At 41.5% G+C, this 144,179-nt stretch overlaps 1 protein-coding gene across 1 annotated transcript; it reads right to left on the bottom strand.

Moving 5' to 3' along the window:
• Positions 1-31,302: 31,302 nt before the first annotated feature.
• LOC147424730 (putative glutamate carboxypeptidase LAMP1) lies at positions 31,303-72,131 on the bottom strand. The gene is made up of 12 exons (XM_086500767.1): positions 71,170-72,131; positions 70,991-71,058; positions 61,776-61,857; positions 61,580-61,672; positions 38,392-38,544; positions 38,180-38,251; positions 37,985-38,072; positions 37,621-37,704; positions 36,470-36,558; positions 36,251-36,379; positions 36,037-36,168; positions 31,303-31,672 (listed from the first exon to the last, which is right to left on the bottom strand). Exons 1-12 carry the CDS (start codon positions 72,091-72,093, stop codon positions 31,487-31,489), a joined length of 2,100 nt encoding a protein of 699 aa, XP_086356893.1. The 5' UTR covers positions 72,094-72,131; the 3' UTR covers positions 31,303-31,486.
• Between the last annotated feature and the right edge of the window lie 72,048 nt (positions 72,132-144,179).

The following is a 144,179-nucleotide window of genomic DNA, read 5'->3' as shown; positions in this document are numbered from 1 at the left end:
ACATCACTTTTGCTGGAGTTCTTGTATCAGTTAGGTAGAGAGGCTGATCAGAAACTTCCTTTGGTCAGGGCATGACTTCTTGAGTTCTTGTATCAGTTAGGTAGAGAGGCTGATCAGGAACTTCCTTTGGTCAGGGCATGACACTATGATAGCCCGGGCCAAAGTGGCTTGGCAGGTCATCACTCTTCCTTGTTCACAGGGAGGGCTGGGGATCATAGACCCAGCACAATAGAGCAGAGCCCTTCTGGGTAAGTTCATTTTCCGAGGACTTCTTCTAGGTGAGGAGCCGTGGAAGGAGTTCTTGCTGCAGTGGCTTTGTGCTAGGGTGCCTCAAGCAGGAGGCCCCTGGTCACCTTCGACCAGATGGATCTTTGCAAAGATGCGTAGAGTTGGTTTGAGCAGGAGACTGGAGGACCGCTTCGCTATGGATTTGCTTCGATCTTGGGAGCATTTGCGGCGAGGCCTGGAACAGTGGAAGCCTACTTTCATGGAGGAGCACTTGCGACAACCCCTTGTTTGGAGGGACCCTTTCTCTTTTGCAGACTACCCAGGTGTCCCTTTCTTTCAGTGCACTGTTCGACTAGGACTTCACATACTGGCATCACAGAGAGAGGCTCACCCTGCTCTGTAGCACCTCATTGGCAGGAGGGTCTCACAGTTGAGTTCTTGGCAGCTTTTTGGGAGAGGTTGTGGGACTGCAGAGAGCCGAGGTGAGTCACTTTGTTTTAGTGGCTGGTCGCACACAGAGCTACATTAGTTGGGAGTTGGCTTGTGTATAGTGGTCTCTCAGCCGCATGTACAGCTTGTGATCATCTTGTGGAGAGTCAGTGTCACTGTCTTTGGGACTGTCTCTTGGCACAGTAGGTGTGGCTTAGCGTTCTTCGGTTGATGCCAGCTCTCTCCACGGCTCGGAAGTACACTTGGGGGGCAGCTGCTTGGTCCACTCTCACGGACCCGGCACTTCAGTTTGAGCTATCTTCCACCAGCAGGGTGATAGTGATGCAGGGGGGCGAGACCTACACTCTAGTCTGCCACAGAGCTTACTCCACAGGAGTGTTGCAGTGAGAGAGAGGAGTGATGGAAGCTCATCAGTGGCCTAACACTCTGGTTCATCTGGCGGGCCCGTTGCTTCCGCATCTTTGAGGCTCGCCTTGTACCACCAGCAGAGACTGTTCGCGATCTTTGGTTAGAGCCTCTCAGAGGACAACTTGAGAGACCTCAGGGCAGCTCTGACCGCATGCAGGATAACAGAGAGGCCTTCCTTTGACTTTGGTGTCCTGGCCCTTTTTTCACCATGGTCTAGGGTGTACTCAGATGGCACTATCGTTCACTTGTGTGGCTTTTCCCTCCTCCCATCTCTTGATTTAGCCCCATTGTACATATGCTATCTTTTTTCATTGGGAGAGTCTCCCCATCATGGTTTTTGTAGCCCTCTCTCAAAGAGGTGGTGGTTGTAGACCTATGGACAATTTCATTAACTAATAGAATGATATTTTTCTCGAAAAAAAAAAAGTTCACTCATGCTTAAGCTCTCATGTTTCCATAAGCAAGCTTTCTTAGAAGAACGAATAATTGTTTTTTCTTGTTAGCTAACAGCGTTACTAACCACTAACCACGATATTATTTCAAATTTTGTTATTTCAAGTTCTTTAGAGTACCATACTAATATGGCTTAGAGAGAGTAGAAAGCACACTCTTTATACCACAGGTGCATGGAGATCATACTTATCTAAATAGTATGCGTGATGAATGGTGAATAAAATTGCACATCTTAAATCTCATGCTTAAGCTCTCATGTTTCCATAAGCAAACTTTCTTAGAAGAACAAATTATTAAATTTTTATGTTAACTAACAATGTTACTAATCATTAACTATGATGTTATTTCAAGTTCTTTAAAGTACCATGCTAATATGGTCTAGAGACAGTAGGAAGCACTCTCTTTATCTATAGGTGCTTGGAGATCATACTTATCTAGATAGTATGCATGATGAATGGTGAATAATATGTATACTTATCCCTAAACCCCCACAACAATTTCTTATCGCTTTTAAGTTACTATTTTTCTCTTACCTACATTACATAATAAAGATAAATGCCATAAACCAAAGACAACTAAGTACTGGAATTTTTGGAACTAACCTTAATTTTTCAAAGTAGGCATTATAATTTTCCAAAAGAAATGCTCTCACAAAAGGCTCACAAATTTTTCTTTATTATGCATTCAAGTTAAATGAAGAAATAGACCTTTTTTTTCCTCTCTATAAAGTATACATGTGTAAGATTTTTAGTAATATAATTTCTCTCAAGAGAAAGTTGAGTTTTGAAGGGCAATTTTATCATAATTAAAGAAGTTTTCTTTGAAAGAAGATTTTCATTCCAAGCAAGGTTATCTCCCCTCTTGTCAATTGGAAAATCCAACTCTTTAAGCCTCTCCTAGCCACGTGATTAATTCTCTCCATAGAAGCAAAGATAAGCTTAAATTCCATCTTAAAGAAGAATTTTCTAATCATTCATAGTCCATTGCATGAGCATTTCTCACTACATGAGCATGTCCACTCTTAGGAATTTTGCAAATTACTCTTACACTATCATTCATCAAAGGATTCTACTCTTGCATAAACCATCATCTAATCTTGCATCAATCAAAAGAAGCTTTAAGATTGTTTGACTTGAGATTACAAGATAATGCATTCTAAATGTTTGTGTTTACTACTCATGGCTCACACCCAACCAAGGGTTGTTGTAGAGAACATATGCATTGTTCATTTCAAGTTAGTCTACTTTCAAGTTTTTTTTGCAGCTATGAAGGGAGAGGGGGGGAGGGGGGCAAGGGGATACGGAAGTGAAAACCATGTTTCTTAAACATAAAACCCCATCGCTTCCATGGAAAATGATGCAGAGAAAACAAATGGGATTCGTGAAAGACGGGGTTAACTTCAAACTTATGTCGAGACAAAACCTTAACTCCAAAGAGGCTAAGAGATTATAACTCGATGCTTGAGTAGACATCAAAAGGAAATAGAAACTAAGAGATTGTAACTCAATGAACCTAATTTAAATTTCAACTAGGATTAAAACTTTATCAAGAAGATTTGACGTGGATAGCTCTAACATAACATAGAAGTTTTAAGTATAAAATTTGTCTTACATGTTTAAAAAAAGGCCAGTGCAAGTATTCACCTATGGGATGCAATGGGGGATGGTCCTTTCTGGCTAGGATGATAACCATTGGTCTGTATTTTGATCTCAAGTTCATTCAATGCCCTAGAAATTAGGATCGGATCAGCCGGGTGGGAGGACCCATGGATACGTCTAGAAATCGGCTTAGTCCAAGTAGGCATGATGTCGACAGGAATGGAGGAAGAAAAATGGATCCAAAAAGGAATTGGATAAGGGAGGAAGATGTGATTTAATTATGGAACTCTTCTAATTGTTTGGTAAAAATGAACCTTGCAAAGGCTAGGAACCTAAATTGGCTATCCCGCAATTGTCCTCATCAATCGGACCTTTGCTCTACTTCTCAGAATATTTATCTAAAAGTAAGTTAAGGTAGATTAATTTTGTAAAGTCACTGCCTCTACACGTGGCGGAGGAGACAGGATACTCGAGTCTTAGGACAAGGATAGGGATATGCTTGGAGAAGTATATATGATTTCTTGAAAGATAAGTAGATAACTTTAATAATACTAAAGGAAAAATGAATTAAAATATTCTAAAAAGGAAAAAAAGGTGGGGACCACCTGATAAATGCACACTTGCAAGGGTTTGCAATAGTTTGCATGCTTCTTTCAAATGCCTAAAATGTATTCGTGGATCGACATGTTTGGAATAGTTGTTTGCTAGTATCATAGTACTACCTTGGAAAGTTGCTATGAAACGGTTCGGTGGGAGGGTGGATTCTGGGGAATTGATTTGTTGGCCAAAAAGTTAAGTCCAATTTTATGTTAGCCCAATTTTATGTTTTCCATTAAGTTAAGTCAATTACGAGGAAAGGGATTTCAATCTACGAAGCAGAATCAAACTTAGGAACGAGGAATTTGTGTAGTTAGTAAATACACTCATCTTGGGGGAATGCACTGACGATTGTGCTTGGTCATAACCGAGGGAAAAGCATCAGCGACCTTGAACCAAGGGTGAAGTAGAAAACTCTCTCTAGTTGACCTTGGAATGTAGAGTTCAAATTTAGTCTGATGGCTTTGACTAGAAAATTTGAACCGATAAGGAAAGATATATTGGAGTTAAGGGATCTTCGTAGGAAAATAGTGAATGTTATCACCCCCTTGAGTTGGCATCAAAGAGCACGGGCAGTCGTGTCTTGCTGTCGGTCTCAATCGGGAGGGATGTCAAGAATTGTGGTTTATCCATTTAAAGATGGTGCAACCGGCAGTCCTTGACATGGCCCTCACAAGTGGTGTGTGTGTGTGTGTGTGTATAAAGCAATTTCAAGGATGAAGTGGTTGAGCAAAAATCAAGTTATTGCAATCAAGGGAGTGTAACGTTTGTATAAAATTGAAGGGAACAAGATACAAGTATAATGCAAAATGGACAAATCTCCTTTAAGAGTAGTTAAGGTTAATCAATCGGTCAAGAGACTTAAGAAAAGTGTATTTAAGTATGTCATCAACTTAAATAAGCCCAAGAAGAAATCACTTGGCTTAGAATCTAAAAGATATCAAGATATATTCCCAAAAAGAAATGACCAAAAAAAAAAGAATTTAGCTTTTAAAAAATATTAAAGAAGCATCCCTTGATCATTAATTATTTCCCAAATATAAATTTTGGACAAGATAAAGAGAACCAATCCTTTGAAATGTCTACTTTTTAAAGAATTTGAAATATATCCTTACATATTTGTAAGATTTATGAACCTATCACTAAGAGAAAGTGGTTTTTTGCCACATGTAAACCCCCAAGAGATAGAGTTGCTTGAGACTCGCTCGTGTAGCTAACCTTCAAATTTTGTGCTTTCTGATACACGAACACCACCAACCCCTCAAGTTGTCCTTGTACCAAATCAGATGCCACTTGCCACTAGGAATCGTAGAGGGTTTTGGGCGTGACAAGGATCTAAAGAGCCTGCTCAAATCCTGTGCAACCATGTTCATTTTTAGACACGGGTGATGATGTGCCTACTCAACTAGAAAAATGGATATTTCAGATGGATGACTTCTTTGCTCTTGCTAGCTACAATTCAGTTGCTTAGGGGATAATGGACAGAGCTAAGCTAGAAGGACCAACAAAAACATGGTGGAAGCTCAACTGCCAATCTCGCCAAGTAGCAGAGGTGACCTAACGTTGGGATGAGTTAAAGCATCATCTCAAGGAGAAATATCTTCCCCTAGACTACTCCACCCCTAAGATAAATGATTTCTTTCTTACAAGCCGGGGAATAGTTTTGTTGAAGCTTACTATGAAAAGTTCGTCTGACTTTGACGATATGCTCCTCTTATGACTGAGGAACAAAAGCTAAGTTGCTTCATCATTGGGCTTGGAGAAGATTTAGCTCCCAAAATAGCATCCCTTTGATCTGCTTCACTGGCAAATGCTCTAATCCGGGCCAAGTCAAAACACAAGAGTAGTTTTAAAGGAGGTATTATAACAAGTAGGAAGCATGAACTTCCTTCATATCCCAATCAACCCTCTAGAGCATCAAAAGTGTCAATTATACTGAAGCCAATTGCCCAATCCCAGTCTCCACTGCATTTTGTTCATCCAAATGCTGCTCTTTCAACCATTGAGAGACAAATTTAGTGTTATAAATGCCTAGAATCTGGCTATAAAAAGGACAAATGTCCACAAGGAAAGGACGAGTCTTTTGGCTACCTGTATTAACTTTTAGAATTGCCCCAATCAAGGGGAATAGTTCAAATACCTTGGAGCAAGAGAATGAAACCAACCCAAGAAAGAACTTTCCCTACCACTCATTTTTGTGCTCAAGGGCCAACCATCAACCCACCTAGATCAGCAAGAGAACTTCATTTCAGTAAAGGATGAGATAGATAAACAAGCCAATGTTTATGCTGCCTTGGATGCTAGTGATCAGAATCAACAATTTCCCATTCTCAAGACTAAGGAAAAGTATGAGGATGGAGCTAGAGCAAATTTTAGACACAAAGGAGCTGAAGCTAGTACACAAAATGGTTCAAGAGGTTTTGGTCTAGTGGAAGGGCTATCCCACTGAAGATGCTTCCTAGGAGGACTAGGAAGTACTAGGACCATCTTATTTCAGTGGAAGGGCTATCCCACTGAAGATGCTTCCTAGGGGGACTAGGACCGTCTTATTTATCAGTTTCCTCATCTTTTGTAATGTGTTCTCTCTTGTTTGTGATCCTATTAATCTTCCCTAGCCAATGAAATCTATGAATACAAGCTCCATCTGGTTACCTTTTGTGTTAGTCAAGTAATGCAGAATTTTGTACTACAATTGTTTGTGGTAAATAATAACAAGATTAGTGTTATCCTTTAAATCTTGTAACTTAACACGTTGTATGGAATTGTAAAATAAATATATAAATAAATTTTGTTACGTTTAAAATTCTCTTAGGGAATTAAAATATTAGATGTAGCGGATCAACAATGAATTTAATTATATCCATCAAGAGAAATCGGAGAAAGAAGGATTCAAGACAAGAACCAAGATCTTAATATGTGATGAACTTTGTTAAAAGATATAATAAAGAAAGATTTTTTTAACAAATCAATAAGCCCACTGTCACATGATCACAAAAGAAATTATCACAAGCCGGGAACATATTAGGTAACTCATTTATTGGAATAATTCGGTGTGTTATCCTAACCCCCACCTCATTAGCATGAGGTGATATGCCAAAAGGACCTCTAAGAAGCAAGAAAAAATGGGGATAAAAGAATATCTTGTAGTAAGGAAGAAATTGTGCAAGCAAAAATACTTGCTCATAGAACCCATGATGCATTGATCACATCACATTTGTGGCACCAAAGCATATGCCAAACAACCAAAAATATGCATGTGCTCAATAGAAGGCTTTCTATCATCCCATGCTTCATATGGAGTCATAGACTGCGAATCTTTCATAAGGCACCTGTTCAGTACATAAGTGGCACACATGATGGCCTCAAGCCAAAACAAATGCGGCAAAGCTTGACTTTGACCATACATTGTGCCATTTTTGTAAATGACCTGTTTTTCCTCTCAGAAACACCATTTTGTTGAGGCATGTAAGGCACTGTACATTGGTGTTTTATCTCACAACTAGCCAAAAATGCATTAAATTCATAAGACATATATCCCCCCCCTCGATCGGAACGGAGGGTGCCCATAGTACATTTTGATACATTTTCAGCCGTAGTCAGAACTGTTTGAAGAACATAAAAACTTTGAACTTTTCTTAAAGCGAATATACCCATGTATGCCTAGAATAATCATCAATGAAAGTCACAAAATAAAGGTAATTGCCCAAGGATGGAGTTTGCATGGGCCCACAAACATCACTATGCATAAGCTGCAAGTTGTGGCCCTAACTGAACCATCCTTTGGAAACTTCAAACGCTGCATCTTACCCAAAATACAACCTTCGCGAATATGTTTGACAGGTGCTTCAAGAGTCAACAAAGAAGCAACCATATCAGATTTTTGCAAATGTAACAAATTGGCAAAATTTAAATGTCCAAAACATGCATGCCAAAGTTTTGCATCTAAAATATCCTTAGAATCCAAAACTGCATTTGCAAAATTCTACCCACACTTTTCATACAAAGTGAGCTTATATAGCCCATGACATAAAATGCCACATGCAACAATTTTATCACCAGAAACTGAGATCATGTACTGTACATCTATCATCCACAAATTTGACTACACGATTAAGTCTAGCAAGTGCAGATATAGACAAAAGATTCTTCTTGATCCTAGGTACATATTATGCATCAACAAGTGTGAAAGAACTACCATTTGCAATAGTAAGCACAATCTTTCCAACTCCCTTGACCACATAAGAGACATTGTGGGCACAAGTGACTGAATTCCCAACCATGAGGGACATCCTCAAGAGAGGTAAACAAGTCACAATGAGAGGTAATGTGCTTTGTAGCACCATTATCAAAGTACCACACATGAGCATCTTCAACAAATGACAAACATGCATCATGGACATTAGGATCATCAGTGCACTCTGCACTAAAAGCCCATTCTGTATCAACATCAGCATAGCAGTCTCCTTTCACAGAAGACTCAACAATAGCTACATTTATAGTGGAACCAGCCTCTTTTTTCTTAGCCTCTTTGGCCTTCAACTTAAGACACTGCTTGATCAAATGATCATTAGCTTTACAATAGTGGCCACACATCTTCTTTTTTCCCTTATCGTGAGAATTCCCAGATAAATTGTTACCAGTAGAAGCATTAGAAACATGTGATTTACCACTCACAAAAGAACCATGAGAAGTGGCTACATTGTTGTTACCACCTTATCTTTGAGCAGCAATAAAGACATGTTCAACTGCATGTCTTTATTGTTGCTCAAAGATAAGGTGCAACAATGTGCATAATGCCAGTTCTACCAACTTGATGCATTTGGCTTTTTCCGGCCCATCATATGAGGTTCCTGATTCTTTGGGATCTCATTTGGGTTTCTGTACCACAATTTTCCTATCCTGAACGGTATAGTTCTTATAGTGGGAAGGTGCATCAAATTTGTCATCGTTCAATTCCTCGTCAGTTTCATATCTGTTGTCCAAACTTCCTTCAAGGCTCGTTTCAGTTCATTGTATTTGATTTTGCACTCCATTTTGGACAACTTCATCGATTTCTCGGAATTGCTCTCTTTTTTTGGTTTTTGTTTGTTCGTTTTTTCTTATTTTGTTTTGGCTGAGTCAAGTTTCATGTATCTCTTTGAACTCCCGTCTTTGAGGTAGTCCGTTGCTTCGACTAACCTTAAGTACTGCATTTTTTCAGTCAACAGAGGTACTGAATCTTCATTGTGCTTATTTTGGTTATTTCTGCGTTTATCTCAATATCTGTGTTGTCTTTGAGGATTTTGTTTTGGGAAATCATACTAGATCACCCATCGATCCTTCCATTTGATGCTCTAACTTGAGCTACTAGACAGCTCGTCATCTGTGTTATCCTCTAGCAGCTTATCAGTCGAGTCTTAGAAATCTTTTTTGTCTATTAGGTCAAGGTCTCTCACTGAGATTTCATCCACTTGCGTCGGCATTCAGCAACCCCGTCCTTGTCAGGGACTTTCCACTTTGAATTCGGAGTTAGGCTGACACCCATCATCTGGAATGGAATGATATCTTATCCTTCCTCATTGCAGAATTTGGTGAGCGTCACCTCATTAACACAAACATCAAGAGTGGCTAGTATCTGTATCCATCCAAAAGGTTCGAACATCTCTTCTGGAAAAGGCTTTGGTATATATGCCTCGTCTTGTGTTGTCCTATCAAGAATGCAATTTTCCTTTTTTAGACTTCCACATTCTAAAGCTTCTCTTGCCCATTGGTGAGCTTTGTGTTGTAGCCAAGCCGGTATTCCTCCTTCCTAGTCAATTGTGGGGTTCAAGTCTTCTCCTGGGGTTTGTTCTACATCTCTATAGTTGTGATCTGTAACACTAATTTTCATAGTGACATCCTTGTTCCTCAGATAGATATAGTCGTAGCCCCAATCTTGCACCATTTTGAGTTGACGCATGAACGGTCTGCCCAATATGATATCGAAGTTGCTGCTCTCATTGAAATTCATAATTGCAAAAGTGTGTTCATATGCAATTCCACAAGAGGTTACCACAATCTGCTCAAAGATGCCTATGGGTCTTTCCAGATACCCATCTGCTAATTGAAGTTTCATTCTAGTCTTTCTGAGAGCAGGTTTTCCCCATTTTTTCCACATTGCTTTGGTAGCTATGGCTATTCCAGCCCCACTGTCCAATATTTCTATTGACTTGACCTCTTTGTACTCCACTGGCAAGGTATTATTTCCTTCTTCACCTTCACAATAATCCCCTACCTTGTTTATTGGTACTGGCTCATGTTTAGTTTGTTTCGAGGGTTGTGTCTTCGGTGTGTTTGGAGAAGCATTAGGTGGTGGAATTACCAGCCCTACTTTTTCAAATTTTTCCCGACCTCATCCCAAAGATGCGGTCTGATATGCAGTAACTCAGGCAGAGTCAATGTATAGCGGATAGCGGATGACATCAGTTCGTGAAGAGTTTTAGTATCCATCATCTTAGGATTGGCTTTCCATTGAGATGGTACTTTATTCACCTCCAATCAAGTTTCATGGGTCCCAATAAATGAAGGTAAAGTCTTCAATGAATGAGGTTTACTGTCCTCCGATATTGCTGTTCCAGCATCCCCATACAGTGCTCTAATGTCATTTGGGTAGATCTCCTGCTCCAAGTGAATCTCTGGGATGGGAGCTGACTGAAGTGTAGCACTTCCATCTTTTCTATTTGTGATCTGTTCCCATAGCTCCTGAGGTCATTGTTCTTCCACTTCCGGAATTGGCAGTGGTGCTTGAGAATACATTCTATCTATTGTATTGGTTGGCACCCTCGTATCCAACGGTGTTTTGTATGTAGAATCTGGTTGGTATTTCTTTTCAATTCCCCGCCCCTTTAACTCTTGAATCTTTTCTTGGATGAATACCTCAGTTTTTGGAGCAGTAGGAACTGATGGTTCCATAAGTGCTTGAGCGGCTTGGATGAGTTCCTTGCACATCTTTAGCCTCTCTTTCTCATAGCCCGGATGAGGGTACGTTAACCATCTATCCTCCTGGGTTTGATTAGGCTTTAGCCTGCTGGACTCATAAGCTTTTAAAATTGTGTCCAAAGGTTCGAACACCTTGTCTACTAAGACAGATCCTCCCCATGGTATATGTGATGGTTTTTTTATCTTGTTGTTTCCCTTAAGATCTCTTTCCCTTTGCAATTGTTCCTCTATTTTCAGTAATTTGGTTTCCAATGCCATTTTTTCCTTTTCTCTTTTGGCTTTCATCTTGTCTTGTTTTGCCTTCTAGGATTTCCTAGGGGTTCGGACAGACAAATTTTCTATCTCGGTTTGGCTGGCAGGTACGTTCTGTGCTTCTTCATGTGCTTGAGCTCAAGTGATCGCATTTATCGTAATGTTTGTTTTTGTTTCTGATCCACTTGAGCTTGGCACAATCCCCATTTTGTTCATGGTTGCCTTCCCTTTGTTGTCAGGGTTTTTTGGACAGTGTGGAATGAGATGGTAAGTTCTACATCCATCACAAAATCCAAAAAATTTTACTCGTGCTCCTTTGCTTGGACAATTTCTCGCCCAATAATCATCGCCACATTCATAGCATGGTCCTCCAGGTGGTGGAGAAGCTTGTGGAGCCCCCATTAGTTGTCCTGCTCCAGGAGGATACCCCCTAGGTTTGTAGCCCTGATTTGCCATGAACATAAGCATATTCTCATCGACCAAGTAATGGTTTTTGGTTGGCTATGCGATGTATGAGGGCTCGGGTATCTCTTCAGGAATTATCCATGGATGGTGCCTCTCTGGAGCATATGCATTCCTATCAAATCCCCTCTCATAAGTATTGTCCGAATCTTCCCGATATGAGACTACTTGGACCATACTTTGCTCAGAAGTAAAAGTTCAGTTTTTCCCTGTTTTCCCAAATTTCCAAGGTTTTGCTTTGCTCACCCCAATCTTTTGATTTTAGTGATCTTCTAGCACTCTACTTCTGACTAAACTCAAGATTCTGATGCCTGAGAGCCTGTTCTAAGCAAAGGAAGCATTTTTAGGACATTTTGCCAAAAAGGTACATGGATCGCAATCCATGTTGGACAGGCAAAATGGAATTTTTTTGCACAATCTATTTCCAGCAAGTGTCTTTATCCACTTTTTGAAGGTTTTGCTGGGTTTGGTTCAGTTTTGAAGCTCTGACCACATCACTTCTTCAACTTTTCGGAGTTATGGTCTTCAACACCAAAATAAGGTTTTTGACAACTTTTTTCCTCGATCCTTTTGGCCCCAAATGATGGTGTAATTTGTTTCCTAACCTACTCCTATAAACTGAAATGAATATGCAAACATAAATGAACTTAATAGTACAAAAATAATAGCTAAGTGTGTGGTGGAACAATCCTTTCCAAGCATGGGAAAATCAAAGAATGAAATACTATCTTGTACTTCACTCACAGCTTTCTTTGCTCTTAAGGAGTAGCACTGGCTAGTCTCGGACTCTAGTCTCTACCAAGCACTAAACCTACATCTAGCTACTTCATTGTATATGTGTAAGCGGAATGGGTGTCAAAAGCTTTGAAGGGAGATTTTTTTGTACACTAAGTCACTCACCACCTAAGGATTGGTTTCCCCGGCAACGGCGCCAATGTTAGCGGGTCGCCGCGACGGACGTCTGCAACATGGCTCTTTTGTACTAACATAATGTCAGTATGCAAGGAAGCGACTCGGGATAGGGCACGGAGACTTAATGAGAGTGTCAATCTCACCCAAGTGAACTAAGAGGGCTACTCAATCTACTACAAAAGCAAATTGACCACTTCCTAGTCAGACAATCACTATGCGTCCAATCTCACCGCTCTAGGTCATCACACCTTTTCGGCATCCAAATGAATTCGGAATGCAACGAAACTTAAGGAGAGGTATCACAACACCTAAGGGAACAATCCTACCAAGTTCTGTCACCATCTGGGAAGGTACATAAATCACGATCCATCACAAAAAATGTGCACAAAACTGAAACAGAAGTACTCGAAAAGGTCCTCCTTAAGCATAGAAACACTTATCCATGGTCAAAACATCAAAAAACAACCATTATAACTTCCAAATCAATGCATTTAGCTCCCAAGCAAAGCGTCTTGAACCACAGTAGAATTGAAAATGATTACTCTTACATTGTAGAGAAAGAGACAAGGAACGCAATGTGCTATTCGGAAATGAATTCTGATTACCAGTCCACGAGAAAAGAGGATTACAAATTGTAGCAGCAAGAGGCTCCCACAGTGTACGTTTTTAAATCTTCAAGCTAATGATATCTCTTTAGTCCAAACTAAGGGTCTTGACTTAAAAATTAAGGGAGCTTTCCATGGCCATCCGGCCTCTTATAAGGGTGTATATTTAGAGAGGTAGAGAGGGTATTGTCTAATTACATCACAATTACAACTCATCATAGGCTGAATTACATGGCTTTCTTCAAAAAATCAAGTGAGTGTTTATAGGGTTTGGTGTGCATATGCCTGTATCCACCAAACAATAAGGAGACTATCCATCTGAGAGGAGGTGGATGAGTCCACGGATCCAGTATTCTCTTGTATTCCCGCCATGAGAGTGGCCGTTTTGAATAATTTGTCGATAGAAAACTTTGAGATTGTGTATTCCTAACCAAATTTGATAGGTATCACCACCTTTTACTCCTTTTTATGGATGGTGGTATCGACAGCCATACTATGGACAAGTGCTATTTTAATGAATGCTTAAGCCTTTGTGTGCAATTTGTTGTAGATAATAATTAAGTATAGATGAATGGGCTCATAACGAAGAAGAGAGTTCTTTAGTATAGATGGTTGGGCTCACAACAAAGAGGAGAGTTCTTCAGAGTTGAAAGTGCATGGTATGGAGTAGATTATGATAGCGAGTGGTGGTATGTGTAGCAATTTGCAAATTACTCCCTCGCATGTAGCTCTTTAAGTATCTTGAGGAGTGTGTATACGTGTGTGTGTGTGTGTGTGTGTGTGTGTGTGTGTGTGTGTGTGTGTGTGTGTGTGTGTGTGTTAAGGGGAGAAAAAATATTCAAGTGAGTGTGTATCAAGAAAAATACCAAAATCGACTTTACTAGGCAACAAGCACGTCAGTTTAGCCAGCTAGAAGATTCCCCTAAACCACTGTGTGTGTGTGTGTGTGTGTGTGTGTGTGTGTGTGTGTGTGTGTGTGTGTGTGTGTGTGTGTGGTGTGTGTGTGTGGTGTGTGTGTGTTCCAATAACAATATAACATATACACCAAAGAATCCTTCCAAATTACAAAAGACACTAGAAACTATGTCAATGAAAAGGTGGTAGAATTCCCATTCATAGTACAAAACAGTCTTTATACATAAGTGTTGAAATCAAGAGCCAGAAGATATGATAGTTCACCATCTTCAAGCCAAGGAACTTTGAAAACCATAGTTGAGAAGGTAACCCTCACCTACACCCATGGAAACAACACAAATTTTAGTTAGAATTGGCACCGTATTCAGGTGATGCATGGGTATCCCACATGTTATAGATGTCACCCAACCTAATTGCTTTCAAAGATAAATAATAAGAAAGGTAAAGCTAATCATATATTCAGAGATAACTTCATTTACAAGGGGAGAAAAACCATATGGAGCCCCTTGTGCTTTACAAGCTCTTGAGATAAGGCCGGAGACGAGTTTTATGAGGCAATTTAGCCTCGAAGTAGGCCACATATACTTGTTTCTTGCCTTTACAGATTTTGGCATTAATTGCCACTATTTTTTATGGGTCAGTGAGACAGTACTCATTCGTGCAATACGCCTTTGAGATGTTTTACATACCAAGCTATTACCAATCCAATTCTTAATGAACCATAACAAACATATATAGTTTCCAACCCTTAATGCGTTTATTTGCATCATCATAACAAGACCTATCAAAACCAGAATCGGCCATCCAAACCGCAAGCAGACTCATGCCATAAGCATATCACGATACATTTAGACATGTTTATAAGTTCCCAATTAGCAAGTAGTAATACTTTCAAACTTAACCCATCAAGCCAAAGAACTCCACCGGAGAAGAAGAAGCAAGAGGGTAGCCTTCCAAGACTTGTTGCTTTTCTTTCCCTTTAGCCATAGTTTTACACACTCCAAGTAGAATCACTTAAGCAACTCTTTCTCACCACAACAGCTACTAACATAGTATACACGAGCCTACTAAGTGAAGGAGACCCTCACCTTTATAAAGGATTGGCAGATCACGCTAAGAGCTCGTAAAAACCAAATACAGCTTTGCCGCTCACCCTCAGCCAGTCATTAGTTGAAAGATATTTGCCATAAATGGGGCCATGTGCACTGCCAACAGACATCCTCTCATAATAGTGGAAAATCCTTGACTTCGCAAATCCAACTCATTGCGCAGCTGTGAAATTTTTTGTGTCATTTTTAACACTATAGATCCATACGATATTGCCACTAATAGTGAGGCCAACCTAATGTAAAACCAAATAAAGACTTTCATGTGTGGTTATGAAAAAAAGAAGAACCATGGCTGGCCAAAGAAAATACCACCATGCAATTGTGAGCTAAGCCAGCCTATAAAATAGGAAAATTTCTCACATCCAAACTTGTGTGTGTGTGTGTGTGTGTGTGTGTGTGTGTGTGTGTGTGTGTGTGTGTGTGTGTGTGTGTGTGTGTGTGTGTGTGTGTGGTAGAAAGAGACGCAAATCTGTTTCGCTTTTGTTTTGGGTTCAGATACTCCAACTTTGCAAGTTGCAAAAATGCCAAAACGGCATGAGAGCAAAAATTTAGGGAGTATTATAAAAAGAAAAACCTTCCACGGACAAGGTACATTTCCATAGGGAATTTTTAGTCTTTATTAAACCTATCGTTCTCACCGAGGATAGGTAGGCATAACAAGATCTTAAGATGTATTTATCCAACTAGGGTTTCCACCATTGGTTGAGAATAGACTTGCATCTCCGAGCCTAGAGAAGAGTGATTGTTGTGAAATTTTTATTGGTTGGATTACCATTCCAAGAATTGCTAGTAAAGACTGGTTTTAATTGTGAATTCGTAGGTAAGTTCCCGTTATTTAACTCCTCTACTAAAATTCCATAACCATGTGTATGGACAACATTTGGAAGAAACCAAGAAGTCTTAACCATTTAAGTCTTGTATAACAGTTTTGGCTACATATTGTATTTTTAACAGGTAAAAATAACACTTAACATACTAATTCAAGGTTATTTTTGCATTTTCAAAAATGGAGAGAAGTTACAAATGGGACCTGGTAGAAAAAAAATCTTTTATGCCGCGAGTCCATAGTAAAATTTAGTGATAGGGGTTATCATTTAGGTTTTGTCATTGAACAGAGTGTGTGTGTTTGTGTGTGTGTGTGTGTGTGTGTGTGTGTGTGTGTGTGTGTGTGTGTGTGTGTGTGTGTGTGTGTGTGTGTGTGTGTGTGTGTGTGTGTGTGTGTGTGTGTGCACGCATGTGCATGCGTGCGTGCTTTAGGGTCAAGAAATTTGCAGGCACATTTAACATAGGGCTGAAAAACATTCCAAATGGATTCTGTGTAGAAGTCAGGGTTGCTTTTGGCAAACTCCATGTTTCCGTTTGTACGGATGTAGAGGCCTGTATTGGAAGGGTATTTGGAGTGATCGATGAGGTTGAGGTTGAAGGGGGCTTTTATGAGCTCCCCTTTATCAAGGAATTGTCCAGCTTTTAGAATTTTGAGTCTGCAGTCTTCAATAGTACAGGCAAGGAGGTTAGCACGGTAAACCCAAGTTTCACTTCGAATAAGTGCTAAAAAGACTTTGTTAGGTAAGACCCAGAGCTGATGGTCTACCCCAAAAGATTCAATTTCAATCTGCGTAACAGGTAGGAAAGGAAAGACTTTGGAGATTTTTGGTACCATTTCTAAGAGGTTAGAGTCATTGAGGGAGCCAGAGATTTCTCTAAAATTCTTTGACGGCTTCGAGAGTAGCACTATCCCTACAAAAGATGCCACATGTTTGAGGGATAGACGGGGTAGCCGGGGTACTTATAAAGGTAGGATTAAGGCCGCATAGTTTTTTCAAAAATTTGGACAAATCAGCCCCAGAAGATGAGAATGAGGCAAGCTCTTGTTGATATTGTACAAACTAGCTAGGTGTAAATTGCTATGTTGCTTTCTCAAATTAAGTACTCTCTCTATGCTCATTAGGAACTTGTTCTTAATGAAATGCTCATTATGTTATCAATTTTTCTGCTACAAACAAGTTACTAGTGCATTAAATGTTACATTGGTATCAAAGCTATTTGTTACTCTTTTCTCTATGTATGTGGATGAGGTTGCTAACTACAAACAAGTTACTAGTGCATTAAATGTTACATTGGTATCAAAGCTATTTGTTACTCTTTTCTCTATGTATGTGGATGAGGTTGCTAACTACAAACAAGTTACTAGTGCATTAAATGTTACATTGGTATCAAAGCTATTTGTTACTCTTTTCTCTATGTATGTGGATGAGGTTGCTAACTACATTGAGAGGTTTGGTGATAGAGGAGCATAGTTGGCAGGGACATGGATCCCACTATTGTTATATGTTGATGATATTGTGTTGATTTTTGGCTCCCTAGAGGGGACTCTGCATCATCTAGATGCTTTGTAAATATTTGCCCATGATAGTGGACTATTTGTTAACCTGGGGAAAACCAAGGCTATGGTGTTTAACACCACAACACAGTTGGTCATGAGGTGAGCACCCACTTTTACATATGACAAGGAGATGTTGTGTTGCGTATTGGAAAATCGAATTAACACCATCTTTGGAATCCTTGTCCAAGATAGCCAAAATTTTGACCCATTAAAAGATAACATGTGTAAGATAGACATCTTTTTGTTTGAGGTAAGAGCCGAGTCATAAATTAGTTGAGAAGCATCCACGCTGCTAATACATCTGAGGACAAGGGATGTTGCCACAGAGAGAGGTTCAGAGCATAATTCCAAACCTTGCGAGAAAGCAAGGGTTTGCAATATAGCAAAAAGTTAATGAGGCTATGACTACTTATTGTAGTAAGTGATAAAATATTTGGCCTTTCTTGCCAGAAAAGGTCGGGTTCTAACTGCTAAGGCATTTTTTGGAGTATGTTCTTTTAGGTAAAACTTAATCTGCTCTAGAATCCTTGTATAATTCTCAAGGTTGATATTTACTTTCATGCGGGCTGTCATTCTAAAGTGTTTTTGATCCTGAAAGGAAATATGTAAATATAGAATTAGTCTTGTGGATTGGGCTTGCAATCCTTAAACCGGCAAAGTTAGAGACTATGATAGCCGTGAGCAAGAGACCAGAAACATAGCCTATGAACGGCCGCCTAACACCAGTCAACCGGTCAAGGGTTTACAGACTATGGGTCCAACTTAGAACTAAGTTCCAAAATTATTCTCTAAAGCCAGTGTCCCGGTTTCCCTTAAAATGGAAAAAGCTTTATGTTTTACCATTAATATAAGACATAATTGAACTTTTTGCATTCAAAAGACAGCTGGCTCCAGAGAAAAGGAATGATAAGTACAAAAATAACTCAGTCTTAGAATCATCTTTGTACAATGTTTATATGAATGAAGCTTCATTCCAGCATACAGCTATCAGAAGTACTTCCCTTGCCATAGGTGCATGTGTAATCATGTAAGGACAACTGCTTAAAGCCAAAAAAAAACCTCCAAAGATAAGATAGAGTCCTTACATGCATACATTCAAACAAGACAACAGATACGTTAGCCTTGAATGTGTTTTACATGTATCAAATGGACTATACCAATTGTTATCCATGTCCATCTTAAAAAGGTTTTTCAGAAACTTTCAAGCATAGTCCAAAGTATTTATAAAGATTTTTATCACCCAAAGTGTAAGGTTTATTTATATTTTAGAAGGCCATACCACCTTTGAAACCAAGTGAACCAACTCCATTGATGAAGCTCCATACTTACTTTGCCATAAAGCAAGAGCAGCTTAAATAAAATTTCCTTTAAGAATATCAAGCAAGTTTTTTATGACATATAAAGTTTCACCCCAAATAGGGTTTATGGCATTCTCCTTCCTTGAATTTTGTATGTTACTTCATTCTCTAATGAGTAAGACAATTAGCAAAGATCTTTAGATATAAACACGGTATCTAGCTTAGACCAAGTGCATGAAAAAAGTAAGTGTGTGTGTTTTTTTATGTGCTTTTTTTAAGCATGTTTATAGGAATGTTGAAACCATATAGCATTACCAAAAAAAACAGTAAACCACCAAGTCTTAGTGGCAGTATGGATCCGATGGGGATTCCACCCAGAACAATCCACCGAACATCTTTTATCCAGAAAGTCAGTACGCAATCGGGAGACAACCCTGGTTTCTTACAGTAATACAAGTGCTAAGTGGAAGAAAACAACTAGTATCTTTATCAAGTCCAAAAAGACCAGTAAACCAGTAAACCACCAAGTCTTAGCGGCAATATGCATCCGATGGGGATTCCACCCAGAACAATCCACCGAACATCTTTTATTCAGAAAGTCAGTACGCAATCGGGAGACAACCCTGGTTTCTTACAGTAATACATGTGCTAAGTGGAAGAAAACAACTAGTATCTTTATCAAGTCCAAAAAGACCAGTAAACAATAAGGTACAACTAGTATGCCACAAGCCAATTGGCTAACCCCCAACCAATGTACAATGCAGAGCCACCGTAAGCAGTAGCAGGATTATTACCTCATGTTTGCTTAGCCCATTCGGCCTTTACCATATGAACCTAGCCAACCCACATAATGGGTTTTACCCGGTTAAGCAATAAGGAACATCAATCCTCAAAAGTGTCGTAATTTGTTTAAGCAAGCCTAACCACACGGTGATTTATTATACCAAGCTAAGCGGCCAGTTATGCTACCCAATATTTTTCAAGTTTTTGCCTATGTACCATTATCAACTAGTAAATAAAAAACAGTGAATACCGGGTAAGGAAACCCCATTATCTCAAAAATTTGAACATTATGTACTTGCAGATAGTTATGAATAATGAAAAGCGGCAAAAAAACCAATGACAATACCATAGTCATGCCCCAAAACAACCTTTCCAATTATATGATGCCAGTCATAGCCGACCATTGTAGTGGACCTTACCAGACTGAAGAACGAGGAACAACACCCCTTAGTAATGCTAGTTACTGTCAAACCGAGCCAACCATACAGTGGTCCAACCATTTATATCATGCATTGTTAAGTATAGCCATCTCGACCGTTTAAGTAAATCACTGCTAAGTACAGGATTTTTTATGCGACAGTGCTTACCATTTAAATCAAAAAAAATGACAGAAACGAGATCATTGATGCTAATCTTAGTGACCAACCTGAGTTGGTTGTGTTGTAAGCTCCATGTTTGGTGCAACATAGGTAAAAAAACACGCAGTCCTCACACTTAACACAAGTAAAACACACGCAGAGCTAACTGAGGGGCAGAATGCAGCCTCACCTCTTTAAATAGAAGAAGGAAGGCCGCCATCACTCATGGCTAGTTGCTTGCAAAGTGTATTGAGTAGATGGAGCTCCACCTGGGGATTTGCGGATGAGTAGCCACCTGCAATGTAGTCCGGCACAGTAGGGTTACCATAACGCAGCATAATGAGGGCAGTAAGTAGTAAATTTAGCCATTCCGTGTAACCATCATACCCTTTTAAGGGTCCTATCCCATATCTAGCAAAAAGGTGTCGGTTTTTTTATAACCCTAGAGTGTCGACAATCTATGGCATGATACACACTATTTTAAGCTTAGTGAAAAGTGTGTGTGTGTGTGTGTGTGTGTGTGTGTGTGTGTGTGTGTGTGTGTGTGTGTGTGTAGCTATTCTAGCTGTTCTACTATAAATAATAAGACATAATTGAACTTTTTACATTCAAACGACAGCTGGCTTTAGAACAAAGGAGATGATAAGTACAAAACAATTCAGTATTAGAATTAATTTTGTACAATCCTTATAGGAATGAAGCATCATTCCAATATACAGTTTAATCAAAAGAATTTCCCAAGCAATAGTGTTGGACAGGTTGCTAGCCAAAAAAACTTTCCAAGATAAGATAGAGTCCTTACCTGCATCCATCCAAACAAGACAACAAATATGTTAGCCTTGCATGTGTTTTACAGGTATCAATGGACTATATCAGTTGTTATCCATGTCCACCTTACAAACTTTTTTCTAACTCACGAGCTTAGTCCATAGTATTCTTGTAAAAAGTGTTTCTTTTCCTCTTCTTTTTTTTTAACCCAAAGTTTTTAGTAAAATAGTGTCATTTTGATTAGAAGCCCATTACCCCTTCTAATCCAAGTGTCAGAATCCCCCTCTTTTTTTACTTTATATATTTTCATCAATTTTATGAAAGCTTTACAAAATGAAGTTTTATAAAACGTCCCATTTATAGTTTCTATAAAGCATCACGCTAGTTTTTGTTTGTTTTTTAAATTACATATCCATCATGGTAGATGTACTCCAAATCATCCCAGATTTTGTCAATGTCTTATCATAAACTTCTCTTCAAGCAGTTCAAGTGACAAAGAGCCCTGATCGGACCATTAAGTTTTTTTTTTTAAATATAACATGCTTTAAAGTGCTAGTACAACATCAATATTCAAAGCTATAAAGAGGAGCAACAACCGCCCAATAAGCATGTAGAAGCTATAGTATATAACCTATCTTTAATAAAGAAAAGACCAAGTATTGCAACAGCGTTCAATCGGGCATAGCACCCTTAAGAACCAGTGCACAGTAGGAAAGGAAACCATCACTACCCATGTAGGTGCCTATAGCCAATCAAGTTCAGTGCACAGTGCATAACAAAAACCAGTGCGTAGTAGGAAAGGAAACCATCACAACCCATGTAAATCCCTATAGCCAATCAATTTTAGTGCTCAATAGGGTCAAAAAACCCACCCATGTAAGTACCAGTGGCCGTCCAATGTATAAGGCCCATCAAGGTTTCTTATTGATATTGCTACAAACCTTATGACAAAAAGTTAGTATCAAGCAAATCACGAGGCGATATGTTGCTCAGTAAGCCATGCAAGTAAGATCAGTTATACTGTCCACTGAACACTGTAATGCTAAGTAAAAATTAGCAGCCAAATCTCTTAAAGGATCTAATGTTTGTTGTAGAGCAACCACCCCAACAAAATAGTTTATACAGATATTATATACTGCAACAGTTGGTACCATGTGTCGAAACCAACTTAGAACAGTAATCCCGTAGTATATCAGCAACCCAAAGCACCCAATAGAAGGGTAAGCAAGTCATGCCAAAAATATCAACCTCATATACCCTCATCGATTAACCAATACCATATCCAGGATTCTTTTATGCAAAATAGAGAATTACATCAAGCATCAGCATATAAAAAACAAGCTACAACGTTATTTACACAGAGAAATAACCCCCTTCTTTTAGTACAAAAATGTGTATGCAAAAAAATATGCAAGGGTGGAGAAGCCAATCTGAGAGACTTGTGTTGCAAGCTCCATATTTCAAAGTAACACAGCTACTCAGTTTGTACTTAATGTAAGCAGAACAACAACCAAAGCTAAGTGAGGGACAGAGATGCGCCCTCACCTCTTTAAATAGAGGAAGAAGGATGGCCGTCAGGTTGATGTGATGAGCAGAGCGCCATGAATGGAGAGACTCCCCATAGCTAGCGCGAGGCCGCTTAAAGGCAGAATGAGAGAGCTATACAAGGCGCCTTCACGGAAAGTAATATTAGAGGCAGTAAACCGCCTCGTTTTGTAAAAAAAACCACCTTGTCCCCTAGAAGGGTTAATACCCATGGTGGATTCCTAGTGTGGTGAAGCTAAAAGGTGTCCAATTAAGCTAATGATCCTTAGGTAATACACAGTATGTGTGTGTGTGTGTGTGTGTGTGTGTGTGTGTGTGTGTGTGTGTGTGTGTGTGTGTGTGTACCTGCCCTGTCCCAGGCACCAAACACAATGGGTTGATAGTAGGCCCATTTTGAATGGGCCTACTACCTTATTAAAGAAATGGGCTTTTCCTATGTAAAATGTAACCCAGGCCAATCATGTTGAGTAAGAGATAGTAAGATTTTATTGACAATTTGGTTTCTACTGAACCTGTTATCGCAATATTTACTAATTAGTTATTTAATGTCCTCCCAGGCAAGGAGATAGCTGGAGGAAGAGTAAATGATTAAATAGAGTAGGCTGATACAAGTGCTAAGTGCAGTTTTGTGCGGTCTATTATTCTTCTTCTTAATGAATTCCAAAGGTAGCAGTTTAAGAAGATCCCTTTTCCATACAAATCTTAGGTCGTATCCACCAACATAAGGGGTGTGAAGGGAGATAGAAAGGTTAAGGAACTGAACTGAGGTGAAAAAAGCCCCATCGGGAGTTAAGAACTTGTGTAAGGATGTAGGTTCAATAATATTTAAGCAATGAGGATATATATGGCAGATTTCCTCAGGGAAAGCCTTATTGTTGATGCTAACTATCTCATCCATGTACTTGTCAGTATGTCTGAAAAGAGACAGATTATTATTTATACATTCCATGGTTTTAAGAAACCATTTGTATTCAAAGAGGCTAGGTAGGTATTACACATAAGTAGGCTTTGGTTGAAACAATGACCTCCGGAAAGGATAGTGCAATTATCAAGCAACCAGGAAATGTACCGACAAAGCTTCTCTTCATTGAAGTGTAGGGGGTGTATAGAGTGCGTTTTCTTTATCCACTTTGGTTTTTTGGAAAGTGATAGGTAAAAAAGATTCTTCTTACTTGCATTGGAGAAAGCAATTCCGATTACCTTGGATAGAACATTTATAAGGCCAAGATCTCCATCCAGGGGAATGTTTTCATAACATTGTGTGATATCTGCAGAAAAAATATGGAAGATATGTTTAAGGAGGTTAAGAGAGACTTCAGTGGAGTTGTTTGTAATCCAGAAGGGGTTGTACTATATTTGAAGAAAGTCGTGACAGATTTTTGTTTAGAGGCACAAATAAGTTCAAACTCACTCAGCATTAGGTCAAGGCATACAGTGATATCTTTGGTGATATTAGTAAAGATACTACTAGAAGCGTCAGATATCCATCTCAATTTGTGTTTATGTATCTTATAGGTGGGAAAAAGTATTGGCAGTTTTGTGTCCTGTACAATATAGCCTAAATCCTCCAAGTATCTTGAGATGTTATTGGTGACAGTCTGAATGGAAGAGTTAATTCTTAAAAATTCATGCCCAGAAACCCGATCATGAGTAGCAATCCAAGCAAGTTTTTTGCATATAAGAGTGGGACAATTAGGGTTTTTGTCCAGCCCGACTATGAACCAATTATTAGATATCTTTTGAAAATCAAGAGCAAGTTCCGGTGTTAACCAGGAGTTATCAGATAGCCATTTTCTAGGGATTTGTGATATTTTTTGAAAGAAGCATTCCTCCATAACTTGAGTTATGAGTTATGTCCAGTAGGACTGTCTTCTCTAGTTGGAGAGAACTGACAAGGTCAGTTAAACAGCTAAGTAAAGCTGATAGAGCCAAATAAGGGTTTTTAGGAAAGTTAGGTATGTGATTGAGCCCATTGGCCAAGATTTCCTGAAGTTTGATATTGTCAATGATATCAAGATCACAAGTACAAACATGAAAACCGTATGTATCAAAGTCTTTGCAATATGTGGTAAATTGATTGCATGTACATTCATGAACAGATTCAAGCCAAAGAAAATCATTACCATAAACCAATTTTTTTATGGGTTGTTGATACGACCAACCAATGAGAACATTATCGAGCAGTTTATGATTGCCAAAAATAAGGTCAAAGCACTCATAAAAAAGAGTTTTAGGTTGTATCCAATCAAGAAGTACATTATGGAAAAGACAGTGTACGTAGATAAAGCCTTGGTTTGGAGCTACTTTGTTGAGAATCCTTCACACTCTAAACAGTCCTCAAACATCAACCACAAGCATCAGCCTGAGTGTCAACTAGATTTTAACCTGAATAAAGAGCCAAATTGTGAAACCACAACACAAATCCAAAATATAGATTGGCGAACCAACAAGATTGTAAAACTATAGTAGCCCAATTTGAGTATTTAATTAAAAATACCCTGCTTAATCAAGTCATAGCCATCCCATCAAGGTAAAGTTTAGAGAATCAGAAAACCCAAGAAAGACGCAATTGCTGATAGTCGATATCAATGCAACATTAGAGTCTAAAAAAGAGTTTATGAGCATTATGACCAACAAGTGATCATGTCTAATAAACAACCAGCAACATGTAAACCAATTATATATAATCAATAACCATAACAAAATCATCTGACCTAATTAGGCCAATCGAATCAACCAAAATAGATTCTAGTCCTTTTTTTAGTAGAGAGGAAGACCTCAACAAAATTTCTTATTCTCTGGAGTAAAACACTATCAGAATTATGTATTCTCAAGCATCCAAGATGTCAACTACAAACCATATAGTAAATCCAAAGTGCTAAATTTCCTGAACCAAATATCAAAGCTAGAAGAAATCCCAAGACCAAGTCAATAAGTTGGTCAACTACAGGTCTTAAAGTAAAATTTGAGGTAGGCAGTCCACCTCTTACAACTACTATAGCATAAAGGGAACTTAGGTATAGCATCAAATTTTAGTAAAAGATTCCCAAACTACTCAAAAGTTCTTGATCGTAGAACGGATTAACAATGTGGAGAAACCAATGAGCAATAAGTATCCATGATCCAACTTAAACCAGGATTAAGTGATTAAACAAAAATCTGCAAGGAAGAACCTCCCCCAAAATCCATGATAGTATCATTGAGTGAAGCCCTCCATTATCATCATACAACAAAAATTCAACCATCCTTTATTTCTTTGGCAGACAAAAGGGGGGGCAAAACCAAGTTTAAGTGAGGGTTAGGTAACCCTCACCTAAATAGTAGCAAGAGTTTATGCAAGCTCGCCTCCACTTCCAAAGCAAAAGTTAGAGGTGATTGAGGTATCATAGGTGTGGAACTGCCAATCTAAGGCCCTATAATACAAAGGTAGGTATAGTCCTACAAAAATTAAGCTAGAAAGCACAAGAAAATAAATGGAGACCTGCTGAGTGTAAGCAAGAGTGCATGGACACATTGAAAGCTTCATGCAAAGCCTACAGTAGGCAGTAGCATAGTAAAACAATATGGAAAAAGGAAAGATAAACACTGCCATGTCTTCAAAAAGAGAAGGAAAAATCTCTATGGCACCATCAATAAGCCAAGCCATAGCCGGTGGAGCATTATCGTTCTTAAGAGGAGCGAAGCACCTCTGTGCACTAGGAGGTTGAGCCCATTAGCTAATCAAAGGGAAAAGAAGGCAATTGGGTACATTAAGGAAGATGCAAAATCCCACTCAAAGAGGAAAAGAGAACAGAGCCACATGGTGTAACCTCAGGCAAAGAGAATGTGCTACAATGAGCAATAGATTCAAAGAACCAAGTCACGATACCTGTAGGTCAAAGATTAAAAATGTTTGGGCCAAATTAAAGTGGTCACATACCTAAGTATTAAATGTGAAAACCCACCAAGAGAAGGGTCACTCCCACAGGTGGCAGTCAACCAAGAAATGGGCCCCAAAGGGTGAAGTGCAAGGAAAAGACTCATAGTAATCAACCACAAGACGATATCACAATCAACTCCAATAAGTCACCTATTTAACCCCTTTATAATTTTCATATGTAGTAAGGTAGGTACTATGTTCATCCAATTTTAGCTCTTTAGTCTCTTGCTTTTGTCCTTTCTAACAAGAAAAGTCCGCATCATAGTGGGAGGCATTTTGTGTTTTGGGTGATCTTTCAAATATTCTGCAATGTTCTCCATAATTTGGCATGTTTTTCAAGGTCGTAGATAACTCACATTCAAACGGTTTGTTTAAAAGTATATTTTTCCAAAAACCAAAGGACATCTATCAAGGGTGAGTAACCATGGGAGAAACTACTTCCTAACACTAGCCAAGCTAAAGGACTACTAAGGTTGTGAGAGCAGAACCCCTCCTATAGTCACAAACTGACCACCTAACACCTATCAACCGATCAAGGACTTATCGACAATGGGTCAATTTGATCCTATAAACATAAACTAAACTAAATCTAGTATCTCATACCTCCCCAAAAAAAAATGGAAGGGCCTTGTGTATAGGATGTGTTTGTTGATGTATTGTTACTAATACTTATACGAAAAGAAATTTTCGTTCAAGAGACAACTGGGTTTAGAGAAATGGAGGATGGATTACACAAAAATAACTCAGTATTAGATTCATTTTTGTACAATATGGTCAAGATCAAGAATCATTCAAATAGTCTTGTAGACAATCAATCCAAATTAAGATATAAGTCTTTAAAACCAGACAATAGCTAAGCTTAACCACTTTAATCAAAGATAGCATTCTCACTTGCATCTGTATAAATAAGACAACGGATTTGTTAGCTTTGAATACGTATTACAAGTGTCAAGGACCTCTCAATTGTTTTCCTTGTCCTACTTAAAGATAATTTTACCAAGAATTATCTTAAATGATAGAGTTTGTTTTGTAATCAACTAAATTGAATTTAATTTATAGAAAATGTTATTATGACTCATCAAAAGACCTACACCCCTTTTGATGCAAATGGCAATAATTGAATTCCAAAAAAAACATGCCAAAACATATCTTTCTATTATAGCTAATTGCAATGCTTGAAACGAAAAAAAAAGAAGGCTAATGCTTTCCCAACAAAGCATGTATTTACCCAATAATCATCAGAATGTTAACAACTAGCCTTCTTCAGGCAAAAAGTATTATCCCTGCTAAATACCAACAACTCTTTTCAGGCCAGCTACTAGGATCATGAGTAGCTTTGTGTGTGTGTGTGTGTGTGTGTGTGTGTGTGTGTGGGGGGGGGGGGGGGGGGGGGAGAGAGAGAGAGAGAGAGAGAGAGAGAGAGAGAGAGAGAGAGATGACATGAAATGTTAATTTACACTTTCAAAAGGCCTTAAAGACTATGAGACAGAAAAATTACACCATTTTTCATATGATCCACATGTCCAATATAGGAAATACAAAAGACTAAGCTAACTATAGAAAATATCGCATGTTATCTCACTTAGAACATCAGTCCTACTCTATGTGATGCATGAAAATCCACAAAGCAACAATTTAGGATAAGGACATCTCTATTGGCCTATAGAGGCCCTCACATCAAACTGGAGCCTTTGGCTACATACATTTCTTTCTCCTCACATTCATTTACCATTTAACAATTGCAAGGGTAATCCTGATGCACACATAGAGATCAAAAAGGGTGTATAACATTGGTCATAGTCCAAGGCATAGACATGGACACCGCATTTCTTGGTGAGAAGGTAGGAAACTTATCAAAGCAAACAATAAAATCACATGCAAACCAATTGACAATAGTACTAGGGTTTCTTTTTTAAGAGTTCAAAATAACAAGGCTACAATTTCAACATTCCTCCCTCACAATTCAAATCTCCTAGACAACTTTTATCAAGCTCTCAGAGAGACCATGCTTTGGAACCTATTAGAATATGCTTGAGGTGCACTTGGGAGTAGAACAATACAATAACTTCATAATGTCATATTCACAATGTCACTTATACCAATAATCCATTACACGCAATAAGCTTTAAAAGAACCCGTTTATCACTTGTGAAGTTGTAGATCTCTTTCTTTTGTGCACAAAGTTTTGGGTGTGTGTGTGTGTAGGTGTGTGTGTGTGTGTGTGTGTGTGTGTGTGTGCGTGCACGCACACGTGCGCAATATCTATGATATAAACTTACGTTGAGTCATTGCTTGCATGAATCCACTAGTAGGAATCACAACTCTCTCTCTCTCTCTCTCTCTCTCTCTCTCTCTCTCTCTCTCTCTCTCCCCCCTATACATATGTGTGTATTCTATATTATCATGCTTGTTAGTGTTACAATTCATTATTGCAAACACAATTGCTTAGTTACATTCATGAGGCCCATTCTTACAATATTTATGTGTATAGAACATGGATTATGCTTCATGCTTTTGGAAGCTTGTGTAACGTTACCATGCATCAAATAGGATGTGGTTTTCGCTTCATGCTTTTGGCAACTCATATATTATGATTGGGCATGAAGGAAATTACTCTCCAATTTACCTTTACAAGCCTTAACCAAAACTTTAATGATAGGAGAATGCCCACTTTCAGATTTATCAATCCCTTCCGGATTGTAAGCAATAGTGAGAGCAAATTTTTATACCCAACCTAGGGCAAAACCACTCTAGGACCCCACACTTAATACCCTATCGTCAATTTGGGTGGAGGACAACATTTGGCTACCATTTCCTTGCATAGATTAATGGGCATGGACATTAAGAGAAACATGATGTTTCATAAAGGGATCTTGGCATATAATAAAAATCATAAAGTAACCTTCCAAATATACACACAAAGGTTTTATTCATTCACATGTTTAATGCCACTTTCAAAGCTTCATAGATACTTGCAATTTAAAGCTAAAAAGTTAGTCATTCACAGATAAGGAGATATTCAAGGTATCAAGCCAAAAATGATTAAGGACAAAAGATTTTACTCATGATTGAACGTGTCATATGTTTAACTTCACACTTCAACATGGTATGCCTTGTGATCAGAGCACTAATTGGGTCAAGTCTCTCATGGAAAAGTTGCTTGGGTGCATAATGAAAATAAAGTTGAGTGATTGGACTGAGAAGAATGGAAATGTGCAAGAGAACAAGCAAATCTCCATCGACGCCATGGCTTCATTTACCATCTTGTAACTCTTCATGTTCTCATGAAGAAAAGTTGGTTGAAAGGCAAACGATTGCAATGTTGCTTTGTGGACTTGAAGAAAGCCTTTGATATAATTCCACATGATAATTTGTGGAGATAAACGAAAGAACTCCAAGTGCCAAAAGAGTTCATGCTTGTGGTTTCTTGAATCTATGAGAAGCTGATATGTCAATTTAGCATGGAAAGAGGAGTCTCAGAAAGTCTTGCAAGCACTACTGGAGTTAAACAAGGATGTTCGTAATCACCAACTCTCTTTGGTCTATGCATCGATCAATTGGAACAAATGATACTCAACTTTATGCGAAAAGAAGAATAGAAGAGACTTCTATTTGCAATGCGATAATCATGCTTTTGTTATATACAAATGATGTAGTACTTCTAACACATACTTCAAAAGAAGCACAAAAGCTTATGGTTGTCCTTGAGAACTTTTGTTTACATAGTGAGCTGATTGTGAATGAATCCAAAACAAAGATTATGCTTGTGAAAACCAACCATAAGAAAAAGCCATGCATTATGTACAACAATCAAACACTTAAAAGTTGTTGAGAGCTTTAAGTACCTTGGTATTGAGATTTCCACCAATCACAAATGACATGTACATACAATGTATCGTTTGAAAGCAAAGAAGAGAGTGTACAATACATTTAAGAACGTGTATAATGCAAAAAATGACAAATGTTAGGTTCTTAAGAAGTACTTTTTCGACACATTAGTGACATCTAGTCTTCTTATGGAGTTGAAGTGTAGAACAAGAACAACTCAAAGTCTACTTGGAAAGAGTTTGAGAGTGTCCAAAAGAGTCTTCTTACAAACTTTCTCCAAGTTAAGACACAAACACCATAGTTGTTGCTGCTTCTCTAGACTGAATCTCTTCCAATTAAGGTTAGAGGCATGAAAGGGTTACGAAATGCATGATAAAGATGTGCCAAAGCCCCCACATTGACTTTCTACAATCGCATGGAAAGCAAGGAAAAAAGTTCAAAAGACACTATCTCGAGCACAAGATACAACCAACTACAAGTCATGAAGAAGTGATTGGGAGATAGGATGCATTACACTCGATACATGATGTCTCAATGTATTACGGTTTGGAAGTAATTTGATGGGTGACACTTCGTACATTACACCACTTATATTTCCCCCAAATATAAAACCATGTTCTTTGTCGAAAGAGAAAACCATACTTTCCCTTATATGATTGAGCCTATCCCCTTGTTCGCAATATACACTATCACAGTCATTCAACTTAGCTCCCACTCCCTTCGATGCAAGACATGGTACTAGGCAATGGAGAAGAGTCAAATCAACTTTGCACATTATGCTCACTGCTAGTTCGAGAGTCTAAATACCACTAGTAGAGTGCTCAGCTTTGGCTCACATCCGAACTTGCTTCCCTGACATTTTCAATCATGATTTATAGACCTACACACTTTCCTCTCCCAACCACCATGTGGGCTCTCCATTGCAACTCTTACCACTACAAATTTGGAGCATCGAGATTCACTTATCAACCCCATACATACTACATCACATGTATCTTTCCCGTAGGTCATATTTGTCCTCCGAGGGAGATAATAATCTCTCTCTCTCTCTCTCTCTCTCTCTCTCTCTCTCTCTCTCTCATACACACACACACACAAGCATGCGAGCAAGCCCTTTCTCACCAAGTTCTAAAGTTTGTTTGATTATGAAACAAGGACCGTGAAGACTTTCAAAAGAAAATGAGGAAATAGAAATATTTTAGCATCGTAGGAAACAACCACAAGGGACCTACTAAAAACCTGTTATACAGGAGGTAATCAATCTACCATACTTAATTATTAGAGAGAGAAGAACAAGAGAATTTTAACATCGCAGGAAACTATCCCGAGAGACCTTAAAGACAACGTTGTCTATTCATCTACAACATTGTCTCACACTCTCTCTCTCTCTCTCTCTCTCTCTCTCTCTCTCACACACACACACACACACACACACATATTATGTTAACTCTCCTCGCAAGGTTAAAGCTGCATGTGTGGCTGTTCTAGCTGCCCTCCATATTTCATGCTGGACAAGTGCCCATCTAGAGGAATTCTGAGCATCCTCTTTTGCTGCAAAAAGTGCATCCTGAATAGCAGGATAAGAAGAAGATGCATAGTCGTCGTTCGTTGTCGGTCCAAACACCTACATGCAACATGACCAACAATTTAAAAACCCGACAAGCACTTAAAACAAGGCATTTGCAGGCAGACGATGGCACTACCTTTCAATGTGTGTGTGTGTGTGTGTGTGTGAGAGAGAGAGAGAGAGAGAGAGGACAAGGAGGAGGAGAGGAGAAATTTTAACATCGTAGGAACAATCCCAAGAGACCTCAAAGACCTAATACTGCAGAGGGAACAAGGATAACCAATCTACCACACTTGGGTGATAGAAAAATTATTCCAGTTTCCTCTTGTTACACACATGCGCGCGCGCGTGCATGGGTGTGTGCGTGTGGATGTGGGCGGGCGCGCACATCCACGAGAGAGAGAGAGAGAGAGAGAGAGAGAGAGAGAGAGAGAGAGAGAGAGAGAGAGAGAGAGATGAAAGGATATGATATATTAACGTCTACAAAAGGCCAAAATGACCTATCATACCAAACTGATTACAATGGTGAGTCTATTACCAAGTCTGGGTACAAACAAAGAAAACTACAAACTGGAAACTGAGATAGGAGTGCTACCGACTCCTATGGGTGGCTGGTAAGCTGAGCAATGGTATAATGCCACAAAGGTACAAAGTGGGGATAAGTGTCACCATGATACAATATAGTAGTAACATGAAGCCTATCCTGATCGACACTCTGGGTGTCACGCTAGAATCTTGTGGATCCTCTACCGCAATCTACGTCGGTGCTGCGTGGCTCCCCTCCTCAGTCGTGGTCGTCTCGATCTCTTCAACTCTAAAGCTCGGTCAATGAGAGTACCACTGGTGTGTGTATGGGTGGGAATCGAGCTCTAGGGTGGTGGTGGCCCCTTTGCCTCTGTGGTACTCGGACTGAAGAAATCTGAAATGCGTCTCTGGGATTGTCTCTGTCTATGTCCTCTCAATAGAGAGTCTCTATGTCTCTGTATCTCAAGTAGAAATAATCCGAGACATCTCTGATCCTGATATCTCATGACTCTATCTAACGAGTCAAAACCATCTCTGAATAAACAATGAAAGCGTCCCCGAATCTCATAGTAGACTGTGCAGTGACATATGAAGTAAAACTCTGTCTCTGGCTCTGCATGGCATATCCTCATGTCCGCTGGTATGCCTCTGAATCTACCTATCTCAATCCCAAGCTGGTGTGAAGATGTGCGTATCTGACCTATGGCACATCGTAACCCATGAGATAGATGTGTGTCCATGTAGCTGGGCCGTGTGACAAAGCCGTCCGTTGTGAGTTGGAGAAGATGCTCTCTATAGAAATCCCTCTTTGTTCCCAACTCCCGTGATGGCTCTATCCATGTCCTCCTCGTATCAAGCTGGATAAGATCATGCCGAATGAGTCTAGTAATCTCCATCCGTGTAAGAGCCAAAGATGGTGCATCAAGAGAATATTGGAAAGGGCATACCAACATGATGTATCTCCTTGTAATGCCAGCTGTCTGGATGACTCAAGAGCAGGCCTAGCATATCTATCCCTGGTGGTGTCCCACAAGCTGTGTACAAATGATACTGATCTGGTAAGTGCCTCAATCTCCATAGGTGGGGTAGCCAGCTCCGCTCGTATGATGTCATGTGGGACTGAGGTCTTGGCTCTGATCAGCCTGGAAATCATAGATACCAAGGGCCTCTCCATATTACTCCATCTAGCATTGCCAATAGATGGTCCCCAAACCTGAACCCCGTAGTGCATAACTGAAGCGACCAAAGTGTCGAAGAGCCAGAGCTTTGTTCGAGGTTCCTAGAACTGAACCTGCGAACAAATCCTCTCTAAACCGCCTAGGGCTACATAGGCACGAGTCAATCTAGTGTCTGCTGCCACTTTTAGTGTGAACCTCGGTCCACTAAAGACCACCCCAAGATATGTGTATGCATCAGTGTACTCCATACTATCTTGACCATATGTGAATGTAGGTGCTGATCTCCTGACCCACTGTGGTGTGGTATTAAATACCATGACCTTGGTTTTACCAAGGTTGACAGACAATCCACTATCCCCTGCAAAACTATGCAATGCATCCAAATGTCTCTGCATACCCTCTAGTGAGTCTGATATCAACACAATATTGTCAGCATACAATAAAAGAGGGATCCATATCCCTGCAAGCTGAGCATCTCTATCTCCTCCTCTGTCAATATAATCAGAGACGTCATCAACATACATACCAAATAAAGTAGAGGACAATGGGCATCCCTGTTTCACTCCGATAGTGGAGTGAACTATGTCAGATATCCCCTCTGGTGTGTGTACATGACCCATAACTGAATTGTACAATGCCATAATCCCCCATATCAGTTCTGCGGGTACCCCCAATTCCATAAGTCGGTGCATCAATCTGGCCCTCGGTACTGTGTCAAAAGCTTTGCTGAAGTCCACAAAGCTGCAATATATCCGTCTGCCATGTGCTCGACCCTCCTCAGTGATAGCTCTGAGTGTAAAGACATGATCCAATGTGGAGAAACCCCTCCTAAAACCAACCTGTCGAAGTGCCCGTATGCATGGATAATCTCTGCCCAACTGCTCAGCCTATGCTCAAGGATGGATGCATACAACTGTGCCAATGTGTGTCCTACCATGATAGTACGGTAATTCCCCGGCACTGTGGGGTCTCCTGTCTTGAAGATAGGTACAATAGTAGACAATCTCCAAGACTCAAGAAAGCCCTCGCACATGACACGGTTGAACAACCGTGCAAGCATCTCTGCCAACAAGTCCCCAGCATGTATAATGTGCTCTGCTACCAAACCCTCATGATCCCGTGCCCGTCTGGTCTTCATCCTGTCAATGGCCTCCTTTACCATCTCAGTGGTAAAGAAGGTGCTCGTAGCCGGGCATGGTCTGGTAGATGCTGCATACTTGCCCCCATATCTTCGTAGAAGTAATCACTGGTGGGGGAGACTGCTCATGGAATAGACGCCACACCTCTCCTGAATCTCTACCAAGGAAGAGCTGATATAAATCCTGCTCCATCTGGACCAAGAAAGCTCGCTTCTTCCGTCGTACTAGTCGTCGTGTAGCAATACGAGACTGTCTATAGGTGATCACTCCCAATGCAAGCTCTCGTTGGATCTGAGCACACTCCTCATCATACCAGCTGTTCTGAGGCATGTGCCTAGAACGACGTCTCTGACCAGACTGAGTGTGTGGGTATGCCTCTATCGCTGCCCCATGCGATGTCACCGTCAGCATAGATGTGATCTCCTCCACTGTGTATACTGGCTCTGATGTGCATAAAAGTCTACGTATCTCTTCTGCATAGACTGAGTCAGTCTCTGGTGTAAAAGTATAGCGTGGATGTCTACCACCCCGTGAGGCCTGAGATGTATTGTACTCAAAGGAGACTGATAGTGTCAAAAGTGCATGATCTACTGCTATTCCAACAGGCTTGGGCCCCACTGTAAAATCCTGAATGTGAGAGATAAAGCTCGGATGTGTCAGAACATAGTCTACAGTACTGGCTCCATGTCTGTGTGGAAAACAAGTAAAACCTGTAGATGATGGGAAGGTCGGTAAGCCATTCAGTATGGCTAAACTGTGAGTAGTCGTCATCTCCCTGAGGTATCTCCCATACTCTGTATGCTCTCTGTCGTGTGAGCATCTCTCAAGCCCCATCTCCTCTGGCTCTAGTTCTTTGAGCATCTCCTCTGAGGTGTCATAGAAAACCGTCTGTGAACTGCCTGTACGGGCATTGAAATCCCCCAATAGTATGATGTCTCCATCCCTGGAGAACTCCCAAATATCATCATCAAGTACAGAGTAAGGAGATTGTCCAGAGAGTGAGAGAGAGAGATAAAAATGAAATGAAATGTAATATTAACATCTTCAAAGGCCAAAATGACCTATGAGACCAAAAGGTTACATGTGGTGAATCTGATACCAGGTGTGGGTACAAAAAGTACAAAGAACTGAAAAGAAAATGGTGGGTAGGGGTGGGGTGAAAGCTGATACAAAGGGAAATACAAAGGGTGAGCTCATACGATGGAGCTCTCTGACAGTCGAGGCATCATATACATATACATCAGTATCCGGGACGGCTCCTATGTCCCGCCAGTATGGTACGGATCCTCTATTGCAATCTGCATCGATGTTGAGAGGGCCCCCTCATCCGTGGGCGACAGGACCACCCCAACTCTATCGCCCGAGAGAGAGAGAGAGAGAGAGAGAGAGAGAGAGAGAGAGAGAGAGAGAGAGAGAGAGAGAGAGGACATCTCAGAGAAATAGAAAGAGCACATGCTTGTTATTTCAATGTCCACAGTACACGGGCTCTAAAAAGCTCTGCATAGTCCCTACCTCTCTCTCGAAAGTCAGTGTAAACAAAACATGCCTACCAGCCAAGTGTGGCAACTTGACAACTTACCAGATGCTTGTACAAATCTCCCCTGGCCAAGCCCCTGGCATCTACAAAAGCGCGCTCAGCTAGGACAAGGCGATCATTGATGATTCGCTGCCAGATCACTCCCTCTCTTGAAGATGTAGAATCCCTAAGCGACTGGCACCACCATAAAAGAAATCAAAAAGCTTACTCAGAAAATTGAACCTGATAGTGAGAACATTGTTACAAGGGGCAATACCTTTATCTCATGATGAATGAAACCTGCTGCACTGTGCATGTCAGAAATTGCTGAGAAAAGCGGTTTGACGGTTACTGCTTGAGAACAATTGCAAGTTTCAAGCTGATGATGAATACTCTCCGCGTAGACCTTCAAAAAGAAGTAACCCTTGATTCATTATGTGTTTGCATAATCAGCAGGCTGTAAAGTATTCCACAAAGACCAGTAGTTTGCAAGCACCTGAAGCTCTGTCGCATAGGCCCCATAATCAAAAGGAAGTATCTCCTCTTCGGCCAGTTCCAATGCGATCAAGCCCCAAATCTCTACAACTGAGATGACAATGGCGTTTGGTCAAATGCAAGCACTACAATGAGCTTTTTAACTTTCTTTGCAAGCATACAGTATCACTCTTTTCAAAGAAGACCATGAATGGTACTAAACGTCTTGAGTACTATTCTACATCAGATAACCCTGCTGGTTCTTCATCAAACCTCTACCACAGACGACATTACCCCTTCACACCTCTCCCTTGAATTGGTTCCTGGGAGTGTTATTCCTACTTGAAAACCCCTCCTACTATTATGCAATCTAACTGCCAATCATCCACAAAATTCCCTACCAGTATCAATTGTACCACCACACTTCCTTTTTTTGAGCAAAAAGTGGGGCTATATATATATATATATATATATATATATATATATATATATATATATATATATATATATATATATATATATATATATATATATATATATATATATATATATATATATATATATATGAAAAAAGACTCAATGACTAGAATTGCAATAACTGCAACATTGCGAATGTACAACTAAGGGCTTATAAAACCAAGATGCAATGCACAATGGAAGCATCAACTGTGTCATGTGATGGTGACCTCATAGATTAGGTCAAGCTTAGGATGCTAGCATAGGGTAGGTTCCCATATACCTAACACCATAAACAAGAGATATGGGGAAAACCCTGAAAAGATATACAATGAGATCATGGGGGAAAATCCCAAACAGTTCACAGGATACATCAAGGGGTAAAGATACTATCAGGAAGTGTTAATGAAGCTCTCTGGCTGTGAGAATCCTACACAAAAAATCTGTCAAAAATGTCCGCCTCCGGCGATGTAGCGAAACCACAATATCCTGTGCTAGGTATTTGACTTACGTATCTAGCTCAAAATCCCTTTCTATGTAAAATGGACAGAACAACAAAACCTTTTTGTTTCTACAAGCCAGGTAAACTTCTAAGTGTAGGACAAAACATAATATTACAACGTTTGCGATACCCCGATAAATTATTTTTTTTCAAGGAAAACCAAATAATATTATGCTCATCATAATTTCTCAAGTGACCACATGCAATTGACTGACTTGCCACATGCCGATGAAAGAGCGGATCTCCAAAGTTCAGCATCCAATTATAGTTATCATAAGTTGAATGATAAACAGGATAACCTGTAACCAAGAGGAGAGAACACATTCAAAATACAAAAACAGAGAGGTACTCATTTCACAAAACAGAAATCTCTTTGCATTAGTTGAACTGCGACAGACTTCCAGGACTATAAACCATGCCTCAAGCAAACTCAAACCTTGAGGAAAAAACCGCAGATTGAAATAATCACAATTTATGCAGGTCCTACGATTAGCAACACTTTTTAGGAATGAGTTGTGTCGATAAAACTGGAAAAGGACTTCCATTTGAAAGCTGAAAGAGCATTACAAAAGTACTCACCTCCTCCATAAGTAAAATCTATGGCAGAAACACCAACATGCTGCAAGAATGGAGCATAATCTGAACCTGTCCCTCCTAAACGCTCAATCTGAGCAGAAGGGTACAATTTATTGACTCATAAATCCTGTGAATAAGTAATCACCTACAGTCACCAAACAGACTAACTAAAGGAAAACCAAACGATAAGCAGCATACCAAGAATGTTGCCTCCTTTGCCTTGACCCAAGAGTCAAAAACAGTCCCGCTTAACCCAACAGGATCTTTTATCTGTAACAATTTTCCATCTGTGGTCATCCATGTAGAAAAAGTGCAAGGTACAAGTCTTATTGGTGCCACTAGGTTGTGTTAGAGCAAGCCCTGACAACCCCGACAATGAAACCACTATACTCCTCAAGAAACTGGTGTACCTTTCCTGCTATTCTTTTTAAGAGATTATCAAGTTGTGGTGTTGCTGAAGCAGAAAAGTTCTCGCCAGACACTGCCGTGTCCACGTTTATGTAGGCTACTGCTTTTGATGAGAGTAACTTTTCATTCTCTTCCACCCATTCAGTGGAGCCAATCTGAAGATAGTCAGGGTCTCTCTCTCTCTCTCTCTCTCTCTCTCTCTCTCTCTCTCTCTCTCTCTCTCTCTCTCTCAGGACGCGTGCTGACCCAAGAGAGCAAGATAAGTACGCTGGAAGACCGAGTGACGACTCAAGAGGCAGAGGTTGAGTCGCTTAAGAAAGATCTCGCCGAAGCACGATCAAGAAACACACTGGAAGAGGGCGAACTGCAACCCTCAGTAATCGAAGAAATCAACACAATCAAGGAGCAAGTACGGGCCATCAAAGAGGGAGAAGAGCAACACAAAGAAATGACGACTTCTTGGGTGGATGTTCTTACCAAAACTCAACAGAAGGTGGATGAAGCCGAGAAATGGATCAAGGTGGCCAAGAAAGGAAAAGGCAAGGAGATAACGCCCACGTCCACACCCACTATCATTAATCAAACACTAGAGGAGGAGCAAAGGAGACAGATGCGCGCTTTACATGTGAGAATTTGCGGTCTTAAAGACAAAGGCAATGTGGACGAAGAAGTAAAAGAACTCACAGCCTTGATGGGGGTTCATGAGCCAACACACACAAGGGCATGGAGAGTGGGCAACATAAAGAAAAATGAGGGCAGTAGAGAAACCTCAAAAGAAAGAGCACTCATCCTCCGTTTTCCCTCCATGGAAGCGAAGAAGTCCTTCTTGAAAAAAAGACCAACTCTTAAAGAGACTGGCATCTTTCTCGGGGATGATCTCACCCTCTCGCAGATCGCCCATATGCAGGATGTAATGCCGGAGATTAGAGCGGCAAGGGGAAAAGGCAAGATTGCCTTTTACCGAGATGGAAAAGTGGTAATACTAGAGCGCCGCTCCACATGACGGTGCGAGACTTATGGGACCACACTCAAAGTGGCTGCCTGGAACTGTAATGGATCTATGCGTCTTGATGTAGGTGCTTTTGAGGATAGCTTTACTGGAAGAGACATCATCTTTTACTCTGAGACACACCAGGCCCCTGGGCAATCCATGCCTCACATCAGTGGATACACGTGGGAGACTGCTTACAGACAGGAGACACGCTCAGAGCACAGAGAGCGGGGCTCGGGGGGAGTGGCAGTATTATTTAGAGAGGATCTACAGCCATTGATACATATAGCCCGCAGGGATGAGCAGGCTAGGTACATGTGGGTGAGATTGAAAGCAGAGACAGGCAGATATCTCTACCTAGCAATTTGCTACTTTCCCCCGAGTACGTCAGTTTATGCATCACCAAGAGGACAGTCCCCTTTCTCTATTTTAGATGATGACATATGGGAGTTCTCTAGGGATGGTGACATTATCATACTAGGGGACTTCAATGCTAGGACTGCCCATCACCAGGCAGTGTTTTATGATACTTCAGAGGAGATGCTAAGAGAGCTAGATGTCAGGGAGACGGGCCTGTCCAGACTATCACACGATGTGGAATATACTGAATATGGGCGACATCTGATAGACATGGGCACTGCACATGGATTGGCCATCTTGAACGGCCTACACAGATTTCCTGCTGCGGGAGGTTTTACATGCTTCCCACACAGGCATGGAGCCAGCACAGTGGACTATGTCATGGCACAGCCGAATCACATCTCTAGTATCCAGGATCTCACAGTTGGGCCCAGACCAGTCGGGGTAGCAGTAGATCATGCTCTGGTGTCGATGACCATCTCTTTCTAGTTCAGTGTAGCACACAGGCCACGGGTAGCAGCCCCTACTCGCTACACATTCACACGGGAGACGGATTTTGTATACATGGACGGGATCTATAGACGCCTATGCACTGAGGACCTGGGGCGACCTCTGGAGGAGCTAACTACTATACTGACACGGACATTACATGCAGCAGCAGAAGCATACCCACACACCCAGCCTGAGCAGAGCCGCCGATCAGGAAGCATGCCTCAGAACAGCTGGTACGATGAGGAGTGCCGCCAGACTAGAGCCAAACTTCAGAGGGAGGTGCTTTTGGGGGATGTCACTCACAGACAGTCACAGATTGACTTCTAACGCCTGGTACGGCGGAAGAAGAGAGCTTTTTTGGCTCGACTCGAGCAAGATCTATATCAGCTATTCTTGAGTCAAGACTCGCGTGAGGCGTGGCAGCTCTTTCATGAGCAGTCCCCCCCCCCCCTGCTATTTCCTCCACAGAGACCTGGGGTCAGTACGCATCATCCTTGTACACAGTACCTAGACAGCCGCCCCTCCCCAACCCCCCCGACCCATGCCCACACACATGTGCTTTTTTCACCACTGAGATGGTGAAGAAAGCCATTGACAGGATGAGGACTGGGAGAGCATATGATCATGATGGCTAAGTCGCTGAGCATTTCATGCATGCCAAAGACCTACTAGCAGATCTTCTAGCAGTTATGTTTAACAGTGCCATGTGTGAGGGCCTACCGGACACTTGGAGCCTATCTACGATCGTACCTATCTTCAAGGCAGGAGACCCCATGGAGCCTGGGAATTATCGCACTATTATGATTGGGCACACACTGGCACGGTTGTATGCATCCATTCTTGAGCAGCAGCTGAGTAGATGGGCAGAGAGGGAAGGAATGCGTGCAACTGGGCAGGCAAGGTTCACGAGAGGCTTCTCTACTCTGGACCATATCTTGACACTCAGGGCCATCATCGAGGAAGGCAGATCTCATGGGAGACGGATCTATTGTAGCTTTGTGGACTTCCGCAAAGCTTTTGACACAGTACCCAGAGCTAGATTGATGCGCAGATTACAAGAAATGGGAGTACCCACAGAGCTCATTTGGGGGATCATGGCATTGTACAGATCAGTAGTAGGGCATGTACGCACCCCGGAGGGACTTTCTACACCGGTTCACTCCACTATTGGGGTGAAGCAGGGCTGCCCGCTCTCTCCTACTCTTTTCGGTATGTATGTGGATGAGGTTTCTGACTACATTTGTCACGATTGTGACTATGTTAACAGCAATACATCTACTCCTAGTTGCAAATACGCGAAGTGCCATGCCAAGGAGGACCCCTGTGCTTGGATGGTCACACCCCTTCGCCCAAGAGACGTGCCTCTTCGCCAAAAGCCACACTCCTTCGACGATTGGTCACACCCCTTCGCTCTACGGGTGCGACTCTTCGCCCAATGGTTGTAGCTCTTCGCCGAAAGGATGTGTCTTTACGTCTAAAGTCATGTCTCTTTACCAAGAGACGTGTCTTTTCATTTATGTCTCTTCGTCTCCTATATAAGGAGCCTAGTGTACTCAGTTTTCAACAAGTCATCAATCAATCAAACACAGAGTCTTCTAAGTTTTGTTCTAAGTTCAGTTTCAGTTTCTGAAGTCCTAATCATGAGTTTGAGTACTTAATTAAGGATTAGTACCTAGAATCCTTACAATGGTATCAGAGCAAAAAAAAATTCCCGGGACCCGAAGGTTGTGAGCCTCTCACCCTTGCCACTACCCTCTCCCCCCCTTCCCGGAGTTGCATGGAAGCAGAAGAAAGATGGAATTCAACTTCTTCGTTGATGGTATGAGGTAACATGAATTTATATGTTCCAATTACATAAAATAAAAGACAGAAGAGCTATGTGTGTGTGTGCGGCGTACCCGAAAAGCTCGCACCCCTTCGTCGGATTACACCTCTTCGCGCCTGTGTGTTCGCACACTTTCCTGTGAAAGGACATGGCCTTGGCAGACAAGTACCTCCTCGCATTCACACTCCTTCATGTGAAAGGATGTGCCTCTTGATGCTGGACTGCTGAATCAGTGGGCTGAATTGTGCCTTTTTCCTTGGCTAAGAAGGTGGTACTCGTGCCTTTCCTTCTTGCGCACACCCCTTCTCCAGGCACCCCTTGGCGCACCCTCTTTCATGTTGAAACGCTGAAACGCTGCCATGCTAAAACGCTGGCTGAAACACATGCGCTGGCTGAGATTTTACGCTTGGCTGAAATTCTACGCTGGGTCTTTGTTTTACGCTAGCAGCAGCCCTTCTAAGTTGGAGAACTTAACATATTAAAATACTAAGTGGCCTACCCTAAATTATCAACAATGTGAAACACCCTTTTAAGTGCCCCTCTTAAACAAATTCAACTTACGTAATAATAAAAGTACATGCTAGAGAGCATCACCAGATTGCACCACGCTGCCCCAAATTTACCAAATTTGAACATTGCCCCTCTCTTCCCTCCAGCGTTGCCCCTGGTCTCTCTCCTCACCAAGTACAAACCAGAACCATGGCAGACGATCACACCTAGTCTTTTCCGTATTTCTCGTACATAGACGAGGTTCCTGAAGAACTCTTGCCGGAAAATCCCGCTCATGTACATGACGCGATCATAATTGCGGATTCCCCGACTCAAAAGCTGAAACCCGTTCCAAACGCAGTTTCCGCTCCCGAAGTATCAGTTCTTAAGCTTATTTCGGAGAAACAGTTACTTTCATTGAACGGTCGGCATGGCCGAATCACAAGATGGCGACGATAATATTTTACCCGAGAACCCGATAGCAATTTTCAAAAAGCAGATGACAGCAATTTCATCAAGCCTCGCATCAATTCACACTCGCTTGGATCTGATGCAAATACAAACCTCTTCTCAGAGTCACCCAACAGCTTCTCGGACAATACATGCATCTTCTTCCGACGCTTCAGTGGTCGACCAGGAAGAACCACTCAAACAAAAGCCTTCGGAACTCAAATTTTCTCACCCAGAGCATGGTTTCTCAAAGACAACTAGACACAAAGTACCTTCGTGCGAGCAAGAAAAGACTCAGCATGAATATTCTTGGAAATGCTACAATTCTAAGCAATCAACGTCTTATTGGAATCATCAGCAACAAAAGCAGCAATATGAAGCTTCCAACAGATCATCAGCAATATCAAGATGGGCTTACTTAGTGGCACATATATCCGACCCTAGTCAAGTACTCGGTCATGAACACTGCGACGCTGGACAAGTTCCCCCTCGCGAGCCATGCCCTACATTTAAGTCTTTCTTATCTAATGGTGGTAAAGTTGAAGATTTACTGATCCTTTCCTTGTGCAAGAGGATCCTTCAGAGGTCTAAGAGGCAACAACTCCCTCGACCTCCCCCTTCTCAATTGGAAGCCTTAATACCCGCTGAGAAAGCTGAAGATTCAAAAGATTTCGATTCTTGTGTGACAACGGACAAGCATATAAACCCTTCTTTGGCCGTGATTCAGGCAGGAAAATTCGCCTCGTCACTGCCCTTGCAGAATAAAGTCTTTGTCTCTAAACAGATACCAGATGTTATGGTGCATGATAATTCTTCAAACTTGAAGACTACAGTCCTTACCTTCAGCGGTGCAAAGGATAAAGCAGATACAGACTCTTGCAACACGACTTTAGTCGCTCAAAATGAATCTTTGGACACAACTGTTCCAGTGATAAACCTTTACAGATGGATCTATCTTCGAACACTACTCTGTCCAGTCTACGACATCCCTTCGGGAGGATTTTACTGTTCCAGACAAACCAATGGAGTACCTTACAGATTTCCAACCAGTGGTCATCACTCAAGCCAGTTTATCAATAATTTCACTCGAAGCAAATACGGATTCAATCTTTTCTTGGACAAAGCTTGAAGTTAGAAAAGACTTTGACAAAGACACTTATCAAGTTGCAGATATGATCAGTTTTCAGTTTGGCAAAATAGTCATGGTCAATAATAGTGCCATGACGTGGGACTTAGCAGAAAGAGCTTTGGATGCAGAAGCGCAACAACAATACATTTCCTTCTCCCGGAGTTTCTACAACTACCCTGGGTTTTATTTAAAGAGGGAGGGAATGTCACAATTGTGGCTATGTTAACAGCAATACATCTACTCCTAGTTGCAAATACGCGAAGTGCCATGCCAAGGAGGACCCCTGCGCTTGGATGGTCACACCCCTTCGCCCAAGAGACGTGCCTCTTCACCAAAAGCCACACTCCTTCGATGATTGGTCACACCCCTTCGCTCTACGGGTGCGACTCTTCGCCCAATGGTTGCAGCTCTTCGCGGAAAGGATGTGTCTTTACGTCTAAAGTCATGTCTCTTTACCAAGAGACGTGTCTTTTCATTTATGTCTCTTCGTCTCCTATATAAGGAGCCTATTGTACTCAGTTTTCAACAAGTCATCAATCAATCAAACACAGAGTCTTCTAAGTTTTGTTCTAAGTTCAGTTTCAGTTTCTTAAGTCTTAATCATGAGTTTAAGTACTTAATTAAGGATTAGTACCTAGAATCCTTACAACATTGACAACGATGGGAATAAAGGTGCACAGCTGGAAGGGACATGGATTCCACTTTTGTTATATGCTGATGATAATTGTGTTAATCTCCGAATCCCCAAAGGGAATGCAACGTCAACTGGATACTCTGCATACGTTTGCCCACGAAAGTGGTTTGTCTGTCAACCTTGGTAAAACCAAGGTTATGGTGTTTAATACCACCCCACAGTGAATCACGAGGTCAGCACCTACATTCACATGCGGCCAGGAGACTGTGGAGTACACAGACGCTTACACTTACCTTGGAGTGGTTTTTAGCGGACCTACATTCTCACTCAGAAGAGCAGCAGAGACCAGACTGACTAGAGCCCACGCAGGAGCAGGGTAGATTGGAGAGGATGTGTTCGCAGGTTCGGTTTCAGGAGCCCTGGACGAAGCTCTGGCTCTTTGACACCTTGGTGGCTTCAGCATTGCTCTATGGGGCTGAGATATGAGGACCTTCTTTAGATCACCACGGGAGGCCGGGTCGCACAGACGGATAAGGGAACATGGAGAAACCTCTCGTCTCTATGATCTCGCAGCTCATTAGAGCCAAGGCATCAGTACCACGGGCCATTATCCAAGCAGAGCTAGCGGCCCCCCCACTAGTGGTGGAGGCGCTCACCAGATCAGGCTCCTTCATAAACCGCACATGGGAACTTCCCAGAGACAGATATGCTCGCATAGCACTTGAGTCCTCTCGATAGTTAGCCATACAAGGAGATACAACATGCTGGTATGGGGAGATGACATCATGGTTTCAGGCGCATGGGTTCAGCATAGGCAGGCTGCCACCATTCCAGTACTCATTGGATACACCATCTCTCATTCTTACACGGTCGGAGATCACCAAGCTCATCCGCCAAGACCTGACCCAGCTAGACACCAGGAGGACATGGATACAACCAGCACAAGAATTGTGCACAAAGATGGCTTTCTACAGAGACCACCTTCTCCAGCTTACAGAAGATGGTTTTGTGACGAGACCAAGATACATGGATACCCACTTGTCTCATGGGATACGATGTGCTATTGGCCAATTATGCACATCGTCTCACCAACTGCGGATTGAAACTGGGAGATACAGCAGAGTACCAGCAGAGGCCAGGACATGCCCCTTGTGTGACATGGAACCTGAGACAGAGCTGCATTATACATGCCGCTGCCCCATCTACTACGAGATACGAGGCCGCTTCCATTGCTTGTTCAGAGAGGGTTTTGGACCACTCTCAAGAGTAATGGGATATGAAGATCAGAGATGCCTAGGTTTGTTCTTGCTCAAGCTGCACAGACACAGAGAGAGCCTGATGAATGGCGAGGCTAGCCAGTCTCAAAGACGGATCACAGACTTCTTCAGAGCAGACATGGGACAGCCGCAAGAGCCACTCCCACAGCAAAGCTCCCCCTCGTCTCACACCAGAGGCACACTGATCGACCGAGCGATTGAACTGGGGAAATCCAGGCGCCCACGACTGCGAAGGACTACACAGCACTGACGGAGGCTACGTCAAAAGATTCGGAGCACGTTGGCCAAGCATGCACGACGCCCAGTCAGACTACTAACCATGGAGGAAATTGATGAGATTCGCCAACGACCGATGCTAGATTTTTTGTGATTCAGCTATCCCAACAAGCCGCCCATTTTTGCTTAGTTTTTTGCTTAGCTCACATCGACCAATCTAGGATCCCATAGTATATATCTTTGTTTTGTACTGTTATTAGGTTATTTCATTACTCTGACTTTGTATCAGATCCACCACCTTGTAACTTTCTGGTCTCATAGGTCACTATGGCCTTTTGAAGACATTAATATAACATTTCATTTCTCTCTCTCTCTCTCTCTCTCTCTCTCTCTCTCTCTCTCTCTCTCTCTCTCTCTCTCTCTCTCTCTCTCTCTCTCTCTCTCTCTCTCTCTCTCTCTCTCTCTCTCTCTCTCTCTGTATGTGTGTGTATGTATGTATGTATATATATATATATATATACTCTCTCTCTCTCTCTCTCTCTCTCTCTCTCTCTCTCTCTCTCTCTCTCTCTCTCTCTCTCTCTCTCTCTCTCTCTCTCTCTCTCTCTGTATGTGTGTGTATGTATGTATGTATATATATATATATATATACTCTCTCTCTCTCTCTCTCTCTCTCTCTCTCTCTCTCTCTCTCTCTCTCTCTCTCTCTCTCTCTCTCTCTCTCTCTCTCTCTCTCTCTCTCTCTCTCTCTCTCTCTCTCTCTCTCTCTCTCTCTCTCTCTCTATGTATGTGTGTGTATGTATGTATGTATGTATATATATATATATATATATATATATATATATATATATATATATATATATATATATATAGGGCCACACTAAAGATTGTAGCCTAGAATTGTAATGGGTCATTTCGCCTTAATGTAGGGGCATTTATGAACAGCTTTACAGGGAGAGATGGGGAAGGCACCATGTGCCAATGGAAAAGAACAGACTAAACAAACTTTAAGCGCTTATCAAATAAAACTGAAAACTGAAAGAGATGCACGACATGAGACGGAGTGGCAGAGTTCCATCCCAAGAGAGCACTAGCCCCAAACCCTCACGCACCTTTCGGTATTTCTTTATATTGCTTCCAATCATTACATCACCTGTGGCTCTGCTCTGCACCTACATGCGGTAGAGTGCAAGAGAAGAAGCCCAAAACTTGTATTTAAAGGCCCTTGGGCTCTCTCTAAAAGCAGTACATGAAAGGCACTAACTTTAAAAGCATCTGGCCTCAAAAAGCTCAGCACCAATTCTGCCAAAATCAGCCAGTGCTGCTCACGGAAATCCACACAAGGTGCCACATGGCATTGTAAGCACATCCGGGAGTAGTCAGTACGGCCTGTCAGCGCGAAACCGAGGACTGTCGTACAATCATGCCACGTCATCAGTTTGTTACGCAAACCTCTGGATGTAGGTCCTGCGTTATTTTATTCCTAGTCACTTGGGCCCCATCGAACGGGATCCAATAGTTGGCGGGAACTCTTCTTTAAAGATTAGGCCACTCAGCAAGACTTCATAAGTTGGTAAAACTTCTTTGTGCTGTTGCTTCTTCTGTTCCTTCTTCTCTTAGGGTTTAGGCCCCTCAGCCAAGATCTGTAGGTCAGCTAGGGTTGGATCTGAAAAACCCCAACCCGCCGGGTCTTCAATGGCTTCACACGTCAGCAGTTTGTGACATCCCCCCTTCTTGAAAGAAGAGTAATCGTTCGCGATAATATATCAGCAAAACAACTCAAGTTGGCTCGAAAATTTCCGAGGGACAATCAGTTTTCTCATTCCAAATCGGTGCTCTTGACATTCTAGCGTAGTAGAATTGGCTAGAGCTGACCTGAATATGAGAGAGAGAGAGAGAGAGAGAGAGAGAGAGAGAGAGAGAGAGAGAGAGAGAGAGAGAGAGAGAGAGAGAGAGAGAGAAATGAAATGAAATGAAATGTAATGTTAACGTCTTCAAAAGGCCAAAATGACCTATGAAACCAAAAGCATACCAAAAAGACCTATGAGACCAAAAGGTTACATGTGGTGAATCTAATACTAGGTCTGGGTACAAAAAGTACAAAGAACTGGAAAGAAAATAGTGGGTAGGGGTGGGGTGAAAGTTGATACAAGGGGAATACAAAGGGGGGGATGAGCTGATACAATGGAGCTCTCTGACAGTCGAGGCTTCATATACATAGACATCAGTATCCAAAAGGCTATAGAGATTCAATGTCCTCCAAGGTAGGCACTCTGTCGGGACGGCTCCTATGTCGCGCCAGTATCGTATGCATCCTCTATCGCAATCTGTGTCGATGTCAAGAGGGCCCCCTCATCTGTGGGCGACACGACCGCCCCAACTCTATCGCCCAATCAAGCAATATGCCTCTGGTGTTGTTATGCTGTTGGGGCTGCTCGAACTCCTCTGTCTATGACTAAAAGAAATCTGTAATCTTCCGCTGTTGTTGGATCTCTCTCATTGTGCCCCTCTTCAAGAGGTCCTCTCTGTGTTTGCGAATCTCCAGTAAGTATAATCCAAGGCATCACTGATCCTGGTATCTCATGACTCTAGAAAGTGGCCCAAAACCCTCTCTAAATAGACAGTGAAAGCGGCCTCGTATCTCATAGTATATTGGGCAGTGACATATGTAATGTAGCTCTGTCTCTGGCTCTATCTGGCAAACCTGACAAATCCTGGACTCAGTAGGTACTCCTCTAAATCTGCATGTCTCAATCTCTAATTGATGTGAGGATGTGCGTATCTGATATCTGACCAATAGCACATCGTATCCCGTGGGATAGATGAGTGTCCATGTATCCTGGTCTAATCACCAAACCATCCTCCGTGAGTTGGACAAGATGCTCTCTATAGAAAGTCATCTTCGTACCTAGCTCATGTGTAGGTTGTATCCATGTCCTCTTCGTATCCAGTTAATCAACTCCTGTCTGATGAGCCTGGTAATCTCTGCCCTAGTGAGGGAGATGGAGGGTGCATCCAGAGAGTACTGAAATGAGGGTAGCCGATCCATACTAAAGCCATGTAATTGAAACCAAGATGCCATCTCTGCATACCTGCAATGCCAGCTGTCGCGAAGACTCTAGTGCTTATCGAGCATATCTGTCTCTAGGGAGAGCCCAAGTCCTATGCATAAATGAAATTGCTGGAGTGAGTGCCTCCACTACCAATGGAGGAGCAGCGAGCTCCGCCCTAACAATGTCATGTGGTACTGAGGCCTTGGTCATAATCATCCGAGAAATCATAGACACCAAGGGCTTCTCCATACATCTCCATCCATCAGTACTGCCAGCTCTCTATGGTGATCAACTAAGGGGCCCCATATCTCCACTCCGTACAGCATGGCCGAAGTGACCAAAGTGTCAAAGAGCCAAAGCTTTGTCCGAGGTTCCTGGAACTGAACCTACGAACATATCCTCTCAAGTCTCCCCAATGCTGCATAGTCTCTAGTCAATCGCTGTCTACTGCACGCCTCAAGGAAAATACTGGACCACTGAAAACCGCCCCAAGATAAGTGTATGTATCTGCATACTCCACAGTCTCTCGACCATATGTAAAAGTGGGGGCGAACCTTCTTACCCACTGCGCCATGGTGTTAAACACCATTACCTTGGTCTTACCAAGGTTCACAGACAATCCACTATCCCGTGCCAATCCATGCAATGCATCCAAATGACGCTGCATCCCCTTTGGAGAATCGAAGATCAGCACAATATCATCAGCATATAATAGCAACGGAATCCATGTCCCTGCAAGCTGGGCACCTCTATCACCCTGTGTGTACATAACCTGAAAACTCATCTACATATATCCCAAAGAGAGTCGAAGATAGGGGACAAACCTGCTTCACCCCAATGGTGGAGTGAACCATGTCGAACATGCCCTGAGTAGTGCATACTTGTCCTACCACTGTCCTGTATAAAGCTAAGATCCCCCATATCAGCTCTGTGGGCACCCGCATGTCCTGCAATCTGCGTATGAGTCTGGCTCGTGGCACTGTATCAAAGGCTTTGCGGAAATCCACAAAGCTACAATATATCCTCCTGCCATGGTGTCTACCCTCCTCAATAATGGCTCTAAGTGTCAAAATCTGGTCAAGAGTGGAGAAACCTCTCCTGAACCTTGCCTATCCTACTGCCCGTATGCCCTCTCTCTCTGCCATCCACGCAGCTCATGCTCAAGAGTTGATGCATATAGCCTAGCCAGAGTGTGACCAACCATGATGGTTCGGTAATTCTCGGGAAGCATAGGATCTCCCAACTTGAAGATAGGCACAATAGTGGACATACTCCAAGTCTTAGGGAAACCCTCATACATGGCTCTATTAAACATCATAGCAAGAGGCTCTGCAAGCATATCTCTAGCATGGATAAAGTGCTCTGCTACCAGACCGAGAGAGAGAGTGACCATACCGGTTGCTCACATGGCATCCACAAAACGAGCCGCGTTTTGTGGATTGATGTGCAATATGGATGGGCTGTTTTTTCGACCACCCAATTATGCAAGACGGTTACTTTATGAGTTTTTGAGCGCAGTTTTTTAGCAATATTGCTTTCGAGACGCTTTGTTATTAGCGATGTTGCTTTTGGGCCGTGATGCCTTCAAGTACGAACCTTGTGAGCCCACTCTAAGAGATCAAAGCATTGTTGCATGGTTGCAAAGTGACTCCCCGGCAATTGAGCTATGTGACTTATTAATATGAAAGTACTGAAAGGGGTGCCTGACTCAATGGCCAATACATTTGGGAGTGAGTCCACCACTCCTCTTTCTAAAGTGCAAGTGTTAACAGTTTCTGTGACGGGTTTTAGGGTTAGGGTTTTTGCAGCGAGGTCATTTGGCGTATACGTCCGTTGGCCAGTCACAAATTCACTCTCTCTAGAGAGATGATCCGTGCCAAGCTCTTGGTCAAAGCCAAAATCCATTGTGCCGTGAACAAATGTGGTGTTGCATCTATGATCATTTGTGTGGCACTAGGACATTTGGGTGACCTTTGGGTCTAGGGCTAACTTGATTGTTTTGCAGATTCGGCCAAGGGGCCTAAAACCTAGAAAAGAAGAAGGAATTAAAAGATTAATACTTATGGGACTCACAACTTATGGGACCGAGCCGAGAGGAAGGATTAAAGATACAAACACTCAGAGAATCATGAACCAAAGGACCACCAAAAGATAAGCCAGAAAGTTACAGAGCAACAGCCGAGCGCAAAAAAGGAAAGATGAAAGCGGGACTGGTACCACATTGCGTGGGGACCGACCCGAATCAAATGAACGAAAGCACAAAACTTTGTCACGCATGGGGCAAAGTGAAATCACGAAGCCCTCATTTTTTTTGATGGAGGAGTCAAGGCCAACTTCATTGGCAGCTCGACTTGGAATTACGCTCAATAGGCTAAGGCCACAGGCGGAGGCAGTTCTAGTGGCACCGGGACGGGATGTTGCCATTACACCTGTCATTGGCAACTTAGTTTGCATTGTCAGGGGTATTTAGGGCACGAGGACTTTTATATCATGCCTTTGGAAGGGTGTGATGTCCTCCTAGGAATCCCTTGGTACCACAAGAACAACGCCGTGGTTGACCATCGGGCTAAGAAAGCGACTTTGACGAATGAGAAGGGCAAAGAGATTGTACTTGATGGAAAAAAAAAATGAAAGGTCGAATATGTTTGACCTCAAAAAGGAATGACAAGATTTTCTGCAAGCAGAGGCTACTGTTTCTCTGAGGGTGTACCAGGCAAGTTGCCTCCTTCACATCCTGAAAGATCACATGATTGATTCCTGGTAGTACACCATCAAACTGGCCACCTTACAGAGTTAGCCGAGGCCAAAATAAAGAAACAATGAACCGAAATAGATTTCCACATTACGAGGATCGATGATATACTCGACAGACTTTAGGGTTCTACTTGCCAATTGATATGAAGAGTGATTATCATCAAAACTGAATTGCTCCTGGAGACATCTACAAGACAGCTTTCAGGACAACTTTTGGGATTTTTAGAGAGTTTTTTAGGCACTGCGGAAGCATAAATTGGTTATAAATGCGAAAAAGAGCGTCTCAGCAGTAGGGATAAATATGGACACTGCCAAAATTGAAACTATTCGTTATTGGCCTGATTTGAAGAATGTTCATGAGGTTCGGAGCTTATCTTGCTTGTGCTCATATTATAAGCCAAGGGTCTCAAGGCATGTCTTCAAAGTTCAATCTCCCTCAAGCCTCAAGGGCCGAGGCAAGAGCTTGAAGTTTCAACTTTCCTCAAGCCTTCAAGCCTCAAGGCTCACTCTCGAGTCTCCACCTCTTCATCAAGCCAAGGCACTCTCTCTCCCCCCCTTGGGCCTCAAGGCTCAAGCTTGAGGCTTGCCGCTCCACTTCTCCCTCAAGCTCCACCTCTCCATCTCTCTCAAGTCTCGAGTTATGATTCAATCATTCATCACCTCTCTCCCTCTCCCTTGGGCCTCAAGGCTTTAGGCCTCAAGGTTCAAGCTTGAGAGTCAGCACTCCACCTCTCCCTCACTCTCCACCGCTCCATCATCCCCTCTCTCTCTCTCTCTCTCTCTCTCTCTCTCTCTCTCTCTCTCTCTCTCTCTCTCTCTCTCTCTCTCTCTCTCTCTCTCTCTCTTCTTTCCTCTCTCGAGTTTCATCACTTATGGCACAAGCTTCCGCATCAAGTGAACGTGACCCCTTGGGTGCCAAGAAGAAGAAGGACAAAGCATCATGGTGGGATGAAGTGCATTCCCGAGTGTTGGGAAAGTCCGATGGTGCACGTGCATGGAAGTGCAAAGTATGCGGCTTCGAACGGCAATCCGGCACAACCAAAGTCCGTGCTCACCTCCTTAAGCTAGAGGGACAACAAGTAGCAATATGCAAGGCAGTCAACGAGCAATTGTTGAAAGTATTTGAAGCCAAGGATGCCGCCATCAAAGCCAACAAAGAAGAGAAAGAAGCGGCAAGGCCTAAGCGTCCTGCAATCGTGTCACGTGACACATCCAACCCTATGTGTCCGTGGACAAGCTACAGCATGATCAGGGTTCAGTATGTCTAGTCAGACTAGATTTAGAAGTGATCTGGCACTTTTGTGAGTCTGTTCGCAGACCGCGCATGCCCAGTCACTTAGTGTAGATGCATATCCTCTGGTTGCACATAGCATGATCATAAGCATTCCCACCAAGATCCATCAGAATCCTTCAGGGGAATTTTCCAGTGCATTTAGCCTATTTTACCTATTTTTTGACATTTTTCACTTATTATTTTTAAGTGACTTTTGTTGGAAAGTAGGTAGGGCAAATTGAGTAAGTTTGTATATAAGCAAACCTAGACTAGCACTATTTGGCAGAAGAGGCAACAGGAGCCAAGCTCAACAGGCAACTTCTCAAGCAAGACCTTGGCGGTTCTCCCCTCCAAGCAAAACTCAACACCTAGCGATTTGCATCATCGGCATCATCTGCATCAACCTAGCGTTTTCATCATAAAGACCTTCACCGCAAGAAGTCCCAGCACACCTAGCGTTTTTGGAGATCCTGACCTAGCGTTTTCAGCAGATGAAACCTCAGCCATGCAGCGTTTTTCAGCCATAAAGAACCTGCAGATTCAGCCAAAGATCATCAGTTTCCAACCCTACAGTAGATGCAGTTTTTCAGCCCTAAAGACCAGCAAAATCAGCGTTTTCCTTAGCGTTTTTGGCATAGCGTTTTTGGACAGCAAATAAAAGATTGCAGATTTCAGCCCTTAGGTCGGTCTCGCCGTCATCGTCGTCATCGCCGACATAGCCTAGACTTGCATCAGTCTCATGCATACAGTTTGTACCCGTTTGTGCAATCATAAGTAGACCACTCTCGCCGACGAGAGTGAAGCCTTTGGAGGAGGGTTTTACAACGTCTCTGGTGTCGTATCTCTCTTCTCTCTCTATCTCTCAATCTCATACACTTGCATGCACAGTGTCCATTCACTTTGTTTGTGATCATAGCATTCTCTCTTTAAGAACGGAAGGCTCTCCCTTCCATAAGAACAGAAGGAACCTTGAGCACAGTTCGGAGCACTCATCTTGAGCAAAGCGCAAACATTCATTCCGTTGCACCTTACATTGGTATCAGAGCTTTGGCAGTGTTCTGTATCACTCAAGGAGAGAACCACAAGAATCACAAGAATTTTTTTTGCTTGTTGCTGTCGCACGAACCCAAATTCCCTTGGGCGTGTCGATTCCTAATTGTGTTTTTGAAGAGTGACAGGAATCCCAGGAAAGAAGGGCTTGTCCAGCTTCCCCTTGTGCCTCTTTTCACTCATTGAGAGCGGACCGTGCACTTAGCGGCCGGCCAATCGACGTGAGGTGGGAAAAAGCAACCTTGGTGTGAGCGCAAGGCCGCCAAGGGGTGCGCCCGCAGAAAAGAGTAGAACTCGGGTGAAGAGAAGATCCTTCTCTAACACAGATTGAAAGCGAAAGAAGAACCTCAAGACTCTCAAGACCCTCAAGAACCTCAAGACCCGCAAGAACCTGAAGAACTCAAGAACCCCAAGAACCAAGACCCCCAAGAACCAAGACCCCCAAGAACCCAAGTTCCTCGTGAACTTAAGAACCCAAAACCACAAGAACCCACGACTTCAGACTGGTCATCACTCGAAGCGGAATGGATACTTCGCTTAGAGGTGATGAGCATGAGAGAGACGAAGAAGAATTTTCCCCACCAGGAGGTTTTTCTGACCCTTCCCCATCTACGTCACGGATTGCACTAACTCCTAGGGAGGCTTTGGACCAGATGTTTATGGAAAGGAAGTTAGAACACGAAGCGAGAAGAGCAGAAAGAAAAGCAGAAATGGAGCGCTAACACCAAGAAAGAATGGCAGCCATAGCGCGTGAGCACGAGCAAGCACGCTTAGAAGCCAAAGAAAGACAAGCAAAATGTGATCGCGAGAACAACAACAGACCAGCAGAATATGATCGCGCGAACAAAGAACAGAGCGATCGACACAGCAAAGAGTTCAGGCGACTCTTTTCTCAAGTTCAGGCACAGATGCAAGAGATTTTGGGGAAAGGAGACTCTCTCAGTCTCTTCTTCTCCCAAGCATGACACACATGATTTGAATGATAATGATTTGCATGATAATAAGCATAATGATGATTTGAATGCCAATGATTTGCATGATGATTTGAATGATAATGATGAGCATGATGATTTGGTTGACAATGACAAGCATGATGAATTGCATGATCAAGATGTGATTTCTCACAAGCATGATGATTTGCATGATCAAGATGTGATTTCTCACACGCATGATGATTTGCATGAAGATGATGTGATTGTTCACAAGGAAGATGAGTTAGTTGAGGCTTTTTCTAGCGAAGCTAACATCGTTACAGATTCGATCAATCACGAAGAATCAATCTTGGCTTTCGAGTCGAGGTCCACAGATCCCCCACAAGAAGATTCGATAGATCCCGAAGAACCGATCTTGGCTCTCGAGCCTAGGTCCAAAGAACCCTCACAGGAAGTACTATGTGTTCGCATGATTAGTCAACACGCATTGTTCGAGTGTTTCATTCGTGATCATTTCCTGTATTTTAGTCAGCGTCTTTATGTGATCCCTTTTACTAGGCATGACATATTGTACGTTGAGCACGTTTCATTCATGAATGAGCACGAATGTATGCGGATTTTTCATGAAAAGCTGAAAAGTATGCATTCAAGGAAGTCACATTCCATGTCTCTTCCTTGGTATGACACAGTTGTAGAAAGAGCACATGAAAGTATGAGCACCAAGCATGGGCATTTCCGTTGTGAATTGCCACAGTTGATTGATTTAGATCAGAAACACGAGATTCGATCTCATTGTTTGCATGTGTGTGGTGAACCGTTCGGCATTCCGTCTCTTTGTTCATTTACATTGCATGCACAATCTTTAGAGAAGACAAGATTTTTTCCACTCACTTTACATGGAATAGGTATGTTCATGGTTTTGTGTTGGAAATGATTTCAGGAATTTTCAGCCATGGAGATTCTTGAAGAAAAACGAAGCATGACACTCGACGAAGTTGAAGCATTGAAGGAGCCACAGAAGACTTTGTGTCGCTTTCGGCACAGCCCAAAGAAGCAAGCGTTGCAGAACTTTATGAAGTTCAAGTACCGCACGACCCACACATCAGAGTGGGCCGGCAAAGAGTCCCTTCCAGGATTCCAGATGCTATTGGCGATTTCCTTCGACGCCATACAATTCGGTACCAGTACCTCACTTTGAAAAGAAGGGGATGTCACGTGACACATCCAACCCTATGTGTCCGTGGACAAGCCACAGCATGATCAGGGTTCAGTCAGTCCAGTCAGTCTAGATTTAAAAGTGATTTGGCACTTTTGTGAGTTTGTTCGCAAATCGTGCATACCCAGTCACTTAGTGTAGATGCATATCCTCCGGTTGCAGACAACATGATCATAAGCATTCCCATCAAGATCCATCAGAATCCTTCAGGGAAATTTTCCAATGCATTTAGCCTATTTTACCTATTTTTGACATTTTTCACTTATTATATTTAAGTGACTTTTGTTGGAAAGTAGGCAGGGCAAATTGAGTAAGTTTGTATATAAGCAAACCTAGACTAGAACTATTTGGCAGAAGAGGCAACAGGAGCCAAGCTCAATAGGCAACTTCTCAAGCAAGACCTTGGCGATTCTCCCCTCCAAGCAAGACTCAGCACCTAGCATTTTGCATCATCAGCATCATCGCCCTCATCTGCATCAGCCTAGCGTTTTCATCATGAAGACCTTCACAGCAAGAAGTCCCAGCAACTAGCGTTTTGGAGATCCTGACCTAGCGTTTTCAGCAGATGAAACCTCAGCCATGCAGCGTTTTTCAGCCATAAAGAACCTGCAGATTCAGCCCTAAAAGAGTAGCGGATTCAGCCAAAGATCATCAGTTTCAAGCCCTACAGTAGATGTAGTTTTTCAGCCCTAAAGACCAACAAAATCAGCATTTTCCTTAGCGTTTTTGGACAGCAGAGAAAAGATTGCAGATTTCAGCCCTTAGGTCGGTCTCGCCGTCATCGTCGTCATCGCCGACATAGCCTAGACTTGCATCAGTCTCATGGATACAGTTTGTACCAGTTTGTGCAATCATAAGTAGACCACTCTCGCCGACGAGAGTGGGGCCTTCGGAGGAGGGTTTTACAACGTCTCTGGTGTCGTATCTCTTTTCTCTCTCTATCTCTCAGTCTCATACACTTGCAAGCACAGTTGTCCATTCACTTTGTTTGTGATCATAGCATTCTCTCATTAAGAACGGAAGGCTCTCCCTTCCATAAGAACAAAAGGAACCTTGAGCACAGTTCGGAGCACTCATCTTGAGCAAAGCGCAAACATTCATTCCGTTGCACCTAACAAATCGACCCCAACAACTTGGTTTTCCCCTCTTCTACACCTTCTTCATCAGTTGATGGTGATAGTAATGCGGCAACGACAAAGACAGCGGCGACATAATTTCGATCACCATTTTCAATGCCTAATACTACTCCGGTCTCCACTCCCAAATCTCATCAACGCACCCTACATACCACTAGGGATCCAAAAAGGAAGGAGGAAATGGATGCAAATGTTGCCCGCTTTTTCTATCATGATTACATCCCCTTCATAAAGTCGGTAAGACTTACTATCATTTTCATACAATCAATCATCTCCATTCTTATTCTCATCCAAATAGCAAACACTAATACCTCTTGTGTGCAATGTCTAGGTCGGAGTACATCAAGACCATGTGCACAAGGAGTGGAGGGTATGGGGCATGCTACGTGCCACCTTCTTCCAAGGCCCTCCGTACTACTCTACTCGATAGAGAGAAGGCCGTTGTGGAGATGGCAATCCTCAACATGAAGAGGCAATGGACGAAGTATGGTGTGACCCTCATTGCGGATGGATGGAGCGACACTAGGAGGAGGTCCATCCATGGCATTGTTGCCCTCTTCCAAAGGGGAGATGTATTTTGCCCACCCTCATGATGCCACGGAGACAAGAAAACCAACAGATGTCCTTGCGGGTGAGTGGGCCTCTGCCCTAGAGACCATTGGGTCGGACCTTGTGATAGGTCTAGTCACCGATGGGGAGGCATCAAACAGGGCAGCCATAGCTATTTTGGAAGGCGCTTATCCTCACATCACGGTGTCCTTTTGCATGGCACATTGCCTTAACAACCTCTAAAGGATTTTGGCAAACTACCTTGGATAGAGCCTCTCATTGCATCACGTCCAAGGTGGTTGCTTTCATCAACAACCACAACATATTTCGAGCCGAGTTCTTAAAAGCGGTCAAGGAGCAAAGAGCTTCTAAAGTATTGAGAGATCCACTTCACCTACAATTATCTTATGGTAAGCCGCTTTGTAGAATGTCGAAGTGCAGTGCGGCAGCTCTTCATCAGTACAGAGTTTGTTGAGACTTCCCATGCAAGTACAATCGCAGGGATCGTTTGTAGGAAAGGTAGAGGATCCTGAGTTTTGGGAGTCTCTAAAGACTATTGACAAAATGGTGAAACCAGTGATCCACTTGCTTAGAGTGATGGATGGTATGCAACCTTGCATTGGCAAGGTCTATGAAGCAATGGATCGCATGGTCGAGGCGCTTGAAGATCATGAGAAGGACCCAGATAGGCTCCAAGAAATCAAAGAGCTTTGTAGTAGCAGGTGGAATGCCTATAGTTCACCTCTTCATGGTGCAGCTTTTGTGTTGGACCCAGAGTTCCAGGGTGCAGGGCAGGAGCATGATTCGGAGGTAAACACGCATTGGAACACCATCTTGAAGAAGCTTTACCCTGATCGTGACATGCAACACAAAATCAAGGATCGGCTTGCATTTTATAGGGATATGCGAGGATCATTTGGGACAGCCGATGCCCAAATTGATCGCACCAAGATTTCCTCCGTCTTGTGGTGGCAAGAAAATGGTTCAAATGGTCCTGATCTTCAACGACTTGCCGCCCGCGTTCTCAACCAAGCGGTTAGCTCCTCTTGCTTGGAGCAATTGTGGAGTGTATCCACATTGTATCTAGAAAGAGAAACCGACTTGGAGTGGAGAAAGCAAATGACCTTGTTTTTGTCAATGCAAACTTAAGAATGCTTTGCAAATCAACATCCAAAGTGACACATCCTTTTCTACAGTGGGAAATGGAGGCAAAGGCAAAGGCAAAGGTGCTTAGAGAGGCAAGAGGATCTACGCATGAGGATGAGCCTATGCAGGAGGATTAGGATGATATTCACCACGTCCAAGACTCCACTACAGATTGAGAGGTGGGATACTCTTTTGCCCCTACCTAGAGGTGAACATCAGGCATGAGCCATGACTCATTGCTCATTGGTTTTTGATATTTGTTTCCTTTGTTGCCGCCAACTTTGCCCCCTTTTTGTATTGCACTACCACATGAGTGATTGAGTCTTGACATGTCACCTAGTGACTCTTACAGTTGTTATTTAGCACTCTAGCCTCTACATGTCTTTTTGTAGCGCCTTGGCTGGCCTTGTAAGCCATCTTTATAATCTATGATCTATCATCTTTTTGCTCCAAGCTTTTGTGTGATTCTGGACTCTATTCAACTTTGAGTTGATGTTCTTTCTATGAAGAATCAGAATGCTTTTGTAAAGGATGATCCCAATTCATGTATTGTGTGTAGTGAACAATCGCGTGTAAGCCTTAAGACTGAAGAATCATTGCAAAATCATGCCTAAATAGGATTCTACTTGGACTAATGGGTGTGTATGGCTCTCTACTAGCATATAGATTAAATCCAACATAATTTAAGCATATTTTAGGCTTACCGTTCGGGCCCCCGTTCCGCCCCCACCCCCCCCCCCCCCCCCCCCCTCCCTCTTCTGGAAACACTCCGGAGGCCCCCGTTCTGGGTAACTTTGGTGTCGACTCTCTCTCTCTCTCTCTCTCTCTCTCTCTCTCTCTCTCTCTCTCTCTCTCTCTCTCTCTCTCTCTCTCTCTCTCAATTGAAGTTCGGTAATTTTGAAGTATCTGTTTGTGTGTTGCTATTAATTTTCGGGTTTGAAGTGTCCTAGCCGGTTACACGACGGGGTATCAAAAAAAAAAAAAAAACGAATCGCCATGCGCCAAGGGCCATCACTATCCGTAGAGCCAAACCGAGGCACAACACAAGACTAGACATGGTATAGAAACTCCTTATAAGGCTCCACCTCAAGAAACAAACCTTGGTCTATGAGCTTGAAAAACAATGCACTAGTTTGCATCTACGGATTGATAAGGCCCAAGCCTTACTCCTATCAGGACATAATAGCAGTGTGTCAATAACTCTAGGCCGCGTGTCTTCACAGCCATCCAAACCACCCCAAAGAAAATTGTGCAATAAGCACCGCAACCAGGACATAACTCCAAGGTGCAAGTCAAACAAGAGATAGTAACCAGGCTATCACGAGGACTTCATTTACAATCAAAGCCCTCCCAACCAAAGACAAATACATGAAAGACCTATAGCAAAAAAGCTTCCTCCTAATAGACTACAAGACTAGCTCAAATTGTTGCTCAGGTGATACATCACTGCCAACATGAAAACGCAGATATCTGCAAGTCTGGCTACGTGGCAAGCGCTGCCAATTGAAGTGATCCCACAACTCCCCACTTACAGACCTCCTCAACTCCCACCAGAAAACTAGACTTGTGCTAGTTGATAAGAGCACCACTAGTCAAGCAAAAGATGGCAAGAGCTAAACTTTTCATAGGAGCCTTGATGCATATATAAATCAGACCTAAAAGCTTGATGCACCACCATGCATGATGCGGATAAACAATATCTAACAACAAATGTACATGACGCCAATGAATGAATCTTGTGCAAGGTAGAGCTAACGTTTTTCCCAACAAGCAAGCATTTAGATAACAGAAAATATAATAAATATATATACATCAAAAAGCCACAATCAAGTGTGTGCTATGATCCTTTGCTATCAATACTTAGTTTACATGTAAGGTTTGTTTAAAGGTTCTAATTTGTGTCTCAGTTTTCATTAACAGATTACTTACATTCCCTCATTTGACATGTAAGATTTGTTTGAAGGTTCTAATCTGTGTCTCAGTTTTCGACCAATCATTTCCACACAAAATAGTACGTGCTAGGCTATGCATACTGGTTCCTACTACAAACTTCCAGGAGACATGACAAGAATAACTGAGCTCAATCCAAAAGCCAACTTAGCCCTACTTTGCTCTAACAGAAAGTCAGACCTTGCTACTTGTAAGAAAACTACTGATTCCTTGATTAAAAAAAAAGAACCTCAGATTAATGGTAAATGTACCATGGTTAAACACAGACCAGACCATATTCTTCAGCATCCCAATTACAAAGGTAAATGCTTCTCCTAGGCTTCCAACCCTCTTGTTGTAATTTTCCGAGCCTTCGTGCAACCTACAAGCAAAAAAGTCATTGATTGATGTGCTTGATATAAATTGTGACCAAAGACTTTGGAATTAGGCATCTGGCTTTTTACAACACAAAGAAATATACACACCTCAAGCAGAGCTGCTGTGCCACTATTTGGATCAACAGCTCCATATGTCCAAGCATCTCGGTGGTTTCCAAGAAGGACAAACCTGAAACAGAAGTGTATATTACACATGCGTGGTAAAGCTTCTTTCAAATATGTGACTCTCTCTGAAAATGACATACAAGGTCACCCTTGACTTCAAGCTCTCAAAACAAACATTCATTAAAAACAGGAAATATATGGAAGATATCTTCTTTGGAATGTGTTGCCCACCAAAAAAGAGAGCAGAATGTTTATCTTCAAACACAATGTAGGCACATGGTTTCTTCTTCCAAAAGTGGATCACAGGAGGTTTTGACATGTAAAAATAGTACGGTGCTGAAGTGTAAGCGCACGATGCACGTCACACATGATCTCACTTGTAAATAGACAAAGTGATAGAGATAGAAGAAAAGAAAGAAAGAAAGTTCTATTAACATCCTCTAGAAGCTGAAGTCGACTATAGGACAGAAGACATAGATCCATTCATTATATTCCACTCTAGTACCATGCCACAAGAGCCATATAAAAAGAAAGAAAAAATCTCTACTCAAAATCTCTTATGACTCGTGAGAGTGATACATTGGGCTAATTTTCTCTTTATGTTCACTTCCAAAACCTACCACTTAAAAAAACGTAGTAGTCAAAATCCTTTCAAATCCTTGCATGACTAGTTTATTTTGCCGGGCACTTTTGAGAACTTAGGCAAAAAGCTAAATATCTTTTTAGCTTACCACCAACAGTTTCAGTTGGATTTTCTTGTAGCGATACAAAGCGATTTACTATTAGTAAGGTTCCCTTTGAAATAACCTTTGGAAGCCCTGCCCTTGCCAATACTTCCTTAAAGCATAGGAGTTTTAGCGCAAACAAATTTGTTTGAGATCTTGACAGTGACACTTCTAATGATCAAGTTAAGTGTTGTGCTACCTTTGTTACGGACTTGGTCACCCCAAGTCAGAAATCTGGCCCGACGCACGAGAGAATCGCTTAAAATACACAAAACTTAATCACGGTTCAATAGAGCCGAAATGGCCCGGCGTAGTTCTGTGCCCAGAGGTATTGACCCCAAAATCTCACGCCCTTGTCGGTATTTATTTTATATTAATGCTTGAGCAAAGTTACAACTCCTACGGGCCCTCTCTGCTCAGAAGCTCGTCACCTAACTGAGGGAAGAAGTGGCCTTGGGTTCAAATTTATAGGCCCTTGACCTTGTTACAAACTCAAAAGCAATTTACATGAAGAGCTTGCAAACTCAAAAGCTACTGACCTAAAAAGCAACCAGCATGAATCGCGGAAATCATTACAGCCTGCCACGTGGCACAATGCAAAACGCGGAAATCCGTATTGCTGCCACCTTAGCATGTCAACGCAATTTGCAAAGTTCCGTACAACTGTCCGCAACGTCATCAACTCCTGTCCCGAGCTGCCACGTCATCAGTTTGTGACATACCTCCCTCTTGAAAGAATTGTAATCATCCTTGAGTACGCCTGCAAAATCAAACACTAAGCCATAAACCAGTTCAGTAGACACTGACTCGAAGTAACGACACACTAGACAACACAAATCTAGCACTTGCACAAAGAGGACAGTCATTGCACATTCATGGACCATGATTCCTGGCAACGTATTTAGCAAATTACATCTAGATCCACATCGGACCTCATTGATGTCGGAATAATTAATTCTTATTGCAATCATGTCCATAGATTCAAGACCGAAATGTTGCACTCATTCCGTCTTTCAACCTTGCACTCAAACACAATCACATGAGTGAGTACTCAAAAATAAGGTTCATTTCCGGGAATTCCAGTTCATCAATCACACACTGAGTTTATATTGAACATAGTGTTTCAATCATTCAGTCTAGTCATTTTATCGCTATGTAGCCATCCCATCCCTTGGTAACTCTTGATGCGCTCATCACAGTATCCAGTCGTATCAGTCATCATCATCATTCAAAATTCATGATTCTTCTCTCGAATAGTAATCGGGTTCGTTCTGGAGCTGGCATTGCTCCCAATTGCATTCATATGCAAACAACTTCATCATCTCATTCTCGATTTCACCTGTTATCTATACACAAATAGCAAGATCTTCCAAAACACATTGATTTCATACATAAATCGGTCATCTTCGGGAATTTCTATTTCAAAATTATTCATTCATAAAGTCATAAAGCAAAATAATGTCAGCACATCAGTATCCTTTTTAGTTTCCTTTCCAATATCTGTTCTGGAGCGAGTATCTCCTCGCTCAGTTCTATTTTAGTATGTCACTCGTTCTCATTCTTATGCCTTTTGGGGGCACCACGTCGAGATATGTCCTTGTTCCCCACAGTCAAAACACTTCCCCGATTTGAAATATTCGTCTTTCTGTTCCTTTGTCAGTCGGGGCCGTATATCTTTGTTTCTTCTGCTTTTGTCATCATTTGTCGAAGGTTGATCTGTTGGATACGTCAAGTTACCTGAATGCATAGCAAACCCTTGCTTAGCATGTCCCATCAGTTACTGTATGGACTCAAATTTCTATGATAAGCAATAATCTCGAATCTCTTTAAGAAGTCCACAGCAAAATCGCTCGATTTGCTGCTTAAAACAGATCTTTTTAAAGATGACGCGGGTAAAAAAACATCCCAAAATCTCTCACAATAAGTATCTAGAGTATCTGCCTTCGCCATCCGAAGATGATTCCAGGTGGTAATGACGCAACGTTCGTACTCTTGAGTGAGCCACGAGGAAATAAAAAGTCTTTTGAACTTTAGCCACTTTGTTGGTGCTTCTTTTTGCAAGAGAAGAGTGGACCACCATGTCCGTGCAATTCCTTTCAAAAAGGATGCTGCCCTTCTAATCTTGGAGTGCTCTAAATAGCGCCCTCCAAAAAAATCTATGTCAAACTGTTGAAGAAAAGCGAGGGCCTTGTGCGCATCTTGAAAACCTAAAAAGGTATCAAATTTTTATTGCTTGTCCACCCTCCTTGAATTCTTTATCTTCAAGAAAGTTATATGGATTGGCTAGATAAAAGTGCTTCCTCTTTGAATAAAACATCTGGTCATCAGAGTCTGAACTCTCAGAAGAGGATAAATCCCAACTATCAAAAAAATTCTGAGATCTTTGATGAAATCTATTTTTCTTGGCCGCCTTCTTGTTCTTTCCATGGTTATGGTTCTTTCATCGTTTCTAGCCCTTTTTGTTCTCATCACTGGAACCAGAAGAGAAAGAGCTGTCGGAACTATCAGGAAGAGGATGAGCTCAAGATGAGTGCTCCGAATTGTGCTCAAGGTTCCTTTTACTACGGAAGGGTTGAACTTTGCTCAAGATGAGTGCTTCGAACTGTGCTCAAGGTTCCTTTTACTTACGGAAGGGAGAGCCTTCCATTCCTTTAGTGAGAGAGTGCAATGGACACAAACAAAGTGGTGAACACTGTGAATGAAGGTGCTGAGACTGAGAGATAAAGAGAAGAATACGACACCAGAATGTTGTCAAACCCTCCTCCGAAGGCCCCACTCTCTATGGTGAGAGCAGTCTACTTATGATTGCACAAATCTCTACAATGCTTGGACTTGCCGACGATGTCAACGACAATGAGGACGACGACGAGACGGGCTGGAATCTGCAAATCTTTATCTGTTGAATTCTAATTCTATGTCGGTGACGATGTCGATGGCGACGATGCGACGACGACGCACTGAAAACGCAGATGCTGAAATCTACGTTTTCCGGGCTGATTCAGGAAACTTCGCGGGATCTGACCGTGCGGTGAGGATCTGTTTCCGGAAGGTGAGTTCTGCGAGGTTTGGGACTTGTTATGTTGTGTCTAAAGGCTGAAAACTGAAAACGCTGGTCTTAGGGCTGATTCCGTCGCGAAGATCTGCAAAAACACTGAGGTTGATCTGCAAACCAAAAACGCTAGGGCTGAATTCCGTTGTCTGGTGCAATTTGCTATGGATCAACTGATGCAACTGCTAACGCTAGGGCTGAATTCTCCTTTGTTGTCGCCACGCTGATGCAAATGCAAAAACGCTGGCTAATCTGGGTTCTTGTCCAAAAACGCTAGCTCTTCTGCGGTGATGCAAAAACGCTAGAGAACTTGGGGTCCTGCTGAGAAGTTGCCCGTGAGCAAGCGCTCCTGCTCCCTCTTTTACCAGAAAGTGCTAGCGCTAGGTTTCTATATATACAAATTTAGTAAATTTGCCCTACCTACTTTCCAACAAAAGTCGCTTAAAAATAATAAGTGAAAAATATCAAAAATAGGGAAAATAGGTTTTTTGCTCTATAAAATGATCTTGATGGAATCTGATGGGAATGCTGATGATCATGCTGTGTGCAACCAGAGGATATGCATCTGCTCTAAGTATCTTGACATGCACGGTCTGCGAACAGACTCACAAAAGTGCCATATCACTTCCTATTCTAGACTGACTTGACTGAATTGAACCCTGGTCATGCTGTAGCTTGTCCACGGACACATAGGATTGGATGTGTCACGTGACAACACGCTTCTTGGCTTTTCATGCATTTGCAAAAGAAGACTGCCGACCCAAATAACCAGGGTAATCTGTTCCCTTGCTGCGTCTCTTTGAAGGCTTCGTGGTCTTCAATATTTGGTTGAGTCGTCGTTCGATCACATCATCAAGTTCATCTTTAGTGTACATCTGCGGGACGGGAGGTTTCTTCAATGAGGACTTTAATGGTGAATCGATGGTTGTACGCCATCATGAATGCATCTCATCAAGGTCAAAAATTTCGCGTACTCGGGATCCTTTGAATATTGTGGCACCTGCTTGGCACAGGCATCAACTACTGTTGAAGCTGCATCTCCATTCGTTCATACTCCGTAGGCCGTGGAGGCCCGTACTCTTGTTCCAATTGTCCATTTGAATTTTCCATACTTTCACCCAATCCGGAGTTGTCGGGTGGGTTCATCTGTATCTTGCGAGATTCATCGCTTGAAACCATGTGTGTCCCGATAAAAGGATCGGATTTCCCGGTGGAAGGAAAATCGACTGAGCTTTGATACCACTATTACAAACTTGGGTACCCCAAGTCAAAAATCTGGCGCAACACACGAGAGAATCACTTAAAATACTTCACAAAACTTAATCACCATTCAATAGAGTCAACACGGCCCAGCGTAGTTCCATGCCCAGAGGTATTGGCCCCAATATCTAGCGCCCCTACGGTAATTAATTTTATATTAATGCTTGAGAAAAGTTACAACTCCCGCAGGTCCTCTTTGCTCAGAAGCTCGTCAGCTAACTGAGGGGAGAAGTGGCCTTGGGTTCAAATTTATAGGCCCTTGGCCTTGTTACAAACTCAAAAGCAATTTACATGCAAAGCTTGCAAACTCAAAAGCTACTGCCCAAAAAGCAGCCAGCGTGAATCACGGAGATCCATACAGCCGCCACGTGGCACTACGCAAAACGCGAAAATCCATGTTGTTGCCACGTCAACATGTCAACGCAATTTGCAGACTTCCGTACAGCTGTTTGCTACGTCATTAGCTTATGTCCCGAGCTGCCACGTCATCAGTTTGTGACAACCTTCGCAAAAGGATAAGAGTTTTACCCAAACAAACTTGTTAGAAATCTTAACACTTCTTATAATCAAGTTAAGCGATCATTCGACATTCTTTCAACATTCTCACGAAAGGCATAAGAAAGAAGCAAGCACGCATTGTCAACACCTAAAGTTAGCCAAGGAATGGCTTATCTTTCTCAATTATGAGAAACCACCCAGCAAGCAAGAAAAGTTCTAAAACTTCTCAACAGATATTACAGCCCATTTAAGATTCAACATTCTTTCAACATTCTCAGGACAGGCATAAGAAAGAAGCAAACACGCATTGTCGACACCTGAAGTTAACCAAGGAACAGCTTATCTTTCTCAATTATGAGAAACCACCCAACAAAGCAAGAGAAGTTGTAAACCTTCTCAACAAATATTACAGCCCGTTTAAGATTACTAATAAAATTAATAAAGTGGCTTTTGAATTGGATCTTACATAGCACAGACAAACATCAACACTAAAAATTTTATCAATAAAACCATAGTATTGTATCGTATTTGTTTAAGGAGTCAAGTATTGATGCAAGACATGAATCAGTAGCAAGTCTTTCATCCTAGGAAGCTTCTAAAGCTTTAAGTTACTCAAAATTCAAATGGATCAAAACTTTGCCGGGTCATTTTTCCCATGATGATTGAGAACAACTTTAGGGTTTGTCAAGCGCAATGTATGATCAGGTCCTAAAGTCTGTACGTGGTGGTGCAGCTAAAGTTGGTCGAAGCTATGAAGAGGACAAAGCAGAGCTATGTGTGTGTACAAGTCCATGCCTAAAGCAGGTATGAAGGTCATGGGCAAGCAGGTGATTATAGTTGTGTACGCTTTATGTGGTTTTTTTGACCAAGGTGCCTTGCCATGGTGCCTGTCAAAGGTGGATGGTCGAAGTGTTCCAAGTGCTGAAATGGAAGTGCCAAGGGTGGCCCTCCAAGTGTTCTCTAGGTTGGTCCTAACGGCTCCTCAATTGGAGCTACAAGATTCAAGTTATGGCAATTTGAAGTTAAGAGGTGGTTTATAGATCCCCGCCAGGGTGGACAAGTGGGCAAGGCCATGAAGCGGAGGCGAGTGGGTAGATATGAATGCTTGATTTATGGAGCATGTCAGTCTTTTCAAATTGGCAATCGGAGTCTAAATGGCCAAGTTATGAGCACGTGAAGTTTTGCGGAGCGCCAGTTCTATGCCAATTTGGTCGCCTCTGTAAGTGTGCCATCATAGGTTTTTTTTAACTTGCCAGGGTCTGCAGAGATGGTACAAGGCTAGAAAAATACATTTTTCATAACTGAAGAAAATAAGGGCAAACTTGAAATTCTCCCCGTTTTTAGGTCAAAATTTGAAGCTTTTGCCAATATTTACACTAAAACTTGTGTAAATTTCTCGGTTTTCTTCAAGGCAAGCTCCAAATCCACAGGGATTTTATGATTTCCAACAGATAAAATACACTGGACCCCGGGTTTTTTCTTACACTGGTATGCAACGTATGAAGTCCACAGGAAGTTACAAGCCGGGCAATCAGAGTTGTGAGCACGGAGGTATGCCCAGTTGAAGTTGGCGGTTAGCAAAGGCAATGGGGCATTTGGTAAGTTTTTGCCATTTTGCAGCACACCGTTTGAAGTCGTGATGAAGTCGAAGTGCGGCAAAGTTCTGGAGTTTCGAAGTCGGCAACATGAGCAGGAAACAAGAGGCAGTTCAAAAAGTGACACCAAAAAAAAAAAATTGTGTTGGTTTCCATTGGTTTTTTTTAAAAGCTTTGGAAGGTGGCTCACATGGCACCCACATGCACTATGGGGCGCCACAAGTGGAGACTATATATAATGGACCATGACATACTCATTTGCAACAAGAGAGGAGAGGGAGGAGCTCCCCTCGCGTGGTGCTGCGCAGACGCTGCTTAGGGGGTGCTTTCTCGTGCTCTAGCGGGGCGCTATTGGCTCGTGCGGCAGCACGGTGGTGATGTGTTGGCGCTCTTGGCCGTCGGTGATGGTTCTTGAAGAGCCCGTAAGGGGCGGTGTTCACACGGCGTGCCCACTAGGCCTCCCCCTTTTTAATTGAGGGTAAGAGCTCTTTCCACCCCCAACGGCTTCAGGCGCTACCGCCCATAGTAGGGAGCGTTCCCGCATGTGCAGTTAAACTTTGAAAGTTGGCTAAGTGGAGCTTCCCACGCAGTCATGCAAAGTGTGAGTCAGACACTTGTCCGGTGGAAAAAGAAGTTGCTAAAAAAGAAAAAAAAAACACCCTAGCATTTTCTTGCACATTTTGAGGGACTTTTCCCTGGCAGCGAGTAGAGGAGCTGTGATCATTGTTAGAGCAAGTGTGTGAAGAGTTTTTTGAAGAAATCAAGCTTCTCCTTTTGCTATCTCTTCCCCGCCCCCTTCTCTCCTTCATCTGCTTTGTGGGTGGTGCCGATGTGTGAGCGTGTGCGCCCCCTGGGTCGTTTGTGGTGTGCAGAGTAAGAGTGAGAAGTGGTTTTGTGTGTGCGATGGTGTGTGGGATTGAAGCAATGAGAATGGGGTAAGGATGTCGATTTCAATGAGGGTGTGTGCGGTCGTCGGTGTGCAATCGAGTGTTTGTTTTATTGGAAAGTTCGGTGGTGATTTCGAGTGGATTGTGGGGTACTATGAGTACCCTGGGCTGTAGTGAGGCAACTGTGTGTGTTTCTGGGTGTGTTCCCATTCCCCCTCTCCAACGGCCAAACTCCTCTCAGCATTTATGCAGTCACAAGAAACGGCATTTCTTGGGCCAAGAAACGAACCAGCAGTTTCTAGAGAAACAGATCGGTAAAAACGGAGTTTCTTTCCTTCAATTTTTGGGGACCCCTACAATGGGTGGTAGATGGTGGTGGTGCATGCGAAGGTACTCTACATCTAGTGAGGACAGTCAGGAGAAGGGGGAGCATGAGAAAGGGGATAATTCTCAGGACTCCGATGCTTGAACCTTGAGCATGTTGATATTGTTCCTAGTAGATAGATTATGATGGTGGACCACCTTTTTTGTATTTGCGGTGATTTATGTATTTGTGATATATGATATATCATGACTAGGAGTCCTATAATAATTTGTACATCTAGTTAATTTTTTGATCAAAAGAAACTCAGTCTTGATTAAAACTCCGAAACTCCAATTTTTCTGTTTCTTGTTGTTACTATACATTTATGGCAACTACCATTGAGGTAAAAGCATACGAGGCCACTTGAATCAAAAGTTGTCCTATGAAAGCCACATTAACTCAACAACAAAAGAGCATTTCCTCTTGCACTTTCTCATGCACCCACAGTAACTGGTGATCATTTTACACAAAGAGTGGTATATTCATGCATGCAAACATCCTTCCAACTTTGTAAACCAGCTGTCTAAAAAAACATCGGTTTCGTATTTTGGACTTAGAACATCATTTATCTAATCTTAATATGGCTTTTCCACCAATTGAATGACATATAAGAATAGCTCCACCTCTTACACATTCCCCATCTTCCACCCATCCACACACACACACACCTACTCCCAATCAAGTCTATTCCTACCCCAGTTTCAAACCAGCATGACTCATATGAAAGTGAAAAAGTCAATCACAACAACCAAAGAGCTACAGGATTTTAGCTTGTTCATAAAGCCAAAAACAGGCCGGGAAAAATTTTAAATAAATCACCTGTCTGGTTCTGAAGACCCCTTTATGACTGCTAGCACATTTCTTATCGTAGCCACTGTCTGATTCTCCTGAAAATGTACAAAGTTGCAATGGTTCATTGAATGAAGAAAGCAAGATGACCAATGAAAAAAAGACTCGATTGCTTCAGAAGAAAGAAGACCCTGACTCATGCCACTCACAGAGTAAGAAAAGTGTAGCAAAGCAGGGCCCCTTCCGATTCGATAGGAAGGTAAATCTAGTGCTCCATGCCAGGAATCAGGTGCGACCGGTCCTTCTAAAGATTGAAGAATTGGTAGGGCATCCAAGGCCGAAATAGGGAGGCTTGGGATGGATGGAAGTTCAGTCGAGCCATCAAGCCTCTCTGCATAGGAAGTACTCGGCCACCCAGGTGTGAGTGGATCCCCAAGTTCTCGAAACACAGTGCCCCTCTGCACACCAGATGGTGGCAGCCAAGGAGCCTCAGGGTAAAACCCCTTCTTCCCACCATCTGCATAATCGGCAGGGTCGTTGTAAACCAGAGCAGCTGCTGCCCCAGCTCTAGCTGCAAGAGCCACAATGTCGCCTCTGTAAATTTTTCCATACCTTGCTATGATAATGGCACCAGTCAGGTTGATACCAAGCCCGCGAAGAGTGTCATAGTCCGCAGGACGGCCATAATTGACATAGACCGCCTCTGCAACAACAGCTCCTGAAGGGGAGTACGCATGAAAGGTGGGGATAACATCATGGTCTTCCTGCGTAGGGTCGACTGACTCCTGCAAAAGGGCGGTGTAGAGGGAGGTGCCGTTGGGGAGGGAGATGGAGAGGGAGCGGGAGAGGGGGTAGGAGAGCAGGACCTGGTAATCGGTGAAGTGGGCGTCCAAGCCATACTGCTGAAAGGCGGAGAGGACGTAGGAGGCGGTGGTGTAGAGGTTGTGGGCGGAGCCAGCCACATGGGGATGGCGCGTAAGGTGAAAGAGGTGGTGGGCGATGGTGGCGTTGCTTCCCGGAGCGTCCAAGAAGCGCTCTGCAGCTCCTCTTGTTGGGTTCCTACAACGGTACTGCAGAGCCACCCCAACCAGCACCGCTGCCAACGCTATGGGCATCCAACTCCTTGACACCATCGTTTCTTCTGTTCATTTCCTAAAGAGCCATTTAGTATTCCCACAAAGTGAACGATTTAAAATTTTAAATCGTGCCACTTCCACGAGATGGTGGCCATAATCTTAAGTTGGCTTTACATTTTCGCTAGTTCAAATTGGAAAGGCTACAGTGATGCATACTCTTTTCGCTATCGAAATGTTATTTGGTTCAAACCAGGAAAAAACATGATTGGCTTCTATTCAAAGGGTGGGAAAGAGGCTTCCTCAAAGAGAAAAAAGAAAACTACAACTTTGACAAGAGTTTAGCATAACAAATCTCTCTCTAGAATAAAAGTTCAGCATAACAGGTCTCCACATTTGCCATCTCAAATGTCTTTGCAGGACAAGACAAGGGTCTAGGTAGACATCCTGGTCAATGAGATGCAGAGTGTTGTGCTAACTTCTTGAGCTGAAAAAGAAGCACATGATCCTTGTCTTCTAGTTTATCCTTGAATATGGCTTGTGTCCTTTGAATCTAGCAAGTCCATAAGAAAGTAGCTCTCCAGATGTTCACAAAGGGATGTTCAAGAGAAAGCATTCCCCAAGCAGAATTTCCTTGAAGGAGAAAGGCTGAGGGTGGTTATCTCTACAGCAGGCATGAAGTACATTGAGAAGCTTCATACTATGGGGACAGTCCATGAAGATGTGATTGATGTCTTCTTGTCCCTAACATATTTTGCTCTTCCCATCCCCAATCTTAGCCTTGAGGGCTCTTTGAGTAGACCAAATACTTTTGTGTAGTATCAGTCACATGAGAAAATTGTGCTTCATGGGTATAATGAATCCCCAGAAGCAATTAAATCTATAGACCCATTGTTTAGACCTCCACTAAACATGCCACTCCTTATTGAGCTTGGCTTTGATCTTAGGGTCAAAATCAGTGATCCTGGAGGACTGGTAAGCTTTCTTAGCCCTAGCTTCCATGGTTTCTCCTTTGCCATGTATGTCTTTGGCATCCTTCCTAGCTTCTTCAAACTTTCAATCTATAAAAAAAAATTAGACAAGCAACCATAAGAGAGGTTATAATTATCAAAAATATGGGTTAAAGTCATCAAGGAGCCATTGTGAAATAGATATGCCCAAGTTTTGATTCCAGCTTTATGGCACTTGTGAGCCTTGATACCAATCTTCAAATCTTGTTTGCAATTTTGACCAGCCAGCCTAAAGGATCTGAAGAGATGGAAAACAAAAGAGGTGCAAGAGGGCACCCTTGCTTGATAGATCTCATAAGCCAAATGGCGTGTGTCAACTCAGCACTAATGGCAACTTTACCATAAGCATTACCAAACAGAACATGAACAAACTTGATGAACCTTTTGCCTAAGCCAATGTCACGAAGAGATTGCATAATAAATTCCAGTCCATCCTACCGTATGCCTTGTCAAAATCAACCTTGAATAAATAAAAATCTTGCTCATTTTCCAAAGGATGCTCCATCTCGTCCCACAAAGCAATAATAGCATCAAGAATAAATATGCCTTCAATAAAACCATTTTTCTATTGTAGAATGATATGATTCATGATAGAGCTAAGTGTCCAAGCTAGAGAAAGAGCAAAGATTTTGTAAATTGAAGTCAAACTTGTAATGGGTCTCCAATTGTTGAGGTCCTCCTTATACCTCTTTTATGGATGAGTTTAATAACTCCCATATTCACGTAGGCAAGGAGAGCTCCTTTCCTAGTAGCTTCTTGCCACACTAGAAGAAGGTAAGGGGTGATCAAATCTTTGTATTGAATATAGAACTCATTGGAAATATCATCAATGTCAGGAGGGTTGCCAGCCTTGAGCTTTCCAATAGTTTCCCTAAGTTCCCCTTCAAAGAAAGGTAGGTCAAGGAAACGTGCTATGCTTGGAGCCACAATTTTCCTTCTGACCTAAGCTATCTTAGCGCTTCTTGTATCACCTTGTCTCGTTTAGGGGAACCTGAGAAAATATTGGAAAAGAACTCATGAGATACCTTTAAGTTGTCCTTGTGGGAGTTGACAACAGTACCATGCTTGTCTCTCAAGAAAGGAATGAAATCCTTCACCTTTTTCTTCTTCAAAAGGTCAAAATCTGTCAGGTCTATCAATTTTACCGTCCCAAAATTCCCTAGTGGAAGCAAGGGCACCACTAGCTTAAAGTAAGAGATTCCCTTAGCTCAAGGAGATTTGTGGGAGGAGGGTCAGAATTGGAGAGGGATGCCTCTAGTTGGAGGATCTCCCCACTTATCATCATCCTTCTCTTAGCTCTTGATTCCCTAGCTAGTCTCTCATAATGTGTCGAGAATGTGTCAAGGTTTTCAGTATCTGATTTACAACACTTTTCCAAGCTTTAGCAGGAGATGCATACTGGGCAAAGCAATCTTTTAGAATAGACAGGTTTATGATTTGAGAGAAGGAGGGAAGAGTCTACCTTACATTCCATTTGTATCTACTTTACAGCACTTTCCCAAGCTTTAGCAGGAGATGCATACTGGACAAAGGAATCTTTTAGAATAGACTACATTTTTAATTCAACTAGGGTGGACTGGTCCAAATGTGGCCAGCCAGCCTTGTAGTATTTTTAGATCAGAGTAAATGTGGCAAGACAGGTTTATGATTTGAGAGAATGAGGGAAGATTCTACCTTACATTCCACTTAGATGTGCTCTTGGAGATCTTTGATTGACATATATGTCATGTCCAGTAGCAGTCTCCTTGTTGCTTGTTGCTCTTTACATTCCACTTAGATGTGCTCTTGGAGATCTTTGATTGACATATATGTTATGTCCAGTAGCAGTCTCCTTGTTGCTTGTTGCTCTTTACATTCCACTTAGATGTGCTCTTGGAGATCTTTGATTGACATATATGTCATGTCCAGTAGCAGTCTCCTTGTTGCTTGTTGCTCCATGTAAATCTAGTATCCTCAGAGACATCAACAAGATTATGCACACTTAAGAGATTGTTTCAATGATTGATTATCTAAACACACAGCCTGGCCTTTTAAGAGATACCTATCATTAAGCCTTTCAAACATATTCAAGTCTCCAACCACCACTAACTCATGAGGCAGTTGTGTTATTTTTGTATAGCATTGTTTCTTTCAGAAATGGAGTTAGGAATATACGAACTTACCAAAGTGTAGTTCAAAGGGTCCCCAAAAGATATAGCAATCAAGTACCCTTTATCATACTTTTGCACATGAGTGACTAGGTTGATAAGCTTGCTGCTCAATTAATCCAATGACTACTCCCCCTCTTCATGGGTACGATTGGTACGATGCCAAGTTAATTAGAACTAATTATTCCAAGATTAGTAGCCAAATCATTACCTGCAATCTTGAGTTTCTATAAGCATATGAAACCAAGATTAAGAGATAAGTCCTACATCCAATTTTTATCACCATTGGTCTAGATGGATTAGATCGACCCTCACAATTTAGAGTTAATGCTTGTAAGTTAGGAGCCTTCATTTCTTACTACTTTTAGTGGGTTTTTCAAGAGTAATAAATGCTCTATTGAGGTTAATGGACATGGGATTCATTGCTACCTGTTTAGAAACAGATTCTTCCTATGCATGAGTCATGAGGATGTCAATAGGAGGGGAAGGTGAGTGAGCCAAAGACGTTTTGGTTTCCTGATCCTTACCTTCAAGTTCGTTGGCAAATTCCTAAGTGTCCAAGTTATTGTGTTGCTGGTGATAAGTGCTTTTAATCATTTCTCCCTCACTCTCATATTCAAAGAGACCCATGCCTTGTCAAAAGGGCTATTGGGTTCTGGTAGGTCAACTAGAGCTTCTTGAGCTGAGGCATTAGAGTGAAGGTCTTTGCAGGGGCATCTTCTTGCAGCTGATGGCTCTTTGTGCCTTCATGCTATTGAGAAGAATGAGATTGAGCATTGGTACTTGGACCTGGCTGATCTTTTGATTAAATTTCCAATTGGGCTTTTGGTTCTACTAAGGGTTTTCCTTTTGGGCAGCCTTGTTGATTTTTTGAAGCTTGCTCTACAACAAAACAGGGAAATCCTTAATCAAATGTCCGTGCTAGAAACAATGATAGCATGAATTAAGGAGATTTTTGTATAAAATTATTTGCTCATGTAGGAGGAAGCCAATACTATCTTTGATGGGGGAGTTGAGGGTCCACTTGGTGTTAATCTCTCCTTTGTTTTTTTGTCCCATAATTTTTACCAACTTTTCCTCCCATATTTCTTAGCTAGGGATACAACTCAACAAGGAGATCAGGAAACACAGGAACCTTGGTAGGTTTGTCACCTCTAGGATTAAATCCCTTATACCACTTGAAGAAGAAGGAAATGGGGGTAATTCTAATAAGCCGTTGTCTCTTTTTTATTACATGCAAGGCATTGTCTACATCCTCAAATAGTATGTGCATCTTTGGTGTTCCTACAAGTTGTACATGGTACCACACCATCTAGGAGTTACAATTTTTTATAGTCCCTTTTATATGATCATGTCTTCTCTCTCTCTCTCTCTCTCTCTCTCTCTCTCTCTCTCTCTCTCTCTCTCTCTCTCTCTCTCTCTCTCTCTCTCTCTCACACACACACACACACACACACACACACACACACACACACATAATTATCTCCTCCCCATGCCCTTGCTCTCTCAATATTTTCTTGCTATGTCTATTGGCCGGTCTTTCCCTTCTCCCAACTATTGGGTTATTAACTTTGTAGTTTTACATTTATTTCATGAGCAAGGGGGTCCCTCTCAGTCCTACATATGATGTGCTTTGGTTCATTTACTTTGCTTCTTAGTTTTTATTTTGTGAGCTTCAAATGAAACAAAAAGCGGAAAACATTTCCAAAAAGGGGATGTACAATCGATATTTAGGGGACCTTGATTTTTCCTTATCCAATAGCACTTCCCGTAAATCAACGATCTGTTCTTCCCTAGAGGGAGAAACCCGTGCAGTCAATGCAACTTAGTGCATGGTTCCATTCTTTGGTTCATTTACTTTGCTTCTTAGTTTTTATTTTGTGAGCTTCAAAAGAAATGAAAAGGGGAAAACATTTCCAAAAAGGGGATGTACAATTGGTAAGTAGGGGACCTTGATTTTTCCTTATCCAATAGCACTTCCTATAAATCAACGATTTGTTCTTCCCTAGAGGGAAAAACCTGAGCAGCCAATGCAACTAGTGCATGGTTCCATTCTTTGGTTCATTTACTTTGCTTCTTAGTTTTTATTTTGTGAGCTTCAAATGTATTGTAAAGGGGAAAACATTTCCAAAAAGGGGATGTACAATTGGTAAGTAGGGGACCTTGATTTTCCTTATCCAATAGCACTTCCCGTAAATCAAAGATCTGTTCTTCCCTAGAGAGAAAACCCCAAACAATCAATGTAACTGCCAAGCCCTCTAGCAAGAATATTATTCCCAGTTGGGATAGCCCCTTCCCCCGCAATACCTTCCAAGTGAATATCACCATTGAGCCATTTTGCCTCCCAAATGTTGTTTGCTTACTTCAACCACTTCTCTTTTGACCAATTCACCCTCCACAATTTGATGAGCAGTCAATCCGCTTTATAAATTAGCTTGTTATGAGTTCCCAATATTTTTGGAAGAGCAATTTTTTTGTCTTTGGGCCAATGCCAAGCTTTCCAATCAAGCTTTGTCTTCGCTGCAAGCATTGGGCTACTACACAAAACTTTTCAGAGTCTGTTAATCAATAGCCTTTTATTTAGATTCAAACTATGTTGCACCACCAACAGGTCCACATCCTTGCAACAAGATTTGCCGTCGTCCCAGAAATGTGACAGCTTGGGGATCCCTTTGTTATTCACCTTGAGTTCACCTTTCTAGCAACTTTCCTCCAAAATGTGTTCAAGGAACCTTCTCCTAGCTTGGAGAGCCAAGGGGGCTAGTGCAAGATGGAGCACCTAGAGTATCTCAAGGTCTCCCTCCACTCCAATGACAATGCCACTTTGTTGGACTTTCTTAGTGTATCCCCTTGCAACCCCCTAGTTTCAAAAAAGACCATATTGGCTTCATATCCCAAGCCATGATCACCCAAACTTGCCTTTGGTTTTTGAAGGAGAGTACTAGCTTTGCACTCATGTCTTGTGTGTGTATTGTTGGGCCCAGGATCCTTATACCACATTGGTCCTTGGGTCTTGCAATTGAAAGAGAATGGGGGAAGCTCTTCCTTTTCCTCTCCAAGTGAAATTGTTCCTTAAGGTCTATTGTCAATATTTTGCTTGCAAGTGTATGATATGAGGAGGAAGACAACATCACTATATAGCATTCAAATGCTAAAAGTCACTGGCATATTAACTCTCAACGGTTTTAACGCTCGACTTTCTAGCCGCTTTGTTAATTACAATCACCCTCCTTTAGGGTGATGGAAATGTAAAAGGATTTTAACAAAGTGTTGAGGATTTTTCATTGTAGCCAGTCCTATATCGTGTACATTAGTGTATGCAAACATTGCTTTTTGGGTGGTTCCTCATTAAGAGGATTGAAAGGCTTTTGATTGTTGCTCAAAGTATATAAAAAGCGATCAAAATCTTGGCCCTCGGATGAAAAAGGCCCGGGAAGAACATTAGAAGCATCTTGAAGAGGAGGTTGCTTGTCTAACTTGCAAAAAAACTATTGGGCTGGCCGCGAAGAAGAACACAAAAGGTGGCAAGAAGCTAAAGCCAACCTCGCCGAGCAACATCTCAAGGAGGTGAGGAGGGCAAGATTGATATCTAGGGAGACCTTCCTTCAGCCAGAGGTCGCTAATTAAGCACACTTTTTTAGGTCCTTGAAAGTCAAGAAAAGTCTGAGCTCCATCCACTCGCCCACATATGAGAATGGGAATGCTACGCAAGACTAGGAGCTCTGCTAGCATAGTAGTACAAGTCATAGGTGTATACAATATATCTATCAAACCCTTTGAGTCCATAGCCTTTGTTGATGAGAGCATTTGTGATGGCACTACCTTCACATCTGATTTGGCTTCATACTCTCCCATGTATGAGGGTAAGGTTTTCAATGATTGAGGTTGACTCTCTAAAGAGCGTACTGACCCCTTATCTCCCCAGTATGAGCAAAGGTCTAGATCAGCTTGAGATCCTACTTCAAATTCTTCAATAGGTTGAAGAAAAACATCCCTCCCTTATTGGTTTGGTTGACTCTCTGACTCAAGTCTTTCGCACCGTTTGCTTCTCGTATATGTCTCCAAAGCCCGTCTAGGCCGTCATCCTCTCTGTAAGCTTCTGGTATCATAGGATGGAGATTCTCAAATGCCCCATATGTGGTATTCATCACTACTCTATGATTTTGTATTTTAGATGTGGATTTCCCAATGTTCCCTTTAGTTTCATGCCTCGACGAGACTATCGGTGTCGGAACTGGAACTTCGATCCAACTCTTTGGCTTACTTGCAGGTGGCTCTAGCAAAAGCTTGGGTACTTTGGATCATTTTTTGACACATCTCCAACCTTTGCTTTTCTAACTCGGCATAAGGATATGTCATCCATTTTTACTCTTGGTTTTGCTTAATTTGAAGTCGCAATTCATAGGCTTTCATAAGTGTGTCTAGAGGTTCATTCACTTTTTCAACTAGTACTGATCCTCTAGAACTTGCACTCTTTAGTATCTTTGTCTCATTAGGCTCTCTAGTCTCACAGAGTTCCAACTCAAGGTTAGTTCGACTCTCTAATCTCTCTAATCTATCCTTGGTTTGTTTTAACTCTTCCACTAGGGCTGTCTGTTCATGTTCCTTTCTAGCTTGCATACATGTCTTCCTAGCTTTCCAAGTGTTTTGTTGACTTTTTTGTTTCTATTTTAGGTTCCTCAATTATAGGTTCTTTCCTTGCTTTCTGAGCTTGCACTCTTGTGGCGACCTGTATGGCTATCACCGTTTCATTTTCTGAACCGCTACTTGATGGGATCATACCCATTATGTTTTATGTAGTTTTCACTGTCTTATTTGGGTTTTTCAGATAGCCATTGATCAAATATGTAATGTCGCAATATCTAGAAACTACACATTCACTCTAATGATCTCTTTGTGAGGACAGTCCTCCATAAGGTGGTCACCACCACATTTGTAACACGGTCCTAAGGGTTGGCGAGGCACTCATGGTGCTGCTCTCTAATGATAGGGCAGGTCTTGGTCCTGTTAACCCCCCATTGGCTATGATTAGAAATGTGCATTCATCCAAACTGTATCTACCTTCTCCTATAGCATGAGCTACTGTTGGGGGTCCAAAAATCCCAATCATGCTCCAAGGTTCATGTGCTTTTGGCTCTTCGGGTGGATAGTATGTTGAACTAGCCCTATATTCACTTCGCTCTTTGTAATACATAGGCACATGCACTAAGGCTTGTTCCGCTGATTCCTATATAGTGGGTGTATATCTGACGCCCATTGGTTGTGTTCCTGGCAAGGTGGTTGTTTCCCTAAAACTGGTTGTGGCCGTTCAAGCCCTCCTAGTCCTAGAAAATTTCCTATTGCATACATTGGTGGTACCTGAGGAGGTGCTTCTTGGGCTAGTGGGGCATACTATCGCTCTCTTACATACCTCTTGTTATAGTAACACTCATTCGTAGCATGATTTATCCATTTTTGCTCAATGGAACACCATTTAGGTTGCTTAGCCTGTGGCTTAGCAAATGGGCTTATCCGTTTGAGAACTTCCTCAACAAGTTTCTCTTGATTTATCTTTACTTCGCTCTTTTGTGATGGCTTTATCCACTTTGTTGTTATGCTGAGTCATAAGTCTTTGTGGTCACCTTTCTTATAGACACCACAATTGTCTACTAGGTATAGAGCCTCCTTGGTCAACTCATTGAGAGTTGAGCTCTTCTTCATATGGAAATCCTTTGAAGGTTCCTTGGATAAATATCAACATGAGTAGGGACTAAGTTTGTAATTCCTTCACTAGGAAAAATTTTACATAGCGTTTCAACCGTAAGGCCGTCTTTCTAACGGATTCTCCCTCTTTTTTCTTGAACTTAAGAATTTGTGAGACTATGATTATGAGCAATCCCTCTTTGAAAGAATTCTTTGATAAAGTCATCAAATATCTCCTCCATTGATTCAAAATCTCTATGTTCAATAGAGTCAAACCAAGTGGCAGCATCCTCCTCTAGGGTTAACCCAAATCCCACGAACTGTGTGGAAAAGTCCAGTACTTCCTTAACCTTGATGACACGCACAAAGGCCGCCACGTGGTCCCTTGGATCTCTATTTCTAGAATATCTCTTGTTAACCCATTTTTGGACTTGAGAGGGTCTGATCATTCGGTGATCAACCATCCTAAACATAAGATCCTCTATTCCTCCTCTATAAGCCCTTTCTATCCTAGGATATGGTGCATGGTCCTCCCCTACGGGTGCTCCTAATCCATAGTTCTTAACTGGCCTAGCAAGTGTTCGTTCTTCTGCTCAGCTTCTTTCTTCTCGTTCTTGTTGTGGTGTTTTTGTCCTAATTGGATTTAGTGTTCTCGTCCTACTCTCATCCTGATATTGCCAATGGAGTGGTGGCTTTGGTGGTGCTTCTAGCCCTGACACGGCCTGATATCCACCCCCTTTTGTGTTCATGTCTGGTGCAGTAAACTGTTCGAGCCATGCTTGAAATGATAGTGGTGATGCTTGTGAGTTCTGAGGGTTAGGTAGTGGTTGTTTATTTGACTGGTCTATGGAGTCATAATCATCTGAGAAGGGATTTGTAGATTTGCTTGGGGTTTCTATGGGATTTTGCTTCCCTACCAAAGCTTGTGCCATTAGTTCTGGCGTTCTCACTCTCCGTACATTGTCGGGGTGAATTGGCTAGTATTTTATCCATACTTATCGACAAAAATAATATGGTTTCTTGTTATCGACTCATATGAAAACAAATACAAGACTTTGTCCATGCTTAACTCGTTCACATGGGGCTCCATGCACCTGTAGTAAGAGGCAACTCTTCCTTCCTCGTGCTTATAAATCCGGATGTTTTCATGGATCGTCGCCATTCTTTACACTATCTTGTCATGAATGTAGCAGGCTCCAAAAAGAGCGAGTTTAGGAGGTATCTCTCGAGTCTCCATAACATCTTCTCTTTTGCTACATTGTCTCCATATCGATTGTAATTTTTAGGGGGTATCTCTCGAGTCTCCATAACATCTTCTCTTTTGCTACATTGTCTCCATATCGATTGTAATTTGAAAATGAGATAGTGGTTTCCCTCCTCATCGCGAAGCCTATCACCATCATCAGTTACCATGATTACTGTTAATCCTCTCGCTGGCCATTCTTCAATACATATTGATTGACATCCTCAAACATCATCATACATTAGGGCTCCATGGTCATTGTTCCCTTAAGAAAAAATGTAGTGTATGTTTAAGGGTTTTTGAGAGGTACTACCCCCCATGGTCTCTTGTTGTTGGAAACCTCCAAGTGGTCGGTTAGCCATTCAATGATACTCTTCAGTCAACGCCAAGCTAACCTGATCTTTGGCCACTCCCTGTTCTCTTTGAATACACCTTCTAGATCTCAAATTCATCAAATTCTTTTTACAAACAAATACCAACCCAACCTCTTACCTTAGAAGTCTACTTGTGGTTGTTCCTTTGTCCTTGTTTGCTTCCAAGTAGCTTTTCAAACTGGTACAGTGCTTTGCAATTTCAAATGATTACCAATTTGCAAGTTTCTTGGTTCTCGCTATTTGTACAAAATTTTGACTCTACAATTCTTTGTCAAATTAATATTCCTCACTTATTACTATATATGAAGACAAGATCCTTATATGAGCTCCAAATCTTGATCTGATAAGACAAATGGAATGCTAGGATATCAGCACAGGCTTTTGGAGCAGTAGATTCTCAGTTTGAGCACTAAAATTGGTATGACATGATTCGTGTATGATGTCTATTCTCTCAAAATTGACTCAAACTTGAACCATGCACTCTCCTTGATGTTTTTACTCCAAACCTAGGCTTATTCTGAAGTCCTAACCCCTGTAGGTACGTTAATCTCTCCTATGTAGGCCTTGGTTGCTAGTATCTTATCCAAGAGGTTAACTAGGTCAAAATTGATCCAAATTGGGTAAAACTTGGTCCTTAGGATTGCCTTGACAATTTTCACACTTTGGTAAGCTCTATTGGTAGTTCTGGTCACAAAAAATACCCCTAAGATATCATACGTGTATGATGTCTATCTGGTCAAAATGGAGTGAATCTCATTCCAGAGGATACCCACCAATAAGAAGCTCACTGCCACTTGCAGAATGTAATTTCAATACCTATTATGGTAAATATAATCAAATCGAACATTCACTTTGCTTAACTCCGTCTCTTGGTCTCTATTAACATTAAATTGTTTCAAAGTCAATGAGACTTGGCGTATTTACTCCCTAGATATTCTTAAACACCATGGTTCACACAAAGGTGCCTTTAAGCCCAAAATCTGGCCTCCCACACATCATATGTGTATGATGTCTAAGTTGTTAGAGTGCATTTTTGTTTCTTTACTAGGTGCCCATTGATGTGTATAGCATGCACAAGTGCCCACAACAAAGTCTGGATATTAAAATTGCACCTTATCATCACCACTTTTTCTCAAGAAGTTTCTTGGAAAGAGTCAAACTTCCTCCGTACTTAGTTCATATGCCCAAATGAGATTAAATTTGGCATATGTGCTCTATATACCATGCTGACTATGGGTGTCAAGTTAAATACCCATTTTTGCTGCTAGATCTACTCTTGAGACATCATACACGTATGATGTTTGATGGGGAGATTTGATCCAAAAATCAAGCACAGGTTTCCCTAAGTCTTCAACACTGCCTCCAAAGCACTCTTACAAATTTTCAATGAAAAAATATGCAGTGACTCACAAGTTTCCTTTTTTTTTCACACTCAACTTTTGTCTTTTGGGGACCAAATGTTGGTCAAAATCTTAGTCCTAGGGTGTACTCATGGTAAAACACCCCTTTGGAACACTATGGTGCAGTCTGTTTTGTCAAATTTGGTCTCTTGCTAGGCCCTAAGACATCATTCATGTATGATGTTTGCAGATGAAAAATTGCAAATTTCTCATCCACATCTCTTGCATATTTTATGCCTAGCTTCACTCAACCATGCATAAATGTCTACTGAAGCTTGTTTATTGCAAGTTATCTCTAAAAATTGATTTTAAAGATTACTTATGCAAGCAAGCATACAAGCAAATAACATCAAGGATGGATAGCTCTAGATCACAATCACATGTCCTATCTACAACTACTCTTACTCATCATGTGGGGTTTTGCAATCGTGAGTAGAAACACACTTTACAGCCACACACAGACTAATAAGCACTTTCACACCACCACAACCAATCAAACACCAACAATCACAACTATACCAAGCAAATTAAATTTGTCTACCGTGAAAGACCCAAGTGAGACAGATGATCCCTAGAACCTCTCTAAAACCTCAAGAGTCCTACCTAGAGCAAACTAGAGGAACATTCACCTCGTAGGACTAGTCTAAGGTCACCTACCTAGGGATCTTGTCTCCGACAACGACGCCAATGATGCAGACAAATTCGATGCTCGCAGTTGCTAGCAAAGTGAGAACTACGCCAACAAACAAGATGTCAACCAAGGATGGAACTTGATCGTAGGTGCATGAAAACAAACAGATGGGTGTCAATCATCTACTTGACCTTCTATGGACAATCACTAACAAGGAAAACCAACTCAAAGCACACTATGTATGCATCCAAGCTATCATATCCACAATGGCTACACTCTCCAAAACAAAGACCTAACGTTGTCAAATTGTCACGCAAATCAAGGGGTGACCTCTACACACCTAAAGGACACTATCCTAAAGTCTCTAACCCAACTCACTACCTGTAAACACTTGGTGTAGAAATCATGTATGAAAACATGCCAAAAATTACAGGTCATCGATTCTAGATGTGTTTAGGCCTAATGTATAGTTCTACCCACCATAAATGCAATCTCTAATTGGATGCACGGTTAGAGAGAAAATGCACCTCAAAGCTCGTGGGATTTCTCTTTGCAACGAGACCAGAATTGTGCAAGCTTGGCATGGGCACATAGCTCTAACACATTGGTGAAGACGCCTTTGCAATGTCGCATTTGTAGCACGCATAGAGAGTAGAAGAAGATCACTCACTCTCTCAAACAAAACTCACGGCCCTCTTAGTTGAACTCAAAAGTTGATTAATTCAAAAGTTGTTCTTAGGATTACAAAAATTGGCCTTTATACCTCAGCCTTGGAGGTTCTAACTTATCATAATCATCTCCTACTTTCTCCCATGGGTTTGGCTAATCCGCATATTTAATATATTACAATCTGGAAACTCAATCAAGTCCTAAAAAAATTATAAATTGAGTTTGACGGAGTAAATAATACAAAATTGGGCTTTTCCTATGTTCAATGGTTAACACCTATAAATAAAGCCCATTACTGTGGGCTATGTTTATAAATGTTACTGTAGTGGAGTCTAGTTCTACCCTTGTACTCTTTGGAAATTTGCTATGAGTATTGCTCTTATGGTTGTACTTGATTTGAAGTCTGCTTGCCTGATTTTATTTGACTAAGTCTAACAATCCAACCTAGAATAGCTATCAAAAGTGACCAGCTCATTCCATTTTGGTGACCATGATGGTGATTTGAATAGCCCTTGATAGAGAATTTATCTCCAATTTGGGTTTTGGGAGGGTTTTGGAGTTGAGTGAAATTCAATCATGCCACCGAGACGAGTCGAATGTGGATGAAGGCCGGAAACAAGATTCATGGAGGAGTAGGATCATGTTAGTACCATTCTAGAGGAGACAAAGCAAGGCTTTGACACTAACACTTAACCTAAAAATGAGACGGATGCAAACTTGGGCTAGTGGGATGCTGAGGAGCTAGAGGATTCCTAGCATTACACCCAATCCAAGCATAGGCATTCCAAAAGAGCAGAGAGGCTCTCTTGCTCTAGTGGATCTCATAAAAAGGATAAGGGCAAGAATTGGAAGTACACCAAGGACAATGAAGGCAACAAGAAAAGTTGTAGACTGATGCAAAGATAGTCAGAAAGGAAGTCGAAGCTGGATATTGTTATTGAGGTAGATGACAATGACAAATGGGTCATTGACAAAGATCATTATAGTAAAGGACAAACCATAAATAGGAAGCTAGTTCCAAAAGATAGACCCAGATATCACAAACACTCCATTGACTTGAAAATTGCATTTCCAGTATTCAAAGGGGGTAAAAAAGGATGATCAAGATGTGCATATTCAGGCATTTGAGAAATATCCTGAGCTAACAGATATTCATGAAGATGAGTGGGGGTAACACTTCCCATAGACACTAAAAGAGGCATCAAGAAAATGATATTATCATTACCCAGAATGCCAGCTTAGAACTTATAGTAAACTAACCAAAGCATTTTTCTTAGAATATTTTGATAATATGGGAGATGAGGACATCCTTTGTGAACTGGGCATAATCTAACAAGGGAAAATTCAATTCAGAATTATGTTAAATAAATCAAGGAACTGACACAATAGCTACATGAACCCCCATTAGAGAAAAGAATGAGAAGTCCCTCAGTGGATTCAAAAGAAACTTAGAGAACAAGAGGTTCCAACCCCAACCATAAAGTTTAATGATTTGGTTCAAAGAACGCTAAAACCCAAGTAGCAAGCTCAAAAGAAAAAGGGCCATAATAGTAGACAAGATTCCATCGACAATTGAGGAGTCTGAATCAAGTTCTAGTTCTAGTTCATCTAGCAGTGATTCAAATGATCATGTTAAAAGCATAAAGAAAGGGTCATGGACAAGGAAGCTAGAGGAAATGTCAAAGTAGATAGCTAAAATCCAGCCAAACCAATCCAAGTTTGTGTGATCATCAGAAGTAGAGGAGTGGTGATCAAGGATCTCCCAGATGAATCTGAAAAGGAAGTGAAGTAGGCTATAGAAATGAAGAAATGGGAACATAGACGAAGGGCAAGGCAAAGGTGGGAGCAAAGGACTTTGGTGAAATTGCACTGTGGTGCGGATGCTTAAGAGGGAAAAAGAGAAGATGTGGGTGGAGAAAATCTCTAGAATGGTGAGGAGCTCCTTCTTATTTTGATATATGAAGAACAAGGAAATATGTACATTGGGTGGGCGATCGACCACTAGGCCATGGACAGAGGCGTGACGCCTTTGCCCCAATAAACTCCCTATTAGCGGGTCATCGTGATGGATGTCTATAGCATAGCTCTCTGGCACTAACATAATGTCAATACTCAGGGAAGTGACTTAGATGGGGCACGAAGACTCTTTGAGGGTGTCAACCTCAAGAAGTGTACCTGTCATAATAATCAATATCTAATTCTCTTAAATGATTTTCTCATATTAAACTGATCATTTAATGTGGGGAAGTGCCAGGGGAGAAGAAGCTAGAATATTGGTTAAGCTAGCAGACCGGCCACAGTAGGGATCCAAAGGAGGGAAAATAGGGATCCAAAGGGGGGGCCATCTGCAAAAGAGCCATGTGCAACAATGGGCTAAAAAGACCCTAAGGTTCAGCCCATTAAGACTTCCAAAATGCTAAGGTTCCAAAATTCAAAGGTTGTGTCCAAAGGGTTAAAGCTTAGGGTGAATTGGATGCTTTGTGTGCTCTCCAAAGTCAATGCACATCCCTACATGGGAGGGGGCGAGCCCTTCTTCTAGGGGATGAGAGAGAAAGCCACACACACACACACACAAGCCCCTTTACACAAAGGGAATTAGGGACACATGTCATCTCCCTAGCCCAGATGCCCACAAGATGTGCCCAATTCCTATTGGATGACCCTTGAAGTGGACCAATGAGAATTAAGCTAGATTAAATCTAGTTTAATTAATTTAAAAACATTTAATAAAAGAAACCAATAAGAATTAAGTCTCCTAGAAGACTATTGGGCAGTCTCCCAAAGGGTCCAATGAGCATTCAGGAACCCCATGGCTTGCTTGATTCCTATTGGCCAGGAGGCAAAGGGGTCCAATGAGAGTTTAGTTTAATTATTTAATTACCTCAAGCTCTCACAAAAGGGGAAAGGGGGACACATGTCAGAAGGCTATCACTTATGCTGCTTAATTGTAATTGGCTTGACTTGGGGAGGGCCAATGAGGCTGCAGGAAGAGCAAATAGCAAGGGGGCTCGCCCAAGAGAGAGGGGGGGCTGATTTTTGCTTGGAATTATCACACACACACTCACACAATCTCATGTGTGAAGAAAGAGAAGACTATCTCTTCCCAAGCTTTAATGGAGAACTCATCACCTACTCCAAGCTTGTGAGATAGAAGCCTACCTCAACACTCTCTTGGCATGTGGATGCAAATCCAACCAAGAGCCAAGCTTCAATGCATGCTCATCTCCTCTACCAAGCTAATTACTAAGCTAAGCTATGCTAATATGAGTGATTATGTGAGGAGATGTACATCTTTCTCGTAAGATACTCCTTCTTCCTCTCAATCTACTCTCATACCCTGCTAGCTCTCACCATCTTCGAAGGTGTGTGAGGTCTTGGGTCTGAGAACGAGGATAATTCAAGTTGTGTTTGTTAAGTGTTTTGCTTAGTGCATGAAGCTTCCATCTTCATTGCACTAGCTAGTCTTGAAGGAACACAAAGAATTGTATTGTACAATGTCTCTCTTGATGGGAGAAACAATAATACAAAGCCTTTTGGAGGGGGGACCGGCTCCATGCAAATCCGGTCCTCAACTGTTGTCAATAGCTTAATTTCTCTCTCTTTTGAAAGTATTGTTGATGCTATCTAACTAGGTGTTATGCTTTTTGTTGCTCTCTCCACCCAAGCACTCTTGTAATTCTCATTAGTAATCTATTCTAATGAAATGCCCACTATGTTCATGCTAATTTCTGCTACACATAAGTTATTAGGCCATTAAATGTTACATTGGTATCAGAGCACAAGGCTTCTCTTTTCTTGCTCAAGAAGGGAGGTCCTCAAGCTAGCTACAAATGGTTGGTATTATCAATTGCATGTGAGTAAGTAGAATAGGGATTTTTCAGCCTTGCAGTGCGCCTGCCTTTGTGCAGTTAACGGGGCATCACCATCGAGAGCTATGGTCTTAATAGTGGAGTCCTACGGGGCTTGCCTACGGCTTAACCACTATTGAGCTATTAGAAGCTTGACAGGAGCCAGTGCTATTTTGGTGTTGAAGGACCCTCTCTTCTATTCCTTGCAATTAATGGTATTCGAGCCGTGGGTACAATAGCTTGAGTGCTTTTTCTAAAGGGGTAAAGAGGAGTAGCAACTAGGGCTTGAAGTGCCAAAGTACACCTAAAATGTTTACACCTAAAAGTTGTTAGAATGGCTGTCAATAGTAAAGAGAGTGAAATTAATGTTGATAACTTTGATTTTGCTCATGAGCAAGCTACTAATGATGCTTCAATGCTTGTTAACTATCTTGTTTCTAGGCTTCAACAAGCCATGGGCAATCCGTCTCTCCAAAGTGAAGTGCAACGGCAGCTCCGTGCTCACGGGATTCTCCAAGCTCATCACCATGACGAGAGAACACCTAGGAAGCCTTCTTGTGAGACTACCAAAAGAGGTCTCTCTCCGATTCTGGAAGAAGAAGATAATCCATACGAAGGGCTCAAGAATTTACTTCTTGATGATGCATCTCCTTCCCAAAGGAGAACTCAAGAGCCTCCACCGAAGGAACGAGAAAGAAGCGAGTCTCCCGCCACCTCGGCAGAGATGGCTCCACGAAGACCGCGGGCTAAACGCTCTCCATCACCACCAAAGCGGAGAAGACCATCATATTCCTATCCTCACCACAATTCAAAGAGGGATGATAAAAAGCAAGAGAAGAAAAAGGCGAGAAAGAGGACACCCTCTTCTCCATCTTCTTCATCCTCTTCCTCTTATGAAAGCTATGGTGAAGACGACAAAGATCAAGACAAGAAAAAGGCGAGAAAGAGGTCACCCTCTTCTCCACCTTCTTCAAATTCTTCACCTTCTGAAGAAAGTGATGGTGCAACCTTTGAACCATAAAAAAGAAGAGGCCATAGGAAATCCTATGCCACATGGAAGAGGTCGTCCAAGCTGAAGAAATTCAAAGAGGGAGGGAAGAGCATCTCTTTCCTTACCTATGATGGTACCTTTGGTGCTACGGACAAAGTCTTGGCCTTTATCCAACAATTCGATGCGGCGTTTGGAGATGAGGGCTTCATGGAGTCCTCTAAGCTACGCCATGTAGCTATGCACTTTCAAAAGTCCGCCAGACAATGGTGGTCTAGCCTACGAGCCAACGGTGAAGCTCCACGAATATGGAAGGCTTTAAGAGCTTCCATTATGAAGCAGTTTTTGGCCACCGATGCCAAAGACAAAGTACTCACCGAATGGCGAAGCTTAAAGCTCTCTCCCAATGAATCCATCCACAAATATGTAGACAAGTTTTGGGAGTTACAACTCAAAGCCACTGTCTTCAAAAAGTTGGATTTTGGAGAGCAAAAGCAACAGTTTTGTGCGGGCTTAACCGAAGAAATGGCGGAGTATGTCAACTCCCAAAGGCCACGTACCATATCGGCAGTAATACACCATACTATGGTGGCCTCTAGAATCAATTTCCAAACGGGGGTTAAAAGAAATAATAAGCCCCCGGAAAACAAGGGTTCCAATGAGCCTAAGGGGAAGGACAATGTCCAAAAGTCTCCTAAGGGCAACTCCAACAAAGCTAAAGAGAAGGGAGTTTACAAAGGTAAGAACAAACTCTCTCCTGAAGAGCTTGAGCGTTATCGCAAGGATAACCGGTGTTTCAAGTGCGGCGAACAAGGGCATGCGTACCGCGCTTGGCCCCAAAAGAACAATCGCCAAGATCCTCCTAGAGCTTCCTTGGTTGAAATCCAAGAGGAGGAGACTCACCAAACAACTCACAAAGGATCTCCTCTATGCCATGCTTGGGGAAAGGTAAGAGAACATGATGCTTTTATTCTCTTTGACCCTGGTTCTACTCACAATTTTATATCTATAGAGTTGGCCACCAAGCTAGGCATACAATCCTACGAGATGGGAGATATCCTACCCGCAGACAGTGCCTTCAAGGGGCAAGAAGCTTCAGTCACTCCCTTAATCGGGAAATTGAGGCTTCATGTCCAAGGCTATGTGGACAAAGAGGACTTATTTATCTCTCCTCTAAAGCATGAGGATGTAATCCTAGGGGCACCATGGTTTGACCGCCTTGCTGGCGATGTTAAATTTCCTGAAAGGAGAATCTCCTTTAAGTTTAGGGAAAAAGACATGTATATAGATGCTAAGGAAATGGGTAACACCATCCCCATTGTACATACACCAACTTTCAACAAGTCAATAAAGAGCTCTATTTCCGTGTACATGATTTTTGTTAAAGATTCTAAAAATGAACCTCATGCTTTAGCAAAAGAAAATAAAAGCAACCAAAAGGAATTAGAGCTATCCAATTTTCTCAAGGGGTTTAATGATGTTTTTATTGACGACATCCCTTGTGAGCTACCTCCTAAACGAGGTAATGATGACCATGCAATTGAACTTCTTCCAGGAAGTTCACCGCCTAACAAACCTCCTTATAGAGTTTCTCAAGCTCAACAAGAGGAGATTATGCGGCAAGTGCATGAGTTAGTTGAGAAGGGCATGGTTAGGCCTAGCTCATCTCCATTTTGCTCACCTGTGCTATTAGTGCAAAAGAAAGACGGCACATATCGTATGTGTGTCGACTATAGAGCACTAAATAGGATCACTATCAAGAATAGGTTTCCCGTTCCACGGGTAGAAGACCTATTTGATAAGCTACAAGGATCGACCTAAAAAGTGGCTATCATCAAATAAGGATAGTTGATCAAGACATTGTAAAGACCGCATTTCGTACTACATTTGGTCTTTACGAATACATTGTCATGCCTTTTGGCCTGACCAATGCACCAGCCACATTCAACCGCTTGATGGAGAAGTCGTTCAGGCCTCATCGAACCTTCACTGGAGTGTTCTTTGATGATATTATCATCTACTCTAATTCATTGGAGGAACACAAGCAACATCTCCAGGTAATATTTCAAGTTTTAAGAGAGAATAAACTTTATGTTAATCGAAAGAAAAGTGAATTTTTCTTGCAAGAGATTCAGTATTTAGGTCACATTATCTCTCAAGATGGCATCCAAATGGATCCATCCAAGTTAGAGGTAATAAAAGGATGGCCTAAACCAAGGAATCTTCATGAACTAAGAAGCTTTATAGGTAAGTGTGCATACTATAGACGCTTCATAGAAAAGTTATCACAAATTGCGGGACCATTACATGACCTAACAAAGAAAAGCGTTAGGTATACATGGTCTGCTAAGGAGAACAATGCTTTCGAAAATCTTATCTCTCAACCTGTGCTTACACTACCCGATCTCTCAAAACCATTTGAGGTCCAATGTGATGCTTGTGGAGATTGCCTTGGAGCTGTTTTGCTCCAAGAAGGGCACGCCATAGGCTATGAGAGTCGAAGGCTCGACCCTGTTGAGCAAGCTCTAGGCATATAAGAAAAGGAACTCCTTGCAGTTCTACATGCCTTAGACTCATGGAAGCACTATTTATTGGGGACTCCTTTCATTCTGCGAACGCATCACCAAAGTCTTAAGTACTTCATGACGCAGACCAAGCTCTCCGACAAACAAATGAGGTGGGCAAATTTCCTTTTGCAATTTCATTTTCATATTGCTCACATTGCTGGCAAGCACAATCAAGTAGCCGATGCACTCTCAAGACGGCCGAGAGTGAATGCGGTTTCCATAGCATTTCACAATGATCTATCTTCAATGATAGATGAGTACGCTATTGATCCCAACTTTAGAGATGTGATTTCAGCCCTGGCATTAGGGAAGAAAGAAGAACCATTCACTTTACAATATGGTTATCTTCTCTATGGCAATAGACTATGCGTTACTAACTCACTATGTGAGAAAGTAATGTATGAATCTCATGCTCCACCTTATGCGGGGCATAGAGGCATTCAATCTACCTTAAAGGGAATAGAAACATATTTCTATTGGCCTACCATGAAAGTGAACATACAAGAGTATGTTTCCAAATGTGTGGTATGCCAAAAGACAAAATTTGATAGAGGGAAGCAACTTGGATTGCTTCAACCCTTGCCAATCCCTAATTCACCATGGGAGAGCATATCCATGGATTTTATCTTTGGATTGCCTAAGTCTATCCATGGGAATACGGGAATATGGACGATAATAGACAGGTTCAGTAAACAAGCTCATTTTATACCTGTCAAAAAGACTATCAAATCCCATCAAATGGCAACCCTCTTCATTTCACAAATTTTCAAGTACCATGGCTTGCCAATGTCCATAGTGTCGGATAGAGATCCTAGAATGACGAGTAATTTCTGGAAGGGTCTCTTTGAGAATTTAGGTACAAGGCTAAACTTCTCTTCGGCCTATCATCCACAAACGGATGGCCAAAGTGAAATAGCTAACCTAACAATTCTCGATCTACTAAAAGCCTATGTAACAGAAGTAGATCAAAGATCCCAATGGGAGAAGTACTTACCCTTAATGGAGTATGCTTACAATAACACTGTACATACTTCCACGGGAAAAGCACCTTTCGAGGTAATTGAGGGAAGATCAAAAAGTCCCTTGCTACTTAAGGTACATGGGAAGATCTTCGCTGCAGATGAGTATAGCCAAGACCTACAAGAATCTTTTCAAAAGATTAAGGATGCTATCTCTATCTCACAGCAAAGGCAAAAGGCTGCTGCTGACAAGCACAGAAGAGCCCAAGCCTTTAAAGAAAATGATTGGGTCTTGTTAAAATTTCCAAAGGCTCGATTAAGGCACATGACGGGCAAGAATCCTACGGGCCACCAAAAGTACTATGCTAAACTAGCAAAAAGGTACTATGGTCCCTTTCAGATTCTTAGGCCAATCAATGAGATGGCCTATCAACTCAAGTTGCCCAATCATTGGCTCATACACAATGCTTTCCATGTGAGCCTATTAAAGCTTTACAAAGGAGAGCCACCTCAAGAACCAACTATTGAAGACCCACCGGAGATCGAGGACCAAGAGGAGGTGCTGCAGCCCGAGTCCATTCTCCGACATGAAGACAAGGTACTAAGAGGCGGTAAGACTATCCGACGATATCTTATTAAGTTTAAGAATTATCCTTTTGAAGATGCTAGATGGATGCAAGGCATACAATTAAAGGATAACCTAAACCTTGTCAATGCTTACAATGCTTCCCAAGAGTAAGCAAATGTACAAAATGTTTTTTTTAAAAATGAACAAAGTTTTTGTCTTATAAGACTCTCTTTTTTTTTATTTGTGCACAAAAATGAAGTAGTATGCATGCTTAGATCAAGTTTCTGGAGACGACGTCTCCCAAACACCAAGTAGAGCTTGTCACTCTACTACGGAAAACTGATAGGACTGATGTGCAGACATGCTTGCGGCAGCCTCAGGCTCTCAAGCGCCAAATGGACTAGTCATCCATTATGGAATGATGTCGTAGGGTAACATAGGGATCCTCTACCCGCTAAGAAAAGGACTCATGAATATGCTTTATCTTCTCTACACCATAGTCGAGGACGACTATGATTTCAAGAGAGAGGTAATGTCATAATAATCAATACCTAATTCTCTTAAATGATTTTCTCATATTAAACTGATCATTTAATGTGGGGGAGTGCCAGGGGAGAAAAAGCTAGAATATTGGTTAAGCTAGCAGACCGGCCACAGTAGGGATCCAAAGGAGGGAAAATAGGGATCCAAAGGGGGGGCCATCTGCAAAAGAGCCATGTGCAACAATGGGCTAAAAAGACCCTAAGGTTCAGCCCATTAAGACTTCCAAAATGCTAAGGTTCCAAAATTCAAAGGTTGTGTCCAAAGGGTTAAAGCTTAGGGTGAATTGGATGCTTTGTGTGCTCTCCAAAGTCAATGCACATCCCTACATGGGAGGGGGCGAGCCCTTCTTCTAGGGGATGAGAGAGAAAGCCACACACACACACACACAAGCCCCTTTACACAAAGGGAATTAGGGACACATGTCATCTCCCTAGCCCAGATGCCCACAAGATGTGCCCAATTCCTATTGGATGACCCTTGAAGTGGACCAATGAGAATTAAGCTAGAGTAAATCTAGTTTAATTAATTTAAAAACATTTAATAAAAGAAACCAATAAGAATTAAGTCTCCTAGAAGACTATTGGGCAGTCTCCCAAAGGGTCCAATGAGCATTCAGGAACCCCATGGCTTGCCTGATTCCTATTGGCCAAGAGGCAAAGGGGTCCAATGAGAGTTTAGTTTAATTATTTAATTACCTCAAGCTCTCACAAAAGGGGAAAGGGGGACACATGTCAGAAGGCTATCACTTATGCTGCTTAATTGTAATTGGCTTGACTTGGGGAGGGCCAATGAGGCTGCAGGAAGAGCAAATAGCAAGGGGGCTCGCCCAAGAGAGAGGGGGGGCTGATTTTTGCTTGGAATTATCACACACACACTCACACAATCTCATGTGTGAAGAAAGAGAAGACTATCTCTTCCCAAGCTTTAATGGAGAACTCATCACCTACTCCAAGCTTGTGAGATAGAAGCCTACCTCAACACTCTCTTGGCATGTGGATGCAAATCCAACCAAGAGCCAAGCTTCAATGCATGCTCATCTCCTCTACCAAGCTAATTACTAAGCTAAGCTATGCTAATATGAGTGATTATGTGAGGAGATGTACATCTTTCTCGTAAGATACTCCTTCTTCCTCTCAATCTACTCTCATACCCTGCTAGCTCTCACCATCTTCGAAGGTGTGTGAGGTCTTGGGTCTGAGAACGGGGATAATTCAAGTTGTGTTTGTTAAGTGTTTTGCTTAGTGCATGAAGCTTCCATCTTCATTGCACTAGCTAGTCTTGAAGGAACACAAAGAATTGTATTGATCAATGTCTCTCTTGATGGGAGAAACCATAATACAAAGCCTTTTGGAGGGGGGACCGGCTCCATGCAAATCCGGTCCTCAACTGTTGTCAATAGCTTAATTTCTCTCTCTTTTGAAAGTATTGTTGATGCTATCTAACTAGGTGTTATGCTTTTTGTTGCTCTCTCCACCCAAGCACTCTTGTAATTCTCATTAGTAATCTATTCTACTGAAATGCCCACTATGTTCATGCTAATTTCCGCTACACATAAGTTATTAGGCCATTAAATGTTACAATACCTATGAAATGAGAATATCTCTAACACATGCAAATCTATCACTCTAGGATCTGGAAACCTTCCTATGTCCTTTGTCATTGCACTCACTCATCAACCTATTTTGGCACTTGAACAATGTCCAAATGCTACAAAACTTTGGAAGGAGGTCTAAGACACTTGGGACACTAACCTACCAAGTTGGGTTGCAATCCGAGGAGGTACCAAAATCACGATCCATCATGATCAAGGTCCTGAAAACTGCAATCGAACATACCAAAAAAGTTTCCCTAGGGTCTAGGAACACTCTCCTATGTCATAATGTCAAAAAATAGTCATTAAAATGCACTCAAAACAACAAATTTAGCCTACTAATGTGTAGTCACAAATAATCTCAGAATTAACAATGAATATACTTGAATGAAAGTGCAATGGACAAGGAACACAATGCAAGTTTTAAAATCAAAATGTGATTACCAGAGCTCAAGTTATGATGATTACAATTTGCAAGAGAGTGGCCACTCTCAGTCGTACACTTCAAACTCAAAACTTGATAATGATAAGGGTGATTTTTCCACTTTACAAAATAGACATTTTACCTAGGGCTCTCTTGGCCATTGCCGACTTTATAGTACTCAAACTCCATTATAGACTTTACAACTCAACTTCTCAGAGATTGCCCATCTAATAAGACAATATCAAATAACTACAAGGCTTTTCAAAAATGTAATGAATATACATCAAAATTTTGGGCTCATGGAAGAAGGGGCCGACTCGAAGGGCGTCCATCTGGCTTGACTTCCAACATTTCCCCCTTCCTAGTCTTTGCATGCCCTCGTGCAAACTGTCTTTGTCTTCTTCATTGTGCTGCCAGGTTGTCGTGCTTGGGCAGACTGAGCTAAATGTAGCCTTCTTCAGTAGTCCAGAGTATGCTTCTCAATAGTGCGAGTGAGGAGAGTATATCTTTTTTCTCGTGCTTCAATCTCCACCTTTGTTGCCAGCTCTCTAGAAGGATTGTTGCTCAATGTGCTTTGATAAGCTATATGTCTGGCATGTAGATTCTTTTGTCAAGGGGTTGAAGATGGATGAATCGAGTTCAAAGAAACCAATCACGAATGCCTCCCAAATGTTTGCATGTAGTGAGAGGGCAAAAACATGACTCGGGCATAAAACCCTATGATCATGTTTTTGTTGGGAATCTCTATCTCCAATTTCTAGCACAAGCCACTCGTTCCTTTGAGGAAGACCTACCATGGATGTTCCACTGCTTCTATTTCTCAAAATGCGGTGATGCATGTGATTAACATCTTGCAAATCTTCACCAGCATTTGACATGTTAGATCGGAACATCCTTCATTTGATTGATGACTCCTTTTAGTATGTTGACCATATACTTTTTTGATGTAGGGAGGTTTCTTGCAAATCTTCATTAGCATTTGACATGTCAGATCGGAACATCCTTTATTTGATTGATGACTCCTTTTAGTATGTTGACCATATACTTTTTTGATGGAGGGAAGTTTCTTGCTGGCTTTGTGAGAACTGGGTAGTTCAACAATGCTAGTCTTTTGCTTTGCCAAGAATAGAAATTATCCCAAGATCGCTGCCTATTGATAGGGTAGAAGGTCGGATTGATCTTGAGGTGTTGTGGTGCATTTTTGTAGTAGGTTTCATCTGTTGGATGCTTCTCAAACCACTTCTTCCTCCATAATGGTTGGTTCTCGAGGATTGTTAGGACTTGGTCGGTTGTTACAATGACATCCATGTAATCCCCTTTATGGTTGGGCTCGAGACTAGGCATCATCTTCTTCTTCCAAAGGAGGGACTCTTGTCTCATTAGTGGTAGAGAGATCATTTCATACCCATGATTCTTTACTACTTTGTCAGGGGTCATCATAAGAAGTGCCGCTGATTCAAGTACTTTGAGTTCATATTTCATGTACCCTTTGTGAGACAGTTTTCTACTTTTAAGATCCATTTGTGAATATCCTCCTTGGCATCTATCTTGTCTTCTGTGTTTTCAAAGTCATGTAACCCCAATGCCTCTATAAACGTGCTTGGCAGATCTATAGGGGGAAGGTCCATGCTCATTTTCTCTTTTCCCATCACCAGAGGAACTTCCGCTATTGTTTGCTGAGTGCTTATGGAACTAATTGCCATATCTTTCTGTTGTATTGCAAGGGCATGTACTATGCTTTGGGCTGCCAACTCCTCTTGGTCTTTAGCTAATTGCTCTTTTAGCAACTTGATCTCATTATCTTTTTGAATCTGAATTTCCTTGTGCCCAACGGTCATGATTTGTATGTCATATTTTTCTTGAGCCAAAGCCTCCTTTAGATCTTTGAGCTCTTGTAAAGTTGAGGTAGGAGCTGATGAGGTAGAAGCAGGGGCTGGGGTGTCTTGCATTGCCAAGAGCTATGTGAGTGTTGTTTTGACAACCTCGTAAGACTCCCCTAGCTTGACATTCTTGTGCCACTCTTTCTCAAGATCTCTTCTAGTCGTTGTTGTTCTACTTGTAAACTGGTGTTTGCCTCATTAAAGTCCTGAGATTCTTTGGTAATAATAAGCAGTATTTTCTTGCTCCGTTTGTAGTTCAACTCGGAGCTCTATTTCCATCCTTTGTAGTTCTTCAATCTTGTGTTGTAGCTGTTGATTGGACTAAATTGCCTTTGCTACTTCCGCTTCGGTTTCCTTTAAATCCAACTCTTTGAGGTTGTTGAGATCCCTTTGAAATTGGAATGGTAAGTTGATATACTCCAGATGCAGCTCATCAATATCGAATGACTGCACCATTTTCTTTCCCTCTTCTAACAACACTTGAGAGTGAGGGGACATTTGTTCCTTATAAGATATGTGCGGCCTGCTGGAGGTTCCCGCTTCTTTCTTTTTGCTCCTTTTCTCATCCTTGATCTGTTGCTATTCTTTTGCAACTCCTTCTGGTGGGGACAACTTCTTTTCTTCTTGGTCTTTCATCCTTGTTGTATCTTCAACTGGTGGAGTAATCACGGGCACTTGCTGCTTTTGGTTGTCAGTTTCTTGGTTTACCGCTTGGTTCGTTGATTCTTGAGCCGGAGGAGGGGTGGTTGGTTGATTTAAGCTTGTTGGAATTTAAATATGGATTTCTAAGAGTTCCACACCGCCCTCTTCTGCGGTCTTTTCCTCTTCTTTTTCATCCCTGTGCTCTTGTTGTGATTGTTCATCTTTACTTGGTATTTTGGCAAAGATTTTGTAATCCAAATGACTTGAGACTCTAGGGTTAGGTTGTCCTTGATATTCGGGACCATGTGATATGGTTTTTTACTTGGACATCTCACAGGGGTCATGGATCACGATCCATGTTGGACAGCCTTTTGGGGTGAAACTTTGGGAGCTTGTTCCTATAGTCTATCCTAACACACTAGTGAAGTTATTTTCAAATTTGGACAAGTTCATCTCTACTTTCGTAAGTTATGGTCTGATTTGGTTTGACTTTGCCATATGTAGTTCTGGGTGGCACTTTTGATCTTTGATTGTGGTCAATCGGCATGGCATTCCGCTTTTTTGATGACTGGGAGTTAAAGAAGAACCCCAACTCGAGCTGTTTATTAAGTTCTATCCCATTTGGAGTTTGTTGGGACACTCTAGGACATCTATCAAATTTGAGTCAATTCTCAAAGCATTACTTGGGTCACAACAAGTTTCCAAGCTTCTTTGGTGTCACCCCTTGCTCAGTATCACACATTTTGCACTTGACACTCTGACTTTGCTCATCATGACATTTGAAGCTCTTGCTATGAGAAAACACTAAAAAATTGACATATTCCCAACTTAAGACCATTGCAAACATTTTGCACTCATTTCTTGATCAATCTGCTTCAGGGTTCACTATTTTGCACAAGACTTACAGGGTATTTTACAGGCATCCTCCCCAAGCTATTGGTGCACTTTTTATTGAATTTGGGTCAAAGTTTTCGAATCATGGGTAAAAATGACTATTTGGAGACTACAAACCCAATTTCCATTGATTTTTGATGATTTCAATGTGCAATTTTATGTCAAATTTGTAGGGCACATCTCCTAAGACAATATCAAACTGTATGTGCTGAAATTTCCCAGTTAGGCCACGTTGGAGGACATGGACCATGATCCATTTTTTGCAACATTTTTGAGTTGTTATTACTGCAATGAAAAAGCGACTTCACTAGCATTGTTTTGCCCCACTTTTTCTTGCAAACTGAGATGGGGGGTCATGGATAGCGATCCATGTTCCACCCCTTCTGTGGACTATGATTACATGCTTGGATTCTGCCAGGTGAGGGGAGCATTCCCATGTACTTTTCTTGGAAATTGAACTGACTTTTCTCTTCCAAAAGCAATTTCTATTTCGATTTGATTGATTCTGCTTTTTTGATTGTTTGTATGCAATTTTGACCATACATAAATGTTTATGCATTGATAAGGAGAATATATGTGAAATATGGTGTGGTTCAAAGGTCCGGGGGCTTGTAGCAGGCAAAAGTGTGGCAAGGAGATTTATGTCAAAAATCTCTGTGTGTGTGTGTGTGTGTGTGTGTGTGTGTGTGTGTGCGTGCGCGCGTGCGCAGGTGTCAAACTATAATGAGGTCTAATTTGCCCATTCTGCCTATATGTGTTCAACTTACCCCGAGTGCAATTTGCATACTTACCTTAGTTAGCCACATTTTTCATGTCATACCACCTGCAAGTTAGACGGCTCATCATTTGGACTTTTGGTCACCATTTGCTTCTTATTTGCAATGTTGATCTGTTGTGGAGTTAGCCCAAATTTTTACTTTTGCCAAATCATTCCATATCTGTCATGTTTGAAGCTCTTGCTTTGCAGGTTTGGCGTTTGCTTTCAAAACTTGATTCCAAATTTCTTGGTCTTGTTTATTAGTTTTTGATCATTATAAGGTTAAAAAGCAAAGATAATTATCAAGAATTATTATTATTTGGCCAAATTTAATCCTCATACTCGTATGTACATACTCACTCTAGGTATCTAGCTCGTAGAAATTGGTCGCCATGGCTCAATACTTTGCCAAATAAGAGTAAAAATATGCTAAAATATCAAAAAACAAAATTTTTATGCATCAAGCATACTTTATACACTGTACACATAATCTCTCAACATCTTGCAACCTATTATCTTGCAATTTGCTGTGTCAACTACTATAGTCATTGTTGCTACTCCCCCCTTCCCATTCTGAATCACCCTGGATGAAGGTTTGTGCGATGTGCATGGGCAAAAACAACGTGGCTATGCAAGACCATGTAAGGTGGCCTTATCATGCTTAGAGAAGAGATGCATTGGGTAACACAATGTTGTGAAAGATGTGGGTAGTACTGAGCCAACCGTTCAATGGCTTTTGTTGGTGAGGTTTCACCTTTGTACGTTTGTCGAACATAAGTTGTTGAAGTTGTGATGTCCTCTCCTTAATACTTGGGTTGGTGATACTCCCTTGTTTGGCCAATATATGATTGGGTTGTACTTTAGGGATCCATTTGAGGATTGTTTTTGAAGGTTGCAACAAGATCGGATTGTTTGTTGGTTTCCTTTTCCGTTCCCATTTGGATGTTGTCAATTTTTGATATAGTTCCACTTTGGATTTTGGAATCTATTTGCAGTTGGTTGTTCCTGTTGAAGCCTAGATTGATCGATTTAAGTTTTGGTATCGGTTTTGGTTAGCTTTGTTGGTTTTGGCAATTGAAAATATGTTTGGTGGTGAGGCATAGGATCGAGTTGCAAGCATTGTCTTTGGAATCCATAGCTGAGTCGGTGTTGGCGGATACGCCGCGTCGGACGTCAGCACAGCGAGAACTCACTTAACAAGATTTTTCAGCTAAGGACGAAGCTCGACCCGCTGGCGCGTGGAAGCAAGCATAGGGTGTCAACCTACACTCGACCAACTATTGACTACTTCCTACAGAGGTCTCTACCCAATGTCTAAGTTATAGCCTTCAAGAGTACACAAGAAGAGATTTCCTACAATGCTTTCAAGAGCCAAATACCCATCAAACATTCTCGAAACGCTATGGAACTTGAGGGAAATCCTCTTAACACCAATAGGTTGCTCTCCCTAAGGTCCGTGACCCAAAACCCCAAGCCTAAACACCTGGTGCAGAATCACGTAGGATGTCTGATAGGTTTTTGTAGGTCATTGTTTTTGAAAACTAAAGTGCCTAATGTATAGCTTTGCTCATTGTGAACGCGTGGATATGCTGAAATGCAAAAAACAGACAACGTATGCTCACCGAATCACCAGATATAGCTCGTGGGTCAATCTTGCAAAGTCGGGCCATACACCTGCAATGTAGGTGTTGACGCGTAGCTCTCTCCGGGGGCAACACGCTGCAGTTCTCCGCACTTGATTCCGACCACCAGTGTGCGCATAGCATCAAGATAAACTCTCACTCTCTCTCGTACACAGAGTACACTCAACTCACACATACAAAACTTATATAAAATGACAAAAGGTTTTTTGCATTAAGGACAAAAGAGTTGTATAAATACCTTACAATCTCAAACCCTAATGTTCCAATTTAACCATTTACTAAGTCTAAATGTCAAAAATGGGATACAATTTGGAAGCTTCTGCAAGCCCCACTATTTACAAAGGTGAAATGACGGTTTCTTCTCAATTAAGGAATGATTACAAAGAAAATTAGTATTTTGCCGGGCAATTATCCTCCGTTGAGTGTGTTCAGCCGCTAACACTCCCCCCCTCCTAGATCATGTCGTCCCCGACATGACAGTAGAACTGCTTCTTCAATGGAGGCTTTCGTGCATCTTTAGAATAGACTCATACCGTGCATGCGGGGCGAGTAATGTAGGGCCGAATATATCTGTATCTATGGTGAAGAAACCGATGTAGAAGGCTTCTTCAAAGGCCTGGAGATGGTACGAGGGCAAAAACATTATTCGTTGGTAGAGGGCATGTATCACCTCATGGAAAGGTTAAGCAGATAGTTCATACGCACATCTATATGTATCTTGGAAGAAAAATATGATGTCTGTTGCTTGTCCAGGTTTAAAGATCTCAAAAACTTCCAGAAGGGTTTTACAAATCTTCCTGAGCATAATGCAAGAGAGGTCAGGCGAGCCAATGAACAATTTAATGGCGCCCGTTAGGGTTTTCACCATGTATTGCTCACTCATTCTCTCACCCGCCTTCAAGCCTGATAGCTTTGGGTAGTTGAGCCACGTGGGGTGGCTTTTCTTCAGCAGCTCTTGTTCTTTCCAGGTCCGCATCCTTGGTAGAGGGCAAAAGCTAAGGTTGTCTCTGATTATTTTAGGCGCCTCTACCAGATGTACTAAATACTATGGGTATTTAGTTAGACATGCCTTCCTCCATTTTGGTTGAGAGTCCACAATAAGCTTAACACCTTCTGGTTTGGTGATATATTCTTCGTATAGTGGCACTATCGGCTCCTCTTTGATCCTCTTGTTTAGTGTAGCAGCTTCATACTTGAGAAGAGGATATGGGAGAGAGGGTTGTAGCCATTCATGTCGAACGACATTTGCATCTAGTTTCTGAATGGTCATAGACTTCAATACCCTCTGCTCCCACTGCATTGCTTCTTTGGCGGAGTCTTTTATGGCTGCTTCTATTGCCTTTTGTAGATTGTCTTCTTCTTCTTGTGTCAGATCCTGGGGCTCTTGGGATGGTCCCACAAGGATGTCCTCTTGCATTTTTGTGTCCACTGGATCTGACACATTGTCTATATCAATTCCTTCCATAGCTGCTGGCTCTGTGCTCATGTGTGGCTCTTCAGTCTGCTGTTGGCCTTTTAGCTCATCAATCTGATTTTGATATGCTTTCTTTTCCTGTTCAGTTTGATCCCCCATGGTCACTAAAAGGTCGTTCAATTCAGCATTGGCTTTCTCAGCCTCTTCTAGCTTCTTCTTGGTGTCTTCATTTTCAGTTTGCATCTTCTTGAGATCCTCGTCCATCTTCTTTTTCAAGGCTGCTAGCTCATCTTTCATGGCCTTGTTCTCATCCTCCAAACGGCTTTGCATCACTAGGGAGCCCTCAGCTAGCATCAATCTTTTTCTCTTCTCTAGTGTCAACTCCTTTTGGAGTTCCTTCATCTGTTCTTCATACATATCCTTCTCTGAAGCAGTGCTAGTTGAGGCCGCGGCTCTGACTCTGCCCGGAGATGCCCTTAGCCTCTGGATTGTCTGATCTTTCACTTTTATTTGATCTTTCAGCTCTATAACTTCGTCCTGGCTGGCCTCATGTTCTAGCTCACCTTTTTCCTTAGCATTCCTCAAAGTCTCCACTTCTTTGGACTCATTAGCAAGCTGGAGTGTCAAGTTGTCCCTTTCTTTCTCCACATCCATCAGTGATTTGCTGATTTTCTTATACTCCTCATCTACTCTTTGAAGCTTTTGGTTTGCTGCCTGACTCTGACTTTCCAACTCTTGGCATCTTTTTAGTGCCGCGTCCAGATCAGCTTGCAGCTTGGCTTGCTTCTGTGTGTTCTCCTGGTCCTGCTTTTGCAGCGAGTCCACCTCGGCTTTGATTTGAAGTTTATTTACTTTGAGATTATCACACTCAATCTTAGTGGCCATAGACCTTGCTCTGAGCCCAATGAGTCTTTGCTTCACTTCATCCCAATCATTGGCTTGTGGCTGTAAATCCATTGTATTTGTGGCCATTTCCTTCAACTCCACCAATCTAGGGCTCATCATATATTCTTTGGACCTAGTGCTAGACAACTGAAAAGCTGCATGAGCTGCCTCTTCTCGAGAGTATCGAGCAGCTAGTAGATCAAGGAATATTCTATAGTTTTTTTCTTCTGGATATAGCTTCTCATCTTGGTTCAATTTCTGCCTTCTGCTCTTTCTCTTTGTTCTCCTCTTCCTTGGAGTCTTGTTGCCCATCAGATTTGTTCAACTCCTCAGTTTGTCGGGGTTGAGGAGGACTAGGAGGAAGTGGTGATGGTGGAGGGCTTGACTCTCGGCTTGATGGCGGGGTTGATGGTTTCTTTTTGAAATCCCAGGTAGTTTTTATTTTCCTCTCTCTTTCTTCCCCTTCCTGCTCTTCTAGCAGCTGCCGCCTCTTATCATCAACTTCTTCTTCGGTAAAAGCTATGTTTGGGATATTCTCAGCTGTAGCATCTAAGATCTCAAAATTATTTATATAATCTTCAAAGCGATCCCTTTGAGTCCTTCGAGAAGATCCAGACATAGCCTCAAGTGAGGGCTTCCATAATTTGCTCACATCCCCTTTTAGCATCCTCTCAGCTCTGAAACTCTCCATTAGTCTTTCTAGCCTTGCTGCTTTCTGTGACTTTGTTTCCTTTACTGGCACTTGCAGAGTTGCTTTCTTCCCCTTCTTGGGCTGTGGTGGCTCTTCTGGCACTGTCTCTAAACGGAGCTTCAACCTTGTGGCTACCCTTGGAGCCTTAGGAGGCTCTTCTTCTTTGTCTTCCTTCAGCTTGAGCCAATCATTTTGGGAGGGAGGTAGAGGCCAATTTCCCTTGGCATCCAATGCTTTATAGACGACTTTGGTTATCAACTCACCAGGCACAATATAAGTGGGATTTTTGGTCCCCATTCTCACAAGGTTGTAGTGAATGTAAGCGGTATAGTTTATCTCCCTCGGGCGGCTCTTCTGCATCGCCCAAGTGAAAGTGGTGGCAATAGCTCCAGGTGGCATCTTGTATTTCTGTGGCCGCTTGGTACACATGTGGAAGTACTGATTGTATAATTGGCTCATGATGGCCACCTTCGGGTTTGCAATATCTTCAAATGTATAGTTGTTTTTCTTCTTTGAGTAGACCTTAATGTCATCCCTCCTCTTAGTCACACTGTCTCCTTTGTTAGAGAGGTCAAGTGCTGCTGCCACCACCTTCTCTGTGATGACAATCATCTTATTAGGCTTGCCTTGCAGATCTGTAACTCTGGCTATGCCGTCCTCTTTGATTGTGGTGACAAATTCCCACACTCTTTTAACATCAATCCCTGCTGGCAAGGCTTCAAAGTAATTGTGTAGATCCAGTTTCTCCAAGTAGTCCCCCATCTTGCTCCTGACAAATTCATTGAGATCTTGAGGGATTATGGGTAGCTCCACTGCATTTCGCTCCGGATCTTTAAACACTCCTTGGTAGATCCTCAGATCATTGGTTTCTAGTAGGTCATCTTGAATCCAAGTGCTTGTGGGCTTCACGATTCCCTCTGAGATAACAAAAGGCTCCACTTCATCTAAGTAGTCCTTGATACCCATCCTCTTCTTCTTTGCAGGCGGCTTTGTGGCTGCCATGGATCCTGCTGCACTCAGTAGTCCAAAGTTAGCATTTTTTTATAGATTTGCTGGTAAAATGAGTTCTGACTACCCAAATGACTTGAAAATTGAAATAAGAACTCAAAAGGGACTAGGGAAGCCATGCATGTGCCCACAATAGGTTTTTGGCTGAAAAATAAGCATGTAGACATCCTACGCGTAGTATGTCTACTTCCTCTGATTTTGATGAAACTTGACATGCTTGTGGCCCTTGACCTGTGCAACATGGCTATGTACGTGGAATTTGGTTTGGACATAAAAAAGTGCAATTTTGAGCAGATTTAGGCTTTTGGCTCACAAAATGGGTAGGATGTCCTATATGGATGGGAAAATGATATCCAATTGGATTGAAATTTGATATATAGGCTTCTTATACCATGTAAAAGACTCCCATGATGTCAATTCTTGCACAGAAGGTCAATATGACCCTGGAGACATCCTACACGTAGGATGTCTCTTTTCTCAGAATGACTTGATTTTGGTTCTATGGGTAGCCCTTAGCACATGGCCCTGTTCTTAGATTTTGATTTGGATAAGTATTGGTGTTGTTAGGAGCATGTTTAGTGTTTTTAGGCTCACAAAAGTGCATCTTTGAGGTTTTGGGGGCCAAATGTGATGGGTCTGGCTTGAAATTTGATATATGAGCTTGTGAAGATGTTATAAAGATATGTGGAACTCAAAAACACCAGCTGGAGGTCAAATAGGGCATTTAGACATCCTACACGTAGGATGTCTATTTCAATATTTTTCATATCTGACTCCACATTTAGCTTGGCAATGTGATAATGAGTATACTGTGCAAGTTTCATGTGATTTGGACTAGTTTTGGTAGGTCTATGACCCTTTATTGTCTCTATGATCTGACTTTCCATTTTTTTGATGCATATGAAGTCAACTCTTGTCCAAATGTGATGAAACTTGATGGTTAGCATGTATAAGCTATGTAGAAGCTGTGTATGAGGTGAGATATTGAGTTTGGCTTGCAAAAGAGGCCCTGAGACATTCTACGCGTAGGATGTCTTCTGATGAATTCTTTTGGAGAAGTGCTACTAGTATATGCCCTTAGCACCCATAAGTCCCCTTTAAGCCTTATTTCAATAAAAAAGTAAAAAAGATAGATAGAAACTCACTGTTTGGCTTTCAGAGCCTCTGAGCCGTTTTCTGACTCTTGGAGTGCTTTTCAACGATGAAATTTCTTGATGTTAGTCTCCATAGCTTCATGGTTCCTTGGGGAACCTTGCCATATGGTTTTTGTTGGCTTTGGCTTCACTGGAGCTCCGTTTGGCGATTTGTCGCTCTGGAAGCACCCGTGGTTGCGTTTGCATGCCGTCGATGACTTGTGGTGGTCTACCACTATAGGACTTGGTTGTTGATGGTCTAGGCAAGCCGCTCGTGAAGTTTGGTGGCAAACGGACATCCGGTTTGGCCGTGAGAGCCAGTTGGACGCTTTGTGTGTTCGATGCCGTTTCTGAAGCTTAGTCTCGTTTCAGGTCGCCTTATGGCCATGTGGGCTATATAGCCTTGTAGAGCATGTCGAGATGCTCCTACCCATGAGTTTTGGTAGCATTTGGGCGACTTTCCACCGATTTACCACTTGGTGGCCTCTTGTAGGGCTCTAGAAGTTAGGGTTTTTCCCGTTGGTTTTTTGCCGCCTTTGTGCATTCAAGAGTGGTCTCCTATGCTAGGGTAAACCCCTATGAAGCTTTATTGCTATTGGGTTAGCCATTAGGTGGCTACCTCTACCTGTAGGTCTCTACTGCCCGTTCCCCGTGTGAACCCTACACTAGTTTTCGCGATAAAACATCAAACATACGCGAAAAGCTCAAGGTGCTGAGACTACCTCTCATATCTGGCACCTATCGGGTGGTCGTGCACGTCGTAGAAGCAGCTGGAAGTCCGGTTTGTTCTAGGTGGCTAGAGCTCTCTCTCAAGAAGGAAATAGTAGAAATGAGCTTTAAGTGAAGTGAAAAAATCTTATAATGGGGGTCCCCGGACCACTTTTTATGAAATTTGACATGTGCTCCTAACTTCTTGCGAGATGCGGTTTAGGCTCGAAAAGTTCTTCATTTGGACTCTGTTTGCCCAGTTTTTGACGTTTCGGTCAAAATCTAGCCAAAACACGCCTCCCGCTCCATTCACATAATTGCACCCCCATTGTACCATAGGTTGTCCTATAGTCATTGATTATCCCCCTATTTTTTGTTTTTCATCACGACCATATTTCACCTGCTTTTTGTATTTTTGAAGTTTTTATGCGGATAATTAGTAAAATTAAAAAGAAAATAGCAAAATGAACCCAAAAAATTTCCAAAAATCACAATAACTCAAAAACATCACCGCAAAATACTATTTACACTCACATGCAATTTTTATGGCAGGATTTCTTCATTTTACCAATATTTTGCTCGAAAAATGGCTATTTTTACATATATACACACACCTAGAGGCCTAATTTGGCGTTTGGCCCCATATACTTGTAGATTCGTGCTCTATAAGGGCATATGTACTTAGGTTAGTCCAAAAAAATTTGCAATCAAACAAAAACCCTTCAAAATAGTCGAAACACATGCCCTTTTTTGCTCTTTTCACCTTCATTGGGTCCGCATTGAGAATGCCTCCCCCTCTCCTAGTCGGAGTCCTCCTGAACGACAAGGTATTGCCTCGGGATATGTGCAATGCATGGGTTAAAAATTGTGCTAATACACGGCCTTGTAATGTGGCCCTATTTGATGCATACTCAGTCAATGCATGGAAAAATTAATGCTGTGCGAGAGGAGGGAATAAGCAAGATGCTTATTGGCATTCAACGTCGAGGTTTCCTGTTTGTTGTTGATTTGGTTGGCGGATTTTTCTTTGCAAGTAAAAGTTGTAACTCTACAGCTCTTTGTTTGATCGTCGTTTTTGCAAAAGTTGCTTGGGTTGCCGCTACTGTCGATATGGCCGTGGTTGTTTCCGTGGATGGAAGTGTCATTTCTATTGTAGCTATAATCTTGTTCTTTGTTAATTGCCCTTTGGAGTTTTTTTGTGGATGCTTTTGTAGGTTTATTGCCTTGTCCTTGGTGTTGGTGGCTTTTTTGTTGATCGGCATCCGCACAGATTGATTTGCCGATGTCGTTTGTCTGGCTGCTGGTTTTGCTTGTACTGAAGGGAGTTCCTGTAGCATTGCCTTGGGATCCAAACACGTTTCTCATGTAGTTGGCGATTAAGCATGTTCTTCAGTATCCATATCTGTTTGATGACTCTGTTTGGTGTTTGATTAACTTGGTTTTTCGGAGGCTGTCTGCTAGTGCACTGTGATTTGTAGGCTCGTTCACGTAGATCTTTTTGTACCCATACTTGTTGTTTGCTTATTGCTGACTTTGATCTATTCTTTGTCGCCTGTGGTATCTCATTTTTTGATTGAAGACAGTTGGCTGTTTCTTGTGTATCCTTCGTAGGTATCTTTTGCTAGTTAAGTGGCACCCATCTATTTTTCTCTTGATCAATTGATTGTGGCACCATTATTGGGTTCTTTCGGGTTGTCTAATCAAAGGCTACCACCTGTTGTTCTTGTGCATGTTGAATTCTGACGGTATTTGAACTCCAATCTATCTGCACATTATATTCTTTCTGCCATGGTTGTCCCAACAACATGGGGTGTAGTGTGCTCGCATCCTCAACCACATAAAACTTGTGGGGGTAAACATATTGATGTATTTGTACATGCAATATTGTCCAGCCCAATGTTCCTAGCGAATGTGATGTACTACTTTCCAGCACTTGTTGAGTAGGATGTAGTTGATCTTCGAGCTTGAGCTGTTTATATAATTTACTAGAGATCAGAATTGCTTGAGCTCCGGAATCAAGCAATGCTGTCAATTCAACTTGATTGCTACCCACTTTGACTACATTTATTGGTTCCCCTGTGTCTTCACCAAAATTCGTTAATCGAATAGCATTTATTCGCAACGGTGATTCACTTTGTTGTTGTTGTTGTCGTAGAAGCCTTCTTTTTGCAATGCGTTCTTTTGCTTCTGCTTGTGCTTCTTCTCGTACCCTCTGTTTCTCCTTCATCCATTGTTTTTCTTGATGGATTTGTTGAAGCATATCCTGTGTTAGTGGTAATGATACTTTTTTAACCGACACCCACTAATCCAATTTGGCATTTCTCCTCCTACCAATGTAGCAAGTTTGATAGCTCCACTTTGTGATAAATCACTAATCACAAAGGGTCCCATCCCTAATCACAAATCACTAATCACAAAGGGTCCCATCCCTCGCTTTTTAAGTTTCTTGGCAAACTTGTGGGGGTAAACATATTGATGTATTTGTACATGCAATATTGTCCAGCCCAATGTTCCTAGCGAATGTGATGTACTACTTTCCAGCACTTGTTGAGTAGGATGTAGTTGATCTTCGAGCTTGAGCTGTTTATATAATTTACTAGAGATCAGAATTGCTTGAGCTCCGGAATCAAGCAATGCTGTCAATTCAACTTGATTGCTACCCACTTTGACTACATTTATTGGTTCCCCTGTGTCTTCACCAAAATTCGTTAATCGAATAGCATTTATTCGCAACGGTGATTCACTTTGTTGTTGTTGTTGTCGTAGAAGCCTTCTTTTTGCAATGCGTTCTTTTGCTTCTGCTTGTGCTTCTTCTCGTACCCTCTGTTTCTCCTTCATCCATTGTTTTTCTTGATGGATTTGTTGAAGCATATCCTGTGTTAGTGGTAATGATACTTTTTTAACCGACACCCACTAATCCAATTTGGCATTTCTCCTCCTACCAATGTAGCAAGTTTGATAGCTCCACTTTGTGATAAATCACTAATCACAAAGGGTCCCATCCCTAATCACAAATCACTAATCACAAAGGGTCCCATCCCTCGCTTTTTAAGTTTCTTGGCATGTTGCTTCAAAGTATAAACAAGTACATAATCACCTGTTTTGAACTCTTTCGTACGCACATGCTAGTCAAAAAACTCTTTTTGTATTCTCTTTTTAGCATAGATCGAAGCTACATCTCTTAGTCGAATTTCATCTAGCTTTTCAAGATCATCTATTCTTGAAGAGAGCTCATGGCCTGTCCATTCTAAGCGTTTTGCTACTCGTACACTTGGAACTAGAAATTCTATGGGTAATATAGCGTTTAGACCAAACACCATGTTGTATGGTGTGGTTCCAATAGATGTTTTATAAGCTACCCGGTATGCCCATAGTATTGAGTGTAATTGTTGATCCCAGTCGGTCCTTGACTCTAATACAATTTTAGTCAAAACAGTGCATAGGATTTTATTTGTGGCCTTAGCTTGTCCATTTTCCTGTGGATGATATGGAGCAGATTTCTTATGTGTGACCATGAATTCCTCTAGCAGATGTTCAATGACTTCATTAAGAAAATGTGTTCCTCGATCACTGACAATTTCTATTGGTAATCTGTATTGTACAAAGACATTCTCATACAAAAATTGTGGAGTGGTTCTTGCGTCTGCTTTTTGTGTTGCTGTGGCTTCAGCCCATTTATGAGATAGTCCGTAGTCACAATGATATATTGGGTATGGGTGCAATATACAGGGGGTGAAATAGGCCCCACAAAATCAATTCCCCATTTTGCAAATGCCCGTGCTCCCATCATTGGTCGTAGTGGCATCTCATCTCTCTTTATCGGCACCTTAGTGCGCTGACATGCATCACAACGCTTTACAAAATCCTCGGCATCCATGTGCAATGTAGGCCACCATATTCCTGCGGTTAAGACAATTTTAACTGTCTTATCGCCTGAAAAATGGCCTCCAGTTATTCCTCCATGTGCGTATTCTAAAATCAGCAGGTATTCACTTTCACTTGCATAGATTCTAAGTTGATTGTCCTTTCCTCTCTTGTAGAGTTGATTTCCAATTAAATTAAAGTCTCGAGCCTCCAACTCTATAGCCCTTTTTCACGCTTTTGTTATGTTTTCAGGAAATATCCTTGTTGTTAAGAAATCAATGATATATTGACTCCATGTAAGTGCAATGGTTACCTGAAACAATGTCGCGTGATCCACCGGTCGTTTGGCACTACATATAATACAATTGTTAACATAAGCATGTGTGTCGCATACATAGTTGGCCAATAAACTCCTAAGTGTTTCAATCTTTGGTGTGTTTTCATTATGAACAATGAAATGCACAATCTTGGATGTGTGCTTATTTAAGATAACACTTGAATTCCTCTGGATTTATACATAATCGTAGAATTTGGTCCGAGCCATCCACTCTCCTCAGTGAGCACTAAGCTACCCTGATCACTTGTCACTTTTTGGTCTCTAGGAATGTGTCTTCCTGATCTTAAATTCATCAAACTTAACAATGCAATTTATCACAAATCCAACCACTCACCTGGCAAGGGATCAGTTTTCGCACAACTTCTTGCGTTGCCGCTGAATATACTTGTACACAAGCGTTTAATTTCGGCAATCGAATCAAAGCATTTAACCGTTAGAGGTGGTCTTAGTAATGATTGGTATAACTGGAGGTTAACCTCAACCACTACTGTACTCTATATACTTCGGATGTTCTTGATTAGGTTTGCTAATCTGTGTACTTTACCCGAGTGTTTGTTAGTCTAGAGGTAAAGTCTTAATTCTATCTTTGCTCTGTCAAAAGGTCAAACAAGGTCCAATTTCACTTCTGAAAGAAGTTCTGGAACTCTTAAGTCAATTGGAACATCACTCTATGTCCACAGTCAGATTTTGACTTCAATAAGACTCTGTAGACATCCTATGCGTAGTATGTCTACCTGCTCTGTTTTGGCTGAAATTTGCACTATAGATTCCCCTTGATGTGCCAAGTCCACAGCTGTTCTCACTTTTTGATTTGGACACCTATAAGCTGGTCAACTGATCAGAAATCTGTTCCAGTAGCCTGATGTTGATCTGACCAGTCAAATCAACTCCAATTTGGACCAAAATTGACTAGGAGGCTTGCCTAAGGCTATACAACACCCTGCTATGTCCACAGTCAGATTTTGACTTCAATATCATGCCTTAGACATACTACACGTAGCATGTCTAACTGCTCAAAATTGCTCCAAATTCAAACCACGGAATCCTCTTAAGGTGTTGATCACTTTGGTATGCTCATAGTTGGATTTGGAGTGCTAAATCATTGTGAATATATACTACGTGTAGGATGTCTAAGTGCTCTGTTTGACTCCAAACTTGAGCCACAACTTCCCCTTGATGTCAGCAACCCCAATGCTATGCTTAGATTTTAGTTTGGATTTCAAAAGACCCCAAATTTAGCTATTCTAGCCTTTTTCAGTCAAAAATGATAAAGTCTGCTTAAAACCCAATTTTCTCACCCAATTGAGATGAAACCTTTCTCATGCACTCAATAAATCATGTAGATCATGCTCATGAAGACATCCTATGGTTTTGGTCTCAAAATAATGCCTTGGACCCAATTTGGGTAAGATGTCTGACAATTTCCGTCTTTTGGCCTTATCCTATCAAGATATGGTAAAGTTCCCCCTTACAAGTGAATGTAGGGTAATTGCTACCTTCTAAACACACTGGTCAACTCAGATTTTCAAAATTCTCACTAGAACACCCTGTAGACATCCTACGCGTAGGATGTCTACTTTTCTCAGACTAAAGTGCTACTTTGCCTTCCCTATGCTCTTAGAAAGTGCCAATATGCCTTACAAGTGCAAAAATATACAAATTTCTCTCAAGTTAAACCTTTTCTGAACTTTTACATTTTTTGAGTCCGCCTTTTAGCTTTTGGGCAATCCAATGAGGGAAAAACACTCAAGTCTATATGTTACTAGGGTGAAACCCACCCTCTAAACACACAGGTGACCTTAGTTTCCCCAAATTCCATGCTAAAACCCCCCTGGAGACATGCTACGCATAGGATGTCTAGTGTCTTAAAATTTAAATTTTTTCTGACAGAAGTACTCCATATGCTCTGCAGCTCTCTCAGAAATACTCACAGAAACTTTTGAACTTCAATTCAGCTTCTAAACACTCTTTTCCGTCTTTTACAGCTCTTTGATGAGCCTAACAGCAAATATAACATGCATGAAGTGCTCCAGATCATAATCATGATGTCCTACTTACCCTACTCCTACTGATCATGTGAGATGGTGATTTTGGTGTCTCGGTTGCTTCCTGGCCTCCCCGGACTCTCAAGCTATCCTTTCACCGCCTTTACCACTCGAACTCCTCCTCTCCTACCTAATACTACCTAAGTCGAAGGATTTAGGCTAGACACTCGCTCCCTAGACTCCTCGTAAGACCTAGAGGGTCCCCCACCCTCTGATCCTATCTAAATGTAAAATAAGACTCTGGCAAGCCAGAGAATCCCTATCCTCAAGGACTAGTTTCGGTCACCTACCTAGGGTTTTCATCCCCGACAGCGGTGCCAATGTTGGCGGATACGTCGCGACGGACGTCAACACAACGAGAACTCACCGAACAAGATTTGTCAGCTAAGGACGAAGCTCGACCCACAGGCGCGTCGAAGCAAGCATAGGGTGTCAATTCTGCTTTTTGGGCAGCAAAATCAGCTTGTGTTTTAGCCAACCGCTCCTTGAGCTGAATGATCTCGTTACATTTTTGAGCTTTAATGGCTCGATGCCCTATTGTCAATGTCCGTTGTATTTTTCTTGAGATAACTCTTCTTTGGTAGCCTTTAACTCTTCTAAAATAGCCATTGGAGTTGATGATGTCAAAGTCGGGGTAGGTGCATCTTGCATTGCTGTGAGACTGTATTCATCACCACACCAAAAGACTCTCCGAACTTCACATTTGTTGTTGCTTTCTTTCTAGCTGCTCTTCTAGCCATTGTTGTTTGTCTTGCAATTGACTGTTCACTGCATTTGAACTTCTTTGTAGTAGTAAGCGGTGTCTTGATTTTCTTTTGTCAGCTCCTCCTTGAGACATTGGTGCATTCAAAGTTGGTATGTGCAAGGAAGTGCTCTATGCCAGGCTATGGGTGCTAGCAGATGCAGGACAAAGGGCTAAGGACAATGTGGAGGACCTGGATAGGCAAACGATAGTGGAAGTGTATGTCTAATGCGATTTTTGGGTAAAAAAGGCTCCATAATATTCTAGTTGGGGTGGCAAGTAAAGGTGCCCGAGATGCTGAGTTGGTGCTTTGGAATGTAGTGGTAGAGATGCTCTAGAAGCCAGTCTAAACGACTCCTCAAACGGAGTACTGGTGTGAAAGTTATGATTGGACAAACATAGAATGCTTTGCAGATCCTCGACATACAAAGCAAGTGGGGACACGTGGTTATAGCTGATCTGTATGGGTGGACATGAAATGCTTGAGCTGTGGAATATGCAGGTTTTTTTTTATCATCGATCGAATTCCGAATGGGCAAGTTATGGCCAATTGAAAAGTTGTCGAGGGCTAGTTGTGTGCTCACTGGGCCACTTTGGTAGGCACGCCGACAAGAGTTTTTTTTAACTTCCCAAGGTTTTGGAAAAGCATGCGATGTGGGAAATAGTTGAAATTTGTGGCCCGCTGATCTGAGTCGTGGACACTGGGATACGTCTAAGCCAAGCTCAAAAACAACTATGACGTAGGCGAATTGGGTTTTTTTTCACTTTTGCGACTCAATGTTTGAGGGTGTGAATGATCGGAATGCAGAGTCAAGTTTCAAGGGAGGTGTGCGCCCCTCTGTTAAAAGTGGTGATGGCCATGGTGCGGCCTAGAGCAAAGTGTATGGATCTTGTACATGGTGTTTTTGGCTGAAGGAGAAGCTCGCATTGCTAGTTTTGGTGTCGTTTCTTCCTCCTTTCCCCCTTTCTTCTTTGCTTGTCTCTAGGGTGTGTGTTGCCAGTGTGTGTGAGCGTGTGCGCCCCTCGGGCCCTCTGTGCATGTGAGAGAGAAAGAGAGAGAGGTGTTGAGATGTGGAAGAGCTGGAAGCGGGTAAGATTGGTGTGATCGCATTAGGTGGAGTGTAGGAGAGGCTCTATTGGTAAAAATTATTTTTTTTGAAGGTTGTTTTGAGAGGACAGGGGTGTTGTGAATAACCTGAGCTATATAGGGGCTGATGTTTGTGTGCTGGGTGTGTCCCCATTCCCCCTCTCCATCTTTTGGTCCCCCCCTGAGGAGCACACTGATTGCTCCCTGGTGATGCGTTTGTAAACGAAAATGTGGCAGAGTGCTGGCCCGATTTTCAATGGGGATGAAGATGCGGACGAGTGGCTGTCAGATTTTGAATTGCTTATGCTATCATTTCACATGTGTAATGATGAAGAAAAGCTAGAGACAGTGCCATTGGTGCTGTGAGGTAAAGCAAAAGCCTAGTTTGATGGTTTGAAAGCTGAAAATAAGCAAGATTGGGTTGGTTTTTGAAGCGGTTTCTACATAGGTTTTGAAGAGTGGTGTCAGCTAGTGAAGCAGATGCAAGGATTAAAGGCCTGCAACAAGATATAGATGACAATTTTGACACTTTTGTGGATAAATTTGAAGGATGCTGGAGAGATATGGTTGCTGTCACCCAAGTGGCCAATGCAGAATTCTTCAAGCGAGAGAAAGTTCCTAGCTTGCCTACGTTCGTACGTTTGAGAGAAGGTTGACTATGAAGATCCGAGAAGCTATGCCGAGGCTATCAAAGTTTCCAAGGAGAAGAGCAAGAAAATGAAAAGAAAGCTGGAGTTAGGCTTGTTAAAGCCTATAGATTATGCGCCTATGGCGACAGTTAGGATGTTCAATGGACCAATCGTGGATGATGCCAAGTATGCGAAGTGTGGAGCCTCCTAGGGTAAGGCCTTTGATCGGTTATGTTCCTTTGTAATTGCCTATTTGTAAGGCGTCTATGCCAATCGTGGAGGAGATTGTCAATGAAGACAAGCCTTTTGTTGAAGAAAGCATGTATGCAGAGGAAGTAGCAGATGCCAAGTGCTAAGTGCAGCTAAAAGAGATGAAGCCTGTTCTTGTGAAGTGCTTGTACGAAAAGGTAACGGGTCGTGGCTAAGTTGTAGGTGTCAAGAGCTTGAGGTTTGATGATGAAAGCGGATAGGATGGTGTTCAAGCTTTTGTGGAGTAGCTAGAGGATGATGGTGCTGATGCAAAATCGACCTATGGTGAAGACGATGAGGCTACAAGGTTGAGTTTTTGGGAATTAAGCAAGGAGAATAGAGATACCAGCTAGGAGATATTATTTGAAGAGCCGATATTGGTAAAGGTAAAGCTACCTTGTTATATGCATGAAGATGTGGTGGTTGCCACTATGAATGAAGAGCAAGTAAGAGTGTCAGAGCTTGGAAATGAAGACATGCAGGTGAGGATGCTATGTGGCACAATGCCAATGATGATGCTTGTCAAGGAGCTGTGATTGTACAACAGGTACATGGGCTTCCCAAGAAGGAGAGAACTGCAATGACTAAGGAAGAATAATAGGTTGAAGAAGATGGCAGGCAAGAGGTATTGGATGCTCGTCAAAGGGAAGAGCATCTGCAACTAGCCATGGACTGCACTAAAGATGCCTTAGATACGGGTTCTTTTGAGCAGGGATGCATTGAAAATGAAGTTGACTGGGGGTTTGATGACTGGATGGGTGAAATGGATAAAGAATCACAAGTACTTGTTGAGAAGGCTTTAGCCAGGTTGCAGGTTAAAGGCGACTTTGTGCTTTTTCCACCACTAGATGAATAGAGGCTTGACAAGCACGTACATGTGGTTGATCTACAAGAGTTGCTAGTAGATCCCTATGAGTTGGATGGTACAGAAGTGCTTGAGGATGCTGGAATTGAGTGCATGGCAAGTAAAGAGGAGAGCAAGGAACCAAAGATGGAGCTTTTGATGCTACAAGTGCACTCTATGACATGCATCAGAGGTTCTCAGGTTGGGGCCAAACTTTTAAAAGAGGTTTATATATGGTGGTTGAAAGGTACGCTTAAAAATACAACATTACAATGGGCTATCGAGTAGGTACAAGATTTGCGTGAGGAGGATCTCGCATTATATAGGGCATGGTATGTTCAGTGTGAATGATGATGTGCACTCGGAGAGTGGTAGTGTGTATTGTGGTGTTTTCTAGAAGTGGACAGTATGCCTATGGATATTGGGAGCTAGTGAGATATGCCATGGACATATTATTTGGATGATTGGCTGTGTGCTGGGATGCAGCATTATGAGTGGCTATTGCAGGTGGACGGGTGAGACCAAAGCCACGTGTCGACCCAGGTGGTAACCATGTTGTAACACAGGGGGGTGGGCAACCCGCTTGAACAAGGATGCAGGTAGCTGGAGACGACTTTTGTACATGTAGTTGTGGTTTTGGAGTGCTTTTGGTTGCCAGTTTGGTGGTGTAGTTTTTTTAGGTGCAATAAACATGTGTGTGGTTGAACATAAATGTTCAACTACGGGGTGGGCGATGATGGTGCATCCAAAGTTGATCTGTGCCTGGAAGTGCTCTATGCCAGGCTATGGGTGCTAGCAAGTGCATGACAAAGGGCTAAGGTCAATGTGGAGGACATGGGTAGGCAAATGATAGTGGAATTGTATGTCTAATGTGGTTTTTTTTGGTAAAAAAGGCTCTATAATGGTCTAGTTGGGGTGACAGGTAAAGGTGCTCGAGATGCTGAGTTGGTGCTTTGGAATGTAGTGGTTGAGATGCTCTAGAAGCTAGTTTAGACGACTCCTCAAACGAAGTCCCGGTGTGAAAGTTATGATTGGCTGAAGATAGAATGCTTTGCAGATCCCCGATGGACAAAGCAAGTGGGGACACGTGGTCAGAGTTGATCTGTATGGGTGGACATGAAGTGCTCGAGTTGTGGAGCATGCCAGTCTTTTGGTTCATCAATCGGAGTCCAAATGGGCAAGTTATGGCTAGTTGAAAGGTTGCCGAGGGCCAATTGTGTGCTCACTCGACCGCTTTGGTAGGCACGCCGAAATGAGTTTTTTTGAACTCCCCAAGGTTCTGGAAGAGCACGTGATATGGAAAAATAGTTGAAATTTGCAGCCCACTGATCGGAGTCGTGGGCTCTAGGATACGTCCAAGCCAAGCTCAGATACGATCGTGACAAAGGTGAATAAGTTTTTTTTTCACTTTTGCGACTTGATGTTTGAGGGTGTGACATGATCGGAATGCGGCAAAGTTTTCAAGGTTTGGTTCATGCCACTTTTTGAAAATTTTCTTAGATTTAGAGAATTTTGGCTTTTTGACAAGGGTTTTGAAGTTCAAATGACTTGAAACTTTAGGGTTAGTCTAGTCTTGGCATTGAGAACCTACTAGTATGAATTTGATCATGACAGCTTGTAGGGGGTCATGGATTGCGATCCATGTTCAACAACCATTTCAAGTGAAATTTGAGGTACATGTTCCTACAACATATCCTAACACACTCGTGAAGTTATTTTCAAATTTGGACAAATTTCTCTCAAGTTCTCCTAGTTTCCCAAGTTATATCCCAATTTGGTCTGACTTTGCCATATTTAGTTTTGGTTGGAAACTTTGATCCCTGATGGTGATCATTCCGTTTTGCATTTTTGTCTTTTGATAATTCGATGTTGAAGTGTTGCCCAAATCCTAGTTTTTTGTTGGTTTCTGGCCCAATTGGAGTCACTTTGATCCCTTTAGTCTCCTTGGCAAGTTTGGACCATTTTCTTGGCATTCTCTGGCAAATCTTGTGCTACCTTAAGTTCACACAAGCTTTCTTTGACTTTGCAATTAGATCAAAAACATACTTTCAGTCTCTAACTCTCTGACATTGCTGAACTTGACAAGTGAAGCACTTTATAGGTCCAAAACTAAAATGATGGCACATTACATAATCCCTAGCTTGTACACACACTTTGCACTCAGTTTGGACAAAATCTGCAGATGGATTCATGGATCATGATCCATGTTCAACATCCAAATTCGACAAAATTTCATGGGTAGGTTCCTAGTATGTTTTCCAAGCTATTGATGCTCTTTTTTCCAAGTTTGGATCAATTTTGCCATATGTGGGTCAAAATGACCATTTGCTGACTGAAATTCCAATTTCACTTGGTTGTTGGTGGTTTGAATGTCCATTTTGCACCAATTTTATTAGGGCACACTTCCCAAAGCATTTGCAAATTGTTTATATCAAAACATTCCAGTTTGAACAAGTTGGGGGTCATGGATCGTGATCCATGTTCAGAAGAAAAATTCTTTTGTGATTGGGTGCTTTTATTAACATGATTTTGCATTGCTCAAATTTGAAATTGGAGGTTGGGGGTTATGGATCGCGGCCCATGTTCCACCCCATTTCCAAATTGTGATTGCATGGTTGAATTTCACTAGGAATTTTGGACTTCCCCATGCACTTGTTTGTTAATTCAAGTTGGGTTTGCCTTCCCTAAAGTGCTCTGATAGATTCTCAAAGTCCCATCTCGGATTTGATTGATTCGGTAGTTGTGAGTGTTTGTTTGCACATTTGACCATTCACAGTTGTTCATGTACTGGTAAGGATCATACTTGTGAAATATGGTGTAGGGTGGGTGTTTGGTGTGGCCGTAGCAAGCAAAAATTTGACGTATAGCTCTAGGTAAAAAAAGCTCTCTCTCTCTCTCTCTCTCTCTCTCTCTCTGTGAAAGTGACTATCTGCAAATGAGGCTTGATTTGCCCATTTTGCATATTTGTGCCTAGCTTGCCCCAAGTGGATTGTACATAATTACCTTACTTGTCCATATTTTGCATGTCATATCACCTGTGGCTCAGACGATTTGTCAATTGGACAGCTGGTCATTCATTGGTCGTGATTTTGCAATTCTAGTCCATTTTAAGTTGGCCCAAATTTTGACACGTGCCAAATCCTTCCATATTAGACATGCTTGAAGCTCTTGCTTTGTAGGTTTGGTGCTTGCTTTCAGAAGTTGAATCCGAATTTCTTGACTCTGTTTATTAATTTTTGATCATTACTAGGTTAAAAAGGCAAGAAAATTACTAAAAATTATTATTAATTGAACAAATTTTTTGTTAAATATATATCCTCACACTTGCATGTACATACTCTCACTCTAAGCATCTCACCCATCAAAATTTGTCAATATGGCTTAATACTATGCTTGATAAGAGAAAAATTCTGTTAAAAGCCGACAAAAAAGCAAATCAATTAAGCACCATAACACACTTTATAAATTGTACACATAATCTCTCATCATCTTACAGCCTAATATATTGCTGTACGCTGCTCTAACTACGGTTACTCCCCCCTTCCTATTATGAGTCGCCCCAGACGAAGGTTTGTGTGATGTGCATGGGCACAAATAACGTGTCTATGCAAGGCCGTGAAATATGGCCCTATCATGCTTATGGAAGAGATGCATTGGGTAACATAGTGTTGTGCAAGATGTGGGTATTGAACCAATTGTTCAACGGTTTTCACTAGTGAGATTTTATTTGTGCTGCATTTTTCAAACACAAAAGTTGTTGAAGGCGAATTGCCCGCTCTTTGATGGTTGATTTTGTGAGTATCATGGGTTGGTTCATGATTTTGTGTGGCTTGGCTCTAGGTACCCACTTTAATATTGGTTTGGTAGACTTTGATGATGTTTGATGATTTAAAGGTTTTGATATCCATTGCCATGTTGGTGCTTTAGCATTCATTGACTGGTCCGATTGACATTTAGGCATCCATTTGTCCTTGTGAAGACTGATGAAGCATTAAGTTGCTCTTTGGATTTTCGCCATCATTTTGGCTTTGGTCGAGGTCTTTGAGAAACTTGGAACCTTAGGTTGGTTGAGTTGGAAGATTGACTATTAAGCAATGCTTTGGGTATCCATATCTGCTGCAGTTTGGTTGCCATAATTGTCTTTTTGACCCATACTTGCTTAACTAGTTTTCCACAAATGTTTGTAGACTGTTGCGGTTGATGATCTAAATGTGTTTCTCTTGCCGTCGGTTCTCCTGACTAAGGCCGTACATTCCAAATATGATAAGTTTGTGCCAAGGGCATAACATAAGCTATGTCCTTGAGATCATACTTCAAAGTGTCGTCTTGCCACTTGGGAACTGCTTTGTAAGTGCGCATCTATGAAATGCACAACATGATTTTATCATTTAGGTCTATATCAGTCATGATGTGGATTTGATGTGCATAGTGGTTACCGTCAATGTTAATTGAGACATTAGATTATCCCAAACTAACCATTTAGTTGTTAGTTTCCTTTAGCTCAATCTTGGTTGGTTCGATCATGGAAGGCGATAACATAAGGTATGTAGAATATCGCATGGCATTGGCACTTGCTCCAATATCTACAAGTGCTCTTTCTATTGTTCCATCAGCTAGTTGAGTATGCTAAAAAAAAAACAAATGAAGGCTTTCCATGATCAACATGTGATTAGCAAGAAGTTCCAAAAAGGGGATTACGTTTTAATGTATACCTTCAAACAACACTCCAAAAAATTGTAAAAGCGAGGGATGGGGCCTTTTATAACACATGATATATCACAAAGCGACGCCATTTAACTTGCAACATTAGCAGGTGAGGAGATGCCTAATTGGACGAGTGCTACAGATTAAAGAAATATCTTCTTCCGCTGACACCATAAGAACTCAAAACAGTACATGCAGCAGATCAACGCAGAAGTCAAGCACATGACATTTGGGAATAGGCACAATAGGAAGCCAAAATCAAAATATTAAAGCGCAAGGAGCAAGCAAACTTTTAAAGAAATGCACAACAGAATGATTGTATCTCTACTATTCCGATAACATCCATACAAACGGAGGCTACATGGTTAGGTGGCATGAATCTACGCATTAGGTTACAACTTGCTGATGGCACCACCGCGAGTGAGCATTAGTGGACACTAAGGCAAGAGCTAATGTTGTTAACTTCTTCACTTTCAGAAAACTCACAAGGGAACCTCTAATGCCAAACACAATGGGGTTCAAAGTGGCAAACAAAGGCACAATGGACAATCTAGGTCATGCGAATTTACCAATAACTGTTGATGGAACAATTTATCCTCATCAGTTTCATGTGGTTGAGGATAAGGATCTTAACAAAGCAGTTATTCTGGGAGTGCCGTGGATGCGCACTTATCAAGCCACACCAAACTGGCAGGCTAATACCTTGCAGCTGAGACAAAAGGACCAATCTTTTGCCACACCCTTTTTCCAATCAGACCACGTATGAGAACCTCTCCAATCACCACCGGCTCTAATCCAGCGATGTTCGCCAATGAAGGTAAGGAGAATCTGGGTTAAAAAGTCCATCATGCAAACCAATCCAAAGTAATTATGGATACTAAAACAATGAGGCAATGCAAACCCACCCATGATGCATCAACATAAATCTAACCTCGACAAACTGACCAAGGATTTTGTCAAGAAACCTAGGCTAATACAATCTCAACATTGACAAGAAAAACAGGTCAAGTGGGTATGGAAACCAAAACATCATAGCTTACGGGATGCCTCGCCAATGAAGACAACATCCAAGCAATTTCAGTGTGGTGACCAAAATAGAGCCCGCAATCGCAGAACGAGGTAAAGTCACAACTTTAGGAGGCCAATGTCAAACAAAGAGCATGTCTTCTACAATTACTTCTGTTTGGACCACGCAGCTTCACCATAACCACACCATCAAAACCCACTGATCTTATTGTTCAGAATCCATCTCTTGCACAACATTTTGTTACCACATGCATACCCTCGATTTGCATTGTAGAGCCATAATATACAACTATGCATAGAGACACACTTTGTTCCCATGCACTCTGACACATGTTTCTCTGGGATGACTCACTCTAGGAAGGGGGGAAAATGCAGCAGGATCATCATTTTGTATATATTATCATCATTTTTATATTCTTCTTTTGTTTTGTTTTCCTTTAACAACTTTGCAAAGCCTTATAACTCTTAGCCGGCATAATCATGAGCCATATTGACACCATCTAAACACCGGGTTAAGAATATGTATATATGAGAGATTACTCAAATTTTGGCAAAATTTTGGCTAACTAATAATAATTATAACAAATTTCCTTAATAAAAAGCTAAAAATGACAAATAATCATAAAAAATTAATAAGTTGAGCCAGGATAGTCAGAATTGACTTTTGAAAGCAAATGCCAAAACTTCAAAGCAAGGGCTTCAGACATGGCAAATATGGAAAGGTTTGGCGCACGACAAATTTTGAGCCAACTTCTAAAGGACCAAAATTGCAGATTGAAGGCCATTTGTCGATTGAATATTAGAATAAAGAGTGGTTCGAACTATAGGTGATATGAACAACAGGATATGATCAATAGAGGTAAGTATGAATGGGGCACTCCGGGTAGACTAGGAACATATAGCCAAATGGGGCAACATAAGCTCATTTGCATTGAGAGAGAGAGAGAGAGAGAGAGAGAGAGAGAGAGAGAGAGAGAGAGAGAGAGAGAGAGAGAGAGAGAGAGAGAGAGAGAGAGAGAGAGAGAGAGAGATGATGATGATGATAATATATACAAATTGCTTGCAAAAATGCGCAAAGCTCTCTAAGGGAAGTCCTTTTGTAAGTAGATCAGTAGGATTTTCTGTGGTGTGAACTTTGACAAGCTGAATTTGCTTATCCTCGAGCATTTCCCTGATGAAATGATACTTCACATCCACATGCTTTGTCTTTGAGTGATAAACTGGATTGCGAGCCACTTGTATAGCACTCTGACTATCACAATATAACACGGGCATCTCTTCTTTGATTCCCAAATCTGTTACTAGTCGATTAAGCCAAATTGATTCTTTGCATGCCTCTGGTGTTGCAACATATTCAGCCTCTGTAGTAGACTGAGTAACACAATCTTGTAGTAGAATGAGTAACACAATCTTGTAATCTAGAACGCCATGATACTGCTCCACCAGCCAATGTAAAGACATACCCTGACGTAGACCTTCGGTTGTCTAAGTCACCTGCATAATCTGAGTCTGTAAAACCCTTTACACTTAGCTCCTGACTCCCATAGCATATACGCATACTCTTTGTAGCTTTCAGGTATCTCAATATTCCTTTCACTGCCTCCCAATGTTTCTTGCCTGGGTTTGACATGTATCGACTTACTACTCCCACTGCAAATGCAATGTCTGGGCGAGTAGCAATCATTGCATACATCAAACTACCCTTTGCAGAAGCATATGGAATCTTATCCATTTCAACTTGTTCTTCCTCAGACACAGGACAATCTTGTTTGCTAAGTTTCACATATGGTGGCAATGGAACACTCAATGCCTTTCCCTTCTCCATATTGAAACGTTGCAAAACCTTGTCAATATACTCTGTTTGAGATAACCAAATCAACTTCTTTGATCTGTCTCTCTCAATGCGCATACCGAGTATATGACTTGCCTCACCCATGTCTTTCATGTCAAACGATTTTGCCATCTTTGACTTCAAAGCTGAAATTTCTTCCAAGTGCTTGCCAGCAATCAACATGTCATCCACATACAAATAAGGATCAGCCAACTGCCATCCTTAGCCTTCTTTGTATATAGACGGTGATCGAACTCACTACGTTTGTAGCCTTGAGAAAGCATAAACTTGTGGAACTTATGGTACCATGCCCTCGGTGATTGTTTTAAGCCATAAAGACTCTTTAACAACTGGCATACCAAATTTTCTTTGTCTTTCTCAACAAACCCTTCTGGCTGCTGCATGTGAATTTCCACATCTAGATCACCATGCAAGAACGCTGTCTTGACATCCATTTGGTGCAACACCAAATCTAATATGGCAACCAATGGAAGAAAGCATCTCAATGTAGTCATCTTGACCACCGGAGAGAAGACTTCATCAAAGTCAATGCCTTGTTCTTGCTGAAAGCCCTTGGCAACAAGCCTTGCTTTGTACTTTGGCTGACTATCATGAGCGGTGATCTTATACCTGTAAACCCATTTACAAGGTAGAGCCTTTTTGCCCTGTGGTAATTTAACTAGCTTCAATGTCTGGTTTTTATGCAGAGCTGTCATCTCTGACTGCATGGCCAATTGCCAATTCCCGGAGTCCTTCATTTTCATTGCTTCCTTGTAACATGAAGGCTCATTGCAATCAGTCAACATGACATAGTTCATAGATGGAACAAACCGATCAGGAGGTCGCGTGATACGTCCAGATCTACGCAAAATAGGTGGCTCAGTCTCAGCCACAACCCCGTGGTTCCAATCTATCCTGTCCTTGCTCCTCTTGAGCCCTGACATTTTTTCTTGCACGTGCAGGTCCATCTTCTTGGAAGACAACTCTTCTAATCTCCCCAACCCTCTCTGGAATAGAATGATATTTGGATTCATTAAAGTGAACATCATTCCTGCAGATAACCTTTCTGGATTCGGGATCCCAAAGTCTGTACCCCATCTCACCAGAATTACCATAGCCTAGAAAGATGCACTTTCTACTCTTTGGCTCAAGTTTGTTCCTAAATTCCTTTGGAACATGAGTATATGCCTCACAGCCAAAGACTCTGAGATGCTTGTATGAGGGCATTTTGCCTGACCATACCATCTCTGGCACTGAATCCTTTTGCAAAACCTTGCTAGGAGATCTATTTATAAGATGAACAGTTGTTGATACAGCTTCAGCCCAAAACCCATTTGGCAGCTGTGCATTAGACAACATACTTCTGACCTTCTCTTGTATGGTCCTATTCATCCTCTCAGCAACACCATTTTGAGGAGGATTGTAAGGAGTAGTAAGTTCACGTTTTATACCTTTTGACTCACAAAAGTCCTGAAAGGCCTTTGAAACATACTCTCCACCATTGTCAGTGCGTAAGCATTTAAGCTTCTTGCCACTCTGATTCTCCACAAGTGTCACAAACGTTTTGAAAACACTAAACGCTTCATCCTTGTGCTTGAGAAATTAAACCCATACTTTCCTCCAGTAATCATCTATAAATGTCATAAAGTAAGAAGCTCCCCCTAGAGATAGGTTAGGCATAGGTCCACACAAATCACTATGAACAAGTGCCAACTGTGTATCTCTTCTACTGCTTCTATGCTTATGTGGCTGCTGTGTTTGGTTACCATACAGACAATGTTCACAGAATTCAAAATCATTAAATGAAAAGCCAAGCAAATAACCAGAATGAGACAAGATTTCCATTCCCTTCTTGGACATATGTCCTAACTGGCTATGCCACAAAGAAACGTTCGGCTGCTCGGTTACATTGATTACATTTTTAGAGACATTTGATACATAAATCATGTAAAGTCCTCTAGACTTTACTCCATGTGCTACTGTCATCGAACCCTTGGATATCTTCCACATGTTTTGTCCAAAAGTGGTGATGTAGCCAGCATCATCAAGTAAACCTATGCTGATCAAGCTCTTTGTAATTACGGGAACATGTCTCACATTCTTCAGCGTGAAAGAAGAGCCATTCTGAAACTTCAATTGAGCATCTCCAACACCTAAGATCTCACATGTCTGCCCATTGCCTAGCCGAACATGATCTTTAGTGGTCACAGGTTACCTAATGGAGCTTAAATACCTTAGGGTTAGCTTCATTAAAGACCTCCAAAGGTTAGCTAGGGCTGTACTTGAGGTGGGAACCCAGCCCAAGCTTGAGGTGCTTGTTGTGCTTGCTAACTAAGGTGCTTGATGTGCTTGTCGTGCTTGAGGTGCTAGGACTGAGCTTGAGGTGAGAACCTTCCCCAAGCTTAAAGGGTTCAAGGTGTTCCCAGAAGTCAACATGATCCCTACTCAAGGGGGGGCGATCCTTCATTGTAGGAGCTAGAGAGAGAACACACACCCTCACACAATTCAAGCATTGTCTAAAGAAGTAACAAGGAAACTTGTCAAATTCCTCTTCATGTTGCCCTCCTGGTGTGCCTAAAGCCTATTGGGCCTCTCAAGGAGTCCAATGATAATTTAGCTAATTCAATCAATTGTGTATGCAGTTATCAAGTCCTCTCTCTCAAAGGGGAAAGGGGGACACTTGTCCCAAGGCTAGCATGCTTGCTTGATATTCACTCTGTATGTGATTGGCTAGGCTTGAAGGGGTCCAATGAGCTTCATTCATGAGCTAGAAGAGGGGGTTGACCAAAGCAAAGAGGGGGCTAGCTTGAGGGGAATACCCCCCCCCCCCCCCCCCCCCCCCCCCCCCCCCCCCCCCCCCCCCCCCCCCCCCACACACACACACACACACACTCACTCATGGTGTGAGGTGCAAAGTGCAAGAGCTCCATCTCCTTCTTCAAGCTTGTTGTGAAGCTGAGAGCCTACACCAACACGCATGGCTATGGAATGAAAATCCAACCAAGAGACATGCTTCAATGCTTAAGCTTGCCATCTTCTTCATCTTCATTACTATGCTATTATGCTATGCTAAGCAAGAAGAGTGATGATAAGTGAAGAACTATTTCTTTTTCCTATGAATGCTTCTTCTTCCTCTTCCCTACCCTCATTCCTTGCTAGCTCTCTCCACCTTTGAAGGTGTTTGAGGCCTTGTGATTGAGGCTAGGGATAGTTAATGCTTTTACAAAGTTTATGTTATGCTCCTGATGCATGAAGCTTTCAATCTTCATTGCATCACCTAGGTCACAAGGAACACATAGATTGTATTGTACCAAGTCTCTCTTGATGGGAGAATCTATAATACAAAAGCCTATTGGAGGGGGGACCGGCTCCACATAAATCCGGTCCTCAATTTTTGTCACGTTATTTAACTCTCTCTCTTGCAAAAGTATTGTTCATGCCAAGTTAATTAAGTATTATAATTATGTTGCTACCACTAATTAAGTTTACCCTCTATGTTCTCAAAGTAGTTTCACAAAAATGATCACTCTAATTCTCTTAATTCTGCTATTCTCAAAGTTCATAGGCCATTTCCATTACAACTCTAGCAGTAGTTACAAGGTTTTGCTCTTCTGTGCAGTCAATTCTATGGTGTCCCATTTGATGGCATCCATAGCTCTTAATGTTTGGGAAGGTTTGCTCTAAGTTCACTACCGCAGTTACTCCACAATGTTGATATCCTTGGTTAAAAGTTCCCCTAGCTCTTCCCCTAAAGTTATTATAATCATTATATATCTTGGTAGGGTTGGTCCCTTCAGCTGCAAGAGGCTTGGCTATGAGAAGGGCATCTTGAATTGATGTAGGCCTCATGGCTTTGAGACGTGTACTTAGGGGTTTGTTGAGGCCTTGACAGAAATGAGCAATTTGTTGCTCCATGGTCATCTGGGGAGAATAATGTTGTAAAGACACAAACTTTGTGTAATACTCCTCCAGCGAAAGTCCTAACTAGCATAAACCAAAGAATTCATGCATCTTAATAGCCCGATGTGCAAGAGGGAGATAGTGTTCTTTGATTGCCTGCTTCATTTTCTCTCAAGATGGACTACTTTTTGGGATTATCTCTGCAGTGTTATTTCCACCAAAGTTTGCCATGTCCGTTGAGATGGAATATGCATTGCTTGGTTTTCTTGAGCATTTTTCCTGAAGCTTTGAAAAAGTTGCCCAAAGCATCTCACCATGCTTCGGCATCTCGCTCTAAATTCGGTCCCTCTCCCTTGAAGGTAGGGAGCTATATTTTCTTTAGTATAAACTTTTCTCTTGAGTAATAGTGTAAAGGCTATCTACACGAGTATTACCTTGGGATTGGATTAGTGGAATTTTAAATAAAAACCTATCTTGCTTATGCTTTCAATTTATTTCATACTAAAAAAGTTTACACACTAGATGAAGACAATTGCGAAACCATAAACAAAATTGCTAATAGCATACCCATGATAACCACAGTATGTACAAGAGCTAATACAATCCATGAAGATCCTACTATGTACAAGGGTGATGACAGTCTTATACTAGAATCTTGTGGACTATGGGTGGATCAGATATAGGATTAAAATACAACATCTTTTGGTCCTTAAAACTAGGGTCTACACCTATGGACTTAATTCTACCTGGGTTTATTACTTTACCTGGGTCCTCTAAAACTAGGGTCTACACCTATGTGCCTAATTCTAGTTGGGTATATTGCTTTAGACACCAGATCAAACACCCACTGATTCTGTGATACTTGGACACCATCTACTACAAGGGTTTCCTCTGGATTCTATATCCCAATGAGAAAGTATACTTCAATCACTTGAATATCTTCAGCCCATTTGAGTGTCTTCATATTTAGTGCTAAACCTTCTAACTCTCCCACATCAATGAAGAAAATTCCACCAAATCGTGACCACCTGATCCTCCGAGTGGGAGGAGAAAATTTCCTATCTAGACATTTCATCATGCTTTTTTGCATTGAATAGCGTTGGGATAGGCAAGCCCTCATGAACCTAATGTTGAAACCCATGAATTTGTGGTAGGCCTGATGAAAATCTTCCTTCAAAGATGTGGACAATTATCTCTCTTTTTTTCTTTTTTTATTTTCAATTAAATACCTCTTTAATTGAATTTGTGAAAAATCACTTATTTTAACCTAGCACCTTAAACTTTTCCCTAGGTCCAAGACCTTAATTAACACATGCTCTAATACCAGGTGAGAAGTCCCCCACCTGCCAACACCAAAGTCGAGATGGGGTCCTTGATAGGTCTCTACGCTTACTAAAAGTTGGAGTCTCTAAACAAGAAGGGTCTAGGGAATAGACCTTTGCTATTGACAATGTCTTGGGACTATAGCCCTAAAAGAAGACCCAGTCCTATCTCACAGTGGAAACAAAAAAAAATCTTAAAAAAAAATCCAAACTTTCTGAGCCCTGCAACTCTTGCAAATCGGTCTAAGCCCCCCTAATAGATTTGAGGACACAATCGCTGGTGGACTCCTCTTCCAAGTGAATAAGTTTGCTAAACATTTTTAGCATGCGAATATGGATAGTTACCAGACCAATCAGGTCCACCCGTCCTTGATTGACAGCCTTAGTTAATCCCCACTTACCACCCCACACTCACACCTAATACCAAGTGAGAGGTCCCACACCTGCCGACACCAAAGTCGAGATGGGGTCCTTGACAGGTCTCTAGGCCTTCTAAAAGTTGGAGTCTCTAAACAAGAAGGGTCCATAAAATAGACCTTTTCCATTGATAATGGCTTGGGACTATAGCCCTAGAAGAAGACCCAGTCATCACAGTGGAAACAAGATAAAATACTCCAAAACTTTTTCGGCCCTGCAACTCCCGCAAATTGGGCTAAGGTATCCTCAACCAACATTTCCCCCCCCTTAACAAATGTGAGGGTACATCTGCTAGTGGACTCCTCTTCCAAGCGAAGAAGTTTTCTAAATGTTTTTAGCACACGGGGATGGATAATTACTTAACTAATCAGGTTCACCCGCCCTTGACTGACAACCTTAGTCAATACCCACTTACCACCCCCCACTCACACATGATTCTTTGTTTTCTAATTAGTACCATGCTCTTTTAACTTTTAAAATAATAGTTCTTTTAGCTTCCCAACACAGTGATTCCTTTAAACAAGTATTGAAAATAAGCATTAAAAATAGGCTTTAAACAAATAGACATCTTTAGAATTAAGACAAGGTATGATCACTTATAATATTTTTTAACAACCTTGACCCATACCCACTTATCTCAAGCACACCTAAGGGTGAAAAACGGTACCCATTCTTTATTCATAATATGGGAAAAAACCCATAACCCAAAGTTTGGGACGTCCATATGCCAAATCAGCTGCTCATACAATTGGGTGGCTCCTCTAGGATAAAAAACGGTATCCTAACTTATGTAGAAATATCAAGCCATGACACGGAGTAGAAAATCATCGTTCATGGGGGCAACTGACTTAACTGTGGCTGGAAATTCATCATTATTCATCAAAATATATTAAGGAGTCGGAGGTGTCCTCAGACAAGTAGTCTTAAGCATGATCAATTATATCTTTTCTAATTCAACCATCCTTAACCCAAACAATTCTTTCCTAATGTACAAACAAATGCACGTTAGTTCTTGGAAGATGCCTTCCGTTTTCAATCAATTTCACTTTCCTTACTTCCTTACACCCTGTTTTACATATGCAGTTTCAATACTTAAATATGAATTTGAATTATTCATCTTAAATAATAATGAAGACCCACTTGGGACACGTCGGGCATTTGCTGCAGTCTTAGGGCCTGAATGCTTCCATATATATGCCTACTACTACGCCCGACCTCCTAGTCGTATGACGCTCTACCCTCTTGGGAATATTGGTTTTCTCATACGACTGAGGGTTTTCTTGGGTCCTCTTTGGTTCCATGACTTCTATCCTTATAAAAAGGATGTCTATTTATTAGGTAAATCATTAGAAACTTGACTTTACCTTCGTATTGAATCTAATTCCTCTTTTTACCCCAACTAAGATTAAATTTATAGTCATAAACGATAATCTCTTGACCTAGTAATTTCTTATTTCCTTATATAGGTAAGATAATTTTATCTTACCTTCCATAAAGGTTCTCTAAGCTCCCCTAATTTTTTAATAAATTTTTGCATCTTTTTTTTGGATTTTGCCTTGTTTATTAAACCTAAAATTTTCTTATTTTGGTATGATATTTATTAGATTCATTATCTCCTAAAGATTGAATTGCCTCAGATCAGTAGATTATACTTCTAATAATTTCCTAAAAACTTTTAACTATAATTTCTATTTATCGTAGTTAAATTTTAGCTTAAAATAGGGGTTTTGATCTATTATAATTTCTTAAAATAATTTATTAATTACGGTATAATTATTTTGGCTTGCTACTGATGTTTCTTAAGTTTGATAATTATCTTGTAATTATGTAAGCTAATCAATAAACTTTCTCCTTTGATTTACAGTAAAAATCAAACAATCTATGCTTAAGTACATAGCTAAACTATTTTTTTTGGTTTTGAGCTAATTATTTGGGCTTACTAATGATTTTTACTAGCTTTGATAATTACCTAAGCTAATAAGCTAATTTTCCCTTTTAATTTACAAACAGAATCAATCCATTTTTGCTTAATTAAATAGCTAGACTAACTTTTGTTAATGAAATAATTATCATGGTTACTTAATGATGTTTCCTAACCTTGATAATTACCCTTTACTTATCTAAGCTAGTTAACTAATTTCCCGCTTTAATTTAAAGCTAAAATCAATCAATTTTAGCTTAATTAAAAGGATAAACTAGCTTTTTGTTGATAAGAGAATTATCAATGCTAGCTATTGATGTTTCCTAACTTTGATAATTAGCTTGTAATTATCCAAGCTATTTAGCTAATTTCCCTTTTAATTTAAATATAAAATTATTGAATTTTAGCATAAACTAATAGCTAAAGTAATTTTTTGTCTCAATGAGATAATTATCACGTGTTCTTAATAAATTTTTCTAACTTTGGTAATTATGTTGTGATTTGTTAAGCTGCTGGTTTACTAAGTTTTCTATTAATTTTATGATTAAAAACAACTCATTTTTACCTAATTTATTATAGAAATTAATGATTTTTTTAAATATTTTTTAACTTTTTAATAATATAATTAAGCTTTGATAGTTATCTTAGAGTTAAGTAAGCTTGTTTAATAGAATTTCCATTCATTAAGGCAAAAATTAATCAATTTTATTCTTAATTAGAGTTAATAATTACGTAGATTATTAGTCTTAATTAAGATTAAGTAATCAACAACTTAATAATATATAATAGAGGTATTAATAATAGAGAATGGTCTAATCTTCTTTAATTAATATATTAATTAAAAAAAATACTAATTAACTGAGACTAGTATAATTGCCTTGCTTAATCACTTAGATTTTTCTCTTTTAGTTATTTTTGTGAAGTATCTCTCTCAGATGAGAGATTTTTGGCCAGGATTCCGAATCTAGTTGAAAATGAGAAGCCTAGGGGATCTATTTATAGGTTTTTGGCACTCTGGGCCTGCATTTAGCAGTTCCTTACACCCCAAGGCAGCCCTTCAACTCTCCTAGTGCCACCTACTGCTAAATGTGTCCCTGGCAGGATAGTGATGGCCTCTCCTAGCACCTTCCCAACTTGGTTGGTCAATTTTACCATTTTTGGATGAATTTTATGCTTTTTTTGTAAATATATGGTAAATATTGAGTAAATATCTAGGAGGTTAGGGTAAAGTCTTTAGCTTTAAAAATTACTAAAGCCTTTCAATTAATTTAGTAATTTCAAGTAGCAGTGAAACTTTCAAAGAGGATAGCGGGGTCGGTTTTTGCCTGAATTGGTTCTGAAAATTTCTATCCATAGGTTTGTCGTGCTTAAGATTCCAAAAATACCAATTTTAGCTACTTTTGAGATAGTGGTTTACTAGTTTGTATGTCCAATGGCTCTCACTATAAAGTTTAGGATTCATCTCTCTGTTGCTAGAAAGGTTGGAAACCTTACTATAAGTACGGACAATAATACAAGCCAATTCAACCAGACGATGTATGGGAAGAGATAATGCCAAAACTGATGGCAGAGGCTTTGGTAGGGAAGCAAAAGCCCATAGAAACCCCAATAAAATCTACAAATCCCTTCTCAGATGATTATGACACCACAACATAATCAAATAAACAACCATTGCCTAACCCTCAGATCTCAAAAGCATCACCACTATCATTTCAACAGTTTGCAACACCAGGCCTGAACACAAAAGGGGGTGGATATTAGGCCATGTTAGCATTGGAAACATCACCAAAACCACCAATAGTAGAACGAGAATGCTAAATCCAACCAGGAGCACCACATCAAGGACAAGAACAAGAAGAAAGAAGCCAAGCAAAGGAACGATCACTTGATAGACCAATCAGGAACTATGGATTGGGAGCACCACTAGGGGAGGAAAATGTACTATAGCCTAGGCCATAAAGGGCTCATAGAGGAGGAATAGAGGATCCTATGTTTAGAATGGTAGATCATCGGAGGATCAAACCTTCTCAAGTCCAAAAATTGATTAACAAGAAATATTCTAGAAATAGGGATCCAAGGAGCACGTGACAGCCTTTGTGCGTGTCATTAGGCCCGAGGAAGTACTGGACTTTTCCACATAGTTCACAAGATTTGTGTTAACTCTAGAAGAGGATGCCGCCACCTGGTTTGACTCTGTTGATGGTAGAGACTTTGAATCATTGGAGGAGGTATTTGTTACCACGTACATGTGATAGTGATGTGTGTGACACACTGAGGACTGCCGAGACATATTTTCCCTCACTAGGATTTTTCCCCCGTGCATTGTATATACACCCAACACTCTAGGGCTATCTATCTTTTCCATTGCACACTAAGTAAAACACTCTTTGTTGTGTGCCTTGAGCTTTCTTCGTCTTTTCCAAGTTGTGTGTGTTTTCCTGCAATCCTAATTCCAATAATTGGTATCAGAGCAGGTTGCATCCTCCCGAGCTTAGTCACTAGCACCTCTAGCACACGCCTCCTCACTTTCTCTAATGTTTGTGAGCTTTGGCGAGCGTTCGCACGTTGACAAAAAATTCAGGAGGACTCAAAGAGCTTAGTCTACTCAGATTTTTGATTCGGTCTCATTTTGGCCTTTGTTTCCACTACAGGCAATACTGCACATGCTATTTTTTCATTTTGTACAAATTTTTTGTCAGTGCCATTTTTTGCATAACAGGTCCCTTACAATCTTCTATGGTTTGTACTATATAGCACGTATTGTTCCTGCTTTCCTTCTCTTTTTGGGAAGTTTTCACATTAGGTGCAACATTTACCATGGTTGACAACAACATAGATGTGTTCAAGATGTTTGCTGCTGATGCGACATATTGGATGGTGAAATTACCCTATGTGGGCTTATATGATGCAGCATGTTCTTGTGTCAAAAGGCCTTTGGAACATTGTGCAGGGCATTGATGTACGTCCTAGTTTTGAGAATACAAGGGATGCTGAGGATGTTGCAGGTCTTGCTGCAAGGATTGCTGCTGTTAGAGTTTTTTTGCCTACGACAGAACAAGCTTGTTTTTGGGATGTAAAAGATGCGCAGGATCATGCTTTGATTGTGTTGTTTGTGAAGCACACTATTACTCCTCACATTCGCTCAACAAAATCTACAAAACAGGCTTGGGATATTCTGACTGGTCTTTATGCAAGTCGCAATGAGGCGAAAATTGCATTGCTGCGTAAAGGATTGGAGTCACAGATTATGCATGAGGAAGATGGCATGAACTATTCCCTTACTGGTGTCAAGGATATTAATGAGCAACTTATTTCTACAGGTAAAGTCATTCCAGAAAGTTCCCTTGTGTAGACTGTTCTTGATGCCTTGCTAGATTCTTACCAGACTTTTGCTAGTATTTGGAGACTTATGACCCAAGGAAATCTTGAAGTTGTCAAGTTTGATGCATTATGCACATTGCTATTGCAAGAGTCACTTTCCAAAAAGAATAGGACTAGACTGCATGCAGTTGAACATGCCTTTATTGATGCTCAAAGGAAAGATGGTAGCAACAATGTAGCCACTTCTTACGGTTCTTCTGCAAGTGGAAAATCACTTGTTCCTAATGCTTCTACTGGCAGCGTTTCATCTGGAACTTTTGATGATAAGGGCAAAAACAAGATGCATTGCCATTATTGTAAAGCTAACAATCACTTGATCAAGCAGCATCCTCAGTTGAAGACCAAAGAGGCTAAGAAGAAAGAGAGTGGTTCCATTGCAAATGCTGGTTCCATTACAAATACAACCATTGTTGAGTCTTATGTAAAAGGAGACTGTGATGCCAATGTTGATGCACAATGGGCTTTTGGGTGCAAAGTGTACTTATAATCTGCTATCCATGATGCATCCATGTCAATTGCTGTAGATTCACATGTGTGGTATTTTGATAGTGGTGCTACAAAGCACATTACCTCACATCATGATTTGTTCACCTCTCTTGAGTCTATCCCTCATGGGAATTCAATTACTTGTGCCAACAATGCCTCTTATCCGGTTTAGGGAGTTGGAAAGATTGTGCTTACTACTGCAAATGGCAATTCTTTGACACTTGTTGATGCACTTTATGTACCTGAGATCAAGAAGAATATTTTGTCTATATTTGCACTTGCTAGACTTGGTCTTGTAGTCAAATTTGTGGATGACAGATGTACAATACATGATCGCAATTTTGGTGATGAAATTGTTGCATCTAGCATTTTATACCGTGGGCTGTATAAACTCACTTTGTATGACAAGTGTGGAATTTTCTTTGCAAATGCAGTTGTGGATTCTAAGCTATTCTAGATGCAATACTTTGGTAGGCAAGAGAGGGTTCAAATTGGATGTGCATAGTAGCAATGAGGCTGAATATGCTACGTTGGAAGTGGGAGTAGACATAATACACGGGATGTTGTGTTTGTGGAAGATTCTATTCAGCCCTTGCTGTCATGTACTAGAGACATCAATGTAGGCTCATAGGACATTTATGACACTTTATTGCCTCTTTTTAGTGGTGGAAGTTTGAATGTAAATTCCAATGAGGAAAATGTATAGCCTATGGCGGTTTCTAGGAATGTTACAGATCAACCTATTACTGATGCAGATGTACATGATGAGGAAAGGGCTGAAAATGAGCAAGCTAGAGGTATGCCAAAATGGCTGGTGCATAAATTTACGGGATAGTAAATTGGATGCACCTTTGTCTAGTCGCACTCATTCAAGACTTCACCATGCATCTTATGCATCAGATTGTTATGCTTTGCCTATGTCTAGCCTACATGATGCTGGGGAACCTCTGTCTTCTGATGAAGCACATAATTCAAAAAATTGGATGGCTGTCATGCAATCAAAATATGATGCACTTATAGAAAATGACACATGGAATTTATGTGATTTGCCTCATGGAAAAAAGGCCATTGGTATAAAAAGGGTTTACAACTTAAAATGCAAGCCAGATGGTGAGATTGGTCACTATAAGGCTCGACTTGTTACAAAGGGTTATGCACAACAAAAAGACATAGATTATGAAGAGACTTTTGCACCCACTTGTTGTATGCCACTGTGTGTTTTCTATGTGCATTGGTAGCTCATTTTGGTTGGGATGTACATCAATTAAACATTGTTACTACTTTCTTGAATGGTGATATATTTGAGGAAGTTTATGTAACGCAGCCTCGTGGTTTTGTCAAGAAAGGACAAGAGGATAAAGTGTACAAATGTAACAAAGCTTTGTTTGGGTTGAAGAATTTGTGCTTGGTATGAGAAGGCTGACACTCATTTGGTCAAATGAGGCTTTCGTAACAGTCCAATAGAAAGCACATTGTATGTGAAGCGTGAGGGTGATGTACTTCTCATTGTGGTTCTCTACATGGATGATTTGCTGATCACTCGACCAAATGAGAGACATATTTGCTGAATTTAAAACTGATTTGAATGCTACTTTCAAGATGAAAGATTTGGGGCTATTACATCATTACTTGGGTATACAGTTTAAGCAATGTGATGGTGGTATTTCCTTGTGTCAAAAGAGTTACATAAAGACATTGCTATGTAATTTTGGACTCGAGGATTGAAAATTTATTGCCACTCCCATGGAAACAAGTTTGAAATTGAGTCTTCATGATGCTGGTGATCTTGCTGATGTCACTCTTTACCAAATTGCTGTTGGATGCCTCATTTATGTATGAAACACAAGGCCAAATATTCAGTTTATGCATAGCCCAAGGTCTAAGCACTGATAGGATGTCAAGAGGATTTTTTGCTACTTGAGTGGCACTTTACATCTTTGCTTGTTTTATCCCAAGGGTGGATCATTTCCGCCAAATTTATATGCTTTTTTGGACTCAGATTAGGCTAGTTGTTTTGACACACGAGTGTCCACAAGTGGTTTTTGTTTCATTCTTAGCAGCTCATGCATATCATGGTTGAGAAAGAAGAAACCTACTGTGGCCACTTCTAGTTGTGAGGCTGAGTACAGGGCAGTCTTAACAGCTACGATTGAGTGTGTATGGATCAGATACCGTATGGCTGATTTAGGTGTTGGACAGGAAATTGCCAACACTATGTACACTGATAGTCAGAGCGCATTGACAGTTGCGAGGAACACAATTTTTCATGCTTGCACAAAGCACATTGAGGTGCGTTATGACTATGTCAAGGAGAGGCTCTCAACAAGAGAGATCAGCTTGGCTTATGTGCCAACACAGAAAAACCTGGCAGATCTTTTCACAAAGGCATTGTCTCATGAGAGGTTCAAAGCTTTCTGCAAAGCTTTAGGCTTACTCTCCTTTGTGGCCTGACCATGTCCTCAAGGTATGGCACTTCCCTTTACTCTATGTGCCAGATCTTGTTCACCACATCACTCCAAGGGGGATTTGTCACCACGTACATGTGGTAGTGATGTGTGTGAACACACTTAGGATTGCTGGGGCATTTTTTCCCTCATGAGGAGGTTTTCCCCCCCGTGCATTGTATATATGCCCATCACTCTAGGGCTATCTATATTTTCCATTGCACACTAAGTAATACACTCTCTGTTGTGTGCCTTGAGCTTCCTTCGTCTTCTTCAAGCTGCGTGTGTTTTCTTGCAACCCTAATTCCAATAGTATTTGACGTGTTTATCAAGGAATTCTCTCAAAGGGGGATAGATAATAATACGGTCTCACAAATCCATAAGTTCAAGCAAAAAGAGGGAGAATCCGTTAGAAAAAAAGCCTTAAAATTAAAATGCTACGTAAAATTCTGCCCTATGGAAGAGTTACCAACTCAATCTCAACTCACGTTGATATTTATCCAAGGATTGAGAAATGTGGATCTTCAGAAGGACTTGCTTATGAAGAAGAGCTCAACTCTAAACGAGTTGACCAAGGAGGTTCCATACCTAGTAGACAATTGTGATGTCTACAAGGAAGATGACTACAAGGATTTAGATGATGATTTGTCATCACAAAACATAGTGGAGCTAAGTCTACAAAGTCAACACAAAAGAGTGAAGCAACTGTAAATCAAGAGAGACTTATTGAGGAAGTGCTCAAAAGGATAAGCCCAATTGCTAAGCCACAGGAGGCTAAGCAACCTAAGTGGTGTGCCATTGAGTAGAAATGGATGAATCATGCTACAAAAAGAGTGTTACTGTAACAAGGGATATGTGAGAGAGTGACAATATGCCCCACTAGCCTAAGTAGCGCTTCCTCAAGTACCACCAATGCCTAGGTATACAATAGGATTTTTTTCAGGACCAAGAGGGGTTGAATGGCCTTAGCCAGTTTTGGGACAACCCTATGTCGGGAACAAGAACAATGGGCATTAGGTATGCACCCACTATAGAGGAATCAGAGGAACAAGCCTTAGTGTCTATACCTATGTATTATGGAGAGCCAAGTAAACACGTGGCTAACACCGAAACCTTGGAGCATGATTGGGAATGTTGGACCACCAACAACAGCTCACGTTGCATGAGAAGGTAGATACAGTTTGGATGAATGCACATTGTTGTTCATAGCCAATGATGGGTTAGCAGAACAAAGGCCTGCCCATCAATAAAGAGCAGCTCCAGGAGCACCACGCCAACATTTAGGACCGTTCTACAAGTGTGGTGGTGACCGCCGTATGAAAGACCGTCCTCATATAGAGATCATTAGAGTGAATGTATATTGTCCAGATTGCTACATTACTCATTTGATCGATGACTATCCAAAAAACCCAAATAAAACAGTGAAAACAACGTTAAACATATTGAGGGGAATGCCGTCAAGTAGTGGTTCTAAGAATGAACTCGTGGTACCTATACAGGCTGTCATAAGAGCGCAGGCTCAAAAAGCAAGGGAAGAATCAATAATTGAGGAACCCAAAACAGATGCGCTTATTTATAAACAAAACAGTCAATGCAACACCTAGAAGGCTCAGAAGGCACGCATGAAAGCTAGGAAGGAACGTGAATAGACAGCCCTAGCGGAGGAGTTAAAACAAACCAAGGACACATTAGAGAGATTAGAGAATCAAATTAATCCTGAGTTGGAAATCCCAGAGACCAAAGAACCTTATGAGAAAAAGAGACCAAAGAGTGCAAGTTTGAGAGGATCTGTATTAGTTGAAAAGGTGAATGAGCCTCTAGACACACTTATGAAAACCTATGAAGCGCGGCTTCAAACTAACCAAAACCAGGAACAAAAATGGATGAGGTATCCTTACACTGAGATGGAAAAGAAAAGGTTGGAGATGTGTCAAAAAATGATCCAACCTGCCCAAGCCTTGCTAGAGCCACTGACAAGCAAGCCAAAGGAGTTGGATAGAAGTTCCAACTCCAACACTGATAATCCCATCAAGACATGAAACTAAAGGAATAATCGAGAATTCCACGGCTAGATTAGAAAAGCCAAGGATAGTGATGAATACCACAGATCAAACATATGAGGGCTTCTATACTATGATACTAGAGGCCTACAAAGAGGATGATGGCTTAAACAAGCTTTGGAGACATACGAGAAGCAAACAATGCAAAAGAGTTGAGTCAATGAGTTAACCAAACCAGTAAGGGGATGGATGTCTTCCTTCCACTAATTGAGGAGTTCAAGACAGGTTCTCAAGTAGATATAGATATTCGCTCATATTGGGGGGATAGAGGGTCTGTATAATCTCTAGAGAGTCAACCTCAATCTTTGAGAACCTTAACCTCTTACATGGGAGAGTATGAAGCGAAATTAGATGTGAAGGTAGTGCCATCACAAAGACTCTCGTCAAGAAAGGCTATGGACTCTAAATCATTGATAGACATATTGTCTACGCCTATGAATTGCACTATTATGCTAGTAGATCTTCTCCCAATAAGAACAAACATGTGGGCGACTATTGGAAAATACTTGGAGAAGTTTGGGGTAAAAGATCCAACATCACAGATTTGAGAAGGAATTCAAGAACTGGAAAAACCTCAATTGAACACAAGACCTGTACCATTAAAAGGGTTGGAGAGCATTGCAAGCATGAATATGTAGATACTACGCTTCCAGTATAGTTCTAAAGTGTAATAGCCATGGCAATTCTTAATAGTGGAGCTGATGTTGCTATCGGCACCAAGGAAATTTGGAAAAAATGAGAAAAATGGAGCAATTCGGCCAAAAAATATCACAAACGTTTGTAATAGTTGTTTATTGTGCTATTTTTTATTTATTTTAATTTCTTGGTATTTTTGGGTTACTTTGGTTATTTTTGTTTTATTTTTATTATTTATTTGGAGAAAAACAAAGAAAAATAGAAAATCAAGCGAGATGTAGACGGAATGACAAAAGAAAAATATAAGTGTGATCATCAGTAAGTGAAGGAAAACATATGGTGAAGTTTAAGTGCAATTATGGAAAAGTTACGGAAAGCCCAATCCTGCCAGTTTTTGGACGAAATGACAATTTTTTTGGAAATGGGGCAAAAAGAGTCCAAATGGAGAAACTTTTGAGCCTAAAGTGCATTTCATGATGAGATATGAGCACATGTCAAATTTTGTGGCAAGTGGCCCGGGAACCCCCGATATAAGATATTTTGGGCCCCACTTACTACCTCATTTTCACTATTTAGAGTTAGATAGAGCTTGAGCGACCTAGAGCGCATGGATCTTCTACGGCTTTGTATGACGCACATGGGACACCGATCGGCACCAGACATGAGAGAAGTCAATTTGGAACAAGTCGTCCGATTGGCACCAAACTTCATGAGTAGGCACTCCTTGAGGTTATCTACAAGCCCATGTAATTCCCTTCAAGGTCAAACTACCAGAAGTAGGTTAAAACACCGAGCTTGGCTTCAAACACACAAAGCATCATTTGGCTCCCATGGACAAGTGGTGCGTCCACCATTTTCCACCAAACTTCACGGACATCATCGACATACCATCGACAACCAAAACATATGGTCAAAAATCAAGGAAAATCATGGCCAACCATCTCCTCACAAAAAGACACAATTTGAGCAACAAATCACCAAAAATGGTATGGCCAAAGGATACACCAAAGCCACTAAAAAGTGCTCTATTGCATCTACAAGCCTGGGTGATCAAGCTGAAGAAGAATCATCGCAAAAAGTCATCCCCAAATGCGGAAATCCATTTCAAAGCCTGAAATGCCAAAGAGGAAGTTTCTATGCCAAATATTTGACTTTTTGAGGTGAAAACTAGCAATTAGGGCTTAGGGCACTGGCACACATCTTCCCCATGCATCAAGACTTAATTTTTGCATTCTAGACATCATACGCATATGATGTCCGGTTGGCGCTTTTATGCATGCAAATGTTATTTTTTCCACACCAGCCTCTTCACCATGCATCATACAACTCACCTACCAAGTCACATGCAAATTGGACCACATCAAGCCATCATTTAGCCAAAAACCACTAAGTTGGAGTCCTTGGGTAAAATATGGACTTATCCATAGGAAAAAGGCTCTAAACTTAGAGAAACTTGACACAACACATGCACCTAGCATATACATCTTATCCCCATGCTCACATGTCAATTTTACAAGAAAAGACATCATACATGTATGATGCCTAGACCTATCATAGAGGGGTTCTATCAACATTTTGGGTGTCCAGATTTGTATATCATGGCACACATAGCCTCTACACCAAGTTTAGGCACCATTGGGCATGCTTTGATCATCATACTCCTCATTTTTCTAATCAAATAGTTAGAAACACCTTCTATGGCCTTGGGCACATGAACACTTGTCCAAATTCATATTTGCACACATTAGAGTAATGTACACATGATAATCAAACTATACATCAAGTTTGAGCCAAAAAGGACAACCTAGACATCATACACATATGATGTGTAGATCCCTTAAATTGACATGCTTTTGTGTTTTTGACAACCCCAACACTTTTACAACATCATTATAAGCTTGCTAAGTTTCAAGCAGTTTTGC

This window comes from Adiantum capillus-veneris, chromosome 25 (assembly GCF_014529385.1).
Source record: "Adiantum capillus-veneris isolate H3 chromosome 25, ASM1452938v2, whole genome shotgun sequence".
Classification (NCBI taxonomy): domain Eukaryota; kingdom Viridiplantae; phylum Streptophyta; class Polypodiopsida; order Polypodiales; family Pteridaceae; genus Adiantum; species Adiantum capillus-veneris.
Note: the sequence above shows the minus strand (reverse complement) of the source record. Positions and strands in the feature narration are given on the sequence as shown.

Bases quoted from the DNA above. Each gene is read 5' to 3' on its own strand.
- LOC147424730 (XM_086500767.1), bottom strand. From the start codon at position 72,093: ATGGTGTCAAGGAGTTGGATGCCCATAGCGTTGGCAGCGGTGCTGGTT. The intron at 71,059-71,169 runs GTGAGTGGCATG...GTACATTTTCAG, and splicing joins TGCTACACTTTTCTTACTCT to GAGAATCAGACAGTGGCTAC. The intron at 61,673-61,775 runs GTGTGTATATTT...TTTTGCTTGTAG, and splicing joins GCACAGCAGCTCTGCTTGAG to GTTGCACGAAGGCTCGGAAA.